Source organism: Chamaea fasciata, unplaced genomic scaffold (genome assembly GCF_029207755.1).
Source record: "Chamaea fasciata isolate MVZ Bird 193981 ecotype frontalis unplaced genomic scaffold, bChaFas1.0.hap1 SCAF_18, whole genome shotgun sequence".
Classification (NCBI taxonomy): domain Eukaryota; kingdom Metazoa; phylum Chordata; class Aves; order Passeriformes; family Sylviidae; genus Chamaea; species Chamaea fasciata.
This window is the reverse complement of record NW_027094103.1, coordinates 4,492,964-4,632,848: the sequence shown is the minus strand read 5'-3', so window position 1 is coordinate 4,632,848 and position 139,885 is coordinate 4,492,964. Positions and strand designations below refer to the sequence as shown.

At 50.9% G+C, this 139,885-nt stretch overlaps 2 protein-coding genes and 1 long non-coding RNA gene across 4 annotated transcripts; 2 read left to right on the top strand and 1 right to left on the bottom strand.

Annotated features, from left to right (window-relative positions):
• Positions 1 to 57,729: 57,729 nt before the first annotated feature.
• On the bottom strand, positions 57,730 to 63,423 carry LOC136298929 (uncharacterized). The gene is made up of 3 exons (XM_066200082.1): positions 63,370 to 63,423; positions 61,122 to 63,175; positions 57,730 to 58,163 (listed from the first exon to the last, which is right to left on the bottom strand). Exons 1-2 carry the CDS (start codon positions 63,421 to 63,423, stop codon positions 61,994 to 61,996), a joined length of 1,236 nt encoding a protein of 411 aa, XP_066056179.1. The 3' UTR covers positions 57,730 to 58,163; positions 61,122 to 61,993.
• Positions 63,424 to 66,807: 3,384 nt separating this feature from the next.
• TBX3 (T-box transcription factor 3) lies at positions 66,808 to 80,868 on the top strand. Its single transcript, XM_066199860.1, has 8 exons — positions 66,808 to 67,628; positions 68,278 to 68,722; positions 70,539 to 70,806; positions 72,046 to 72,192; positions 74,329 to 74,405; positions 75,710 to 75,867; positions 77,231 to 77,934; positions 78,599 to 80,868. The coding sequence occupies exons 2-8, from the start codon at positions 68,328 to 68,330 to the stop codon at positions 79,043 to 79,045; spliced, it is 2,196 nt and encodes a 731-aa protein (XP_066055957.1). The 5' UTR covers positions 66,808 to 67,628; positions 68,278 to 68,327; the 3' UTR covers positions 79,046 to 80,868.
• Positions 80,869 to 90,603: 9,735 nt separating this feature from the next.
• On the top strand, positions 90,604 to 121,516 carry LOC136298875 (uncharacterized). 2 transcript variants are annotated; one of them, XR_010723401.1, is made up of 3 exons: positions 90,604 to 90,719; positions 96,141 to 96,251; positions 120,902 to 121,516. It is a non-coding gene; the product is annotated as an uncharacterized lncRNA (long non-coding RNA). The 2 variants fall into 2 exon arrangements; XR_010723400.1 differs by lacking the exon at positions 120,902 to 121,516 and adding an exon at positions 98,607 to 102,703.
• Positions 121,517 to 139,885: the final 18,369 nt, after the last annotated feature.

The window sequence follows — 139,885 nt, the reverse complement described above, 5'->3', positions numbered from 1 at the left end:
ATTTACAATTTAGGAACAGGAAAAAATACAGCCTGCACTTAAGGGCTTTCTTCCCTTCGTTCGCTTCCCGTGCTTGATATGTTGGACAGCAGGAGGTGGAAATTTTAAAGCCCAGAGGAGCAGAACTTGTCTGGGAGGACAATCCAAGGCTGTTTAGGTCATTCTTTAGGCAGGGCTGGTTTCATATCGTGATGGATTTTTACAACAGCTCTCACTTTTTTTTTATTCCCATGGCCCTGTGTGCGCATGTCCCTGTGCACACACACACACACACACACACACCGCTATTGTCTGTCGTCTGCTCTTCTCCTGCCATCAGCCTTTTATTATTGTTGATGTCTTTTCATTCCCGATGCCAAACTTGATTTGGAGATCGCAGTACTGAGGGTTTCATTTGGAGCACTGTAGATGGAAAACTGAAGTCCTAAGTGACTGGAGCCCTCGGCCAATCTAATTGTTATTGACATTTGTGTCTGATTGTTCATCAAGGGGGATTTGACTTGCAGGCCAAATCATTCTATAACCAGGGTTCCTTTCAACCTTTTCTCCAACATAAAAAAACACCCCCCACCCCAGTCAGCAGCAGCAGAATCAATGGCAATATCTGGAGATGTGAGAGGGGGGAGCGAAGCTGGAGGAGATCATGTACGTCCCGTTTGAAATGTGCGAGCAAAAGATCCAAGAGCCAGTGGTGTTGCCTTACAGGGGGAAAAAGGATCTCATTAACAGACTACCGTTTTCATGGCAAGGTGAAGGAGGCAGAGGAAGGAGGGGCTGGCAGGGCTAATTATATTAAGGTCATTTCACCTGTCAAAACTTTCCCTTTAGTGGTGTCCCCAGTGCCCTGGGATAACATCCAGATTTGTCCTGAATGGTGTCTCTGTTCCTGCTTAGGAGCCTTGACTGGTGGGTCGTGAAGCGAGCTGCATGAAAGGAGCCCTGAAGGCACCCTTTTGCCTTCTTTTCACCTCCTGCTCTCCTTTGATTTTGCTTTTTCCCCCCTCTTGAGTTTCAGGGTGGGTAATGACGAAGCCCTGCTGTGCCGCTTGCCCGGAGTCACGCTTTCCCTGGGAAGCACCGAGGCAGCTGGCACAGCAAACGCCCCGTGTGCAGCCAGGTTCCTGTCTCCCTGCATTTCCAACCCACTTACACCCTGCTGCAGTGCCAATTTATCCCCCTTGAAAGCTCTCCTCTGGAGCAGAGAGGGATGGAGTGAGGCTGATTTTGCTCATTAGACTAATGGTGGAAACCGGAACGATGCAGACGCAGGGATCAAAACAGAACCAAGGGAAGCATTCTGTTTATTCATTTAAAAGAGGCAGGGGTGAGGGGGTGGCTGGTAAACCAGAGCATCCTCATTCTGGTGATGAAGCCTAGAATTACCTACCCTCCTTCAGGGGATTGTTCCAAGCCATTAAGTTATTTCATTTTCCAGGAGTTTGGGGGGTGGATAACTTCTGCAGTTAATCTTTCTCTCAGGGTAGGTGGAAGCCATGCAGATGGCCTTGCTTTGCTCACATTAGCAGGTAGAAGTAATTTAGGGAAGGAGGCAATAGGAGGAACACAGTAGGGTTCATTCAGGATCACACAGGTTTTACGTGTCACCACGGAAATGGCAGAAATTTCAGAGATCAAAGAGTTCTCCACCAAAAGTTGCTACCTCAATGTGTTGGGTAGCTTGAGAGAGAACTGAGGACAAGGAGGAAGTGAACCTAATTCCCCTGGCCTTTGGCAAACAGCTCAGTGAGTCACATTTATCCTGCTGAAGTTGCATTGTTGGGGTTTGAGAGATGGATTTGGCTTAACATGCCCTGCCTTTGGGAGATGATCAGGAGCAGCGGTGAGTCATGAACAGTTGTGACGTGCGGTAGGATTTGATGAGTTTCCCTAAATCGGGACATGTTTGGATCCTGGGACTGGCTTTCGAGTAGCAAAATAAGCAGAACAACATAGTTGCTAATAGTACGTAGTTACTACTACTTTTTAATTAATTATTTCCTTTGAGAGATGAACCAGAGGTGTTGAGCTGTGGGTGCGGAGTGGAAGTGCCTGGTGAGTGGTGCCATTAATACTGAACTGTGGGACATCTGCATTTTGCTCCACTGAAAGAGTTAAATGGCCCCTGGTGTTAAAAAGGATTCTTGGGGGCAAAAGCCTGCAGTTTGCAGTTCTGAGAGTGCCAGGGGAATTGTTCAAACTGAGATGTGTGTAACTGTGTGTAACTATCTGTCACACCAACTTCTGCCACTGCAGGCTCTTTGCATCATTTCTAACATATGAACAACCAGGATAGCAGCCCATCCTCTGTTTCTGTCTGACTGTCCGGCCCAGTGCTGCTCTTCTACCCTCCTGTCTCCCAAGACAGCTTAATTCAGCAGCAACATAACTGGCCAGACTCATCTTAGACTCTCTAATTACTTTATTTGTTTTTGGTGAAGCCTTTTGATAGGTAGTTCTCAATAAATGCCACTTTCTCCTTTCCGGAGGTAGGCAGGGGTGTAAAGGTGCCATATGATGCTTTGGCCCTAAATAAGGAGGAAAAATACCCAAATGAGGAGAGCGCTGTGCATCCTCACTCCCTGAGGATGTGAATCTCCCCTCGGGGCCAGACCAAGTTGCTATTTCAAAAGTCTTCCAGACCTATAAAAAACTGGTTTAATCGTAGCGCAGTTTGTAACTTGGGCCATGAGTAGAATGAATGAACCAGAGTAAATGCTATTGCTCTCGCAGGAAAGGACAAGCCAGAGTTTTGATCATATCAAGGGCGATGGGAAGCGAAAATATGTGCTGGGGCTGGCACTTGAGTATCCACCCTGAGTCTCAGTCCTGCCAGGTGTTCCTGCCGTGGCTCCCAAGGCAGCGACGCTTCCAGTGCAGTAACCTGAATCATTTTAAAGAGCAAAAGCAGAGACAAAGCACGGCATTGTCAGCAGCAGGGGTTGAATAAGAAGACCTTTGGGAGCCCCGCCACTTCTCCCTTTAATCTGATCAGCAAGCAGCATTCTTGTAATTCCCTCCAGGTCACTCTGAATTCCTGCAGTTTCTCAGCCAGGTTGAAGCCTTCCCCTCTGATATTAAATAATCTGCAGGCTTAGAGAAAACAACAAAGCAGGAGCGAGGCAAGGCTGTGTTCATATCAGAAACCAACAGGAAGCTGCTGCCACCTTCTCCCAGCATCTGTGAGACTCAGGAATTTAAGCCTTACCTTGCACTGTGCACTCTGCTTTTAAAACACTTTGCAAGGTCATTCTGAGAGGATGTGTTGTGTTTTTATCATAAAAGAATGCCCTTATGGTGTGTCTGTAACCTTCAGTTGTTCCTGGCTTAATTCAAGTGAAGTAGCAGCTTCAGTGGTAACCCAGAGACATGGGACAGCTCCTAAAGCTCATGAAAACAAGGTTGGCTTGGTTCAAATCTCACCTCTCTTGCATTTTGGCAGCACAGTGGAGCCCACAGACACAGAATGAGGCAGGAGGATGAACCAAAAGAATTAAAACTACTTTTGTCCCTTGGTGGGAAATAGTGATGTTGCCAGAATTCTTAATTCCATCTGTCCTAGGAAAGCACTTCATTCACTTCAGTGACTGCTAACTCCAGCTTAATGTTGAACTCCAAAGATTTTAAGTGATGCTGGAGATATGAGACTATTTTGAGAAGTGTTACTGTTTTTCTGAGGACTTGATGTAGAAAAGGAACAAATTTTTCTTCCAAAACATACAAAAGAAATATTCCTACCATGGAAATTAATAGCCTGAAGACTCAAATGACATTAGGTCACCGCTTTCTTTTATCAATAACTTTGAAGTCTTGTCCCAGTTTTCTAATTTAGATTCTTGTGATAAGAGGTTCTCAGTGAGCCTGGGCAAAAGCCAAGGCCCTCTCCTGCTAATAATGTGTTGGGAACACAAGTACCAGTAGCAGTTCAGTTCTGAGGATGGGCCAGGTCTTAAAAGTGGCTGTGGGGACTCTGTAGAGACAATCTCTGAGACTTAGAACTATTTTGCATTTCAGCCAGCTCTTGGATCCAAAGGCATGATCCATGTGCTGGGTCTGATCTTTAAAAGCATCATGCTGGTGCTCCATTCCTGGGCTCTGCTGTGCTGGACTGATGCACGAGGTGAATTTCACTGATTTTCTTTTTGAACTCCCTCCTGGTCTCATCTGTTCACAAAAACTTGTGAAAGTTTCATATAATAAGGTGGAGAATTGAATGAGCAGCTTGTAGCTAAGCTTATTTTTGAGCAGGTGCTCTTGAGGATGAGCCAGCCCTGGGCAGAGCCCATCCTAGTCTGAATGACATGGAGATGGGTGGAAGGAATGGGGAATGGTACATTTCTTGAGTGGACAGTGACTGAGTCCAATTATCCCTACCACCTGAGAGTAGGCAGTCCTGGAGAAGGTGGGAAGGTACAAAGGCTGCCTGCTCCTACGAATTACCTCCTCCTCTGTGTAGTGTTGGGGGATGCTCATGGACACTAAAGAAGAGCTTGAAAAAGAGCTTTCCTTGCTCCAAGACCTAAGGCAGCTGCCAGCTGAGCACAGCACATCCACAGTTTGCTGGACGTTTCAACAAGAAGGAAAAACGGGATCCTTGTGTCCAGGGGAGCACCCTGGCTGTCTCAGCCAGCCCAGCTCCAGGACTGGTCACTGCAGGTGCACTGGGCACTCGGGCCTGCCCTGTGGAATGGCAGTGCTGGGACACTTGTGCTGGAGCCGTGGCTCTGGGAGCAGGGGGATCATCGGATCCCTGCTGGCTGGGCACTGCTCTGTGCCTGCGCAAGCTGTGTGTGCAGGACCTGAGCCTTGAGAGCTACAGCTCATTCTGTAATTAATTAGTGATTCCTGACCCCAGGCAGCTCCAGCCCGCGGACAATAACAAGATTGCAGGAGCTGCCTCGGCGCCCTCGCCACTCTCATTACATTAACTGAAAGCCGCTGCAACAGAGACAAGGGCTGCTGGCAGGGCAGGGATAAACCTCCAGCTCTCCTTGGTTCGGGCCTGTTCCCCGTGGAATTAGCCCTTGGGTGCTCCTCCCACCCTCAGTGGCTCCTTGCCCCAGGACATTGCCCCAAAGGCCAGGCAGTGCCAACAGCACAGCTCGCCCCCATTGCCCATCCAACCCACTCACCAGCTGGAATTCTTTGGGAATTCTCCACAATGCCCTCTGTAGGCTCCAGACGAACAGAGCACACACTTTCCAGTGCCGGGGTGGGGGGGTGGGATTGGGCTGGGGCTGCGGCAGGACACGGCTGCCTGGGAGCTGGAGAAGCCCTGGGGAGGAGCTGGCTGCGGCTCCCTGGGTGTATCCCGGTGTATCCCGGCAGCGCTCCCAGCTGTGCCAGCTGTCCGGGAGAGCTCTGCAGCGAGGAGGTACGCTGGGAGCTGTGCTAGCGTGTTTGCTGCCTCACACGGGGGTGCTTTCACACTCAGAATGGTTCTAATTATTTGCTGGAAGATTTTGAGAGCTCCCAGGGTAATGGAGAGACCTCAGTCAGTGTTTCCTAGCTGAAGGCATCCATGGATGTGCGTTCCTCGCCTCACTCACAGCCCAACCTTGCATCAAGAGTGGAGCCTGTGCCAAGTGCCTGGGTGGTTCCTTGGTGGCTCTGGTCGTGGGTCTCAATGGTTGGCAGCTCCAGACGTGTTGGAGTTTGCACCAGGCTCCATGGAATTTGTAGAGAAGTGTCTGTTTCTCCTAAATTATCACTTATTATTTTGCCTTGCAACAGTGCAGTGCACATAACCATGCAGGGATAAAACCTCATTTGTGGGAATAGCAAAGTGACTCAGAAAAAAGGGGCTTCAGCTGCAGAGGTGAGTTGTGGCTGTAGCTTCAACCCTGTACTTCTGTCCTTTATTACACTGTGCAATTCCTAATATTCAGGAGTCCCTTTAGCGTTGATACTTGAGCAAGAAAAGACTCTCCCCTGTTTTTATCCTGGAAGAAAGTATCAACAGATGCTGCTGACTACATGAACTCACACTTCCAAGCAGGAAAAATCAAAGGAACGGGTTCCCTTCCCTGCTTGGCCTCAGATTTAATCTCGTCTGGGTGAACTGTGTAAGGAACTAGTCCAGATTTTTTTATATAGATTTTGTAAAGTCATGTTTATGGTGGAGGTGGGAGGATCCCAAATGAATGACCTGGGGGGTGATATCTCCTGCCGAGGGCATCTCCATGATCCATGTATTCCCACGGCGCTGACTTGCCCAGCATCACTGCTCATCACCCAGGTATCTCCCTGCAAGGCCTTGGAGCCCGGCTCCGACCTTCAGCTGTGTCCCTGTGACCCACAGCACGTTGCTGGAGACCCCACACACCTTCCCCTCCAGGCTGGGATGCCGCAGGCTGGGCGGGCACGGAGGACTGAGCGTTGCGCAGGCGAGTACAGCACGAAGGGAGAGCACGATAGAGCAGGGCCAGATGTTCCCACATCAGTGGAGGAGCAGAGTGGCCAAGAGCTGTCACCAGGACAACCAGAACACTGATGGATTGGTCCAGCCCTGTCCCCTGCTCTCTGCAGCTGCCTTGCCACCCTCAAACCATGCCTCCCATGGGCTCTTCCACCCATCCCTTACATCTTCTGCAGGGCACTGGCAGAGTTGTAACAGGGCTAACATTTCTCCAGACACTGCTGATCACTGCAGGGGGCTGTTTCTGTTTCTCTCCAGTACCTGAGGATATTTTGTGGGGAAGAGGTGAAGAGGCTTATGATGTTGGGTGGCTTGGAGTGCACATGGGCAGAGCGGATGGGCTCCACTTCTCTTTCCTCACACCCACCCCACAAATCCCATCCCAGTGTGGTTCTTCATCAAAGCTCACATGATGTGATCCGATACTTGCCTGTCCTTGGGGAAAGAAAGAGCACTGAGTGATTCCTTTTGTTTTAAGCAGTGTAATTGGTAAGGAAAACATATCCTCTTCTAGTGGCTTTTCTTTTATTGTCATGTTTAGGAAGTTTTCTCGCATGTCATAACATTTTGTCTGTTTTTACTGAAATCCTTCCATGAAGGAATGATTGTTTGCACAAACAGACTGACATGTTGATACAGGCTGACAACTGCATGGCTAAGACCAAAATAAAATGTAAAGTAAACACATTTGCATAAGTTTATAATATGACCCCGTTCTTACGAAGCGGAGGAAATGGGGAGATGTGAATCTAAGCAGCTTATCTTGCATCTCCCCTTTCTGCTGTGCCCCTCATTCTTAACCTCTGCTCCTTGAGTGCCATGGGAGAGTTGTCTGATTTTTCCATTCAGATTTGAAACAACAGGTCCCTCTTGTAGTTCACTTGTGGTTTTGTTTTGCTTAGAAGGGAGGGCACGGAGGAGGGAGCATTCTTGGTTTTCCCCTCATGTGAAACTGGTTGGTCTTTTCATCCTTTTTCTTCTCGGTTACACTTTAAAAGGCCTCTGTCAGTGTATTTTCCATCACTTTGAAATTGCATTGACATGCTGCTGTTTTGTCATAACTGTAGCATCACAAAATGCTGATTTGGTACTATCTATTTTTGATCTGCTTGTGGCATGATTTCCTTAAGGATTGTGAGATCAGTGCCTCTTTTTCCAGATGAGAAAACTAGAGCGTGGAGTAGTGATTTCCTTTTGGACTCAGATCACTGCTGTCCTGGCTGAGTGAAGTGAGATTTGTTCGTTCTCAGCTGCCTGGAAATGATACAGCTCCCTTGCTGATGTGTGTGACTGGAAACAAGCCCTTGCCCAGACGCCCAGGAGTTCATCCAGCAGTTTGTGGCATCAGTCCGGTCTAAGTTGTTGGTTGGCTTTCACAAAACAAGTCCCAAAAACTATGAATCCTAAAAATACCTTTTGAAGGGCCTCCTCTGAATCTGACAGTCCCAGAGGGAGAAAGGGCCCTTATTCCTAAAACTGCAGTTCATCCACGCTGCACAGTTGGAGAGAAGGAATGAGGGTGGTCTTGGAAAAATAATGTTAAGTCCTTGGAGCAGAAAGATGCTTAAACCCGACCACCACAAGGGTAAAGACGGACTCCAGCTCCATCAAAGGATATTTCTTTGACTTGCACAATTTCTGCCTGCAATTAAACATTTTTGTTGGGTTTCCCACAGTAACTGAAGGCAGAGGAACTTCTAAATTCAACTCTCAGTCTCGGAACCTTAGAGGTCCCTCAGCCCCCTGCAAGCCTCTCCCATCTGATGTCCACAGCCCCACTCACTGTTGTTGGTAGTAGAGGGGCAGAGTTAACTTTTCTATCAGCTTTGAACAGAGCCATTTTGGTTTTGATTAGGAGCCCACTGGTGCCAAACGATCTGACTAACAGAGCCCTGCATGAGCAATCCTTGCTGTGGACAGAACACAATAAGAGTTTCCAAAATTCTTGAAGGGAGCTCAGAGCCCTGGTCTCCTAAGGCATGAGCAATTCAGATGCACCGTCATTCCATGTGGGAATTTCTGTGAGAGAGTGGGATTTAGGGGAATATTTATTTCTGGGTTTCCTGTTGCCTATTTTGGGCAGTTTCTAGATTGCTGAGTTGTTGTCCATGCCTCACTTGGATGGTCATTATTTTAGGCACTGACATTCAGCCCTCGGAGCTGTGAGGTCTCACAGTGACCTCGTGTCACCATCCTTGAGGGGTCCCAGCTCTCCATCCCCATGGAGCTCCAGAGCTGATAGGGAATGCAGCTGTTTTCCTGCTGGCCCCTCTGGCTCTGAGTTCCTAAGGGAACTGGAGGGTCAGAGCTCCGCTCGTCACCATCTGACCCCGCTGTCATCTGGGGAGACTTTGCCAATGACATTGCAAATGAGGAGAGTGGCACAAGGGTGCTTTGTCATGGCAACATCACCCTGGAATAACAGTGGGGAACGTTATTTAGGGGTTTTTTTCTACGCTGTTGCACATGCTAGTAAGAGTCTAACGAGAAAAATATGTGTTTATGAAAATCCTAGACATGGTGTCCCCACAGCCAGACCCTTCACGTCTTCATTTTGTTGGATCTTGGATGTGCCTCTCTCTTGACGGGAATTGCGTGCCCGACCTCAAAAATGTCAAGATATTGAAGATTTATAAGCCATAATTTTGATTTCCAAGACACATCAATGGGGTTGTGATATCCAAATTATCCATGAGATATGCTGGTGCCATGGCTAGTGCTGGATCCTTTAAAGGATGGTGTTTGGGTAAATATCCTAGAAGAGTTAGAGCAAAAATACTGTTTGCAGGAGAAAGAAGACCTGGGAAGGGGTTGATTGATACTTGGATTTTGTCACTGTGGGTATTTTTCTGTGACACACATCTACTTTAGGACACTGGTATTAAGTTCTGATGTCATATGTTGCAGGTTCTGTGGCTTTTACAGTTTTCTTAGAAGAGCTGGGAAGAGTTTTGGTGTATGTGGGAAAAATGTGGCAGGGATTACTGGAACTGAGTCTGTGAACACACAAGTCCCAGCAGATGTTCCTATGGCCAGGTTACCCCAGGAGAGGCAGAGCTGAATGTGGCTCATGGGATTTTTAGCTGCGCTCTCCCAGACTGACAGTGAAGCTTCATCCTAACTGAGGGAACTGGGCTGAGAGCTGTGGGTGCTCACCTGGAGAAGAGAAGGCTGCAGGGAGACCTTAGAGCCTCTTCCAGGGCGTAAAATGGCTCCAGGAGAGCTGCAGAGGGACTGGGGACAAGGGACAGGACACAGGGAATGGCTTCTCACTGTCAGAGGCAGGGTTAGATGGGGTATTGGGAAGGAATTATTCCCTGGGAGGGTGGCCAGGCCCTGGCACGGAATTCCCAGAGAAGCTGCGGCTGCCCCTGGATCCCTGGCAGTGTCCAAGGCCAGGTTGGACAGGGCTTGGAGCACCCTGGGACAGTGGAAGGTGTCCCTGCCCATGGCAGGGGTGGCACTGGATGGCCTCTAAGGTCCTTCCCAACCCAAACCATTCCATGATTCTCAGAAATTGGGAGGCCTGAGTCTGTATTTGTGGCTTTTGAAGGTGATCTGGAGTGAAAGGGGAAAATGTCATGGTCGGAGCTGAACCATTTATGCAACCACCGTATTCTCTTCCTGGCCTTGCTACAAGCTTTCTGGGAAACTACAGACCAATCGCTTATTTTCCTCCTCTGCCCTGGTATTATTATTTGAGACTTAGAAATAATTAGCTGTTTTTTGCCTGTTGCATCTGTTCAGACCACAACTAACTGGAGCCTGACTTTCCACTCTGTGGCCAGACACAAGAGCGAGATGTTAGTCTGAACGTTTGGCTTGTCTGATCATTTTCATAGCTAATGTATCAGATAAAACCGAGCACAGCAAGAACATGTCTCGTTCCTGACTCCGCTCTAAAGCTTGGCTTGACAGTCATGTATTTCTGCACCAGTGGATCTTTTTAAGCCAATGTAATTGTGCTGCTGCATACGTGGGTGGGACCGATTTTGGACTGGAGATGTTAATGGCTCGAGCATGGTGTAGGACTCCAAGAACAAAGGACGTGGAAGTTTGACTCCCAGATCACAACTGGAAGATGATAAGGGCATTATTTGAGTCTTCTGGATATCATCTGATACATATCAGATAATCTGAGTTCCCTGATGAAGGAGGTGGCTAATAAACCCAGCCTTGTGGCAATTCTACCACCCCAGCTTTCAGAGTTCACTGGTTCATGCTGGCAGATAAAAAGGTATTAAAGAGATGTGTACCTCTTATTCCTTAAAAGTTCTTTTTTTACTACCCTGTGTCTCCCAGGTCATCTGCACTGGTTTTTCATGTCAGTCTGGGAAGCTTTGCCCTGATCGTGCTCACGCTCCAGATCGTTTACACAAGCTTTGCAAATCCAGTGCTTTGGGAATATGGCTGGGATATGCTAGAATAAACTAAGCATGCTGCTTCCATGAAGTGTGGGAGCAATGAGTCACATAACACAGAGGGACTTACGTAGAAAAACTCCCTGCTAGGTGTCAGAAGAAAATGTGTTTTGTGCCTGCAGCTTCTGCGGTCGGGCAACACATGCTGCAAAAATGTTCTGGATGTGCAGGAAACCAGCTAGAGCTGGGAGCTCTGACCAGATCCCAGGAGCTCACAAATCCTACACAAATGTCCAGAAACTTCTCAGTGGGAAAAGAGAACACGAAATAGACTCCTGACAGTGTTTTACAGGGTTTGCCCCTTTCAAAGGGGATTTGTTGGATACACCCTGATGCAAGTTTGGATGGAGCTGCTGCCGCTCATGGCAGAACATCCAAGATCACAAACTCCCTCCTTCCCTATTCCCAGCACAGAACCCCTTGAGGAAGGGAATAGCCTGTTATTGAAATTGTCTGCAAGCTAGTTAGATCAGCATCCCTAAACTGCTGCAAGGGCTCTTGGATAATATATGTATAATTTTTTTTATGGCTTTTTATGAAAAAGGAAGTCAGGCCCGGGTTGGTGAGACTGGAAGAGCAGGGAGTGGATTGGCTGTCAAGGGTCAGCCTCCCAATAGCCCTGTGATCAAAGGCTGCTCTCAGCAGCATGAGTTTATAGGCAGCCAAGACAAACAATGAGCAACTTTATCTCCTTTCAGAAAAGAAAAGAAAAAAAAAAAAAACCAGCACTTAAGTTCCAGGAAACCATTTCTGGACTAGACAAATTTTGGTTGTTATTCCCTCTCTCCTAGTGCAGCTATTTCTAGATGCTGGATGATAACAGGGAGGCAGCAGAGCAAAGCCCAAACGTGAACCATGTTGTGCCATGTTCTCAGGTGGTGAAAATTGGTGCAGAGCTGGGGAATTCCAAGCAGCAGGACCAGTTTACTCCTGCTGGGAATCTGGCCTTCACCAGCAGCTGTCCCTGGAAAAGCAACAGGAAACTCTGAATTGAACCGTGGCCATTTCCTCTGGTTCGATCCCTTCTCCGAAGGTGTTGCCTCATTTGTTTGCAGTTGGAATATTGCCTGTTTGGTTGTCCCAGCTGGGCCTCCAAAGTCAGCTGGTCAGAGCACAGCTGGCCAGTTTTAAACATGCTGGCTGCAGTCTCAGCTCGCTGGATAAAGTGAGCACAGGGGAAAAAACATTTTGGGCTCCTGTGTACTTGATTATTTGTTTGGGAGGGAAAGAAAGATATGAGAAGAAAGACTCTCATTCCTAAAATGGAAAAAGTTGCAAAACATTTAGTTGGGTTTGGATGTGAGGGAGAGGAATCTTCTCAAACTGCAGAGTGTTCTTGATTTAGGATTTCCTGTTGGAGACGTTTCAGAAAGCTATTCCTGTCATAAGTGGCCAGATCCTCAGCTAGAATACATGTGTAAAGCTCTGCTGATATGAATCCATGTAGCACTTTGACCCCAGCCTAAGATCTTAGGCCGAGGTCTGGTCATGGACTGCCAAGATCTATCTCTGTTTATGGGCTCAGGGCAGGACTAAATCCAAACAGAAGTGGTAGTTCTGAGGTTCAGAGCTGCATGGGGGTGTTTAGTCCCCCTCTAGTGTGACACCCCCAATGATTTGAGGGTTGGACTGTTCTTGGAAAATGTCTTCATTCAGGACTATAAGGTTTGTTTTGGTGTTATGCTAAATGGACCTGGTCACATCAGTCTGGGGAGAGGCAGGAAGCCCCCCAACCTTCCAACCAAACAGCCTTGGGGGTTCTATACCCATTACATGTTTGTGCCCTTCTACACACTGAACATGGAAAATACTGTGAGAAAATCTTTCCGAACCAGGATTTAGTGCAGAGAATAGAGGCAAAAAAGCCCTGGGAGCTCAAGAGAACATATTTCTATAGTCTTTCCAGATGTCCACACAACAAAGTAGTGGAGAGTTGGGAGGGAATTGCTGTTTCCAGTCATGGGTGCACCCGAGACAATAATGGGGATTTGGTGTGTAGGAACAGGACCATGGCAATGGAGCCCAGTGAAGGATGAAGCAGCAGGAGAACTTCACCTTCTCTTCTTTCCATCCACCCTGGTGGACTCAAAGGGATAAATCTAATCTCCTCTTCTGGATTTTGGGATAGAAGGGGGAAGAGAAGGGAAAATTGGGACCAGGCCTGCATAGTGAGGCCAGCTGGCATTTCCCCAATAACAGGACAGGTTGTCTGGTTCTCTGTCCTGGCGTCTTACTATGTGAAGTTGATCAGGTTTTGCCAATGGCTGCAGCCCAGGGTGGAAGGGCTTTTTTTCTCCAGGGGGTTACTGAGCTCCAGGTGGAAGGTCTGAGCTGAAGCAGGAAGAGATTTGTCAGTGTTTGTGGGGTTTTGATTGATTTTTTTTTTTTTTTTTTTTTTGTCCCTTACCCTTCCTCCCATCATGGAAGGAGCAGCTGCTGGAGACCTCTATATGAGGAGAGGATTTCTAGGACTGGGACAGGAGGGCCTTAAATTTTCTTTCTTTGGCTGGCACTGCTGCTCCAGGGTATATTCCCAAATCCCTGAGTTTCTTTCCACACCTGTCAGCAAGGGCTGGGCTGTCCACTGCTGCACTCTCCCCTTGATGTCTCATTCTCTCTGTGCACATACTGCATGTTCCTCTGCCTTTCTCCCACCCTGCAGAGTCAACACTGCAGGAGCCTGTGAGTGACAGCAAAAAATGAGCGACTTTATTTTGTTGAACTTTATTGACTTACAGGCCTTTGTTTTAAGTCTCTAACATTTAGTCTGCTGCCTGCTGCTCCTGCCTCGTGGGAGTTGTTGTACTCCACAGACATCAGAGCTCACAGGTTGGTGCTAACACACCTGGTGCCTTCAGAAGGTCTAAGAAAATCCTCTTGCCCAGGGATTTTAGCAAAGTTCAAATCTCCCAAGTTCTTCACTCTTAGAAGGTGCCTGTGACTCCCCCAGGAAAAATGTGCTGCGTTTCCCCAACGTGGTTCATTATTTATACAGTATTTCTGCATAATTACCTGGCTCGTGTGAAGGTCTCAAGGTGCTCTGCAGGTGCCAAGGTGTGACCTCACCTGCAGTTAATGAACCTCTGGTGACCGATAGACCTGTGACTCGCCCAGGGCACAAAGCACTGGGCAACGTGAGCCGGCTCCCTACCTCCACCCCGATGAGTTACCCCCATTCTGCTGCTCCAGAGAAGCTGGAAATCCAGTTTAACCATCTGCTTGGGAATTCCCCTGTAGCTGGAGGGGATGGAGCATTCTCACACCCCAGCATGGAGGGTGGGGTTGAGGGGAAGGACGCATGCGTGTGGTTGGTGCGTGCTGCCTGAGCCGGGCTGACCCCCAGACTGCCCCTTGGGAACTGGGACACTTGGTCAGGACTCAGCGTGGCACTTTGGACTGCCAGCAGTTTCCCAAGGTTGGGCAGCGCGTCCTGAGCATCCTGGTGACTGCGTTAGTGCTGGGATGTGGCTGGAAACAGAGTGTCTGATGTGCAGGTGTTGGGAGTCTTCCCCACCTCGCTGGTTGGAGGGCCTGTGGAAACCTGGGCTTTAGCTGCTTTGGAAGGAGAGGACAGAGCTGCATTGCTCTTGAGCAGAACAGACTTTATGAGGGGGGAATACTCTCAAAACCAGCAAAATCTCCCTCTGCAATTAAGGGCGTTTCTAAAATAAATGCTGTAAGCACCCTCAAACATTCTGAAAGTGGTTTGCAGCATAGCATTGTTAGGACCTGGTTCTCCAGAACTTGTGCTATCTTCCACTGTCAGACAACAATTTGGAAAGCCCCAGCTGTTGAACAACATGTGGCAGCAGCATGTGCTCCAAAACTGGCGAGAAACCCATAAAGCAGTGACAGCCAAGCCATAATTTGGACCACCAGTGGTCTGCAGGATTGGGGGTTTTTTTAGCAGCTCTGATTGGTTTTTGAGTTCATCCTGATTTCTTCACAGAAATAATTGAATGGTCTGATGGAGGAGCCTGTGGCTCCCTGTTGACTGGAGAGGCCCTGCTGCTGTGGCAGGACAGGGGAGCCGGTGCTGCTCTGTGGTCACTGGTGGTACAGAAGGAGCTGAGAACGTCACCTGGACAGACGTGATGTATTCAGTAGTGTGGGAATCTATTGCCAAATCCCATAGATTATTGCATAAGAACACTTTGGGAGGCCAACATTAAGGTTATTTATTGCAATAAGGAGTTTTTTAATTTATTTTTCTGATAAAGCTCCCAATGAGAGCAGCTCAACAGAGCTGACTGGATCTCAGTAGGACATCCCCATATGGAGAGGGCAGCACTTGGAAACTTGCTCTGTGCTGGGTGTAAAGGGCCATTCTTATGACCCAATAGTCAATATATTGGATAAATCTGTATCCAGCAATGAAGTCTGGATTGAATTAGAATTGCCCAATGACCTATTAGTGCAATGTACTTGTTATTTTTCCTGGCATGCTCCAGTTCTTCACTACTCCTCATTTTTTTTTTTCTGCAGATAGTTGGGAAAATGTACTGCCTTTATTTTCTGCATGGCAGAAAACATCTTCATCTTCTGCTTTTCTTTTTTTTTTTTATTTTAAGCATAATTAACAGAGCAAAATTGCTTGCAGATTCTGCTTTTCAACGGTCAAAACACAAACTGTCGGTTTTGCTTTGGGGTTTTTTTTATGGCTGAATTTTGGGAAAGAGGGGATAGAAGAATTAAAATTACCTGCTTTTCTGTAATGGGTAAAAACAGGAATCTTTTCATGAAAATTGACTGACAGTAGTTTTTTCATGGGGAGGAGGGAGGATTAGGGTAAAGAGCAGAAAGAACAGCTCGAGTTAAAACTCCTTTTGGCAAGTGAGTGCACATCAGCACACTCAACAAAATTCCACCCTGCCTCTGCTCTTGCTAGATTGAGTTGGGCGCCGTTAACCTCCCAACTGCAGTTTCTTTTGCAAATATGGTTTTCATTTTTCCTGTTTTGCTGCTGTTCAGGCTCTTATCAGTTCCCTGCTTGACAAGAGATGCTTCTGCTTTTTCTTCTTGTTCGTCCTCGCCTTCCACGCTCAAACTTGAGCATTTCTCATCACTGCTGGGTATTTTCATCGCAGACCAAACCATTCCCTTGCCTGTCCCCCCTCCCCTGCTGTTGAGCTTCATGATGAGGAGTGTGGAGGAAGGAAAATATAGAGCTCATTTATTTTTAAGTAACTGTAACTAATGGCTTGATCAGCTAACGTAGTGGAAAATATGCAAACTGCTTGGAGGAAAGTGGATGTTAAAAACGTAACTACAACATTATTGAGACATCTTTCAGCTCTAATGACAGACTGGATAACAAACATGTCAGAAACTTTGTTGCTTCTCTAAGCAAAACCAAATAATTGAATTTATTTTCAGTGATGGTTTTTCCTTTTACACATTCAGCGCCTCATCCATTTTGCTGTAGACCTTGTCAGATCTCTTTGAATAAACAGATTTTTTTTTTCTTAAATGGTAGAGTGAGCAGGGGGACAGGACTTTTTCATACCTCACTTTCTTCTCTGCCATGCAGGTTTTTTTGGTTTATCACATAAGACCAATTCTCAAATGTTTCTGCTGTGGCTCCATCACATGCATGCATTGGTTGTAGCTCTACTCCTTGAGCACATCTATGAGTGATGTGGACTGGAGCCAATTTATTTATTTCTCAATAATTATGTTACCTTATATCAGATGATGATCTGGTTCCCATAGTCTGGAGCTGTGAAAGTTCTCATGAAAGCCTTTGGGTGAATTCGGGACTGTTCGTTCTGCTGTGGCCAGTGGGCTCCTCTCTGCAAGACTCCCATGATGGTGTAGGCTGTGAACAGCACAGCAGAGTCTACGATGGGATCTTTTTCCCCAGTTCTCACGGGAAATAGAGGAATCAAATCCATTTGTCTGATGGGACAACCCTTGAGAAAGCATGTTTTCTCTTTTAAGGTATCCTCCCAAAGAGAAGGGTTGGTTGGATTTCCATCCTTCCCCGATGGAGGGGCTGGGGAGGCCCTCTTGGCACCGTGCCGCGCCGCACCTGCCAGCCCCTGCAGCTCTCTGCTCCAAATTGCTCCCTGCCCTTCTTGGCACCAGGAGCTAAACCTGCAGCTCTCCGTCTCTGAAAGGGAACCCTGGAGCTGCCCCACAGCCCTGCACAGCAGTGGGGACACAGCAGCTCAGACACATGGCTCTTGCACGTGTGCTCCTTTTTAATTTAACACAGAGCTGCAGCAGACCATTACACCCACAGGTGAGATCCTTGGAAAACTGACTGCCCAGAGCTCTGAAGCTTTCAGCCTTCACGCTAACGCACGGGCCCAGCTGGCTGGAGATTAAAGAGCGCAGTTGAAAACCAAAAAGTATTTGAAATTGCACCACTGAGCTGGCAGGAAATTCCAGCTTTTTGTAGATGTCGGAGGCGTTGGAACGGTGAGGAATCAGAATGTAAAATTCCGGGGTGAATCGCATCATCAGCGTTTCAGCAAAGCCTCGGACATGGGTTGTGCATGGGGGGAACAGTCTCCCCACCCCTCCCAATCTTGGGGAGGGGGGAAGAGCATCCTGGCTTGCAGCCTGGCTCATGCCTCAGCCATCTCTGAGCACAAGAGGCCTCTCAGCTCAGTGTGAATCCCAGAGCGGTGCTCAGCACTTGCTCTGGGGATGGAGCTTCCAGCCCTGTCAGCCTCAGCCAGCCCCAGGCATGCCAGAGATCTCCAGGGCAGATTGGAGGCTTTTGTTGTGCCCAAGATAAACGTTCCCTTTTGCTTCTTGGACTGACTTGCTCATACTCTTGGAAGATAACTAACAGTTTAGCGGGGTTTTAACTGCTCTGAAAGGAGTCAGTGTTGTGTGCGGTTTGATCAGAGAGGACATCTGCCTGCAAGGAACAAGGCTAGGAGACCAAGAGGGCTAAATGGTTTTTTGGGCCTTTATCCTTTATTAGTGCAGGCATGTGTGGGCCTGAAATGAGACTGTTGGTGAACACTGATTCCGAAATCCTCCTGAAAATCAGTGCGACTGCTCATTCCCTTCCCCTCCTAAATGGGCTGCCAAAGATTATCACTCCAGCAACAATGCTTACAGGCAGCTGAAGAACTCAAGGCCTCCTGTGAAGCCATTGGCACCAATGGGAGACTTCAGCTTCCTCTTCTCTCATCCCCTTTCCTCCCCCACTCACCAAGAGCAGATCAGGCCCTGCCAGCAGGAGCGGTGGAGAACAGAATCTGCATTGACGACAGATGGAACGAATGTTATGGATGCATCCCAGGCCCTGAGCTGTTGTGCCACATAAATCAGTAGTAAAACTTTGCCAACTCTGAATGCTTCACAGGACTAGACTATCAGCCAGCTTAATGTCTGGCTCTGCAACCCCAAAACTGCATGGTCCAAATAAAAAAAAAAAAAAAGTAAAATAGTGAATGCATGTGCCCTCAGCTGAACTTCCAGCCAGCAGGGCTGGGTTGGGTCCAGCTCCTGGAGATGAATGTGTCTCTGTGATAAGTGACTTGTGAAAGATAATTCATGGTTTGGAAGCTTCCCACTGCACCAATGGGCCGTGGATGCTGCAGATGACGTGTGAGGTCCCAGGCTGCAGATGCTATCGGAGCTGTGCGGGTGGCTGGACGTGTGCGATGGCCAACCCCAGCCATCAACCCTCATTAAATACCAAACAGTCAGGGCACCCAAAAATACTTCATCTTGCTCTCCTTGCTTGTGTGCCAGTGCCTGGGCCACTCCTTTGCAGAGAAAAGCTGGACCCACACGCAACCACCGTGTGTGAACACTCGCTCCTGTCAGGAAAGCTGCTTCCCATGCATGGCATAAATCCCAAGTGCTTGGGATTTAAGACAAAAAAAAGAGGCAAATAAAAAGATCTGCTGTTAAAATTATGACTTGGCAACCCCATAGATGTGTGGGGGAGAAGTGCCTGCAACCTTTTTAGAGGCATACTTGCCCTTTGGAAAATGAACTTCCATTAAAGTAACAAGGCTTCACCCTTCTCGGTGGGATTTTGGCAGCACGAGGGGGAGAGGGAAGGCTGAAATGATCCCTTCAGCTTTCTCACTCTGTCTCAGCAATGATAAAATGAAATATTTTAATGCAGCACTTCAGATCTCTGACAGCTGTGGTAGCCTGGTGTTTACAGAAGACATCCTGTTGTTCAAGGGAGACACTTCTGCCTCTCTGAAATGAAGGGGTTTTAATTTTTTCCCCCTCCTCGCTGCTCTTTTATGCAATATCCACTCCAAGAGGCCGTTAGAAGGGTGACTCTGCTCATTCTGAGGGTTGTAACAGCAAGTTCTCCATCAAAAGGCAGATCCAGCTTGTGGGAAAACTGCCCTGGCACCCACACAGGGCTGTGCAACACTTGGAAGGGGAAGAAGAAGCCTTGATGGTCATGGAAACTCTCGCTGCAGCGCTGGGTCCAGCACGTGAGTGTATCCTCCTGGGGTTGCATCCCAGCTTGCAGCACGGTGGGATGAATCATAAGGAAATGCCACCCCAGGGAAGGAGTTGGTCATTGTTTGAAGGAGCTGATGGCTCTTGGACAAACACTGGGGTAGTGATGGAAGCAGGGAGGGAGGCTGCATCCAGCTTGCTGCATTCGCCGCAGCGCTGCAGGAACACGCCGGCGAGGCTGGGCATGCTTTGCTGCCCTCCCAGCAGAAAAACCATTTCCCTGTGTTTTTGGTTCCTTGATCTTTCTAAATAAACAGTTTCTTTGTACTGAGAAAGAAAGGGGGGAAAAAAAGCTCAGCCGCTGGTGCGCTGCAAAGATTTTTTTGGGAAGTAGGGAATGTGGGGGCTCTCACCTGCTGGCAGCCCCTTTGGTGCTCCACGGGGGGTTTTGGAGTCTTCCTCCTCTGAGCAGGGTGGTGGGAATGATAGCTCTGAGCCTTGAACATCTTCTTCAGCTTTGGATCTCCAACCCTGCTGCGCTCTCAGATTTTCCCCAGCCTCGTGGGCGTTCATGGCTTTGTTCAGCTGTTGCTTTGCCTCTGGATCGGGAGAGCTCACAGGGCTCGGTCAGAAGCTCAGGGTCACTGGCAGGATTAGCAGCAGAGCCAGAATCAGGGTTTACAGCCTGCTGACCATGTGCTGTGGGGTAGCTGGAGAAGGGGGAGTTTTGGTGTTTTGGTGCTGCTTTGCCTGGCAAAGGCTGTAAGAGCCAAGGAAAAAGCCTGCTTTCCCTCTGTGGGATCTTCACTGGAAACCAGGTGAAGATCTCAGGTCTTTCTGTGATGAGACACCAAAGGGAAGCCCTGTGAACAGCACCCTGGCACCCTTTGTTCTTGTGCAGGAGATCCTGGGAGCTGTGACTTTAGAGGCCCATGATGTCACCAGGGAGCAATCCCTGTGGCTGCTCGAGTGCATTCAGCTGGCTTGGGCAGGACAAAGGGTGAGCCCCACAAGCTGATGGAAATCTTGCACCTCCGGCCACTGATTTAAGGGGAAATGTGTCGCCGTCCTCCTGTCTCCCCACAAAAAGCCTTAGATGGAAGAAACTGGGAGATCTTATAAGATCTCTATCAGGGGACTTGCTTTCAAGTGACAGCGGCGTCTCTAATCCAGCAAAATCTTTCTGTTTCTATTGATGCCCTACAATAAAAACAAAAGTAAAGAGAGGGAAGAATTAAGAACAGGGAGACTTGCTTTTAAAAGGCTTATAAAAATACATATAAAGCAAGACACGATGAGAACAAAGGGGTAATGGACGCCGACAGACAGTTCTCATGCCATTAAACTGCATCTCAAAAAAAAAAAAAACCAACAAAAAAAACTCCCTCAAAAAAAAACCCCCAAAAAATTTAATCGTTATTGGGGGGGGATAGTGTTTTTATTGTGAACATGTGCAAATGGAGGCTTCAGCCATATAAAACCCATGCCCACAATAAGTATATTTGTGTAGCAATTAATGTGAGATCACAGGCTCAGCTTTTGCCAAATAGTCGTGTCAGCATGGGGTACATTATGTGTGTCAGGAATCCAGTTTCCAAATGTGGAAGACATCGGGCCACTCGTAATTAAATGTTTTGTCATCGCAGGGCAGAGCCGCGTGCGCTCCGGCTGAGCCGAGCGCGGCACCTCCAGCGCCATCGCCCAGGGTTTGCTCTTTTGGCAGCTCTTTAAGGAAACTTTATGCAGAAGGAATTTCAAGACACTTGTAATTAGATCTCCCCCCCCCCCTTCTTTTCTTTCTCCCCCTCCCTGAAATGCAGAGGGCAATTTTGATTTTTCTCTCTCAGCCGAGGAAACGGAGTTTCAATTTCTCTTTATCGTAGCAGGGATTATCTCCCCGATTGGTTGCGTTGAGACATCATTTCCATGGGTTTCTGTTAGTGTTTCTAGTAACACTTCTGTGAATCCAATACTTTCTGGGAAGTTTATTACAGCAGCTGTGAAAGGCAAAGCAGAGACATCCAAACGGTGCAGGAACATGCATTTACCACACTTACAACTCCAACAGATTCAGTTACAAGAACTGCTGCAATATTTCTTTTCTTTCCCCCCTCCTTTTACTTCCTTTTTTATTTTTTTTTTCCTTTCCTATTCCTTGTGGCCTTATTAAGACCCAGCAAAGGCTGCGGTCCCTGGTGCTATGTCTCTGAATTAATTTTAAGTAAAGCAGAGGCTGGAATGGAGTGTGGGAAGGTTCTTGGCATGGATGGGCTTGGCTGGAGTTTTCAGTAAAGAGACATTTAAGGGAAGGGAGAAGAGGATTGCGTGTACGTATATGGGGGGACAATATTTTTTTATATACTCTGCACAAAAAGCCATCTCCCGAGCTATCAGGCTTTCATCACCCCAGCCTGATCCAAGGATGTTCAAAAAGTGAAACACGTCGTAAATCTGGCAGGCTGGCTGGAACTTGGAGAGGTTTGAAAGGCGCTGGAGGGTGGGAGCATCCCGGCTGGGCTGGGCTGGTCAGCACAGCTCGAGGCGGGGGAAGCCCCTTTCCACAGCCCCGGGCACTTCCAGCAGCTTTTTATCTCCTTGCTGAGGAGATATCCCAATTATTCCCCCCCCGCCGCCCGCTTCCAGGGAGATGGGAACAGATGTGCCCCACTGTAGAAATGCTGAGCAGCTGAGATAGAAGCTTGAGAGTTCAGAGTGATTTTTTTCTTTTAATTTTTTTTTCTTTAGTTCTTTAGTGGTTTTCTCAGTGGTGATGTGAGGCATCGCTTGAGAATGAGGAGCACAGCACAACTCAGTTTTTATTCCACCTTCCCCAGGACTACTTCTTCAAGTGATTTTCCACTTGATAAGAATTGGGAGAGCGGTGTAAAAGATGATTCAGGGTGAATAGCAGGAGCACTGGTGCTTCCCCACCCTCGATGCCCTTTTTCTGCATGAGGTGAGTTAGACGTGGATGGGCACTGCTGGATTTTGGAGCCTTTCCCCCCATTCCGCGGGTGGTTTGTGACTGAATCGCCCTGGTTAAACCAGAAATGAGGTCACTTGATGCTCCAAAACTGCAATAACACCTCTTGTTTGCAGATCCCGTGGTGGTGGGCTGATATAGACAGCTGCCCTGTACCACAACGTATTCCAGGAATTTTCCCTACTGTTTTCAGACCTCACACTTTCCAAAAATAATAGGAACATGCACCAGTGATGGGGACATATTTTACTCTAAATGAGCAAAACACCCACGTTTCCACGTTTGCCTTTTATTAACTTTAACCACAGCTCTTCAGGACAGGCCATAAATAAAACATCAGCCACATTAACTTTGGAAGGTGGTGTTACTTAAAGACACCTGCTAATTAATTACAGCCAGAATCTTAGCAAGGCTCTAAATGAGAGGGGTTCTCACCTCCCAAGCAGTATTTCATAGGAGGCAGGTAGCGTGCCGAGCTCACGGATACTTCGCTCTGTTTGTTTGTCTTGTAGGTGTTGCAGCGGGATGTAAATTCTGGTTATTATTAAGAAAAAAATCCCCTTTTTTTCTGAAAATGATTCATCAAACACCTCGTCCTCGTTGCATGTAACGTCTTGTTGGGCCTGGAATTGCTCTCTGCCGAGCGCCTGCACCGCAGGGAAGGCGCTGGGTTCGACGGGAGCCGGGGCGCTCGCGAGAGGAGCCTTTGCTCAGTCTGTGCTTGCCTCCCGTGGCTGCCTGGTGGAGAAGCCTCTGGAGGGGTAGAGACCAACAGGGGGTTGGTTTCAACTTGTTCCAAAGAGGTGAAACCCTCGTTTCCTCTAAATCTCACCAGTGATGCTTGGTATTCCATTGTCCCTGATTGGGAAGTCCACTGAAAGGGAGGAACCCAGGGTGGACTAGGAGGTCCTGTTTCCAAGAGGGAGGAAAATTATTTGGAATTAGTGGTGAGGCCGCCTAATCTTAGAAGAGCTTCTCCTGAAAGGCAAAATCTCAATGAATAGATCTGCAGAAATCTCAAATGTTAATGGTGAGGCTGAAGGGGGAAGGGGAGAGGGGGGCAGCAGCGATTAGGGCTGGATTGCCTGACTTGGTGGGGTGCACTTCCCAGACCTGCTGGGGGAATTCCAAGCTTTTCTGTGCACTGTCTCTGCCTTCTACCACACATTTGAAACTGCCTCTCTAGGTGGAAGGGCTGAGGGTGGTGAGAGTGCTGCAGATGCACAGCATCCAAAAATGCAAACCTATGGCATGGGGGAAATCTGTCTGAGACTCGCCCAGGATTAGGATGGCACTGAGCATTTGTGCAGGAGGTGTCCTAGGGACAGGGATCCCACAAATTCCCAAACCCCACTGACACTGACAGAGCTTTTGGGGCTGGAGTTGTTGCTTCCAGTGCAACACCTGGGGCTGCACTTGGGTGTTGTGGTGGGGTAATCACAGGCAGCAAAGGTGATGGCATCTGCCTGCCCTGCATTATCCAGGGTGGGAAAATCCCCTCGTGCCAAGAAGGTGGATTTAAGGCTGCACTTGGTTTCACAGATTGATGGAGTGCCTGTCTTTGCAGTAGGATGAGGTTATCTGGGTCCCTTCTCCAATGACAGGTGAGGGGGCTGAGTGCTGCCTTTGCCATCAGGGAGGTTGGGAGGTTATCCTGGTGGTTTAATCTGCCCTTCCCAGAAGCAGTGCTGTTCTTGTCTTTCGTGTTGGTAGTGCAGCAGGGCAGGGGCTGCTTTCTGCACCCCAAAATCCCTTTGCACCAGTAGCGCTCCTGCAAAAGCTGCCTGGAGCAGCCCAGCAAAAATCCTCACCTTCTCCTTAGCTCCCTACCAAGACAGAGTTCCCCATCTCGAGCTAGGAGCCAGGCTGTATCCTCACTCCCAAATCCTGGCCCTGTGGATTAAGCTCAGTAACACCTGGACAGACCTTTCTGCCAGCAACCCCAGCAGCACTTCCTGCAAAAGAGGTTTTTCCCGCCCTGGCCTTCCCTTCGGTCGTGGCCACTCTCCCTGCAGAAACCCTGGCTCTCCGCTTCCAGGCTGAACTTTTGAACCTCCAGCCCCAGCCAGATCGTTATTTTTGACACCCTTTCCCCGAGTTATTGCACAGCTGAAAAAGAGAGGGGCCGCCTGGCCATGGCTCCTGGCTTTTCCCAGTGTCTGACACTCCCTGCTAGCCCTTGGCACCCGTTCAGGTGAGCTCAGGGTGGCCCAGGACTTGTGACAGCACAGTGCACAAGTGCCACCAGGGAGAAGAGCTGCCTGCCTCCTGGTCTTCCCCCTTGTATGACTTAGGGAGTGTATTTTTCTTGATCCGGATCCTGCATTAATTGTTTCCCGGAATATTTTGCTACACGAATGTTACGCTTCTGTCTGCTTGGCTTGCCCTGAGTTGAGCAGAGGTATTTATGAGTGGTTTTTTGCACATATTTTTCACCTTTTTGAAATGCTTGGCACTGTTCTGGATGCTGGAACAGATCCTTCCTGTTGAAAATACAGAACTCAGTTAGTCTGGTTGGGGACTGAAGGGAAAAGCAGTGGTTTAGCTGCTCAGCTCTGGCTTAGCTGATGCTGAGGGATGGTGAGCCCTGCACTCCTGCAGAGCTGGAGATGGCCAGTGCAGAAGTCAGGTCTCTTTGCCTGTGCTGGTGTAATTCAGGAGTCAGAAAAAGCCTCCTCCTCCCCAAAAAGAGCATCAAGGAAATCTGTCCTCCCCAGAGCTGGGTGCCAGGGCAGGGTGGGAGCCCTTTGGCTGCAGCTCTTCCCTGCACACGAGACTTATTGCAGTATTTTATTTGTTGTATGACAGTCTCTGAACCAGGTTCAGGTCCACGATCAAGTTACCAGGGCTCAGCTGCTCTGCATTAACCAGCCAGGGGGGTATTCCCATGCTAGGACAAAGAAAAGGTAAAACCTGTTCAATCCTTTGCTTTATGTACTCGCGTGTGCAATCAAAGAGGCAGCAGCTTGATTTGAGCCCCTGGTTTTCCAACTCTGATGGTCACTTTGGTTTGGACCAAAGGAGAAGCATCCCAAATTTATTTATTTGTTCACCTACACGCTGTGGCACTGGCAGACAAATGGAGAAATTGAAGCTTAGGTCTTGGGATTGGAGCTGGGCATTGCCATAGATGCACAGAACTATTCCTTGGAGGACAAGGATCCATGTCCCCTTGGAGGGAGGGGGTTTCAGACCCCACCAAGCTCCTCTTTCAGCTCCAGCAGGAATCAGGAGGTTGGTGGTGAGCATCAGGCTGTAAAGCTTAATGGGAAAATGGAAGGATCTCTGAGGATCCCATACTCCCCCAAAAGATGTCCCCTCATTTTCACCTTGGAGTGGAAGGGTGCTGTGCTGGAGGTAGGAACACAGTGCAGAACAGGTGTAGGTGTGCATTTTAAGGCTCAATAATTAGTCAAGAAATAAGAAAAGTGACTCCCAAGACTTGTGAGGTGTTTGTAATTTACCAGCCCTCCTTCCAGGGAAGGTTTCCCAGCTGCCTGTCCATCCCAGCCCCAAATGCCCAAATCCTGGCGCTCCCAGAGCCCAGCTCTGGGACAACTCTCTTCGAGCCCTGTTGCAACTGTGCAGCTAAACAGGAGCTTAGCTGTGTCCTCCTGTGGGCCAAGAGCTTTGGAGCTGGCACAGCAGAGCATGGTTTGAAGATGATTAAGCACCTGCCTACGTTGTCTATTATTGGACCTGCACCGGAGTTCAGGCTGGGGAACCATTTTCTGAGCAGCCTTCCCGGCTTCCTGAAATCATTGGTGAAAGTAAGCAAAACATGTTTATATTCCTCTCTGCCCATAGCTGAGCAGGTTTCCAGGTGCCAGCTCATCATTAATCTTTCTTTTCTCTTTTCCTGTACCCCCCAAAATCCTGAAGAAACCCCAAGGTGATTGTTCTTGCTCTTGTTCAGGGCTGTTCCTCGGGCTTTGCAGAATTTCAGAGCTGGTTGCAGACAAAAATAAAACAAAACCCCCTTTCTTACAGAGGCGTGTGTCATTTTTGACGGATACTTGATTATTCCTGTTATTTTGGTGAGTGCTGGCTTTGTTTCTTCCAGGTCCATTAATCTGCTTTTTTGTATGTTGTACAGAAGGACAAAGGCAAATGTATAGTCAAGACAAATTTCTAGTTTGGTGTTAGGAAATGCAGTACCCAAGCTAAAATCCTTAATTTTCTATTTGAACTCATGGGAATTGTCAGGCTTCAGCTCTGAGCCTTCCAGCCAGAGACTGAATTCAGACCAGGAGCTATTTACTGCTTCAGGGAAAGCAAAGTTAAATCTAAGTATAAGGATAAAACTTCGCAGGTTTGAGGTTTACAACTGTCAGACTTCTCGCTCAGGAACATTTCTGCAGTGGGTTCATGAGCATTTTTTCCCTTTATGCTTTTCTTATTTGTATTTGTATCATTTTTGAAGCCCTGCTGCTCCATCCACATGAAACCACGGCTTCATCTGATAGAACGAGCCGCACCAAAGTTCTGCTCAGCTCCCTTGTTTTTACTGGAACACCAGTAAGGGGAGAAGCACAGCACAGCATCTCACAGGCCAACCCTCAGCTCTCACCAGTGTCATAAATCAGAAATAAGAAGCTCACCTAAAGCCGAGGGGGAAAAAGGACATTTCTGTAAATGGAAACGGCTGCAAGTCCCATCTGGATGTCGTGGTAGAGGCCCCTGCCCCAGAAGGAGGTGGCCCCATCACCCCCACGCTGGGTTTTCCCCATGGGAATTCAGTATTCAGCTTTTCCTGAGCCATATCAACAGAATGTTTTGCAGAGCAGCCGAACAGGACTGCGATGCTCAGCCGACAGAAGCGCCCTGGCCTCTGGAGTAAATCAGAATTTCCCCTTTGATTTGAAGGGGTGAAAGCTGGTTTTTACCAGGAAATTCAGGGGTGATCACAAAGCTCTTCTCTTCTCCCTGTTTCTCCAGTGATATTCCCCAGCAAGCAATACTAGAAATACAGATGTTGGGTTTGCCTTTCATGTTTTCTTGGTAAATAACTTAATAAATATTTATCAGTAAACAGAGCAGATTTATTTGTGAACTAGAGTTGGCTGGGTTTGTGCATAGTTTTTGGTGAGGGGTTTTTAGGAGCGGTGGAGGGATGCTCAGTCTCAGGGACTGAGCTCTGCAGAGAGAATTGGGTTTTTAATCATAAAATGCTGTTTAATGGTTTCTCCCTCATAAAATGTGCTGATGGAAAAACTTTATGTAACAAAAACAAACAACAGCTCCTTCCCCCTCAAAAAAAAAAAAAAAAAAAAAAAAAGGAATAGGGAGTTTCCTTGCAAAATGTATTATTTGGATGTTTTCAGACTGAACAAACTCTTTTAAACTTCATTTTTGAACTCATTTCAGGGGAGAATCCATAGAGAAATAATTGAACAGAGGCTCCAAACCCAGATAAAAGACCTAGCCCTGACTGAAACAAAGCATTTTGTTGAGCCTGAAAGTATTTTTGTGCTTGGAAAGCAGCTCGTTGTGCATTTAGGAGGGTTGTTTTGGTGATCCATGAAATATTTTTAAGATTTATGGGACCTGATGGTGACTTTGAAGACAGAAAGTGCCTTTTCAACGCAGCTGCAGCAACGCTCATGTCCGTGTGCTGTGTGGGCACTGAGGAGATATGAAAGCAGTAAATATGTTTAGTGAAATGCATTATTTGCAAAGATAATGGCTGTATTTTCTATAAATATGTATGTTTAAAACAAAATCTCTCTGCAGGTTTTGGTGGGAAGGGAGCATGTGTGGGTGCATCCCACAGCCAGGTGAAGAGGGATCTAAACACAGAGCAGTGGGGAAGTTGATGGGATTAACTCTTCCCATCACCTGCATTACTCTGTTTGGAGGGAGATGTCCTGACTCCCTGATCCCATTTTAACCTCCCAAACTGGAGTACTATCCTGAGCAGTACAAAACCAGTTTGCTTCTGGTAGGCAGCAGGACTCTGCTGGGCTGCTGCCAGCATTCCCTGGGTTGGGAGGCTCCCCTCTCTTGTAAAATAGCTGTGTTCTCCTGGGAATGCAGGGCAAGCAAGGAAAACTTCAGGCCCCTCATTCCTTGCACCTTTTGGGAAAGAAAAAAAAATTAAAAAAAAAATAATTTAAAAAAAAAAACAACACCTCTTCTTCAAATGAGATGCCAATCCAAAGATGAATGTCCCCTGTCCCAGGAGCAGGTTTTAGGGCTGGGAGAGTCTTTGCTGGGCTCTCCAGAAAGTGATACACCCTCAGCTGGTGTTCTGAGGGAAGGGAGGGCACCAGGGAGATGCAGGGCAGGGTATTCGTAGCCTGATATGTCCGAGGAACACGGCAGGATGCAGCTCCAGTGATTAAACCAGGATGAGAGATGGGTCTGGAAGGCGCAGGGAGCACCCTGTGCGCTCCTGCTCTCCAAACCTCAGGGCCCACACTGAGCCTGTTGCAGGCAGAGCTGGAAAAGGGGTGGCAGGATGTTGTGAGGGAGGAGGGCAGAGGAAATACCTGCTTTTACAGGAGTGTTTCCATCACAGCACTCGTGTGTGGTGCTTGTTTAAGAGACACATTTCTCTCTGCACAGATTTCTCCCTTCGAAGCAGAGAAGCTGAATGGATAAATCCCAAGATTCAGGGGCTGGCTCGCATCTGTGTGTTTGAGGCAAAGGGGTTTCCACCTCCTTAGAGCTGAAATTGTTGAAGAAATCCAGTATTTCCACAGCTTTTAGCACTTCAGAGTATGGTAAAGGAAAAAACTCTTTGGGGGAGAGGCACAGCTCTGGGCTGAGCCTGGAATTAGACATTGAGATAAGCTCAGGAGTAGAAGGAATTGCATCCAAATGGTTTTGTGATGACAGGAACATGGTTGTGTCCCTTCCCTCTCTCTGTGCCATGGTCCTTAGGGAGCAGCTGGTCCCAGGGTGTGGGGAGGGAGAAGGAACTGATGGAGAAGGAGTGACCTGGGATTCACATCCCTTCTCTGGTGCTCACGAGGAGCTCCCCTGACCCTGGCAGACGGGGTTTTCGCTCAGGGCCCGTCCAACACAAACAGGAGAATTCAAAGCTACTGGATTAGGAGCCGGTGTGGCTTCCATTAACCCGGGGGTTCTGCTGAGCTGACTCCTGGAAGAGCCGTGCATCAAACGCAATGAATCAGGAGGGAAGCCCAGAGATCAGACGGGCCCGCTGACCTCTGCAGTGAGATAGCATTCCCCACAGGCAGCGTGTTGGGAAGGGGGGAGGCCAGCAAAACCAGGCTGGCCTCCTATTTATTCATTTCTTGAATGTCCTCATAGACTCTCAGGCCCAAACTCGTTAATTTTGCCGATGTACACGCAGATTTTTGTCGGCGGGGATGGCTGGGGGCTGAGCCTCTGCAGGTATTACAGTGAAAAAGGAGCCAGGGAAGAAACTCTGCCTTGTAAGCAGGGAAGGTTTTACTCCAAGACAGCCAAAAAAATGCAGAGCCCTTCTAGGGGATTCGCCTGCTCTTTGTTTTCTCTTTGCATGCTGCAGATATATGAAAATATTGATGCATTCCTCAAGCATCCATCTGAGCCTGGGAGTGCATCAGGGAGCCCAAAAGCAATGCAAGTGTGTAAGTAGATATTGCTACCCTGAGACCGTGGGGCTGCAGCTTTCCTCACTGGGACCAGGTTAGTTTCATGCACTGACTGAGTTCATTCCCTGGCCAAGCAGCGTTTAAACTACTGCTGGCAATTCTTTTTTTTAACCTTAAAAGTAAAAACCCAAAAAAAAAAAAAAAAAGGAAAATCCCTGAACTAACTCCAGCAACAGTTAGGTGAGCCCCTTGCCAGCTAGGATGTGCCTGCACATATGGACACACAATAACTTTGTCCATCGCTGTCATAAAAATAAAGACACTTATATGAGGGTGAGAGGTCAGGGGAGACCTTGATTTAATAACAGGGGAAACATTATTTTTCTGTTATTAATTACACGTTATCCATAGTACATTGGCTGCACTTACTTTAGATAAGGTTACATCTATATTTTTGTAAGGGAAACTTCTCGGGTCACGTAGGAGAAGGTGGCTGGAAGGCAGGGAAGAGAAATCTGCTTTAGAGAGCTGGGGAAAATCTGCATTTCTCTGTGGCCTCCCCCTTCTCAATCTGCTCTTCTGGGGACTGATCCTTGCACATTCCTGGAATAGCTCACTTGGAGAATGCTAAATGAATTGAGGTGCAGAAGAAAGTTGGGGCAGCGTCAGCTTGGTGTTCCCAGAAAGTCCAGAGGGATGGATACAGCCTTAAACCTGTGCTCTCCCTCCCTCGCTTGTAGCCACTGTATCAGTCAAATTCAAAGTAAAAAGTTATGTTCAGTGAGAGGGAGACTTAAAAGTTCAAATCCAGGTCTGGTTCGGTGCATTCCTTCTCTTGTTTCCTCACTTTCAGCTGCTTTGGAGGAATCCACTGGGAGGATTTATCCCATTCCTGCTGGGGGGACCCCCAGCCTGCAGAGGTGCTGGACAGTGGGGATCATTCCAGGGGAAATGTGGGGCTCAGCTCCAGGAATTGTCCCAAAGTGAGAAATGCAGGTGCCTCTGTGCTCCCTTCCCAGCACAGATCAGGAGAAAACAGCGCTGCTCTCAGGGGTGGATCCATCTCCCCTTGCCCAGCTGAGACTTTGCCTAAGGAAGGGGCCAGGCAGCTGATGGGAAAGGAGGAAAAAGAAGTGAGGGAAAACATACAACCCTCAAGGAATCCACTCCACACAGATGGATGGTTTGTATTACAGGGAGATGAAGAACCTCTTTCAGAAGAAATAGAAATAGAAGGGTTTGGTTTTTCAGCACAGCAAGGCTCAGGATTGGGATTTACCCACCTGAGACCTCCATCCCTGCGAGCACAGAGGGCTGAGGGAGCTGCTTGCCTGTTACACGGGAGAGCAGATCATTCTCCAGACATTTAAGTCCATAGGAAAGGGCGGCTGCTGCTCTCTGATCATCACAGACTCGTTAAGTTTGGCAGGTGAGGCAGTGCCAGTGCTGGACTGGGGACACAATCCTGTGTGGAGCCTCTCCTGCAGGTGAGGGACAGTTCTGTGTCCCTGGAATGTCTGTAAGATGTGCCCCAGCCCTGTCTCTGTCAGTGCGCATGGAAAATGGGAATCAGCAGCCATTCTGTCCAAGCTGATCTCCGATTAAGCTGTTTCTTTTCTCAACCCCCTCAGGACATGAGGGGATGCAACTCTGGGTCTGTCTGGCAAGAAGGGAAACACGAAAGGCTCTGCTAGTCTGGGTGATCTATAGAAATGGCTGGGGCTCGATGTTTTTAGCAGCAGCTCCTTTTTTCATGATCTTTTCCACACTCCAGCAGTGCTCACATCAGTAGGAGCCACAGGCTGAGGCCAGGGAGGGATCTCTGCTGGGTTTCCCCCTGGGATGCCCAACAGGTCTGGTACAAACTCAGTGATGGAGACCCAGCTGCATCTGCTCTGCCTGAGTTTGTTCCCTGCCCAAACCTCAGCATTTTGTGCCCATCTATTTATTCCACTGTTTTCAGATGGCTTCCAGTGTCTGTGGAATGTTTTCCCCCTGTGGCACATCCCTGGAAAGAAACAAGTGGGATTGTCTCTTTTTTTGGATGTGAAAGGCAGAGACAGCAAAACTCTGGTTCTGCTTTAGTGGCTGAAAAGTGAAACACCTGAGGGCCTGATGAGTGTTGGGACACCAGTTTGTGTTACTTGACCAAATCGACTGGGAATCCTGGCTGAAGTCAGCACAGTGACTTGCTTAATTAACTAACTTGGTTAATTTGTGTTAACATAGTGACAGAATCCTGGTCCCAGAGCTGAGCATCCTTTGGATGTCCCTTTGGAGTGCTTGCTGCTGTCTCCCACCATCAGTTTCAGTAGTGAACTTAATGTTATTTCTTTGGTGGTTGTTTTATTCCTCACTTCCCTGTTTCTAGCAGTAAAATCAGAGCCAAAAATCATCTGTTCAGCTCAGGGTGATGATGTCCTTGTGTCAGAGGTGTGTCTGTCACATGCTCTGGCGGGTGATGTGGCCCCCAGTGCTCTGCCTCATCAGGATCTCCTGTTGCATGTGTTTTGTTCCGGGATATGTTCATTTATATGGGAAATTATACATCCATTTTCATTGCTGGCAAGCTTGCAGCAAGGCAGTTTGTGCAGATAAACCTTTCGAGTCTAGTTGTTTCAAAACTTTCCTACAAAGTCTGGCTGTGGAATTTCTCTCCTTGAAAACACTCGTGCCTTAAATTAGGGGATTGATTTAAGCACAGCTCTTAAATCAACCTTATGTCCCCGCTACAAGGAGCATTAGTGCAACAGTCATCTCAGTCCCTGCAGCCAGAGTCTCCCAGTTTTTCTTCATAAGTAAATAGAAAAAAAACAAACCCAAAGAAAGCAACCCCGGAGCTGAATCAGAGCCCTCTCTCTCCCACGCAAAGTGGAACAATTAAAAAAAAAAAAAAAGGATGCTTTTGTTTTAAGTGTAGAACCAGTCATAATAGGCACAACAGGGAAGTGCTTAATAGGGTTTCAGCTTGCAAAACAGTAATTAGAGATGATATTCCTCTGATTGCTCAGGGCTGAGTTTGTGATAGGTCATCCCTCAGTCGGGGCTGAATATATGTGATGTGGAGGCCCATACTTGCAACATTACAAGGCAGGCATGCTTTTCTTTAATCATTATTATTTCAGTTACAACCCGGATGAGTGATCCCAGCTGGTAGATAAGAATCAAACACACACAAATAGGGCTCATCTTTCCTACCATATGGAAACCTGAATTGCAGAAGTCGTCTCCATCTCAAACCCTGCTCAGCCCCCGTCCACCCAGGCACTGTTTCTGTCCTGCTTTCGCTGCAGTTAATTAATGAGCAACTCTAACCCAAGCACAGCCTCTCCCTGGGTGTAGGGGCAGGGATAAATTCATTTTTAAGGGCTTTGAGTCCTGCCTGGCTCTCCTTTCTTCTGAGCTCAAGGTACCATCTTCTCCTGGCTCTTCTCCATCTGCTCCTCCCTCCTCTTGGTCACAGCTTCATGTCCCAACCACCAGGTATCCAAACGGTTTTTCCTAAAGTCCAAGTGGAAAAACGGGTCCTGCTTTTATGAGATATTTCCTTTACAAGTTTTAGAGGGGATTTGCCCTCTTTTAAGGCATACCTGCACAGGCAGAGCAGGGACAGGACAAGCCCAAGGAATGCACTCATCTTCCATATGTGAATATACTTTGCCCTCTGTATTAAGAAGTAGAGGGGGTAGAAAAATCCCTGATGAAGGGGAAGGGGCAACAATGTCTAATCACTGCAGAGCCATCTTGAGCTAATTGAGTTTGTCTAAAATTCATCCAGCCTTTAAGGTTTAATAGAAGATGATGGTCTTAATGCATCACATGCCTTGGAGTAAATGGATACTCTGCTTTAAAGGCCCTGTTGATGTTATGTGAAGGGGAACAACAGTTGTTATGATTCTGAAACTCAGATTGAACCCAATTAATCAATGCTGAGATGATTTGAATCATGTGGCATGCATGGTCACCTCTCTGATATTCTATCCTTATCCCTCCCTAGACTGAGACATGATTGATGTCAACTGTACACCGAATTTTCGGGGGGAAGGCTGAGCCAAGTCATTTGGACAGAGAAACAAATTAGATCAAAAGTGTGATCCAGGGAGAGGGAGATCAGTTTCAGAGCAGAAGCTTAAATTTCTTTTTATACCTTGGGTGCTCTGTGCACAAGCCCTGGGGATTGCACTTTGTGTGTGTGTGTGTTTTGTGTGGGGGGGTTTTGTGTGTGGGGTGTGTGAGTGCACAAGCAGCAGCTCGGGACACTCAGCAGGAGATGGCCACACATGCCTCGGCCAAACCCCAGCGTGCAGAACTCATCCAAAGGCACGTTTGCATCTTCAGGCAGCCCTTCATGTAAAAATAATCTGCAGCCATCCCCTGATCTTAGGTTACAGCCAGCCGTGGTTACCTTGTGACTTTCCTAGCAGAAAAGGGAGCGGGAGGAGGCAGGAGGAGGGGCAGGGCTGGGGGGGAGCACCCCGGGCCCTGCACGGTGCTTCACACCCCCTGCGCACTTCGGGCTGCCGCTTTTCCGCCCTCAGCCTGCCCAGCCTTGGCCGGGGGTCACAGGGACGGGGGGATTTGGGATCTTGCCTTTTATTTCCTTGGGCTTCTCCTCCTGGGTTACAGAAAGCAGTGGGAGGACTGGGTGGTGTGATATGGGTGTTTCAAAGGACTGGGGGTTGGGGTTTGTTTCTTTCTGTTGTTGTTGTTGTCTTTTTCTTTTTTTTTTTTTTTCTCCTATCTTTTTTCCTTTTCCTTCTTTCCTTCTTTGGTGTTTTTAATTCCTTATTTCCTTTTTTTGGTCTCCTTTTTTAACCTTTTTTTTTTCTTATTTCCTTTCTTGTTTCCTTCTCTTTCTGTTAGTTAGTTAGTTAGACTGTTTGTTTGTTTGTTTGTTTGTTTGTTTGTTTGTTTGTTTGTTTGGGACTTCTCCTTTCTTTTCCACAAAGGGGTTTTCGCTGCTGCTCTCCACTCCCCCCGCAAACCTTGTGCCACTTTTTGTGGCGGGACTGTCCTGGCCACACGTTTTGCCCCAGGGGAGGTGTCCGGGGGCGGGGGGCTCCGGCAGCCCTTCACTCCTCCACACGCACCGCGCTCCCGCTGCCCGGCCAGCTCCACAAAAACTCGGCCATTCGGAGCAAACCTGCCCAAAGAACCCCGTGGGACGTGGGCAGGGAGGATGAGGTCCGGATCCCTCCCCGCTGCCCTCCCCGGGATGCTGCCGAGTCCGAGCCCCGGGACAGCGGCCGTGGGGCGCGTTTATTTCCTACAAGGAGCTGAAATCGCTGTCGCTTCACCCCGTGGCGCTTTAGGGAAGGGGGACCCTGGCTCGGTGTCACCTCCCCGGCGGAAGGTGGAGACGCGGAACCCCGAGGTCCCCAGCGCGTTCCGATTAAAGGGGTTTGAAAGCTTTTGTGCCCACAAATTCTCCGTGTCCGTCTCCAGCTCCTGGTGCTGGGAGTGCTGGAGTTTGCTGACGCTAGGAACGAAGGGATTTTTTTCTTTCCTTTCTTTTTTTTTTTTTTTTTTAAATAAGAGCTCCCCTTAATTATGATATTAAGCGATTCAGCCTAATTCTGATTAAAGCGAGCGTTGTAACAGTTCAATACAACCCCGTCTCATCTCTTTAATAGCTCTAAAAGCGTCTGCAGGGGGAAGATACCTTAAGGAAGTTAAATGATGTCAAGATTATTTTTCATTACTGCAGTTTTGTATAGTTGGAAAAGCAACAAACACTGTTAATCTGGTTCAGTGAGGGGGCAAAGCCTTTAACGACACTTTTTTTTTTTTACTCATTAAGTTCATTTGTGCAAAAATTCTTGTAATATAATTGCGTGTTTATACTACCTTTGCTCGTTTTCCTCTTTTTTTTTTTTTTTTTTAACCCGCAATCGAAAAAAAAAATCACTGCTGCTGAAAATCGCTGATTATCCTGACACATTTTTTCCCCCCCAGTGGAAACGCTGATGATTTGAAGCACAAGGAATAGGAAATTCTGACGGGAGATCTATTGTTTTTCAGAAAGATCTGAACAATAAATGTCATGGAAGGCTCCGCGCTTGTATATGTGTTAATTAGAGGCTGCATAAATAGGTGCACAGAGGAATAGAAGTGGTTTCCTTAAGTTTCCAGAGCTGGGCTATAGTTTATGTTACAAACAAAAGAAAATTCGGGTTTGGGTTGGCGTTTTTTTAATGACAGCGCATAAAACCTTCTCACTTCTCTCAGTACCGTCCATCCAGCCCTTCCTGTCTCTCGCCTCGGGGCGGGGGGGGAAATAAATAAAGGAAAAGTGGGGATATAAGCGTTGCCTTAAGAGTTTGGGTAGTTTAAATTCACCCCCGCTTCCTTTCCAGCCGAAATTCTCGAGAACTCGCACACCAGAGGGGAGAAGGGATGGGGGCAAAGCCCACGCTTTTCCATAACACCTGGCCTGGGGGCGTTGGGGTGAAAACGCTGAATTTTGGGCTGCCGGGGTGACATTTTCGTCCCTTCGCAGCATTTCCGCGGAGTTTGAGCGGCTGCGGTGGGGGCTGAGCTGGGTGCGGGGATTGTCCCCCGTGTCCCCAGCGCTGCCCCGAGCTTTCACCCCCCTACGCCAGCATCACCCCCTCCCACCAAAGTAAAAAAGTAGATTTTGTCTTAAAATTCAAACCACTTGCTTCAAAACTAAACCCCCATCAACCACCAGGTCTTGGGGTGAGTGTGCTGTAGCACTCGCATCCCCCCCTCTCGGAAGCCGCCCTGGCTTCCTATTGATTTTATTCCTTGCCCAGAGCCTCTGGAAAATGGCATTTGCCGGGATGTTTTTTCCCTGCGCAGCCTGCGTATCGTCACTCAGCGGCAGAGCTCTCTCCATCCTCCCTCCTTTTGTGTCCTTCCAGCCCTCTGCTTAATTGTATTCCCAATTGCATTTGCTTTGATGGATTTACTTCCTTTTATAATTTCCCAGTTATGGACCCTGGTTTTGCCTTCCCGACACTTAATGTGGAAAAAAATGTCCTTTATGTGCTCAAGTTGGGGAGGAACCGCTTGCTCTGAAGGTCTCTGCCGGGATGTACGAGGGGTTCTCCCCGTTTTTATCAGGCCTTGACATCCCCGCCCTGTTTTCCAGCGGTTCTGTCGCGTCTCCCCCTTCCCCTGCTGATGTTTTTACAGCGTTAAACCCCCCGCGCTCCCCGAAAGGACAGGGAGAGCAAAGCGGGGAAAGCCTGTAGGAGAGGAGTGGAGGGGAGTGGAGGAGGAGCGGGGGTCAGTGCAGGACAATGACAAAACGGGGGTGAGCTGGCACCGGCGGGGCGCTGGCTGCATCCTCTCATCGAGGATGCTCCGATGCAGAGCAATGCAGGCGGCGGGGCGGTGCTGGCGCTGGGCGCTGATAACGCTGATGGGCACGGAGAAGGTTCAGGAATCAAAGCGAGGGACGGGCCCGGGGTGATCCCCCCTTGGGGCAGCTCCCCGGGGAGCCGCTCCCGGCACGGCCCATTCCCGGCGTTTTGGGAGCATCTCCCGGGCCCGTCCCGGAGCGTGCCGCGGCCGCTGTCCCGGCCATGTCCGTGGGGCAGTCCCGGCGCTGCCCGCCCGCGGGTTCCGGGCTCCGGGAGGGCAGCACAGCCCGCCCCGCTGTGGGGAATTGGGGTTCAGCCCCCGCCGTAAAGGAGCCGTGTTCCGAGGGGCAGCAAATCCCTGTTTGTCACAGAGGGACGGAGCGGAGCGGGAGGAAATCCCGGGAGAAGGAGCCGAGGGAGGTGGGATGGGAGCGGGGGGGCGCGGAAGGCAGAGCCCCCCATGGGAGACACGAGCCACGGGCGGCCCCGGGCGGGAGGAGCGCTCCTGTCCCCGCTCGGAGGGGACGATTTCGTTTACGGAAATAAAGGTGGGGACGCTCCTCAATCCAGGCACAGCGGTTCTTCTGCTGACCCTCGCAACGGAGAGTGGAGCCCCGCGGCCCCTCCGCAGTGGTTTTGGGGAGGGATGATGTGTTTGTCCCTCTGCAGAGCTGCTCCTGTTTCTCTGCTTTTGGGGAATGCTGTTTTCCTCCCTTCCCAGCCCGGCGCCGTCCCGGTTTAAAACATTTGCAACGTTTTAAGTTGCAAACCTTTTCTCTTTGGCAGCAGTGGCGGGTTAAGGAGGAGGTGCCCGGCTGGCAGTGCCCGGGGGCCGGAGCCCGGAGCCCTCCCCGCTCGCACAGCTCCGGCCCATCCGAGGATGCTCGGGGCGAGGGGATGCGGGCGATGGGGAGGCGGCTGCGGGTTGGGCTGGGACTCAAAACCGGTAGCAAACAACAGAAAAAAAGCGGAGATGGGGAGTAAGGAAGGAAATGAGGGAGCAGCTCGGGCAGGGGGACAGCTCTGCAGGCACGGAGCAGCTGGCTGTCCCCACGGGTGGCTCCCCGCGGGCTGTGCGGGGGAACCTGCAGCTTTGGCAGTAAAAGAGACAAATTATTCCCTTCTCTTTTTCTCCTTCATCCCTTCCGTGTCCCTGTGCTGAGCAGGTGTGATGTGGGGCTTGGGGCAGGGCGCTGCTTTCCGCAGGGGGCTGAGCCCTTTCTACCCGTCTGTGTGCGTGCGTGTGTCCCGTTGCACGAGTTCATTCCCGGGTGGAGGTGGATGCTCGATGCCTTAGACCTGGAAAAAAAATCTTTTCATGCCCTCTCAGCACCCTTTTCCCAGCCTCACTCCCTCCCCTCCTGGGTGAGCAGCTCCAGCAGCGGCCAACCCACCCCCGGTGAGCTCGTACGGGAGAAAAGGGGTCGGGCAAAGAGGGGGCAAAAGGTTGTTGAGGCAGCAAATAAATCCCAACACCCTGTTCCCCCCGCGTCTTTCCTCCTGCCCCACGTATCAACAACAACAATAACAGCCAGGCTGACACTCCAGCCGTTTGGGGAACAATCCTTTTAATGGCGGAATAATCCACGGGACACTTTAAAGAAAAGCTGGAGCATTAACCCTGTGCCCCAGTATAATTCTTCCAAGAAGCATCTGGTACTTACATCACAACGTGGGATTAGCTTTCTCCTTGCATGGACTGCAGGATCAAAGGGGTTTTCCCGTGCCCTGCAAGGATCTCGGTGAGGTGCCCCCGCTCCTCCTCGGTGTCCCTGGCAGGAGGGACATGCATGGGATCCTCTGGTGTTTCTGACAGAACAAATTTGATGAGCTCGGCTGAGCCTTCTGCCAGGGCACAAGGGATGATCAGGACTTGGCTGGGTAGGGAAGGGCTGGGGGATATTTTGGGGCTTATCCCATCCTCTTCTGTGCTGCCAAGAGCTACTTCTGGGCGTCATGGCCCCAAATGTCCCACCTCACTTGCAGTTTTCAGGGGAGGAGACCAGAGCAAGAGCTGCTCTTCAAGTAATAGGACAAGAGGACACGGCCTTAAGTTGTGGCAGGAGAGGTTTAGATTGGATAATAGGAAAATTTTCTTCACTGGAAGGAAGGGTGGTCAAGTATTGGAACAGGCTGCCTGGGGAAGGGGTGCAATTACTGTCCCTGGAAGTGTTGATAAAATGTGTGAATGTGGCAACTGGGGACATGGTTTAGTGGTGAACCTGGCAGTGCTGAGTTGGTGGCTGGATTTGATGATCTTAGAGGGCTTTTCCAACCTTTATTCTAACAGAGGATTCTGTGATTCCCTGTCCCTGCTCCCTTACTCATCCTGCTCCAGTTTAGGCCTCACTGGTGTTCCTGGGCTGGGTCATAAAAAGATTTACAAGACATTGTTAAACCAGCAATAAAAACAATTAACTTTAATGGCACCTTGGTTGGGTTTTCCTCTCTTCTCTTTTCTCCTCCAGAGCGTGCAGCAGGCCAGGAGCAGTGCAGGACCTGGTGGGGAGAGAGCCCAGGGAGGGAGGGGGCAGCCAGCTCCCAGCACCTTGCCTTGGGGGTCTGGGAGGTGGGGTCAGCTCGGACAACCTGGGCTTTTGGGAAGTTTGCGGTGTGATCCCCTGTCCACAGCCCCGGAGGAGCTGCTGAGCACTCCCTGCACTTCTGGGACCTTCCACCGCTCCCTGGGGATCCCTGCAGGGCGTTCCTGGAGCAGGGATGGAGGAGCAGAAACTGCTCCCATGCCTGCGGCTCTGCCCTGCCCAGCCCTGGCCATGCCCCATCAAAAACCCCACAGTCTTGGGCTCAGCCAAGGTATTTTTCTTCCTTTAAAGTATGGGAATTAATTTCTAAGAAACTGGAAATGCCAACTGTAGCTATAAATCAGAAATTGCCAGAGGATGAACATTACCCAAAGTGAAGCAATTTAGTAAAATCATCTCTTTCCTTCCATCTTCCTCCCCCCCCTGTTCCCCAATGAAAATTAAATTATTAGCTCAGCAGTATAAATGACAGTGCAGCACCAGTTGGAGATGCTGTTTGGGGTGAGTTCATTAGATAAATGGCATGGAGAAACATTTGCAAAAATACAAATAAAAATTGATGTTTACTTCTGCTGATCACCAAGGGAGGATTGTCTGTTAATATTGTGATAGCAAACATATTTCTTGTAAGGACAGAAGAGAGGACCTTCTCTTCTTGGAGTACTTCTGTATTGGCATTTGAACATCTGGACAGATTGTACAAAACATTTGCCTAAAATAGCATTGCTTCGTTGGCCTTAGAAGTTATTAAAAATGAAAGAGCTGGCAACAGAAAGGAATCATAAAGTACATTTGGATTTCATATGAAATTTCCACCCTGAGATAAAACTGTAGTGTTTTACAGAAGATGAGAGATCCCAACCAAGTTAGGCTATGCAAAAAAAAAAAAAAAATCAACCTAAAGATTTCAAATGTTCCTAAGTTATTATTATTTTTTTTTCCCCAATAAGCTTTGCTGATGGAGAGAGAACCTGTAAAGATAACTCCCCCCTGAGCAGAAGCCTGGCTGAAGCAGCACTGCTGTAGTCGACATTCCCAGGCCAGAGCCCTGGGTTTATGTCTGAGACCCCCAGGAACTGGTGCTGGGAGGTTTCAGCCCTGAGTTCACCTGTGGGACATGAGCCTGGAGCGAGGATGGGCTAACCCAGACGGAAATCTTCCTTCTCAGGGACACCCACACCCCCCTGGGATCAGTGGGGACGTTTGTCATCCCTCCATCCTCCTGCTTTCTAAAGTGTAGCCCGCTGGTTTCTCACGCAGAGACACCTTATTAGCACACAGATGCCACCACGCAATTTGCTTTAGGTTTGTGCCTCGAGCTTTGCCTCTGTGCAAAATGTCCAGAGAGAGAGAGAGAGAGAAGTGTAATTATCTGGTTACGGCTCTGCTGACACAGGGCAGGGCCACGCCGACAAGCCACAGCCTGTCGGTGCTCCTCACTAACTGTCCGTGGGGCTGCTCCTACCCTATCCCAGCTGGGAAGTCACCCAGAGCAGCGCCTCCTCCTTCCCTTTTCACCCCATGTAAATTTTTTTCTGGCCTTTTCCTTCTTAAAAAATATTTGCTGCGCTTCAAAAAATGCTTTGAAAGCATTGCAGCTTGGAGCGCTCTGAAAGAGGGACATTAAAAATAGCTGGGGCTGAGTTTTTCTCCAGAGTCACAAGCCCTCTGTCTTTGGGGATTCCAGCATCGTAGAAACTTTCCTCTGGAATGGGTGCATTAGTTGCTGGCTTATTCATGTCCTTCCCCTCCGTGCTTGGTGCAGAAGAGAGTGGCTGCTGCAGTCTCACTGCTCACACCTGGGGAATAACAGCGCGGACAGGTAGTTGCATGTAATTTAAATCCCATCGTGAGTTACCACTTCGCCGTGCTCCTCAGCTGAGTCCCTGCTCTGGGCATGCCCCCAGCCCAGCCTTTCCTCCCTCTGTACCAACCTTTTTTTCCCCCCACTGGCTGTGGGTCCCTGAGTTAGTGGTTGAACCCTGATGACAAGTGCTTTGTTTTCCAGTTACCTTTGCAAACCTCTCAGAAACCAGCCTTAGACTCTGAGGCTGGAAAACGCCGCCCCAGCCCGTTCCCAACACAAAGAGCTCGTCCCAGCTCTCCGGAGGGAGCACGCAGGCAGTTAATGCGCCTCAGCTAACGAGCAGTAACTCGTTAAGTTTCAGTGACTTAGTCCTTTATGTTGGACTGTCTATAAGGGAGAGACCACACAGGAGCAGAAAGAGCAGCCAGCTCTGTGGCCCCGCTCGCCGGAGTCAAGGGGGAGGTGATAATTATTTGTTTGGACTCTCCTGTTTTAGGGGAGCCGCCGATTGTTTGTTTTTAAGCCGATCAGGAGTTGAACCGTGTTTTCCTTGTGGCTCTTAAGCCGGGCTAGTGAGGGAGCAGAGGCAGCGCTGGCACAGGCTGTGGGCGGATTTGGGGCGGGGTGGAGGAGCAAGGAGCACACGGGATGCTCTGGGAGTCATTTGGGAATCTCAGCTAATGATAATTGTGGCTTGGAGGTGTCACACGCGAGCTCCAGCCAGTTTGGGAAGACAGGCACCCCTGACAGCTCTCTCTGTGGTGGGAGGGGGATTAGGGGATGGTTTTATGGCATTTAAGTGCCCTCCTCCCCCGGCTTCATGACAAATAGCCAAAGGGGGAAAAAAAAAAGGATTCTGTTTCCTCACCCTGCTCTGGCTGCAGCTCTGAGTGAAAGGGAGACAAAGCCCGGGCTTATCTCCTAAGTGTTTCCCACTGCCTTGCTTAGCTCTTGGTCTCCTCTGATTCCAGTTGTAGGCCCCCTAATTCTCCTCTGGTGTTGTAGATGGGGCTGGAGACAAGGCTGGGCACTCTGCAGGACCCACACGCCAGGAGACCCCACAGCTTGACCCGTGTCCCCAGCTCCTGCTCCCACTTGGGATGGCACATCAGGAGACAGCAGAGCCTTGGAGCTGTGGGTTCATGGGTCAGCCAGACTCAGGCTCCTCACCAGCAGGACACTAAAGGTTCACTGTCACCAATGTCCCTGCTGGTAACCTGAGCCCAAACCTTCTTATCACGGCCCATGTGAAGGCTACAGCAGCGTCACACATAACTCCTTGGGGCAGGAGAACGGCAACATGGAATTGCTACTTTAAAAAGCCGGGAGCAGATAAGCTTTTCTGCCTTTCCTCTGCTGGTTATACAAGCAGTACTTAGGGGAAAAAAAAAAATAAAAACAACACTGGAGACAGACTTGAAACAACTGCTCTGTGCTGGAAGAGCGTGCGTGTGAGATATGGAGTAGATTAGAGCTTGACATGGCACGTAAAAACACTCTTTCCTTTTAACACCTTTATTGCAAGTTTTAAAGGGCAATCAAAATACGTTCTTAGCTGTTTGCCTCCGTGCTATAAAAGGACACTCATACCTGTGAAATCTTATGACTTACAAATAGTGAAAATGGGGATTTTTTTTTTTTTTGCGTCAGTGACCTCTTGAGTGAGGCTATGTAAATAAAACGTAAGTGAAGGGTTTGGGATGACTTGTGTAACAGGAGGGATGGTGGGGACAGTGCTGGTTTCCACCAGAGAGTGAAAAAAATCATTATGAGCACTTGCTTAAAGAAAATTAATCCAGTCCTGAGGGAGCATGGCTTTTCTGAAGTCAGCAGGACGATGCCAGTGTGTGTTGGGCTTTGGAGAAATGCTCAATTCTGCTTGGAGGAAGGCACCTGTGTGTGCTCTTGGATCCTTCCCTGCCTCTCAAATCTTCATCCCAAGGTTTTCTTTACTGCTTTTTCTCCAGGAGGCCCAGAGAGATGGATTCGTGTATGATGGGCTTAGAAAGGAGTATAAGAATGGATAGATATTTTTTTTTTTAAAAAAAAAAAAAAAAAAAGGCCCCCAAACAGCCAAAGCTCCGGGCAGAAGGGAAGGGCAGTGAGATTTCCCGCCCTGCAAACCCTGCTCCTTTTGGTTTTATTTTTATTTCTGCTGCTTTGTGTTTTGTTATTGGACGTTTTCTTGGCTTTTTTTTTGTTTCTTTCCTCAAGTCAAACTCAATAAAAGTCTGAGAATGAAGTCAAACAAGTGAATTTTGTGGCCTTGCCTCCACAAGGTCATGAGATTTTGCAATAGAGCAGGGGCTGGAATGCCTTATGCTTTGATTCCTGAGTCGCACAGCGGCTGGGGAAGGTGGTTTCCAGCAAATAGGGCTCGCACAGGTGCCTGGCCCTGCTTTGCGGTGTTTGGAAAAAGGTGCAGGAGCAGTGGAAGCACTGGTTCAGCCGGATGGAGCCTGACTCCATCCCTCTGTCTGGAAACGAAGCAAATGCCTCTGCCCCCACTATCAGCTCTGTGCATCATATGATTCATGCTCGAGGAGTCCCAGAATTACAGCTGTAAGGCACATTGTGTTTAGGCTCACTGAAATCATTCTGTCATAAAAGGGCTGCCATTGTGGGCGCACTGGGGAGGGAAGAAGAAGAGGAAGAGTCACAAAGGCAAGGCAGGCACCCAGCCATCTTGCGCAATCAATATTCCTGCAACCGTTCCCTTATGGAGAGACTCCAGCTCTTTTGAAATGCCAAGCACCTTCTCCCCTCTACCTCAGGGCAGCTGCCTTGCTCTTCCCTCTTGGGGAGGGCATGGACCCACTGTGAGCATCCTTCCATGCCCATGCAGCCGCTGCATCCAGCCTTTCCCTGCCCTCAGCATGCCTCAAATGTATCAATTTTCATTTGTTTCCCAATTATCCTGGCATGACTTGATTAAAGGCTGGTTGAAATGTACAGTGCAATCTGGTTCATCTCCACACTGTCCTTTTATTTAATTTTTTTTTTCCTGTGGATAACAAGGGGCTGGACTTGGTGGGAAGGGACTTTTCCAAGCCTGGCTCACAGCAGAGCTGCTGATGTGGGGGGCAAGGTGCATGTGGAAAACATCCCAGGTGGTTGTTGTTCTCCTGTGTTTGGGAAGTGGGAAAAGGAGGAGGCATTTCCTGTCATCTTTTCTACACCTGTTTCTGGAAGAGGTGCCAACAGCAATCCCTGTGTTTGTGCCTGTGCCACACGTGACACCTGCCAGGTCGCAGCACCTCCTCGCAGCAGGCAGGAGAACCCTTTGGTGCCAGAGAAATCCCCCTCCTCACTCCTTTCATGGCACCTTTCAGCTCTGGAGGGCTCCTTGCCCAGGCTGGGGGCTGGGGGTGCCCTGGGGTGGTGGGAGCAGGTTCTGCTTCACTTCTCTCTCATTCCTTTCCAACCCAGGGCACTGACTGAGCCCAGTTTAGGCTGATATCCAGCTGCTGCTCAGCTGCATTTCCAGGTTTCCCCCCCTCTGTATGATCCTCCTGGGTCCCCCTGCTCCTTGGAATTCTCACCTGGGCTCGACTTCACTGCAAGTTCTTCATTCAGCAAAGCTTCCTTTCCTTTCCCCCATGGGTGTTTCCCAGCCTGTGGGTCACAGCCCGAGCGAGCTCAGGGAAGGCAGCTGGTGAATTCAGGGAGGGAGAAGTGAGGGGGAGGGAATCACAGAAAACTTTATTGCAATTGAACGCCAGAAAAAATCCTGCTCCTCCGCTTTGCTGGTGCCAGGGAATCTTTGTCAGAGCGCTCTGGGAGCCTCTGCCCGTGGAGGGAGTGTGGGGATGGGGAGGTGTCGTTGAAATGTTTCTGGGTTTGCTTTCAGGGAGAAGGAATGGGAATAACAACATGGCTTTGGTGTTGCTTCATGCTGGATTTTTTTCCCTGAAATAATAATAATAAAAAAAAGACCAGTGAGTTGTTGTAGATCTTTGCAGCACACGGGTACAGATCAACGTTGTTACCGTGCTTCTGTTTATTATTCTACCAGGTCTAATTGCTATTAGTCATAAAGTCATACTACAGTTAACCACTTTCCAAATTCATCCTGGGGACACCTCTCCTAAATTATTTCCATGCTGGTCATTTGCCATTTATTTCCTTCTCCTCTGTTTTCTGTCTCAACAAGTTTTTAATCTATGACAGCACTTTATCTCCCAACCCCATGATTATAAAATTTCCTTCAGAGACTCTACTGAAGGGCTTTATCAAAAGCCCTTTGAACCTCTCCATAAATTAGAATCTCTGTTCTCCTTTTCCTACTATTTTGTTAACTCTTTCTGGGATTCAGAGGGATAAAGAAAGGTTTAATTCACCTTTGGCAGGACTGGATTCCCATTTCTTTTCCTTTACTCAAGGTGGTTGATTTACATCACTATTTTGGCATTATTCTCTCTGTTTATCATCCCTCTCTCTCCTTGCCCAACACATCCAGACCCCTGGCTTGGGACCACGTGTTGGTGCTCTCCTAACTGGAAATGGCCTTCACTGAGCTCCCATGTCCCCTCCACTCCTCCTGGCACTGGTGATTGACAAGGTGGAGCAGACCCTGCTGGCGTTTAGTGAGCAGAGCCCTGGCTGCTGGGGAGTTGTGCTGATTTATCCCAGCCCACGGGTCACACCATTATGTTTTCACTGGTGACAGACACTTTATTCTCACAAGTACCTGGCATTCTCAGATAATCTTCTCTTGATATTTCTCTGTTTGCTGCTCCTTGGCTGTGGCCTGGCTTCTCATTTTGATAGGAGGTGGCTCTTGCTCCCTGCTGTTATGGGCAGATCAAAGGGGTAGGTAGGAGCAACCTTGTCTGAAGGACAGTGTTGGACTGGCACTCTGGAGCCTTGGATTACTCCTCCCTGCCTCTATTCTTGACCAGATAAGTAACCCAGGGTGAGTCAGTTCAATTCTCCTCAACCCTCCCATTTTCCCTCCCACACTCTTTCTGACTCTGCAGCTTAGATTTTAATATATCTAGTGCAGGAAATTGTCTCTCACTGTTTGCACAGTGCCTGTTGCAATGAGATCCTGGAGGAAAAATCATAAGTCAACTTGGAAATCCTTTCCTTGAATATCTGAATCTCCTTTCCCCCTTTGATGGATTCTTTCCTGTAACTTATCCTCTGGCTGCATGTGGGTAATACACAATTATTCCATTTTCTTCAGACAGTTGCTAGGAAAAGGATGTTGAAGTGGCTTTGCCCTTCCCCTCCATCCCCTTTCCTCTTGCAGCTTTTGAGTGATGGTTTCAGTCAAAGTGGAAAAACGGGTGAAAACTTCCTAAAAACTTTTGTGGGAATGGAGAGAAGTGGGAGAGAGGCCATTAATGATCCCCACTAAGGCAGTGGTCATTGGAGCAAGCTCTCATTTCTGGGCAGAGGATCCACACTGGGAGCAGCTGCTTGGTGCCCAGAGCAGGTGATAAACCCATCCCTGGTGTCCATGGGGATGCTGGCAGAGAGTCCCTCCCTTGTGCACAGCCCCTGGAGACAGAGGAGGGAGGAATTCCTGCCTGAGCCTCAATGGGATTTCGTTCAAATGGGAAATGAGCCGTGGGTGCTGGGAGCCAGTCCATGCTCGTGGGGTTCTGGGGCTCGTGGCCCTCCCTACGTGCTGCCTGTGACTGAGGTGTCTCCTGGCAAGCAGCAGCGCTGAGCCTCCTGTGGGGCTGTTTGGGGATTCCTCCCTTCCTCCCACCTTCTGCCCGCACACTGAGCTCTTGGGCAGAAGAGGGGGAAGCTATTACCTGCTTTCCTGTTTTTCCCTCTAGATATGTCTTCAGTGGAAGTGCAGAGAGGTTGAGATTTGTGGCTCATTAATAGCATACCCTATTATCAGCTGAGTGTCACAAACCACCAGTTTTGGATGCCCTGATTTTTTTTCTGAGTGGGTGGTTTGGAAGGAGGATGGAGTTGTCTTTCTGGGAAAAGCTTGCAGAATCCTTCCGCCAAATATTTGGTTGCTCAGCAGCCCTGAATACTGAAGCCTTTAGGGCATTTTAGGGTTGGGAGTGTGGAAAACGAGGAATCCTCAATGAACAGACTCGTAAAAATTACAGGTTTCCCTCTGCCGTGCCTCAGTTTACTCATAAGTAAATTGGGCAAAGTAATCCTTGGGCTCTCGCCCCAGGGGGCCCCAAGTCAAAATTCTTTAAAGTCCTTGAAGGCACTTGAATGAAAGACTCTGGGCCTGGTAATTACAGAGTGTTGTGCTTGCATGAGGCTATGAGATAGGGAAACCTTCGCCAGGCAGGGTTTGGAGAAGAAAATCAGCCTGGCTCTGCCAAACCCTCCAAGGGGAAAATGGAAGATTTACTGTTGCCAGAGTCAAAATCAGCTGTCGTCGTTGGAGGCCATTGCAAATAGATTTGTGGCAAGACTGCATTTGCACAAACCAGGAGGGAAGAGCAGCCTTCGCCAGGGTGAGGCTGCTGCTGCTGCTGCTGCTGCTGCTGCTGCTGAGATTTGCATAGGAGCAGGTTAGGAGGCAGCACTGCCTGGCCAAAGTCAGCTCAGCCCCATCAGCCCAGCCAAGCTCTGCTCATTTCCCTAAGCTCCATTTTTGGCTTCTTTCCTTGAAAAACATCTTCTCGAAGAGAGAGAGAGAGAGAGAAAGGAGGTCAGCTGTGTCAGAGGATGTTTTGCCTGTCTCCCGTAGGACTCGCTTATGGATTTAACACGAGATTTCCTTAAAGCCCTGGGAAAAAAAGCAGGCTTCAAATTGTAGGTCAAAGCTGTGAGTCACCCCTTGGTTTCTGCTTTGCTTTGGGAAGGAGGAGAAGTCATTTGGGCCAGTTCTGTCCTGTGCAGGGGTATCTCCAAACTGTGCTGACTCCGATATGGTCGTTGGATTTGGGAAGGCGGTGGGAGCAGGGCTCTCCTGCCTGCGCTGCTGTGTCTCCATCCTTCTTGCTCTTGCTGAAGAGGGAGATGTGGCCTTCAGAGGTTGATTTTCCTCCCCTGTGCTCTGCCTGGCACGGGGCTAGAGAGGAGGACATAGGGGATCTGATATAGTGACTGATATTCCAGTTCAAAAGTATAAACATGCCCTGGGTCTTCCTTTGCTTGACTGCAGGAGCAGCTACGAGACCCCTCACGGCTCATTCTGCTGACACCTCTTTTAGAGGTGCCATTCAGGAGCTTTGTGCATCAAGGAAGTTGTCAGCACGAGATGATAAATGATGAGGTGCCGGCGCTATTGCTAAGGGCCCATTAAAAACGAGACACCTTTGAATTCACAGGGTAATAACAGGCACGGGGTATGAGTTATTGGTCTCTTTTTCAGCAGAGAAATGATAAATGTTCCTGCAGAAAGAAGTGCCACACCCCCTCAAACAAGCCACCCTTCCCTCTGCCATCAAAATTCCTGGGTCAGAGGAAAGGATTTGATTTCACTGCTAACACTCAGCCAGCACAAATATGTGCTAGGTGTGAAAGCCACCTGTTCTCGGCACAGACCTGGCAGGGAGATGTGCAAAGAGCAAAGGGTGCGAGGCAATTTGGCTGTCACTCATCTTCTCAGGAACTTTGGAGTGATTGTGTGAGTGTGTAGAGGAAAACTCTCACTTGTGGTAAAAGGTGCAAACGACTTCTCTTACCGTTTCCTTTCTTAAATTAAAAAAAAAAAAAATCCAAAGTTGCCTCGCTGCACAAAAAATAAAGGGAACTAAAAAATCTTGGGTCAGTGCATTTTTGCCAATCTGCTTGCAAGGGGCTGAGCGTGGCCTTTGGAAATCCCACTGCTGATGACTTGGCTCAATGCTAATCTCCAGGTCTTTTGATCTCTGTACATTTAGGGCTTGACCTGAAGTCTGGAGAAATTAATGGGAGCCTTTCTCTCTCTCACTGGGTATTCACTCAGGGACTGATTAATTGATTTTTACGTTTGTTGACTGTGCCTATACCATGGACTCAGAGTACACCATGAAAGTTTAATGAAATATTCAAATGGGATATTTGTTGACAAGAGTGACCCTGTGTGTCATGCAAGAAAAACTGCACGTTTGGAAGTGTCTTCTGAACATCGTTAGCTCCCTCCAAATCTGATGTTCCCCAGCCATGTGCTCCATCTTCAGGACTTCTTTGGCTGGATGAGCCATCTGATCATGGCAGGTCTTGAGTAGGCTTAGAAAACATCTGGGGTTTCTGAGCCAGGCCTGGGGATTATGCCTGGGCTTAACACATCCAGTCTTCCCAGACGTGGTCATTGTATACATGCAGATCAGCTGTGTCTGGGCGAGAGGCAGCAAACCCAGCGCTCCTGGGGTGCCCTGGATGTGTTGTGTGTTCCTTGGGAAGTGGGAAGGAAATCCAGCACGTCTGGGGCCTGACAGGGCAGGGAAATCCTAGGAAATCCCTGATGGACAAGGAGTGGATCTCCACCAGGAGGGTGCCTCAGCCAGGCTTTGGTAAAGGGAGGTGAGAAGTGGTTGTGCTGCCAAGGGCCTCTCACCGAGCAAAGCCAGCTGTCAGCACTCCCCCCTGCACAACCTCCCCCTGGCACAAACTCCAGCAGCTCCAGGGATCCCAGCACTCAGGAGGGGGAAGTGGGTTTTTCTGAGAAGCAGGGTCCAGATCATTTAAAGGAGTGAGGAGGAGACCCTGACTTTGACTGTGTGGTTGGTGGCAGATCCCCAAACGTAGGTAATGCACCCTGTGTGTGAAATTGTGGATGGCAATGGCTGAGGATGTACCTCCAAGGAGAGATTAGCTCTCCATGGTCATGCACCTGGATCGATGCCTCCCTTGGAATACCACCCCATAAACTCCAGAGTGGCTGGGAAAAGGTCGTTCAAAATAGCCTTATACTCCATCCTCTTCCCCCTGCCAATCCCAGGGAGCACCTCGGTCTCTTCCCTGGACGGCATTTACTCCACAGAGTGGTCATATGCAAATTCATCTGCATATCCACATTGCACAGGAGAAAACATAAACCTTTCTTCTTAAGTTTCCAAAGGGTGTTCTTGGCCTCACCAGTCCCTGCAATGTCTTCATCGGCAGAATCATCCCAGAAAGCCTCAGCCTGTGGAAGGGAATGCGGCAGGGAAAAGCATCCCACCTCTTTCCAAGCTACAAAAGGTTTAACTCCTCTCTCTGTTGCCCCTTTGTGATATCCTCGGCCATCCTCACTGGGATCAGTGTTGCCACAAACGATGTTATCTCGTGATTGCTACGTAGCAGTGGTGTGTATCACAGGTGAAATGGTGAGTTATTAATCCTAATTATTTTAAGGAAGGCACAGTGAAGTTGCACAGCCTATTTTTCTGGCCAGAGACTAAAACCTCAGTTATTAGGAGGAGACAAGCTGTGAAATCTCTCTCCAGGCATCCGAAGAAGCCTTGAGAGATTTTTAGAAGTGCCGAACCCTTAGATGTTCCCAAAGATTTTAGAGGAATCCCGAGTGCTTGCCTCTGGCCATAACCCCATTCCAGGGCTGAGGGTTGTCGCCATGAGCAGCGGTACCTGTTTGCAAATCCCCACACTTGCCTCATTTGGGGCAGGTTCTCTACACTTTCCTAGCCTGGGGCAGGCAAGAGTCGGCCTGTGAGGCATTCCCAGTCTTTTCTGTTGAAACTGACTCTGTGTAATTGGGAAATCGTTGTTGCAATGAGCCTAATAGGGACATGACAAACCTCTGGCTTTTTTTTTTTTTTTTTTTTTTTTTTTTTGGCTTTTTTTTTTTTTGGCTTTTTTCTTTTTTTTGATTAGAACTAATGGCTTTGGCTCCCTTGCCTGTTGCAGGAGGAGGGATCCAGCTGGAGATCTCCAGCAGAATGTGGCACTTAACAAACTTGAGGTGAAAATGCTTACAGGAGCTCAGGACCTGTTGTTTCTTCTCCACCTGATGTCCCACACCTGTGCATCCCATGCCTGAGCACTTTGCTGCCCCGGAGCTCTGTCCTGGGAACGCGGTGAGATCCATCAGGAGACCTCCGTTATGCACTGCCATGTCGTGGGGGCTTTTATATTCGGCTCTTTGACTGAAACTTCAGGCCCCCATGCTGGAGCAGAGCCTCCCCAGGTCCTGCCCAGCGCTGTTTGAGGAGGCTGAGTGATGAGATGTTTGGCTGTGCTGCTTGCTCACGGGATGCTTTTGGCTAGGGGCTACTGAAACCTATTCCAGTCCTCTCCAGAGGACCCTCAGCAACACCCCCGTGCCCTCGGGCGGAATGGCTGCAGCCTCCCAGGCGTGCTGAGCGCGGGGCTGAGTGGTCCTGGCTCCAGCAGACGCCCATTCCAGAGCTGCCTCTGAGGAGGCTTTCAGCAGGCACGAGGAGGTGGCAACAGGAGCTTGGGGTGGGACACGGAGAATGCAGGCTTTGTCCTCTCCACGGGTGAAGATGGCAGCTGGGTCCAGCCAGATTCCAGAGGCATCTGGACAGCTTCTGTCATCGAGGTGGGATGTCTGGGGGGAGACAGGGCATGGCGGGGGTTATCTCCTCTCTGCCTTCTTGTCTGGGAGGGGACAGCTGAGAGTTGGAGGAGGTTATAGCAGGAGGCTGGACCGTGGGGACCCTGTGCCACCGAGGAGGTGCTGAGAAGGGGCTCCCCGGGGTCAGCTGGGATGTTCCTGGGGCACAGGGCGGCTGCGGGAGCCTGTCAGTCGGATCCATCCCTCTGTGCTTCGTGTCGCGCCGTAAGAAGACAAGGGAAAGAGAGAAGGAAGCAGGAGGGGCAGCGGTGGGGGAGGACAGAGTGAAAAAAGCATCAAAAAAGCCGAGTGAACCTGCTGACTTCCCCAGACTCCGCGGCACCACTGGTCATTTCTGTAGGCTATAGGGGTTGTCTGAGTAGGCTGTAAGGACAGGTGTAAATCTGTCCTGTCATTCCACCCTCCCAACATCTTCTCACCTGAAGGGCTCCCATTTGTTGCAGAGAGCAAGCAAATAAACGCAGCCATTGCTTTGGCTCGCAGAGGGCATGAAAAGACACCCCGTGCCGCCGGTTAACCTCCGTCCCCTGCCTGTCCCCTCCCGTGTGGAGCTTTTACAGCCAGCCTGAGAGTAAATCCCCCCCTCCAGCTGTTTGTTAAAGCAAAGCAAATAAGGGCTATTACAGCTCAGACCAAAATCCACTTGTTTGCAGTCTGATTTTTAACTGTCATTCCAGCAGAGAGGGCAGGGGGAGGGAGGGCTGCGGGCTGGCCCCAGCCCAGGGCAAGAGGGGCCATTTGTCTGCCAGGAGGAGAGGGGTTTCGGCAGCTTCCAGGGCGCTCTGGAGCAGGCAGGGGGATGCTCCGGGCCTCTCTGAACCGGGGGAACATCTGCGAAACGACCCCGAAGTGTGTGTCGGGTGGAGACGTGACCCCTGGCTGCAGCTTCGCTGCTCAGACGGGCGAGGCGGCTCCCTTCTCCCAACTCCTTCCTCTCTTTCTCTTCTTCCCCTTGCAAATTGTGCCGCTGGTTTTTTGTCCTCGAGACCTGGAGCGAGGATTCCTCTCCCTCTTCAAGGAGCCATCCGCAGCATCGGTCTCCCCATGGTTTTCATTAAGGAGTGGATGGTGTGTTTCCCATCAAGAACAACTTTAATCTTGACCGAGTTCTGAAAGCTAAAGGTTTGCAGTTTTCTTCGGCCACCTTTGATTATTACTTCTTCTCGTTTTCCAACTCGATATTATAGATCCTCCCTCCTGGCTGAAGTCCTTAATGGCCCGGTCCATCCCCACTCCCCCAAGTACCCATTCTGTGGATGTAGCAAACTCTAATTAATTATAACTTATCTCATGACTTGTCAGCATCACATGTTTGATCCTGTTTAGAAACCATATTCCCAGGGGACGGAAAGACTCGGGAGTAGGTTGATGCTACTCAACAGTGATTTAATGGACGCATTAATGCCGAGACAGATAACTGTGTAGCCATGTTAAGTAATACATCAAGAATCTTTCCAGAGAGGCAACTTTACAGGTCACTGCAGAACTGCTAACTGATATTAACCCGCTTTGCATTGTGCTGTGCATACGGGCGCTGGGAGTTCACACACTTTCTTTTGTCTGTGGTTTTTTTCGAGCAGCCTCTTCCCATTCCCCCCTGGAAGCGATGGAGATATTAGACGCCTAATGACAATGTTTCACACGCGGGGGTGGGGTGAGGAGGACAACAGGCTCGTTAGCCGGGTTGATTTTAAGCACACCCAATTACTGGCCCGGAGGAGGCCGGGGCAGAGGCTGCTGCCCGGCAGCGGGGATGCTCCGGGCTCTGCTGGGCTGTCCCCGGCCCCGCGGCCACCGCCGCTGGCTCCGCGCCGCCCCGCGCGGGGGATGAAGGCACCTCCCGGGCACGCACCGGGATGCGCTCTTTTCCAAACCGTCTTCTCCCAAAAACACAGCGGGTTTTGCCTTCCTCCTCCTCGGGAGAGGTTCCTGCGCCGGAAGGGAGGGATCCGAGAGTTGCGACCTCCCTTCTGCCGAACTCCCTCGCGGGATGGAGGGACGCCGGGGACCTGCAGCAGAGGCCCGGGAGGTGGCCGGGAGCACGGTAGCGTCGCCGGGGGCAGCTGCTCCATCCCTGGCGGGCAGTTCTCATCCCCGGGGCCCTTCTTTGCTCGGTCCCGGAGGAGGGGTTCAGTTTAGGATTAGGGTACTCGCAGGACAGGGATCGCCCTAACTACAAGTAGCAGAGTGCAGTGGATTTTACCGTTCGGCAAGGTCCGTCTGTCCGTCCATCGGGCTCTCCCAGCCCCAGGCGGGGTGCTGGGGCATCTGGCTGGACCCGGGCTCCTCCCGGTCTGCCACAGCCTCATCCCCGCTCAGGTACACGGAGCGACCCCCGAGAGGTCCCTCCAGAGGCCCGGCAGCCCCTCAGGGGGGTCCCCTCCCCACCCGCGAGCCCGCAGAGCGGCTCCGGGGGGGGGCACCCACACCCAGCTGGGAGTTCCCGTGGACTGAGGGCTCCCCCTCTCTGCTCCCCTCGCTCCATCCCGGCTCTGCGCTGCTCTCGGACAGAACCGGGGCACCTCGGCGTGCGGCTCCCCCGGCCCGGAGACCCCCGTCCTCGGGGAGAAACATTCGCCTTCACCGCTGAGGGTTTTCCTCCTGAGCCTGGAGGGAAGGTGGTGCGGGATCCCTGGCTGTTTCCCATCTCTCTTCCCGTCTCCCCTCTTCCTTCTGCCAGCCGGACCCTTCAGGGCAGGCGGAGGGAGGAGAGTGCCTGGGGATTCACCTTGCTGCCAGCGAGGGGAAACTCCCCTGCTCAGCCGGGGGACACCCTGGCCTGGGGCCGCCGGGCTCCGCCGCCTGCCCGGCGGGGCGGCCCGGGGAACCAGCGGGTGACAAGCCGTGACTTCCTTGAGGAAAGCAGGCCGGGAAGAGGGAGAAGCAGCCGGCGGAGCCGGGCTGTCGGCGGGGCGGGCGGGAAGCGGCGCCCAGGCGGTGCCGCGGGTGGGCAGCGAGGACCGCCCCGTCCAGCACCGCGGGGAAAACTCCCTCCGGACACGGGCCCGGCTCTTTCCCGGCTCTGTAGGGGAAGGCAGAAGCCGAGGCACCGCGGAGACCCAGCCCTTCAAGCGCAGGGACGGGCGAAGCCCCACGTGCCCGGCCGGGGACTCTCCGCGGGCGGCTGCGGGATCTCCGCCAGCCCGTGGGACGGTGTCACCCACTCTAGAAAGGGAGGCTCTTATATATTTTATTTTCTCCGGGGCCGTTTGCAGGGCGGAGGGAAGGGAAGGTGGTACGGTTTGCCCAGGTTGCGAGGGGAGGATTGTGTGCCACTGTTGATTAAACGCTCTCCCCGAAAGATGGTATCCGACATGAGATAATGAGGCTCTGTGACCGGCCCCAGGTTCCCTTTAAGTTTTCCCATGGACTCGAGCTGTCGCCAGTTCACAAAACGACAGTGTAAGACAGCACCACGCTACTCAGATCCAATTTACGGCGCACAAAAGCTGATCCCCAAATCCCCACTAACAAACCGGGACCCGCAGACAATTCCGATAATGTTTAGTTTTTATTCATTTCTCGACTAATTAACTGGAATCCCACCTCCTCTTCCCCCCTCTTGACAGTGCCCAATTAATCCGCAATGTATGTCAAAGGTCTGGAACCCACTGTAAACTGCTAAACCTTAGCAGAGATTTGTGTGTCTCTATATTGATCTGATTAAGGACCGCGATGCTTTTTCCTCGCGATTACTGCGTGAAAAGTAAAACTGTCGCGGGTTTAGGTTGGGGGTTTTTGGGGTTTTTTTTTGTCTTTTTTTTTTTTATTGTCCAAAAAGCTTTACTTTCTCCAAGTCTGATAGGATTTCTCCAAGGCGCCTCCAAACCTTGCGTGTCCATGGCTAACAGCGGCTCCAAAGGGAATCAAGCGAAATAAAGTTATCTGCGAGACAGGAGTGGAGCGTGTGTGTGCGCGATGGGGGGGTGCTCGAGGGGGGTTAGACTCAATTTGGATGTGCCGTAAATTGGCTTGTCTTGAAAAATAAACAGGAGTGGGGAGGGATAGGAGTATAGAAATTTTTTCAATTTTTTTTTTTCTTTATAAACTTTTTTTTTTTTTTTTTTTTTTTTTTTTTTTTTTTTTTTTTTTTTTTTTTTTTTTGGTGCCAGCGGCCGGGTTGGTGGCGGGCTGTGAGCGCGGCTCCCCGGCAGAAAGGAGCGATCCCCGCCGGCCGGGGCTGCCGCCCACCCCGCTCTGCTGTCGCTGGGGCTGGGGCAGCTCGTTTCTAATCTTCGGAGGGAGCGAATATAAAAGAGGAATTTATTAGCTTTCAGGCCATCAGAGGAATAAACATTGATTTTATTGACCTAATTATGGGCCAAATGACTCCTTCCATCGATCACGTAAAATACTTCATTTGGAGAAAACCAGGCGCAGGCGCCCGGAGGCGGGGAGGAGAGCGGGTGGATGTGCTGCAAGAGTGGGGGGGAAAAAAGCAAAAGCTCGAAAATGTATGGAGGGGTTTTAATGCAGTTAACGTGCCCGTCGCGCTGGAGCTCGAGCCCTGTCTCCCAGACGTTACAGTGCGGATGTTTTGCAAACTAAAGCTTTTATGTCGAATTCCAATCCGGCCAGTCAATTTGGCTAAAATAGCATTAAACAAATGGACAGCAGTTTATTTATATTCCCCACACACGCTGTATTTTATAGACAGAAAAGAATTACTTGAAATGTATTTTACAAGCACAGGACAACACGTCGTTTCAGCCCGAGAGCAGCGATTTCTCGTAATTAGAGTAGGCTCGACACTAATAAAGAAGCAAACAGTCTCTTTTTTATGCTTAAACCCAGCTACTGTCCCCAGCGCTTTGCTGCGCGGTGGGATCGTGGTTGGGTGGTGGGAGCGGGCGGTGGGCGCACCTGCCCTGGAAGGGGGCAGCGAGGGGCGACGGGCTCCTCTCCTGGTCTGATCGGGAGGAGCAGGGCTCAGAAAACGCGATTTCAATTTTATTCTTTTTTCTTGACTGGTGGGTGACAGCGAGACGTGACTTTGGATTTATTTGCTCGAGGGTTTTTTTGGCGGGGGGTGGTCACTGTAGCTCGGGGGAGGAGGTGGTGCGGGATGAGGGATGCTTTTGGCAGGGTGTTTGCTCCCTTCTTATGTCACCTGAAATATTAGATCTCGTACACCTTCACCCAGCCTTCGGTCTGGAGGGGGAGGGTGGATATTTTTAGTCCAGCTGTTCTGAAGAACGGATCTTTCCCTTCCCGGTGCCTAAGTTTGGCTCGGCGCTTCTCTTGCCCCGCCGCGTTATTCCTCGCTCTTGGCGAGCTCAGGAGTTGCTGACACTGGCGGCCAAACACTGACCGCCAGGATCTGAACTTTCCCCCATCCTCTTCTCCCTCCTTCCTCATCACCCTCCCCTGGGACAGGTTGTCCTGCGTCTCCCGCGGGTCCCCGGCGCAGGAACAGGGATGCTGTGGCCGTGCCTCGCGTTGTCTCTCAGCCCATAAACGCCTGGCTGTCACTTCTTAAATCTCTTTTACTGCGATCCGTTCGGATGAGCCATGCCACCGCTGCGGCCGCTGCCCCTCTCCCCAGGCGGGGCCGGGCCTGGGGGTGCCCCGGGCCGGGCTGGGGGAGCCGGGGCCTCCCAGGTGAGCCCCGCTCCGGCAGGTGAGAGGCGGCGGCCGCGGCGCCATCCCGTGGTCGGAGCCCACGGAGCCTCGGCGGGGCGAGCCCGGCCCTCGGCGGGACCCCCGCGCCCCCTCCCCGCCCGCGCTGGCAGCGCGGGGTTCAGCCGGCGTTCACCGCTCCCTCCCTCTCTCCGTCTCATTAAGATAGGGCTTTATGCAGAACATCTGTAAGGGAAGGCAAAATAAATGACAACACTTTTACACCACTTCCTACTTAACTTCTCTTTTTATGTGGCTGCTCTGGATTTTCCGACGCTTTGTACTGCTCCAATCTTGTTTGGATGTTTGTACATGTAATACTCTGCCCACTCCAGCTCTTGGGACGGGCTTGTCTTGTATGTTCTTTCTTTTTTTTTCCCCCCTCTACCACCCCCCTCCCAGCGTGCAGAGGCTCCACAATCTGCTCTGCTTACTTCGCTGTCGGGGGACGAGCAGCAGGATTTGTGAGCCAGGGCAGGGGCAAACGGCTCCACAAGTGTCGGGCATTAATCACACCTTGTCTTTGCGGAAGGTGAGCTCCAGGCACTATGCACCCACTTATTCGCTCTTCAAATCCCCCCTTCTCCTTCCAAGCCGTCGCCTTCCTGTCTCCACTGAACAGCATTTTTCCGTGACCCGGGGTCCGGACAATTGTCCTAATGGTATTTAAAGAAAACAAGGATTAAACATTCATTAATGCTTTTCTCCCTTATTTAGACTGTAACATCAGAAAGTTGAGTGCCCCGCGCACGGAGTGTGTGTCAAGCCTCACTCTAAGGAGCAAAAAGCTGTTTGAGGCGGGTGACTCCCGCGGACCACGACGTGATTTGGGCTCCTGATGAACAAGGAACAAATTTTCGGGGGGAATTAACGCTCCCAGCACCCCGAGAACCGGTACCAAAATGAGCAGAAAGCGGCTGTGCTCTGTGAGAGCGCATTTCCTTTCCTGTCCCGAGGATCTGGAGCAGTGCCCCGGCTCCTCGTTTGTTTTCTCCTTCCTCGTCTCTCTCATCTACCTGGAGTCATTCCTTCCCGCCGCCGCTTTTCCCAGATCGCTTGTGAGCATTTTAGCTTCCCCTTAAGCCCCTGGCCATTAAAGAAGCGGCTGAAGCAACAGGTGAGCGGGGAATTTTCAGGGCTAGGAGGTGGCGGCCCGTGGCCCCGCGGGGGCTGCCGGCACCGAGCCGCCTAGGCGCGCATCGACCGCGGGGAAAGATGCTCCGCGCCGCGGAGCCCGGCGCCGGGCCGAGCCCCATGGCTCCCTAGCAAAATCTCCTGCGGGAACACAAACAAACAAACAAAAAACCCCCCAAACCTTTCCCCTCTAACCCCAGTTACGGCAAAGGGAAGGAGCCGCTCCGGGAAGAGCAGCGAGAGCTGCACAAAAGCAGTTTACACCTGCGACGCGGAGCTGGTTGTATTCTGCCCCGCTCGGCTTTAATTGGAAATCTTTTCCGTCTGCCCCAACTCCCGGATCATCTGGGCTTAATAAATTTTCGCAGCACTCCCGCTGCTCCGGAGAAACGCTGTGGCAGAAGCCGGCTCTGCCCGCGTTGCTGAATGCCAGCAGAACAGTCATTACCGTCGGAGCAAGAGTGGCCTGGGACTTGTTTTTGGTCCAGGGGAAAGGGTGGGGAGACGAGGAGAGAGAAACCTGGCCGTGAAATGGGGGCTGTAAAGCTTCGGGATGTATACACACACACATACATAGATGTGCAGAAAAGCAAGGAGCAAGTGCAAGATCGAAAGCAGAGCCCGGCTTTGCTGCAGCCACGCGTGCCATTAAAAGCAAATAATTCAAAGTACTTTTAAACTATAAAAACATGGGATCTTTCCCTTTCTGATATTTTTTTTTTTTTTTGCGGGGTGCAGGCGGGGAAGAAGGATACAGATCCCGTCTCCCCTTCTCAGATGACCTCGAAGGACCGGTTTTTTCACTTTCCCATGTGTGCGCCTTTGCGCTTTCCGGAAATCAATCTGAAGTTTGTTCAAAATACTAAACTAAAATAAAACTGCGCTACGAAACCTCCCACGCCCCAGAGACAGAGAGGAGCCCCTGATTTATTTTTCTGCTTTTTTTAAAATTATTATTTTTATTATTATTTATTTCCATCTTGTCGTGCACCCCGGGGAAATAATCTCCGGAGGGTTTTGCTGGATCCTGTGTGGATGTGTGAGCGTGCAGAGGAGCTTTTTTGGTGAAGCGCAGTGGGAGCCGGTGCCCCGACGGTTCGGGGGCTGGTGACGGGGCTGTCAGCACCCCCAAATCGGGGCTGAACTCCTGGCTCAGCCCCCGCGGGAAGGTGTCCCCTGCCAGTGGGGACAGTGGTGGACGAGGAGAGGACTTTCCCCGTCCACCACACCCTGTGGAGCGGCGCTCCGAGGGAGCCCGCAGCCCCCTGCCCTGCACGTCGGGTGATAGTTTCAGGCTGACCAAAGCGGTCAAGTCCTTCAGAGAAATTTGCCGCTGCCCAAAGGTTTCCTAGGGCTGAGCTGGCACATTTCAGTTGTCTTTTGCAGCTCCCGTTTGAAGGGAGGGCGGGTGAAGCCCTTCCCTCGCCCTTCGCGGGCAGATGCCAAGGGTCAAATGCACAGAAGGGCTCCAGGAGAGGAAAAATAATCCCGTTCCCAGCCTCCCCCTCCCGCCCCGTACCTCCTAACTGGGACATGAAAGAAAGAGAGAAAGAGAGAAAGAGAGAAAGAGAGAAAGAAAGGGAGAGAGAGAGAGAGAGAGAAAGAGAGAGAGAGAGAGAGAAAGAAAGAAAGAAAGAAAGAAAGAAAGAAAGAAAGAAAGAAAGAAAGAAAGAAAGAAAGAAAGAAAGAGAGAAAGAAAGAAAGAGAGAAAGAAAGAAAGAGAGAAAGAAAGAGAGAAAGAAAGAAAGAGAGAGAGAAAGAGAGAGAGAAAGAAAGAGAGAAAGAAAGAGAGAAAGAGAGAAAGAGAGAAAGAAAGAAAAAGAAAGACAGAAAGAAAGAAAGAAAGAAAGAAAGAAAGAAAGAAAGAAAGAAAGAAAGAAAGAAAGAAAGAAAGAAAGAAAAAGAAAAGTTCTTCCATCTTTCAAAGGAAAAAAAAAAGGTGTCGTGGGGTTTTTGGTGGGGTTTTTTTTGGTTGGTTGGTTGGTTTGGGGTTTTTGTGGTTTGGGGGTGGGTTTTTTGTTTGGTTTTTTTGTGTTTGTTTTTGTTTGGTTGGATTTTTTTTTTTTTTTGAGGGGACGATTTAGGATCTGTTTCACGCAAGAAGGGACGAGTGAAATGAAGTTTTTGGGGACACGGCCGCGCTGTGGGTGCCCCACGGCTGCGCCCCGAGCTCCTCTGCTGCCCAGATTCGCGGGGAACATGCACCTTGAGCAGATTTTAAGCTCCGCAGCCCGTGGCGAGAGGCGCTGGCCGGAGGGAGCGGAGCCGCTGCCGGGTCCCGCTGCCCGCACGGACGCGGCTCTGCCCCGGCCCGGCCGCTCAGGCCCGGGGGGCTTCGCTTGGGCACGTCAGAGGCTCGGGACTGGCAGGAGTTTGTCCGCTGCGTCCTCTTCCCTTTCATGTATGCCCTGCCTTGGGGTGTGCGTGTGGGGGTTACGGCTCTTTAATTGAAACCTAGAAAGGAAAATAGTAATGGATACCAGGCTTCGATGGAGAATACGTGTCCGCGGCTGCATGATGAGTGTTAGTTCAGCAGACTTTAAGAAGCCGATTCTTCTTCCCTGTCATTTCTTTATTGACAGCAGCCCCTATTAGATTTACCATGTCCTTTTGCAACAGCTGGTCCTCCCCCCGCCCGGGGTATCAATCGATGACCGGGTGACTCGGTGGCAATCTTGAAGAAAACGGGAGCAAAGTGTTGTGTCAGTGGCGGTGCCAGAGGCTCCCGGCTCCCCTCCCTGACCCGCAGCGTCTGCCGTGTGCCCGGTGCTGCTCAGCACCTCCCGGGCTCCGGCCCCGCTCCCAGCCCCGGGGGAAGCTGCGCCCGCCCCGCGGGGCCGGGGCCGCAGAGGAGACGCCCTGGGGGAGAGTGTGGAGATGGGAAAGGCTCCGGTTCTGGGTTGTTAAAGAACACGGCTGATGGTCAAAGCAGATAAAATCGGTTTCTTTTGCCGGGTGCTCTCGAGTGCCTTGTTCTACTGGGTCTGCGGGGAGGTGGGGGGGCAATGCCGCGTCTGGAGAGCTGGAGGGCTCCTGCGGGAGGAACCGGCGCTCCTCGGCCCTCTTGTTGTGTTGTGTGTGTGTTTAAATAATTGAATAAACGTATCCACTCGTTCCCTCTTTCTCCCTCGCACGCAGAGACACAAAGACAGCATTGAAAAGATAGATCTGTTTGACTATAGGAAAGGACAATTAGTGCGACTTCCTGAGCGGCAAACTGGATGTATGGCCTGGGTATTAAAAAAGAAAAAGCCTTATCCAAATAGTGAACTCTATTTACAATTTCTGCTTGGCCAGCGCTGGTGGAAGCAGGAGGATGGGTGTAGAGAGGGCAAGGGAGGAAACAGGGCTTTCATTTTGCTTCTGCCAGCAGCACATCGGTGAGAAGAGCAAGACCAAGGGGGTGGAAAGGGTCGCCGGATCTGTGAGTCAGAGGGCGTTGGTTTGTGGCAAGCAGAAGCTGAATGGTGCAAAAAGTGCTCAGAAAAGGTAAAAAGGGATGTGAGCTTGGGGAGAAGAGGTCCGGCCCCAAACCTTGCTGTGCCCTGACATGCCCTGGTCGGTGAGGCTGGGCCTGGCCCGAGGCAGAGGGGAAAGCTGCAGCAGGCAGCTCTGGGTGCTCCTTTATTTTCTTTCCCAATCTGGGACAAAGTGGAGGCAACTGGAGAATGTCAGAGAGGCTGGGATGGGGACAAGGTGAACGCAGGTCTTGTGGGGAGGGGAGGGATTGGGACAGGGCTGCTGATCTGAGCACGTTGAGCTCTGATCTTTTGGGCTTCCAGCAGAGCCAGCACCTGACAGGATCCCAACCAGGCTCTGGGTGTCCAGGGGGAGTGAGTGGAGTTGAGAGCAGTGAGGGGAGCTGGGAGCAGGGAAGAGGAGTTGAGAGCTGTGGGGGGAGTTGGGAGCAGTGAGGGGAGTTGGGAGCTCTGGGGGGAGCTGGGAGCTGTGAAGGGAGCAGAGAGCAGTGAGGGGAGCTGGGAGCAGTGAGGGGAGTTAGGAGCAGTGAGGGGAGCTGGGAGCAGTGAGGGGAGCTGGGAGCAGTGAGGGGAGTTAGGAGCAGTGAGGGGAGCTGGGAGCAGTGAGGGGAGCTGGGAGCAGTGAAGGAAGAGCTGCTCAGTGCCAGCGTGGGGGTGACCCCGTGCTGGGGGACAGCACTGCCAGACCCTTCTGCAGTGGCTCTGGCACACGCAGTGCTGCACTGCTCCCACCAGGCTGGGCCACCAGCAGCCTTCCCCTGAGGGTTGCATCCCAGTGAGAGGTGGTGGAGGAGAAACCTCTCCAAAAGTGGTGCTTTCCTCTCTTTTTGCCCCCAGTATTCCAACAAGTAACGCTGTCTCTGGGCTTCTCCCAGGTCTGCAAAGCCCTCACCTCTGCTGCATTGGGAAGGGGGCCTGATCTCCCTGGTGGGAGATTTTCTGTTCAGAGAGATGGGAACAGCCCCTTTGATTGCAGTGGGACACGATGGGGCTGAGCCTGCTTGGAGACAGATGTGGGGGGATTCAATTCTTGATATTTTTAATGCCTCGCAATGCTTTTTTTAGACTCTGGCAGGTTATTTTTCAAAGTTTTTAGGCCAGGCTTTCCATGAAATCCAATTTACAACTGGAGGAAGTGCTCTGCCAAAGGACAAGGCAAAGAACTGCTCTAGTGATTCCCCCCTCTCCCCACAGCAGTTTGTATAATCCGAGTGTATAGCCGAGCTCCCTAAGGGACCTGCTCCATTACAGTTGTGGCCTGCAGTGCCACTCCAGAATGGATCTGTGTCAACACGGCCCCCATCTCCTGACACCTTTTGTGGGGCTGGGGAAGGGCCTGCCCGGGGCTGGGCAGACTTTTCCTCGGAAGAAGCGTGTAATCACCGCTCCCCAGATGCCCCCCGCGCTCCAGCCGGTATTTACTGCAAACCTGCCAAAGTAAACCAGCCCGCTGCGTTTTATTTCGGATAAACACAGCGTGGCCACGCCGGGGTGTTGCCTTCTGAAGGGCATGAGACGGAGCGGAGGCCACGCCGCCGTGGGAAAGGGAGGGAGGAGAGGGATAAATCCTGCGGGATGCAGAGCTGCCGGCAGGCAGGATGGGTCTGGGCCCCTGGGGATGCTTGGAACCGGCGGCGCGATAAGGAAATGCATAGATAGGATGCAAAACCCCACTTGGGCTGTGCACGTTGGCCCTGCTCGCCATGCACCGAGGCTTGTTCTTTCCTGCAGAGCACCCGGCACACGGAGGGGGTGTCAGGGACACCTCAGGGGCTGCTGTGGGAGCAGGGATTGGCGGTGTGCCCCAGGGCACGGGTCCCTCCCGGTGCCACACGCCCACAGCGCATCTCCACGGGGCCGTGGAGCACACAGAGCCCCGCCACACACGCACACACGCCTCAGAGCTGCTCCCGCAGGCCTGGGAGAGGACGTGTGGGCCCAAAAGCTGGGCTGCCTTTATTTTCCTCTTGCCTCCTTCCTCCAGCTGGCTCCTCAGGCCACCGGGAGAGAGCCAAAGCCTCTCTCCTCCCACACCTCCAACACTTACGCACGGGGAAGGCTCGCTGCAGCGCCGGGCTCTCGTGCAAACGCTAAAAGTTGCTTAGGAGGGTGAAATCCGAGGAAGCAAAGCTGTCCCAGCCGCTCAGCCACCACAGACCCGGGGTCTGGATTGAACAGGGGAAAACCCATCGAGGTGCTGGCGATGGTGAAGAAGAGCTGGGGAGGGTGGGAGCCGCTCCCCCCGCCCTGGCCTTTAGCTCTTGTGCTCCGAGATTAGAGAGCCCCGGCCTGGCCGCTCTCCGGGGAGACAGCGGAGACCTTTCATGCCTCTTTGAAGAGCCAAGATAGTGTCAGCCCTGGTGCAAGCCCAGGCTGCAGACAGGCCGGGAGGCGCGGGGGCAGCCGGCTATCTCAGCGTGCTATCACCCTGGCTCCCCCCGCCACCAGCCCCATTCCCACCTCCACCCGCTCCCGGCACTTCACCGTCAGCCACCCCGATCTCTTTTTCTTTTTTTTCTTTTTTTTTTTTTTCTTTTTTTCTTCCTTACGCCCTTACCATCCCTTCGCTTTGTCATTCATTTCTGCGGGTCTCCTTATTTATTTACTCCTGTGCCTCGCTTATTTATTTCTGGCAAAGAGGAGGCTAACAAGTAGCTGGAAGCACTGGCCAATATTTAACTAAGATGGCTGGCCATCAGGTCCCTTTTGTTTGCTTGCAAATTAATCATCCAGCGCGCAGTCGGCGCCAGGGTAGATTTATCACACACAGAAGGGGGAATGAGGCGGCCGAAGGGAGACAAAGACTGTTCGCACCTTCCCGCTTTTGATCTTAGATTAGTGCAGCCTCCCTTCATAATACGAGTCTCCGGGGGGCTTCGTCGGGGAGGTCACTCGGAACTGGCGGAAGTTTGCACGCCATTAGCCAGACGCTGGGATTGGAAATCATAAGCGGCAAACATTTTATTTTCCTGCGCGGGTGGGTGCGGAGCGCGGCGCAAGGTGCGGGGCGGGCGCGGAGAGCGGCAGCGACTCCGGTGTGTGCGGCGGCGCCGAGGGCGCGCTCCAGAGGGGCGGGCGCGGGGGCCGGGGCGCGGCGGGGCCGGGGGTGGCAGCGCTTGTCCCGCGGGCACCTCCTGGTCGCCCTGAGAAGAGCGGCGGCCCGGTTGGGGTAAATTGCAGCAAACTTCTCGAAGCCGCCGGGCGTTTGCTGTGGAGGGTGATAAAGGGAAGGCTTTGGGGCTTCCCACCGCGGCAGGAGCCCGAGAACCGGTTCCGAGCAGAGGTTGGAAAGACTCACTCTCTCGGTCGATAAGCAGCCGCACAGCGCAGCCGAGCGCTGAGCGGGTTACCAGGCTCCTGGCTTCGTGAAACACATCAGGCTTCCCCCCCCTCATCCTCTTTGAACGCATTATTCCCGCTTCCTTTCCTCCCTCCTCCTCTTTTCACCCCCACCCCCGACCAAAGGGGAGATATTTTGGTGAATGCAAAGCGATCCTAGACGCTGGTTACTACAGGGACTTCACCAAGCTGGCGCCAAGCGCTCTTAACCATGTGCGTCAAAAATGCAATGTTAGAAGAGCTAATCACTTTAGAGGTTCCGCTCCCATCTGCGCGCAGCCAGCGCCGAGCCCCCGCGCTCCCCCGCTCCGCTCCCGGAGGATTATCCTCCCCTCTTTAAAGCAGGGTGGGGGGCGTCAGGAGACCCCCCCCCCCCCTCGCTCCCCAGGGCAGTGATTCGGCGCCTCCCAGCGCTGGGATACCCGGCCTGACACGCGTGGGCGCTCCGTGCCCTGCACGCCCACGGCACGCAGTCACCAGCCCCCTCCTGCTGCCCCGCAGTGTCACACACCCATACCCACCCTCACCCACTCTCCCCCCACCCAAAGGAATATATCTCCCCAGAAACTTCCCAGGAGGATCCTGCCCGGCTCTTCCCTCTTCCTGGGGTCGGATCAGCCCCACGCGTGACGCCTTCCCCGGGGGGTGGCCGGCTCCATGCGAGCCCGGCTTAACGCGGAGCTGGGCCCCCCCCGCCCGGCGCTGCCCCGGCTCGGGCGCAGGGAAAGCCGCACTTCCCGTCTCCTCCCCGCGCACCTCGTGGAAGAGGAGGGGTGTGGGAGCGTAACCCTGTCGGCGCCGGTGCCAGCCGAGTGGCCTTAATCCGCAACGCCAAAGAAAGAAAGAAAGAGAAAAAAGGAATAATAAAGACATTAAAATCCCATTTTCCAGCGGCCTCCCGCTTCCCTGCGCGCTTCCCTCCTCGATCAGCGGCCCCGGGGCCGGAGCTGAGCCAGCGGCGGCCGCCGCCCGCCCGCCGCAGCCTCCAGCCGCCCACCACAACAATAATAACGGCGGCCGCGGCCGCTGGAGCCGCCGGAGCCGAGCTCCGAGCGGGGGGGAAGAGCCGCAGAGCCACCGCCGAGCCCCGGAGCTCACCCCCAGATCGGCGAGGGGAACGAAAGCGCCCGGCTCCCGGCCTGGAGGTGTCGTTTAAAGCAAGCAACTTTCGCCGGGGAGGGGAAAACCGGCGCGGGGGCAGCGGCAGGGGGGTGACACCAACCCGGCGGCTGCGGGGACGGGCGGCAGGGGATGGGATGGGATGGGAGCGCGGCGCGGCCTCCCGAGGTGGCTCCGGGCCGGGGGGGGGGGGACACAGGGGGTCCCCCCGCTACGGTACCGGCGGCGTTTGGGGAAGGGGGGAAGGCAGCTTGGGACCCCCCCACCGGCACGCTCGGGAAGCTCCTACCGAGGGAGAGCGGGCGGGCAGTGCCCAGGCTGCCGGGGCGGCGGGAGGCCGGGGCCGGGGGGCGAGGCGGCCCCCAGCACCCCCCGAGAGGCGGGCGCTGCCGGCCCCTTCCCTCCTCCCTCCCTGCTCCCTCCCCTCTGATCATGTTGACATATTCACACGGCCCCAAGTACTAGTGATGCTTTGCTGCAGCGTTACAGTTTCCGACACCTTCTTTTTATAACTCGGCGCTGTCCCCCTCCACCCGAGCTGTCAGAACCCCGCCTATGGAGCCTCACAATTGGTCCGAAAGCGTCAAAGAGCCAATCAAGGCGGCTCCAGCTCCCCTGTAACCCACAACACATCCCTACGATCGGGTGCACGCAGAGCACAGACTCACAGGGAATTCTCAGAGCCGAGAGGCTCCTTCTCCCTCTCTCTTTTCTCTCTTTCTCCTTTCCTCTCTTTCTCCCTCCCCCCTTTTTTCTCTTCCTTTCTCTTTCCCTCTCACTTTCTCTCTCTTTTATGGAGACAACAGTATAATTCTGCCAGATTTTTTTTTTTTAAAAAAAAGCACAGCGAAAGAGAAAGAGAGGGGGAAAAATAAATTTTAAAAAAAAAAAAAGGAGGAGGGTGAAAGAAAGAAGAGATCCTGATGGAAATCAGGGCACCCTGATCAGCTCCTGCTTGGGGAGTGAGGAAGGCGAGGCGGAAACGAGATTTCCCTACAAGTTTTTGCTGCTGAAGGTTGCTCGGGAGCCTTCCTCGGCCGGCGAGGGGGGGTGGGTTTGTTTGCTTCTTTCTGCTTTCCCTCCTTTCCCAGCCTCTGCTCTGCAGCCTGACCGTACGGAGGAAAGGTGGAGGGGTGGGGGGGAGGGGGAAGAGAGCCAGCCATCCAAAAAGAAAACCCAGCTTCGAGCCGTCACCCTTCGCCACGGAAGAAGAGAAGGGGGATTGGGACTAAGAGAAAAAAAGAAGACGAATTAAAAAAAAAAAAAAAAAAAAAAAAAAAAAAGGATTTCGGCTTGTCCAGCCCTTCTGCGGCAACAGGAGCAGACAGCGAACCCGGTGGATTTTTTTTCTTCTCTTCTTCGGCGTTTCTTTTCCAGCGCAAGGACTTCCACTCAGGAGAAAAAAAACCGCAAACAGCTAAAAAGCCAAACAAAACCTCAGAGATCGAACACGAGAAAAAGCAAGACTAATAATGAACAATCCTCGTAATCCGCTGTCCCGAGGGCTGGGGATGTGCCCCGGCTCGGGAAGTTGTAGGCTGTAGAAGTTCTGCCTCTCCCTCATGTACTGTGCTGTTTAGAGCTTGTTTCCCCCAGCCTTTTTTTTTTTTTTGCTTTTTTTTTTTTTTTTTTTTTTTTTTTTGCTTTATTGCTGTTATTGTTATTATCTTAATTTTTCTTCTTCGTGATGTGCTGTTAGAAACCACTCCGGGACTACTCCAGCAGTAGGAAGACCGAGGAGTGGAGTGGATGAATTTACCGATGAGAGATCCAGTAATTCCTGGGACAAGCATGGCTTATCATCCTTTTTTACCGCACCGGGCACCGGACTTTGCCATGAGCGCTGTGTTGGGACATCAGCCTCCTTTCTTCCCGGCTCTGGCTTTGCCTCCCAACGGGGCGGCCGCCCTGTCCCTTCCCGGGGCTCTGGCTAAACCCATCATGGATCAGTTAGTGGGGGCTGCAGAGACTGGTATTCCCTTTTCCTCCCTGGGTCACCAGGCAGCAGCCCATCTGAGGCCTTTGAAAACTCTGGAGCCGGAAGAAGAGGTAGAAGACGATCCGAAAGTGCATCTAGAAGCGAAAGAGCTTTGGGAGCAATTCCATAAAAGAGGCACGGAGATGGTGATTACCAAATCAGGAAGGTAGGTCTGGGGGTTTGTGCCTTTTTTTCCCGCCCTGTCCCCCACCCCTCAGTCTCTCCACTCCACCAGGGCAAGGCTCTCTCCCCGTCGCTTTCCTCCGTAAACCTCCCCTTTCACCTGGAATTATGGAAAGCTTTAGGCGGCCGAAGATCCGAGCCCGTCTGGGGCACCAGGCTGCCGGGAAAAGCCCGAGCACGACCCGGCCCTGCTCAGCATGTGCGTGTGTAGGGGCTGAGAGGGTCCCTTCATGGTTCAGTAGCTTAATGCTTGCTGGAGAAAACTGGGAGCAGCAAGAAAATAATTTGGGGTTGGCAAAGGGGCTGACCTGCTTTTCAGCCTCGCTACACGCAGTTTTTCTTCCTTAAGAAAGGGAAATGAAGGGAAAAAATCCTTTTGAGCGGCGTCTGGCTGCTGGTGGGGTAGGAGGACAGATAGGCTCGGTATGTCAGGCTGTGCCTCTCTCTGTGCTGGGGTCTCGGCTGGGTTTGTGCTGACTGATTGTGTCTGGAAATTTACAGAAAAGCTGACAAAACTCCCCAGCCGTCCTGCAGCCGCTGCTGGAGTGGCAGGGAAGGGTTTGCAGCTCCGTGCTGCCTGTCCCTGTATTTATGTAACCTTCACGTGGGAATGAATGAACACACACGGCGCGTCCACGCTAGGCATTTCTGCTTTTTATAGGTTTACCCGTCTGAAATCTCTCTCTATATTCGCTACTCATTGACATCTGGACTCTTTTACAACTCTACCTATTGCTGTGATGATACGTAGGGTGAAAACCCCCTTTGCGCCCGGGTGTTTTTCTAAGGGGCTCTCTGAGAAACCTCCCAAACTCTCCACATGTGATTTGCCAGGAGAATTACTCGAGGAAGCCACTCCTGAAAAGTCTTCTTAGATGGCCTTCAACTGCCTTGCTGGGGCTTCGCCTGTTTGCAAAGCACCAGTTGCAGGCTACAGGCTCAGGGGGGAAAAAATAAATACAAACCCTAAAAGCAGCAAGGAGGGGAAAAAAATTCTCGCCTATTTTACTGCTTTCCCGAAGTTTTTTTTCTGTTAATTGTGGTCAAAAGTTTTTTGCGTGAAAGCCTCGGCCAGTATTAAGAGCTCTTACATGTTGCAAAGTCATGTGTTTCCTTTTAAGTTGAGATTTGCTGAATGCCAACCACTCGATATAATAAACAGCAAATTTGTGGTATCCTGTTGCCGTTTGGAGCCGGAGCAGGGAGCGGAGCGAGGTTTGCAGAGAAGCCTCGGCACACCGGGGGATCCCCGGGTGGCCAAAGCACCGGGAGAGCCCCGGCAGCCTCGCTGCCCTCGCTGGGGGTTTTTAATTCTCGTCTGTAAAGTGTAAAAACTCCGCACTTTAGCGGGAGGTCGGGTTGGAATAGTTCAGACGGTTTGTTTTATCGGGGTGCGATCAGCTCCCTGTTCTTTGTTTAGCAGGCAAAAAGGAAACTAATGAGAGATCAGAGAGCCCCAAATGGGCCTTTGCTGTTTAGGAATGGCAGAGAGAGGTAGTCTCCTGCAGATTTCTAGGGATCTAGGGATCGCGTACCTTTCCCACCCAGGGACCATGTTCTCCTCCAACTTTTAAGCATATGAGAAATCTTTTCGCTGGGGGGGGGGGGGGGGGGGAGAACCTTTTTGCTGGACACAGGCTTACTCTGCTGCTTTTGAGAGCTGAAGTAGTTTCTTGGTAGACGCGCTACCAAAATTCAGAAGCTTATTTTAACGCTGTAATTAATTTTACTTTATTTTTGTCTTGTCTTTTTTCTTCCCCCCCCCCCTCCCCTCTTCCCTCCCCCCCCCCTGCCCATAGGAGAATGTTCCCTCCATTTAAAGTGAGATGCACTGGACTGGATAAAAAGGCCAAGTACATTTTATTGATGGATATTGTGGCGGCTGATGATTGTAGGTACAAATTCCATAATTCCCGGTGGATGGTAGCCGGCAAGGCTGACCCTGAAATGCCAAAGAGAATGTATATCCACCCGGACAGCCCGGCCACCGGCGAACAATGGATGTCCAAAGTCGTCACCTTTCACAAGCTGAAGCTCACTAACAACATCTCTGACAAGCACGGATTTGTGAGTTCCTTTTACACCTTCCTTTGCCCCCCTTTCCCCCTCGCTCGCCACCCGGCCGGAGCGGGGGTCCCGGCGGGGGGTGTGCCCGGGGCACGGCGGCTGCTGGGCCGGGCTGGCCCCGCTGGCAGCCCCGGAGAGCGGCCGAAATCAGGGAAAACGGGGCAGAAAAACCTCCCCACGCACCCGGGGACGGGCATCTGTCCGGTTTATAATAGTCCTTGATTTTTCTTCCTGCTGGGGTCAGGATTAAAGCCCGGAGTTTACTCTGTAACCTCCCCGTGCCATGCAGCGTTAACTTTAGGGATACATTTCCAGCACAGCGCAACTCGATATTTCTCAGAGCTGCGGTGACTTTATATATCTATATATATTTTTAATAAAGTCGATCACACTTTCTAAGCGCAGGAAAACGATATGCATATGTGTATAAAGGGCTTAAAGGCCTAAGTACGCAAACGTTTAAATCTATATTAATCTGGATAATGTAAAGCAAGCCGGAGTGAAAATAAACAGGGACCAAAAGCAGAGGTCAAGTTGCCCATTCATGTCTATCCACTCCTTTACATATACCGGGTGTGCAGAGATAAAAACTTACCCTGAGAGTGAAATCAAACAAACCTGCTGATAAGTGCTCTGTCGATCCTGGCCATTTCTTTCTATTCCTGGGAAAGCCTCAGCCTCGGAGCCGGGGCTTGCTGGTGGTGACCGCGGCCGGGGGATCTCTAATGTGCCGAAGATTGCATTTGCTGCTGTGATTTGATTAGACGATACATTTTTGCCGTTTGCAGAAGGCCTTAAGTGAATTGGGGCACGCAATTAGACCGAGCCGAGGCTCTCGTGGTGGTGCTGCAACTGTAGCTGCTGCTGCTTTGCTTGATTTTATTTTTTTTTTACGCTTTGAAATCAAAAGACATTGCTGCCGGAGCCCGGACAGCTTCTCCCCATCTCCGAGCAGAGTTCTGAGGGGATTCCCTCCTCTCTCTCCTCTCCTTCGAGAGGTCCAGCGACAGCCTAACCCCGGCGAGTTGGAGCTGTCAGGACTTTTAGTCGGATGCTGCGAGGCGTGTGCGTGTGTTTGGAGTGTGCTTGGCGGGGAGGAGGCGTGAGGGGAGGAAGGAGAGGGAAGGCAAATTAGAAGGAGAAAGTGCCTATGGCTGGGGGAAATGCTGCTCCTGCTGACCGTCTTCTTTCCCCCCCTCCTGCCCTCTCTGCTGCCGGCCGCTGCTCCCCCCCTCCCAGACCATTTTAAACTCCATGCACAAGTACCAGCCCCGGTTCCACATCGTCCGAGCCAACGATATCCTCAAGCTTCCTTACAGCACGTTCAGGACCTACGTTTTCCCGGAGACTGAATTCATCGCAGTGACCGCATACCAGAATGATAAGGTAAGGAGATTAAGAGCGGATTTGTTTTACGTGTTTTGGCTTTTGAGAGAACTTTTACTCTGCATTGTTCCCTTAAAACTCACGAAGCCCATCCCGCTCTTCTCTCTCTCTCCCCCTCCCTCATCTTTTCCCCCAAAACCTCCTTGATCCAACTTCGGGAAAGTGCTGGGGGAGGGGGTCGAGCACTCCCCTAATACCGACCTCGGGGAAGGCAATTAAAAGGAGGGAGGACTGGGGGTGAGAGGGAGAATGTTTAGGGGTTTTCTACCTTTTTTTTCCTCCCTCAGTATATCTCCCCAGTACGAGAAAAGGGATGGGGTGGGGTTTGCTGCTCGTAGTGTGGAGTTAATCTAAGATGCATCAGGGGGAAAAAAATTAATAGAAAAGACTCGGCTCCGTGTGTCGAAAGACAGAGTGGGGAGACCAGCGGGGCTGAGATTTTGTAATTCTTCCTGGCCTTTGTGCTGTTTTAGCTCCTTTAACAGCAATTGGCAATAAGGCTGGAGAGCACGTCTGGTTCCTATTATTATTATATTATGATATTTTTTTTTGCATCCTGCAGTGTTTTATTATTTTTTGTGGTGCAGAAATATGCTCTGGTCAGAGAGGGGTATCTCGCTTGAATTTAGCTGGAAGGGCCGAAAAAGCCCGTGTGAGAAAGTTTTGCAGCGCTGCAAACGCTGCCTTTCCATTGCTGCTGGTTTATTGTCGCTTGCGATGAAGGTGGTACATTTGGGAGAGTGGCAAACGGCGAATTTACGATAATTAAGTCAAGTGGAAGGAAGCGGAGGAGCCAAAAAAGGGGCTTTGATTTTTTTTTTTTGTTGTCTGTGAATTCCAACTTTGCTTGCGTTGAGCGCTCTGGATGCGCAGCGCCCGCTCGCTGCAGCTCCCCTGTGCCCTTCACTGCCCCTCACATCTTTCACCGTAAAAAATTCAGGGGTGAAAAGGGGGAGGTCTGTACCCTTCTCCCTTCGGTTTCCAAAAAGCCGCTTCCCCCTCGGGGCTCGGGCTATTTTCCTCTCTCTCTGCAGCCGGGCACTCGCAAGGAAACTGAAAGAAAATGCGTGTACAGAGAGTAGACTTTGCTTTGGGACTTATCAGCAGGGCTGGCCGCCCCGGTCTATCAGCTGGGGGCGGCTCGGTTGAAGGGCAGAAATGAGCATATTTGTGTGATTGCCATGAAATCGGCCGGGAAGCGGCGGGGAGCGCTCGGCTCGGCGCGGGGGGAGCAGAAGGCACGGCCGGGAGCAGCACCTGGATTAAAAGTCCCGCTGGTTTTAGCAGTGGGGTTTTCCTGCTCTCTCCTGATGCCGTGTGTGCGGCGGGGGCGGGGGGTGACTCGGGAGCCAGGGCCGGTCCTGCCCGCACTCAGGCGGGGTTTCCTTTTCGGGGTCATCCTCTGCTCCTAAACTGGGGGGTTGCTGTGCCTCCAGCCCGCTCCGAGAGACCGGGAATGGAGCGGCGGGGAGGCGACATTCCCCTCGCATCCTGTTCCAGCGGGGTGAGCCCCGGCCAGGCTGTGAATTCGGCTCCGTGCATCGTATGCACGGGCACCCGAGGGATGCCCCGCACCCCCCAGCCCTCCCCACGGTCATTCCCTGCCATAACCTGAACCCCGAGGAGACCCAAACCGAAAAACTTCCACGCACGCCCCCCCTAAAAAATACGAACTGGCTCCTGGCACCCCCGGCGCCCCAACACACATGGAGCATAATGCGATTATATGAAGTATTTTATTATAGCAAGGGGGTGGGTATGATTCCTTTGCGGTTTAATTATGGTATTTAAAGAGTTTTAAGCGCAGGCATAACTTGCATGGATCTCGTTGCACGGCTCAATTAATTCCAATGTGGTGGCAGCAACACGGGGCTCTTTCATTGCCACCACGGTCCAGGTCACCGGCCAGCCCGGCGGGGGATTGGGGGCGAGCTGCCTCCAAACAGCTCAGGAAAACACAGGGATTCACCCAAAAAACAGGGACCTCTGCCCCCTGCCCTGTCCTACTCCTGCCAAGATCCTGCCAGCGCTGGGGGAACTGGGAAGAGTGAGGTTTTGTAATTTTTAATACAAAAATCTCCTTATTCTGCCCCAACCCCCTGGATAATTTTTTTTTCCTCTCTCTCTATCCTATAGATCACACAATTAAAAATTGACAACAATCCCTTTGCCAAAGGTTTTCGGGACACCGGGAATGGAAGGAGGGAAAAGAGGTGAGTCTGGCTCGATTCTGTACAGCTGCTTCGTTTGGTTTTCATGTGTTAAGCTCAGAACACGAGCAGAGGTCAAAATCACCTTGCCTCGCCTCCAAACCACACTTCCCCCCGCCAAAATCCATAAGGATCTTGGCGTTAATAACGTCAAAGGGATTGCACGGGGATTCTTTCCTGCTTTCCACGTTTAGTTTTCACGTCGCAGGGGATGACTGGCCAAAGGGAGCGCAGTACATTGAGCAAATATTAACGCTGAAAAACATTCCCTTAAAAATTGGGGAGGGGAATATTACAGTGTAGTTTGGATCTGGGACTGGAGAAGAGGGACAAGTGAGTGCTGAGCACTGCTTGAATCTCCTCTGGCATTTTTCTGGGGACTGCATGGAAAAGAGTAAAATGTGGAGGAGAAATATATAAATAAACTGTTTGGACAGAGCTATCTCATGAATATGGAAGTAATTAATGATAGAAGACTCTTTATATTTTCCGCAGCAGGACGCAGTTTGTGCCCCAGGTAGGCAGACAGAACTCGTTATAATGGGACTCAAGACTTTTATTTTTAATATAAGAAGAAAATATAGGGATAAAAAAGGGACAATTTTTTCCCTTTGAGGGGGAATATGTCTGTTTTGTTGTGTTATGGGAAACAGGATATTTTAGCCATTTGCACAGGGGGTTAGATAATGAATAAATCGATCTGTTCGTCTTTTTTCATACAAACAATGAAATAAAAAGGTGGGGGGAACGTGGTGTAAACCAAGAGGCCTCTCTCCCTGCCCAGCACACACACAAACATGCACACACCAGCTCCTCTTGTCCATCAGTGTGAAAATAAAGCCAGCGCTGGAGCCACAGGACGGAAATGATTTCTAATTTCTCTAAATATAAATAGATTTTTTTACTCCGGGTTAATTGTTGGTGAAAAGATTACATGAAGTGCCTAACAAAATAACCACTTCCTAGCAATCTTAGCAACCATTAAGATGGCTCATATCTCTGGAACATCCTTGCCTTTTAAAAGCTAATCTCCAGGGAATGCTTCCCTCTCCCCTCCGCCCCTTGTCTTTAATATCAGCGCTCGCTGAGGAGCTGCTCACGCTTCCAAGAAATCTCCTCTTATTAGCAGCCAAGCCCTGCCTGCCAGAAACGCGCTCTCCTCCTCCAGGGAGCCGTGGCTCTTAATTCCCCTGCGCTACCCGTGCCCGAATAGGAGCTCCGGGAGGGGCTGGGGAGGGGTCCCGGGGGTCCGGGGGCTGCGGGGGGGGATCCCGGGGCCACTCGCCCAGCGGGGTCTGTGCCCGCAGGAAGCAGCTGACCCTGCAGTCCATGCGAGTGTACGACGAGAGGCAGAAGAAGGAGAATCCCACCTCGGACGAGTCGTCTAACGAGCAGACGGCCTTCAAGTGCTTTGCCCAGTCCTCCTGTCCTGCCGTGCCTGCCGTGGGCACCTCCAGCCTCAAAGGTGAGAGCTGTGGCCCCTGGTCTCCTCTGGGAGAGCCTGGGTGCCCGCTCTGTGTGGTGGCAGATCCTGGCCTGTACCACTGCCCTCTGGCACCGGCCCCTCTTCCTTCCTTTATTATCTCTTGCCTTCTTTCCTACCTCTTCCCTTCTTTTCTCATCTTTTGTCTTTTTGCTCTCTTCTCTCTATTCCTTCTCTCTTTAGTTTTTCCTCCTTCTTATTCTTTCTTTCTTTCTTTCCCTCACTCTTCTTCTGGTTTCCTTTCTTCCTGTCTTTCCCTCTCCTCCCTTCTCCCCCCTCACTCTCCTCTCTCTGCCTTCCTCACTCTTCCTCTCCTTCTCCCTCTCCCCCCCCCGGCCTCCCTCTCCCCTTGCTGCACATTCATCCCTCCCCTCCTTGGTTCAGAAAGGAGCCAGCTCTGAGTCAAGGGAGCAAAGACAGACCACGGGGCAAAAGTTCAAAACTGGAGTCACTCCATTAATATTGCTCACTGAATCTGTTCCTGGAGGAAGGATCTTTCCCCTGGATACAGTCCCGAACTTTGTTATAGAAAAGTCACCCTGGGTTTCTCCATGCGGGGTTGGGAGCTGTCTGCAGCTCTCTCGTACGTATTAATCCATCCCGGGGCGGGGGGGGGGGGGAGCAGGGGGAGGAGGAAACTACCTCTTTTTTGTAGTTGCTTTACTCTCTTTTTTTTAAAGGCCTGCCGAGCTGAGGGGAGGGGAGCTGGGAGGGGACCCGAAAAGCAAACCAGAGCTTCACACCTGGGGCGCTGAAATTAGGAGATGAAGTGCAGAGGAATCCAGCGAAGCCGTGCATGTGTTTGGGGAGAAGGGGGGCCCAGGGGTTGATGAAGACGGCTGCGGGGTGTCTCTCTTTGTGGAGTTTGCCCATTGAAAGGGATGAAAACTTTGGAAAACTTCGTAGGCGACACATCCACATCCCCAGGGCCCTTCAGCCCTGCCCCGAGGTTGCTGCTGTCCCGTTCCTCCTCTACCCCCTGTGCAGCCGGGGTGGGAGGGAGGGGAGGTCCCTGGGGGCTCCCGGGGAGCCCCGGGGAGCGGAGCCGCTGGCCCCGGGCCCGCCCGGCTGGGGGGTCTCTCCTCCGGGCCGCTGCTTTGTTTCGCAGCCAATTTTGCTGCGTTGTGTAAAACTCGGGCTGGCTTGGACGGGGCGGGCGGTGGGAGCCGGGGGCTGTATTTATTTATATAATAATAATAATTTAAAAAAAAAAAAACCAACAGGGAAGTATTTTCACACAAACCCCTGGCCGGCCAGGAAGCGTCTCTGCCCCCTCTCCCAGCCCGGTGGGGATTTCGGGATGTGCAGTGTCGGATCCCAGCCCCGGGCCCCCTTTGTCTTGCAGATCTCTGCCCCAGCGAGGGAGACAGCGATGCAGACAGCAAAGACGATCCCTTGCTAGAAGGCAACGAGTCGGGCAAAATCAGCACGACCACCGCCGCCACCCCAGCGCCGGCCAGCTCCGCTGCCACCGCGGGGGACGACCCCCGGGACAAGGGCGGCAGCCCCTCCAAAAGCCACTTCTTCCCTGGGGACTCGGCAGGGAGTCGGAGCAGAGAGAGGACTGAGAAAGCCCCTCCGGACTCCCGGCACAGCCCGGCCACCATCTCTTCCAGCACCCGGGGGGGAAGCCTGAGCGGCGAGGAACTGAAAAGCCCCCTCAGGGATGGCCCCAAAGTAGACGAGAACCGACTGCTGGGGAAAGAGCCCTTCACCCCCCTGACAGTGCAAACCGACAGCACGGCCCACCTGAGCCAGGGACACTTGCAGAACCTCGGCTTTCCCCCTGCCCTGGCCGGCCAGCAGTTCTTCAACCCGCTGGGGAACGGGCACCCGCTGCTGCTGCACCCCGGGCAGTTCGCCATGGGGGGGGCCTTCTCCGGCATGGCCGCGGGCATGGGGCCCCTCCTCGCCACCGTCTCCGGGGCATCCGCCGGGGTCTCGGGACTGGACAACACGGTCATGGCCACGGCGGCGGCCCAGGGACTCTCGGGAGCGTCAGCGGCTGCTCTGCCTTTCCATCTGCAGCAGCACGTCCTGGCTTCACAGGTACTGCGTTCCCCCCGCGCCGCCCCTCCGGGCCAGGGGGGCTCCCTCCGGGCCAGCGGGCACCTCCTTTAAACCCCCCGCTTGGGTGTGCCCCCACTGCCCCTCTCAGGGGCCGGTCACAGGGCTTGGCACGAGGTCGGAGGAGGGAAAGCTGTGGGCGGGGAGGGTGGCCCGGCGTGATCCCCCTGAGCTCTCCCACCGTCCCCGCTGACCTCCCGAGCCCCGCAGCCCCGGCTGTCCCCGGGGCAGAGCCAGGGCACAGCTCGGCGCTGTGGGACGCGTCCTGGCCCGCGGAGCGGAGCCGCTGTCGGGGGTCGGGGGGGATGTGCCCGGGGCTGCCCTGCGGAGTGGGACGGGGGGGCCGGACCCGCGGATAAAGGGCGCTTTCCCCAGCGCAGGAGAATCGCCCGGTGAGGGGGAGAGTGGGGGAGAGGCCCCTCGGCCCTTCGGCCCCCGGTGGGTCCGGCGGGAGCGGGCAGAGCCCGGGCAGGGTGTGCCCCGTTGCGTGCACGTGTGTTTGGCCCGGGCAGTGTGAGGACAGCTCTCTCCACCCCGCCGGCAGCGGCGTGCGCGGGGGAGGACCCGGCGCGGGGATGCCGCGCAGCATCCCCGCCGTGAGCGTGCGGGCCGGTAACCCTTTCCTCTCTCTCCTCCCCTCCCGCAGGGCCTGGCCATGTCTCCCTTCGGCAGCCTTTTCCCCTACCCCTACACCTACATGGCGGCGGCGGCCGCCGCCTCCAGCGCCGCCTCCAGCTCGGTGCACCGGCACCCGTTCCTGAGCGCCGTGCGGCCGCGGCTCCGCTACAGCCCCTACCCGCTGCCCGTGCCGCTGTCGGACGGCAGCAGCCTCCTCACCACCGCCCTGCCCGGCCTGGCCGCCGGCTCCGGCGAGGGCAAGGCGGGCGGGCTGAGCGCCAGCCCCGGCTCCGTGCCCCTGGACTCCGCCTCGGACCTCACCAGCCGCTCCTCCACCCTCTCGTCCGGCTCCGTGTCGCTGTCCCCCAAGCTGGGCGCGGACAAGGAGGCGGCCACCAGCGAACTGCAAAACATCCAGCGCCTGGTCAGCGGGCTCGACCCCAAGCAGGACAGATCCCGCAGCGGCTCCCCGTAACCCCCCGGCCTCCGGGAGCTCATTTCAAATCAGTCTCGCAGTGCACTTTGTTTGAAAGAAACCACATCCTCCCCCCCGCGAGTGTTTTGTTGTTGTTGTTTACCCCCTCCTTTATTTTGGTTGTTTTGTTGGGGGTTTTTTCCTTTCTATTTTTTTTTTAACATATAAAATCCCGCGGCGTTTTGTGCGTGCTTAAACAACAAAAACTATCTGGTGGAGCAGGGAAAAAGGGTCGGGGATGGGGGAGCGCTGGGTCGGAGGCTCCTCACAGGGAGCAGAACTGGCCGGATCGAGGCACCGGAGGGCTTTGTGGCATCCTCCTTTTATTATTATTTTTATTTTTTTTTAATCAGTGTAAAAATAAAAACCCAAAACCAAAACACACCGGAAAAAGAAAGAAACAAAAAAAAAAACCTAAAAGAAAAAAATAAAACAAAAAAAATCAAAGAAACTTATGAATAAAAATTAAGTAAGAGAAGTGATTTTTTTTTTCTCTCTGAAAGAAAAGTGTGTAAGTAACTCACGTATTGGTTCTTCAACAGTTGTTTCCTGGGCGGGTTGTTAACTACAACCTCCTCAGTCGATATTAAGGGAAGCTGTGTGTTTAAAATATTATTGTGATGTCTGAGAGCCAGTTGGTGGCTTCTGTTTTTGTTTTTGTTTTTGTTTTTTTTGCATGTTCCAGAGTAGTCTGCTTTTTTTTTTTTTTTTTGAGGGGGGGTGGTGGTATTTTTTATTTCAGTGGGGTTTTGTTGTTTATTTTTAATGTTCGTTTCAAATCCCAGGGAAAAAATTATTAATAATAATAATAATAAAAACAAAAATAAGAACTTTGTCCCTCTATCTTAAACATCCTTGTAGCAACAAAAATAAGAAGTGTAGTTGGAAAGAAAAAAAAGTGAATTTATTTTATCTAAAAACCTCTGTAGCTCGACTGTAGATTTATCACAGCTTTCCCTCTTAAATTGTATATGCAATAACAAGGTTTAACATACTGAGAAGAAGAAAAGAGCGGACACTATTATTAAAACAAAGTATTTATGTAATTATTTGATAACACTTGTAAATACGTGGAATATGAATACTCGAAATTAAACTTTAATTTATTGACATTGTACATATCTCTGTAAATACGGCTGCAGCGGTCTTCTTCTTTTTTTTTTTTCCTTCTGTTTTTATTTTTAGTCTTTTTCATTTCAAGTTGGTAATTCCTTTAAACATAAATCCCGACCCAGAGGAGAAATTCCCCCATTTGTGAGGGCTCAGTTTTTAAATCAGAGCTCAGCCCTCAGGAAAACCTCGTCCCGTGGTCAAGGAGCCGAATGCAAAATGCAAAGCAGAAAGAAACCGAATTAATCAAAGACCTTAAAAAAATTCAAAGAGAGAAAAAAGACAAAGCAAGTGTGCCATGGTAGCTTTTAATCCTCGATTTCTTCAGTGTTCAAAATGTCAACAACCACAAAAGTATCTACGTTTATACACGACAACAGCCTTCTCCAGTGGCTTGAGAGAGAAAAAAAATAAGTGAAGATTCTAGGATTTTCTTTGCTTTCTCTTATTTTTGCCCGTTTCCTCGGTGTGTCAGAAAACAACCCTGCGATGGAGTTTTACTACTGTGCTTATTGTTGTCTTTGTTTGAGTGAGTGCATATTTTCTTGGGTTGAAAGTCAGGTGCTCAGAGCTGGTTCAAAGGGAAAAAAAATGAAGGTATATTTTGTGTTATATAAATGTTGAGAAGTTCTTGCTATTTTTTTTTTTCTGTAATCCCCCCCCCCCTTCTTTTAAAAGTCACTGAAGTTTCAATAAATTTTTATTGAAATGTCTTGGGCGTACTGTGAAATGCCTTCATCCCAACCCTCCAGAAGTGCCTGGGAGGATGGAGGGGTTGAAAGATATATATCCCTCTTCTGCCTTTCTCCTCCACCCCCTTTCCCGTTCCCAATATTAAGATATTTCCCCTGGAAAGGAGCTAGTACGAACCAGTCGTGATGGTGTCATTTGCATTGTTGGGAGGGAAGGACGAGTTTTAAGCAAGCTGTTTAATGTACCTTTTCCGTCTTTATCCCTCTCGCTTTTAAAGTCGATGCAGAGGCTACTGAAGTCACCTCTTTTAATGGAACAATATTAAGTGGCGTTTGAAAAGTTAATGAGAGAGGCTCAGCTATGCTTTTATCTGTCATAAATTAATAACGCAAAAGTGAAGAATTAGAGAATAGATCGGTTAAATTTTAATGCAGAGCCCTCCTTCAAAGTTTCCAGGTGAAGTGCTCAGGAGTTGATGCTGTTGCTGGGCTCGTTTTCCTCTCCAGTCCGGGCAGAGGATTTGGATTTCCCGGTTAGTTATCACCTGGAAATACAAGGTTTTAAAAATCTATTTCTCGCCCTTTTATTGGAATCGCTCCTTCTCGCCCTTAGGCTCGCGATATATCGAGATTAAGCTGGAAAACGGCTGGAACGGGGACAAACATCCAGGCTGGACCAGTGGCCTGGGAGGTCACGGAGAGGAGGGCTGAGGAGCGCTGGCAGCCCCTGCTGTACCTCTGCCAGACTATGAGTACATCCTTTAGCAGAACATATATATTTCTTCTTAATGAGATTTTTTTTTTCCCCCCGTCCCTTCAACAGTTAGTGGCCCGTATATTGAAAAGCGATTCATCCTCCGCCAGTAATAAATATTATAAGGATGTACTTCCAGCCTGTATCCTGTTTTATGCTCTGCCTGCCCCTCGGCCCGCGGCCCCGGTTCCTGTGCCGGCGAGATAAAGGGACATCCAGGGGGTGAAAGTGGCAATGAAACCCTGTTGGTTTTTTTTTTTTTTTTTTTTTAAATTTAAAAATCCCCCCACGAACATCAAACCCTTGGTGAGGGAACGGGACCCTTCCCATTTCAGCTTGGGGATGGGGGTTTTGTTTAAACCCACGCTGTCTGAGCGGGAGAAAGGTTTGGGCTGAGCAGGAGTTTTTCTCTCCCTCGGATGGCCCAAGGTGACGGCTGCTGGAAATGTCACTTGCTACCCTGAGCTGGCCCGGGCGAGGAGGAGCTTTTAGGGACAGAGGTGGCGGCGGGTCTAGCAAAAGAAATAAAAAAATTCCACCCGGGGAAGGAGGCAGCGGCTGTGCAGCCCGCCCGAGGGCTGCAGCCCCACAAGCCGCTTTCCACACGAATCTTCCACGCAGGTGGGAGCTGGAGCAGCTCCGGGAGAGGGAATGCGGTGCCGAGGGGAGCGGGTCGGCGGGACAGAGCCCGGGCAGCCGTCGGGGAGCCATCCCCACCACGGGAAGCAGCTTTTCCCTCTGCGCCGAGCTCCGGCCTCAGCGGCAGCGCGAAGGCGCCCGTGCATGAACAGACCGCCCGATCCCCTCGCTCCCTTCTCTGGCTTCAGGACTCGTGCGGGGACCTCTGTTTTTCCCCTCTCTCAGCTGCTGGTCCCCCAAATGGCTCTTAGAGGGGGAGACCAGCAATGATCTGTGTATGAGCGGGGAAAATTTTCTAGCTGGTGAGGAATTCACTGCTGATGGTCAAGAGGAAAGCAACAGACACCCAGCCCCAGGTCCACCCTGCCCATCTCGCTTTCCTGCCTGCCCAGGAGCCCGGCAGCCGCCCCGCAGGCCAGGCAGGCACCGGCAGCCCCGGGGCGCCGCAACCCCCGAGCTCACCATTTATTCTTTTTCAGGCTGAGGGTGCAGCCTGATTGCTTTAAACCCCCCCGCTTTTCCACGGACCAAACGCTGACCTCCCCCTCGCCGTGCCCTTGCGAGAAATCCGTGTACCGCAGGTGTAACTCTGACTTGCAAATGGCTTTATCTCTTGTGTATCTTATTTGTATATAGTAACGTTAATGAGTAACTCTTGTGGCGCTTGTGGATGGAGGTAAACAGCGAGCAATCTCTGTGGATTATCCTGTCTATTACTCACCTGGCGCCTGTCTTGATATCCTCAATGGTTTTATGGCCGGTGCAGGCGACCCGGCGCTGGGTGGGGGTGGCCGGCGGCGGGGGGGCTCCTGCGGGGCGCCGGCGCCACCTCTCGGGCAGCCCGAGCAGCGTCCCCCGAGCCCCCCGAAGGGACGCGCGGCTCGGGGGAGGGGGCGCGGAACGCACCCAGGGGGAATTCGGGGCGCGGTGGGGTGAGCCGGGCATCCCGCACACCCCGCGCACGGCCGGGCGGGCAGCGCGGCGCGGCTCCCCGCAGGCTGTGCTCGGAGCCGCGTTTTACCCACGGGAGATTCTAGCCCCGAGTCCAAAGTCTCTGGGAAAGCGGGGCTGCGGCCGCCCCGCCGGGATGGAGAGGAGGAAGAAGCATGAAGCGCTCCCCGGAGCCGCAGCGCCCCGGGGGACAGCGCGACACCGACACCCCGGCGGGCCCGGCACCCGCTGTCGCCGGCGCGCTCGGCCCACGCTCCGCTATTAGTTAATTATTGATTGATTACAAGTGAAAATTTATGACCCTCTCTCTCTTCCCCCCCTCCCCTCGCAGCCTCCCTGCCCCTCGCACGAACACACGCTCCTGCCCTCTGCAAACACTCCGGGGGAGGCGTGTTGTTGTTTTTGGCCTTGACAGCTTCCAGGAATATGAAATATTTAAGCCCTTCGGTCGATCTCCCGTACCATGGACGTCCTTTTTTTTTTTTTTTTTTTTTTTTGTTTTGTTGTTTCTGGGGTTTTGGGTTTTTTTTCTTTCCCCCCTTTTATGTCCCGGCTCGGAGGCTCCCGCGGCGGCCGAGCCCCCTCCCCGCACACAGCCGGCGTGCGGGATCGGAGCACGCCAGGCCTCGCAGATCAAAGGGATCTCTCCGGCCTCTGCAGAAGGGGAAAAAAAAAAAAAAAAAAAAGAAAAAAAAAAAAAAAAAAAAGAGGGTTGATTTCTCTAACGATTGTTCGTAAAAGTCTTGGAAGCAGGGACCATCCCGCCTCCTCCCTCGCCTCGGGCTGCAGGATTGCACCGGGAAGCGATTTTGGGAAGGCAAGAAATAGGGTTTGGGAGAAGGGAAAAGAAAAAAGGGGAGAAAATTAAAAATATAGAGGAATTGCTTGAAATTTAGCAGCCGTGCGTCTGCAGGAACGTGCACGCCGTCCCGGGTGGGCGGCGGGGTCGGGGCCACCCTCGGGCGTGCGCTTCCCAAAACGGGGCGAGCTCCAAGCCCCTGAATGTGCCCGTGGGTGTGCGGGGGTCACTCCCCGATTCCCGGGGGCCGCTGCCAGAGGGTGCCCGGAGCGCGCTGCTCCTGGCCAGGGCTGCGAGACAGACGGAGGGATGGCCGGCCGGACGGAACTGTTTGCCGTCTCGGGAGGGTGAAGGGGCCGATGCGGCGATTGCCTGGAGGCGCTGGCGCCCGGCAGCGTGCGGGGACCGCCCCGCTGCCCCCCCGGTCCCTGTCACCCCGGCCGGGAGCGACAGCCGGCCGGGCGGATCCGCGCTGGAGGCGCCGGGACGGCGGGGCTGGAATCATCTGATGGGGGAAACGGGGCGGGGGGGAGAAACCTCCCTCCTTCGGCACCTCCAGCCTCGCCTCGCCCAGAAACCCCGGGCCACGGGGGCAACCCCGAGCCCTCATCCCCTTCCCTGCCCCGGGGGAGCGCAGAGAGCCCTAGCAGGACATTCCAGCCTGGGGATATGGGGGATCGCAGCGCGGTATCGCCCTGACCCGCCGACCTCTCCCGCAGCCCGCCCCGCCGCGCAACCATCTCCCTTTGCACCTGAAGATTTTTGGTTGCGACTGGGGAGAAAAAAAACCCCAGCGGTTCTCGGGGAGGCACCCCGCAGGGTGATGCCTTGGGGGGTTTTCTTGTTGGCATTTTTGTTTCGGTGTTTTGATTTTTTTTTTTTTCCCAGCCGACCCCAAACTTCCCACGTGCTTCTCCCCAAACCCCGCATTATTAGGGAACAATTAAGGCGTGCAAAAACACGGCGAGGCGAAGCCCTTGAGCTGGAAGTGGCCGTCTAAGGTGGTGGTTGAGCTCCTGGCCCCATCCTCTGGCCCCGACGCGGGGGCTGTTGCGGGCAGGGTGAGCCCCGAGGCCGGGCCGGGGCTCCGGAGTTTTTGCGGGGCTCTGGAGCTGCACTTTCCTCACCTGCCACCGCTCCTTCGTGGAAGCTCAACCCGCAGCCGCCTCGCAGCCACCACCGTCGGCTTTCCCTTTTCTAATCCATCTTTCTTTTTTTTTTTTTCTTTTTTTTTTCCCCCCTTTCTTCGGTTTCTTGCTTTTTAACGATTTGATTATTCTAGAATAAATACTTCATCATTATTATATTTCTAAACACTCTCAGCCGAAACAGAGTTCGACCTTTAGCGCAGGTAACCGCGGCCATAATGCCTGCTGAACTTCACCTTGGTCTCACCAAACTAAGCTTTCCCTCACTCTCCCACATAAAAAACCTTCCCAGAGAAGGCATTGAAATAAAAACCAAAGCAGCACCGAGCGGGCTGGGCTGCGCGGAGCCCACCCGACCCCACGGACATCCCGACTCCCTCCCCTCCCGGGGCAGCCCCCCTCTGCGTCCGGCTTCTCTCCTTTCCGAGGTCCTTTCAAGCTTTATTTCCTTTCAAGCCGCCCGAGCGTCACTCACAAAATAAAGTTATCAAGGAAATTAGCTCGAGAGAAAAAGCCAGTGGTGCTTTTCCCCCTCCGGACTTGCTCCTTGCGGTGAAGGTCCGAGCGCAGCGGCCTCGGCGAAGGGGGAGCCGGCCGAGGATGGGGACGCGGGGTCCGGCTTGGAGCGTCCCACGGGCTGGACTGACGGGTGGGTAAAACAAGGAGGTGTTCTTGGGGCAGGGAGCGAGCTGGAGGGATTTCCCCGAGCTTTCCTGGAGTCCCGTTTTAGGAGTCTCTGCAGGACAGGGGTCCCCGCCAGCGCGCTGCCCGACCGCGCTCCCTTGGGGATGTGTCACCGCGATCTTGCGGCAGCGTTCTGTCCCTTCTGCCTCCCGGCCGCTCTCGTCTTTATTTCCCATAGGTTTTTTGGAAATGCTTTTTTCCAGCTTTCCCTCGCTGTCCGTTCATGGCCTTCACCGTGGATTTTCCGGGGACGCTTTTTTACTCCTCCGTTCTCCCGAGTCCTTTTTTTTTTTTTTTTCAGCCGGTTTTCATTTCTGCCCTCTCCGATCTAAAAAGCAAGCAGAAAATAAACAACCCCTCAAACCTAAATACAATTATAAACCAGGTCAGGAGGCTCCCCCGCTCGCCTTGCTGGAGCGGGAGGGGGTAGGGGCTGCCCCTAGGAAAAGTGAAAAGCTCGTTTTAATGGGCGGTCATTGCTAAATCTCACCTTAGGGCCAAAACGACTCGCGACCCATTGCCCTCCTTACGATGTATTTATTTGTCTCGGTGGCACCAGCCGTCAGTCATCAGTAGGGGGGGTGAACCCGAGAGCAGCCCCACGGTGGTGGCGGTGGTCCTGTGGCTTTTTTGGTTTGTTTTAAATATGATTTCTCGACAGGAACCCTTCCAGAAGAGGAGGAATAACCTGTGCCGGGAGGACTCCTTGGGCAAACACGAGGGGAGCATGCATGGGAGCGCAGCGAGCGACTACCCCTCCGAAAATGGTTTTGGTCGGAGCAAGCGAGGTTTGGTTCACTCCCAGGAAAAGCGGCGCTTGGGCCGGCAGGGACATTATTTACTGGATAACAAGGTTTTCTAATTGTAACAATAACGGAGGGGCAAACCAGTCCAGAAGCCCGAGTGCAGCAGCAGCCGCCCGAGCCCTCGGGCAGCCGGCAGAGCATCGCCGACCTCGGGACTGGGAGTGCAGCCGGGCAGCAGCTCCGGACAGCCGGCCGTCCTCGCCTGCCCGCAGGTCTGTGCTCACGGCCTCTCCAGGAACTCCAGAGCCGCCCCGTAGCTGTCACTTTCTGTACAGCTTTCTCCGCACGTGATACTCAGAAAGCGCTAAGTAGTTTCATATACATTTCAAATATTTATACAGCTCAAATACATGTGTGAATGTTCATTATATAAAGTTGATGCAAAGAAATGTGGTTTTGAGAGCATTTCTTTTTTTTTTTTTTTCACTGCGCAGAAGACGTGTGCGGTGTGGGACAGCGGGCACGGTGCGACCTGTCCCCGCTGCCCGTACACATCCATCCCCTCCGGCCGCGGCTTTCCCAGGTTACTCCCGCCTGGCCGTGCGCAGCCCGGCTGGCACTCGGAGGCTCTAACCTGTGGATTTGGGATCTATGGCTCGATTAGTTTAGCGATACTTTCGCTATAGCGTGTTTTGGGTAAATTCCTCTCTGCCAACAGCAGCTCGCTGAGCAGCCCCAGGCTCCCTCATCACCCCCAGGGCAGCTTTGGGGTCCCTGAGCATCGCCCGTCAAGGAGAGGGAAAGGTGTGTGAGTGTCCCTGATGCCTGTGTTCGCACCCCTTTCACAGGGGCTCTGGTTTGACCCCTCTGCCGAATATTTAACCAGGGCTAGGGACGAGGGAAAAACCATAAATTCCATCCTCCTTTTCCTCCAGCTCGCCATTCTGCTGCACCGACGGCGCGGGCGTGCTTGGCCTGGCTGGCTCCGGGCGGGGAGAGAGGAAGAGAGGGATGGAGAAAGGGATGGATGGGTTGGGGACGGGGTCGTGATGGGAACGGGAAAATCTCCATCCTCGTGCCACAGCTCATTTCTCTCTGAAATGGGGGAGCCACTAAACTCGGGAATCATGAAATCTCGGCAGCAGGCAGGACCCGGGTGCCCGGTGCCAGCAGCCCCCAGGAGGAGGACAGGGGGGCTCCTCGCTGCTGGGGGTGTCCCCGCGGCCGGGGCACTGCAGCCGCTCCCGGGGCTGTTCCCGCGCCGGGGCCGCTCCCGGGAGCAGCGGGACCGAGCTCTCCCGGGGCCCGGTGTCGCCTCAGCCGCTCCTGGAGTGCCACCTGGTGGGAGCCGACCGGCAGCACGGGCAGCGATCGGCGCCGGGGGTCCCGCAGCACCCCGGGAAGCCTTTCCCAAGGCTGGCAGGGGCAGCGGGGCAGCAGCGGAGTGAGGGGAGTCCTGGGGATCCCCAGGAGCCCGGGCATGAGGAACGGAGCGGACACAAGCAGCTGTACCCAAAAGGAAAAGATCTGAGTTGAAAGTGTTTCTTCTTCAGAGCCAGAGAAGGGAGGGGCACTGCTGGAAACCCTGTGAGCCCCTCTCACCTCTCTGGGGCTGAGAGCAGGATGCAAGGCTGCCTCCAGCACCGACAGGATGGCTCCTGGGCCTTTCCACACACTCCAAACGGGAACACTCGTTCTGGGCATTCCGAGGGAAGCAGCTTTGGGCCTGGTGGTTTTGCAGGAAACCCCCCAGAGCTGTCCAGGTGTGTGTGTGTGTGTAACTGCACTCTGAGAGCAGGCAGAGTTTTACAAACTGAATTGTCGCCCTCCTGGCCGTGCCATGGGCTGGTTTGGGTGGCAGAGGCCTCCTTGCTTTGTCTCCTTGACTTTCTGATGCCCTCCCTCACATAATCACAGCTACTGAACTGTTTGGCTCTGTCTTTGCTCACTGCCTGCTCACTCATAGACAGGTCCCAATGCGAGCAAGCACAAACCCGATGTGTTCGTGTCTTGTTTCATACTTTTATTCATACTCCTCCCCCTTGCCTTACACTCTTTACTCTCTCTTAACACACAGCTATCCTTCATAAGACTCTGTCTTGTTATATCCTTGTTATAGCTCTGATTTCTGCCTCCTGCCTCACTGCAAAACCATTCTGCACCAGAATCTGCCATTTCATACGAAGCGCTTCACTCTGGGCCTGAGATCAACTGGCTTTGGTGAAACTGGGGGGGCACGAAAATGTGAGAACAAGGATGTAAAAGCAGGAAGACATGCATCAAACTTCAGGGTAAACAATGGGAATGATATTGATTGCCTTTTAATGTGCAGTGGGTGCACAATGGGGAAGAAAACCTTCCCAGAGCAAAAGAAAAATAAGACACTCGCCCCACCTTGGAGCAGACAGTGAAACTTTGGAATTAACTCAGAGGGGACCTTATCCCAGGGCTTCTGTGGGGAAGTGAATTTCCAGGTCTATCTAGCAGAGCTTCCAAATAAAGTGCTGTCCTACTTTCTGGCTGCGTCTAAAGAGTGATGAGAAATGCCCATTGTCTCTGCCCAGGCTGGTGCGTGCTCTCATTAAGGCTGTGAATTGTGTGTGTGCATGTCGGCGTCAGAGCTGTTTGGGAGGCAGGGATGGGCAGGGGTTTTGTGGGAGGTAATTCCCGGGTTCCAGCGGGCTGAGAAATCTCTGAAGGAGTTTTAAACCCTTGGAGGCTCGGTGCTCCCAGGAGTGGTGAGATGGGAAGGTGGTAGTGGCGGGTAGTGTGGTGGGCCTGCATCACAAATGTTTGATGAAGCTGTGTGAGCAAAGCTCCTGGGAAATCCGCCCCTGCAAGGGCAGAGCCTTCCCTGGGAACTGCAGGATTCACTTGAGGTGTATCCAAGTAACCCCGCTCTGCTCCTTGGGTGTCAGGTTCTGATCTGAACTGACAGAGGTTAGGAGACCCAGAAAATGCCCTTCCCTGCCTTCCCCTAATGAGTTACCTCGAGTCCAAATCACTTCCTATTCAGCGAAGATGGTGCAACAAGAAAAAGTGTCAGGAAACATGAAGGCGCAGCTGTTCTTTCCACTTGGGTAGCTGCGATCAGTTTGAATAATGGATATTCTGTTCAGCTCCTTCCAGGGGAACTTGGAGTCTCCAGCTCCTCACTAAGGGGAGACACGCTGATTTATCATTTATTTATTGGATTATAACCCTGTTTTACGGGTAATCAATCGCTGCTTTTTCGGCTTCCTCTTCAATCACATCACCCTGGTGCAATCAGGGGGTGAGGCCTCCCCAAGCACACAGAGGTTTCCATTGGAAAAAGTATTTCCATTGGATTTGGAGAGGTGAATGTGGGCAATGGATGGGGGAAGTGTCAGGCAGGGGCTGATTTGGCCATGTCCTCCAGGGTGGGTGAGCCCTGGTGGCCCTGAGCACACACTCCAATTCCTTGGGCAAGCCCCCCATGTGACTCCTCCAAAGCTTATTTGGCCACATCAGACGCAATGTTCCTGTGTTAAAGGAAATCTCCTGCAGATTTCTTTATCCAGGGAAATAAAGCAAATTTCTTAGCAAATGTAATGGTCAAACATACAAACCTGTCATGCCTCGTGCAACCAGCTCTACTTAATTAAGCTCTGCAGCTTGGAGACCTTGGTGTTTGCATTGAAATGAGCTGTGACAGAAATAACACCCATTTCGGGGCTAAATCCTATTTATCACAGAAAAATAGTCAAAAAGGGCTTTGAAAATTGCCATGTATTCTTTGCACATCACTTGTACATCTCCCCGGGTGCTTCACCACCATTGAGTGGGACCAAACCCATCTCTGGTGACAGCTTTACACAAATTTAGGGCCAGGAGCCCTCAGAGCAGCATGGGCACCTCTGTGAGAGCACTCACTGCCTGCCTGGGGTGGTGCTTCCCCTCCTCCTGTGCCCAGGTGAGAGCAATGCCCATCAGGATCAATGAGAACCAGCTGTGGTCAATAGAGAGCTAATTAAGGTGTGGATTTGCTGCATGGAGGAAGAGGGTCTTGGGTTTTTATAAGACTGATTCAGGCCAGAGAAGGATTGTTCCTCAAAGCTGTGGTGGTGAAGGAGCTGCGAGAGGCTGCTGGAAGAGGAGCTGTGATGGGGAGCTCTGGAATCCTTCTGCAGGTAGGGAAGTGTGTGAGAAGTGAGGGGGACGTGGTGGAGGCACAGAATGGAAATGGTTGCTGTGTGATTTCCTGGCTCCCCTCGAGAGCTGTGGGGGGGTATATCCCTGGAGGGAGTTTTGCTGTGTTAGATGTGCCTTCCCTGTGACTCAAAAGGGCTCCAGGGTCTTGGAACTTCTGGTTTCTGCTTCTTTGGGGACTGGTGGGATGAGCAGAGACAGAAGAAATGTGATTTACATGGAGCTGAAGGGTGGGGGAGAAAGCAGCTGCTCTGTGCAAATCTGAAATCTGAGTGTGTGAGAATGTGGGAAGGGCTCACGGAGGTTCCCTGCGGAGCTGCTTCTCCTCCCTGCTCCTTCAGCTGATACTGGGCTTGCTGCCCTCCATCCATGGCTGCAGCTTCCAGCCAGGCTAAGCATTAAATCTCAGGGGTCTGGAGCCTGTGCAGGTATTGAGCTGGTTTTAATCTTTGCTGAGACTCTTCCAGGCTCACCCTTGCATGTCTGTGGGATTTAAGCTAGGCCTAAGCAAGCCCAACCTGGTTTTGGGTGCCCAAGTGCCAGTGTGTCCCCACAGAGAGCTTGTAGCCAATCTGCACCTGGAGGCAGGTGGGGAATGGTTTGGGTGGTGTGTGGGGTCCTGTCCTATCAGTCTCTGCACTCTTTGATTTTTGGAGCTCCTTGGCTGGAGAACAAAGGAGGTGCCCTGGGTTTGGGAAGGATGTTGAAACTCAGGGATGAGCGTGGCAAAGATTATGCTCTGGAATCAGGAGCGTAGCTGGAAGGGAAGCAACTCGACAAACAAGTGAAATGCTGCCTCAGGCTGGCCTGGCAGCCTTTTATCATCCAGCATTCCTCTGCCAGCCTGGCTGGGCCCTTTGACACCTGCTTTCTTATGTGAGAAGTCCCTGAACTCCCCACAGTAGTTTTTCTTTTTGAGGGCCTCAGTCAGGTACTGCTTCAATGTGTAATTTTCCTCTCTTGGCAAGGCACACCCCAGTAAATCTGGGACAGCCATCTGCTGATAATGGCTGTCCCCTGGGGCTCTGAGTGCTGCAGGGGAGACACAGGCAGGAGGCAGCACCCAGGAATTGGGTGGTAGCTGTGATGGGAGCTCCTGGGTGAGCTTCTGGTCCTGGTCAGCCTGAAATGGAGTAGAAATAAATGCTGGTTTTTATAAACTCTCCCCAGGAACTGTGATCTTTGGCTTTAAAACAACCTGTAACCCCCTCTAAAGGTTTAATGTGGAAAAAGAAAAATGTTGGAAGGGTGGGATGCCACTGCAGCCTTCAAAGCTGCAGATAATTCTTGTGCCTGTTGTCACAAGAATGTGCTCATCTTTGCCACACGACGATACCAGACACTTGATCATTGAGGAAATATTGATTTCCAGGAAAACTACTGCACTGGGTTAATTTTTCATTTCCTAGCAAGTGAGATGTTCTACATAGGAGTGAACACCATGGCCTTTTAGGCTGGGTTATGTTCCCTATAGTCTTCAACTTCCTAAATTTCATAAAGTCTGTAGGATTAATAATACTTATATACATATATAATATCAGGAGCTTGTTTTCCTTGCAGAAGGCCACGAAGGAGCTGCACAGCTGTTGCCAACCCTCTGTATAAATGCTGCCCTCCCTGTTTTCTGTTGACCTGTCAGTCCCAAGTGGTGAGGAGGGTGCTCGTTAGGGTCATGTCTTACAGCTGGGGGCTGGAGAACCAGTTACAGGTTTACAGTGGGTAAATAGACACAAAGAAAAGCTCAAAAAGTGCCTCTGTCTTGGCACTCGGGGGGCAGGGGAGTCAGGGCACAGCCCTGGCTGGTTTTGGGTTCTCAGTCTCCTCTGCTCTGGTTGTGCCCAGAAAAATGGTGTTGTCTCCCTGCTGAGCCCTGCAAATAACTCTTCTCTAACACCTGCTGCCATCTCTTCCTGCAGATGATGGGCTGCAGTCCCTTGGGGCACCTTTGTGTGCAGGAGTAGGGCTTGCCTCATCTTCCTGGTCCCTGTGCCACGCTGGTGACACATCAGTGAGGGCTCTGCTCCTGTGCGGAGGGAAATCATTTGAATTTCACTGATCTGATACTGGTGCAGCCTTGTCAAGAAAAGGAATGCTTTTCTAGGCTTGGGTGGGATTTGTAGGAAGCACATGTTTAATTTAAATCTCTTTAGGCAGAAGGTCTGGGATTTTTTTTTTTTTTTTTTTTTTTGGCAGGGCTCAGTGTATGGGAAAAGCTACATGCATGCACATTATGGCAAATATAATTTGGAAAGGTTCTGGGTGTAGGGGCACAGGTGTTTACGTCCTTAACTTTAGTGCAGATAAAAAACCCCAACCCTTGTAGTTAGCCCTGATTATTCGACTTGGCTGTGATGTGCCAGGCTTTGAGGCACGGATGGTATCCTCACAATTTACCAGCCTGCTGCCCTAGTAAAAACTGTTTTTGGATTAAAACATTCCACGTTCTTAAAGAATTTAAGCAGAGGGGGAAAGAGTGAGCGTGTGCTGCTCCTGGTCTGTCAGAGGAAGGGCTGCGAAGGTGTCTGCGCTGGAGATGCTGCTCTGTGCCGTGATGCAGGGCTGCGATCAGGCTCCCGGAGCCCGGTTTGCATAAAGCGCAGGTGAACGCGCGGGTGTTGGAGGGAACGGTATGAAAATGTGCCGCTAGATGGCCCCAGGGAGAAGGCGGATCGGGCTGCGGGGCGGCCGGGGCAGGGAGGGAGCGAGGGCAGCCGCCTCCGGCAGCCACCTGGGCCCCGCCGCAGGGCCCCGGGGCAGGGCTGGGGTGGCACGCTGCGACCGCCGAGACACCGCTGGTGGGAAAGAACAAGGGCAGCACTCGGGGCTCCCACGCCGCCGGGTCTGTCACAGCACCTTCCGCTGCCTCTTGTGCCGTGGGAGCGCGCTCCGGGCTGCACGCAGCTCTGCTGCCTCCTGGGGGGGACTGCTGTGGGCTCCCTGTCCTGGTGCCGTGTCCCCGGGACTGGTGTGGGCTCCCTGTCCCGGTGCCATGTCCCCCGGGACTGCTGTGGGCTCCCTGTCCCGGTGCCATGTCCCCCGGGACTGCTGTGGGCTCCCTGTCCTGGTGCCGTGTCCCCGGGACTGGTGTGGGCTCCCTGTCCCGGTGCCGTGTCCCCCAGGACTGGTGTGGGCTCCCTGTCCCGGTGCCGTGTCCCCAGGACTGGTGTGGGCTCCCTGTCCCGGTGCCGTGTCCCCAGGACTGCTGTGGGCTCCCTGTCCCGGTGCCGTGTCCCCGGGACTGGTGTGGGCTCCCTGTCCCGGTGCCGTGTCCCCCAGGACTGGTGTGGGCTCCCTGTCCCGGTGCCGTGTCCCCCAGGACTGGTGTGGGCTCCCTGTCCCGGTGCCGTGTCCCCGGGACTGGTGTGTCCCTCTCTTGGCACCTATCCATGGAATGAGTGACAGCCCAGCATGCCTGGCACATGCAGGTGACTCTAACCTGTGTATATCTGAGTGTCCTTATCAGGCTGGAGAATTAACCAGATTTCTTAGAGCCCTTGTAACTCCCAAACATCACTGTCCATCTATAACCTGGCAGCCATACCCATGGTTTTATCCCAAAATCACGTGTTGGGATAAATGACTCCTGTGATGAGTAAGCCCCTGGGGTCTGCTGGCCTGGATGGTGGGGCTCGGGGCTGTTCTTCAGAGGAATGTCTTGTATTTGGGATCAAGGCCCCTTTCCTTTCCCCTACTGTGTGGGGAAGCCTTAGCTTTAGAAGGGGACACAGAGCGTCCAAGGCTAGGTTGGATGGGGCTTGGAGCTACCTGGTGTCCCTGCCCACGGCAAGGGGGATGGAACTGGGTGGTCTTTAAGGGCCCTTCCAACCGAAACCATCCTGCAATTCCAAGTGTCTTGTTCTGGTTACTGTCGCTACTTCAGCTGGATGTGGGATCCCAGTTTTTCAGGCCTGGATACACAGAACTCCAGGTGCTCTGGCAGGAAACGTGGAGGCTGTGCTCAGGGGAGCACAGGGGTTGGGAGGGGGCTATAGGGGCTGCAACGTGCTGTGGCCCAGCCTCCAGACCTGAGCCTGTGGGAAGCAGGAAGGATGAGAGCTTGTGCGTCGTTCCAGCGCTTCTCTCTGGTGTGCAGATGAGCTCCTGTGGAGGATTTAATGAATGGAGCTTCTCTGATGGAGGAGATAGGAAAAATTGCTAACCTGGGGAGGTGAAAAACAGTGCAGGGCCGAGTCACAGACTGAGCCTGGCCTGGTGGCCCTTCAGGAGGGGACGGCTGCTGTGTGAGCCAGCTTAGGAGGGGAAGCACAGCCAGGGAAGGAGCCGACTGGAGCTGCCACCAAGCCACGGCTCTCTGGGATGTGCTGACACAAATGTGCTCTGGAATGAGCTCTGGGAGGCTTTGCAGCGCTGCAGGCAGGTGTGACACTGCCAGGGAGGGCTGCCGGGCAGGCTCCCTGGGGCTGCCCCGGCTGCTGCCCTGCCTCACACCCCGCCGCCAGCCGGGGAAGTACCTGCTCTCCTGCAGACAGGGAAGCTGCGTCCCTCTTCCCTCTGATCTGGAATTCTTGTGGGGCCCCAGGCGAGTGGCACTGCTCTTCCAAGCCAAGCTTTGCTCCTGAGGCAAACTGGGATGAGTCCAAGGGCTTGTCTGGTTTCCTTTCTAGGTTTCCTCCCTGTTTAGTGGGATAAATAACACCTAAGGGTGTCAGAGTTAATTACTCATCAGGCTTCAAGTGCTCTGAGAAAACCCTGCGCCATCCATTGTTTGAATTTACAAGGTGCTGCTGCCTCCTGACTTCCAGAGGAGTGACTGAGGTCCCTTCTGTGACTTTGCTTTTTGAAGGGCACACAAAAGCCCCTGTGTCGTGACTACTGATGGGGCACAGGGGGGAATCAAAAGGTTCTCAGGAGCTCTCTGATTTAGGAGTTGGTCAAAGAGAGAGGATGTGGCCCCTCCACAAGACCCCTTGATTTAAGGAGCAAACCAACCTTCAGCTGAAAACCTTGGGACAAGCTGGAGTTTTGTGGCCATTGGCTGTCAGGACAGAGCTCAGGTCTTTCAAATGACAGATGCAGATTTCTGTCTTTGTGTTTGAACTGACACGACTGAATTTGCTCAGTTCGGGACATTTTATGCAGATTTGAGCCACGGGATAAATATCCCTTTTTTTGGTCTTGGTATAATCAGTATGAGCTGAAATAACCCCTGCTAGGGAGTGTCCCTGGGCAGGCACAGATAAATCCAGTTCAGCATGGCTCAGAAAGGGATTGACAAGGCTGGGACACCCGGCCTCTGTAGTCAGAGGCTTTTTTCCTGAAAATCTTCATCGTACTCCTCCCCATTCCTCAATATCAATTCAGAGCCTTTTCCCCCTCCCAGCCCTGTTTCTAGAGAGCATCCTGCAGAAATAGCTGTTCACTGAATAAATTCCTTCTGACAGGTAAACTGAAAGCTGCTGTTGAGCCCTTTTGGGCTGAGGATTGAGCAAAGCTGGGATGTGCTGGATTTTGCCTCTCTTCTGCCAGGGAGGTTTAGCTCCAGCTGAAGCAAGGCAAGTACCTGCTGAGTCAATGTGTCTGTGCTGCTGTGTGCCATGGGAAGTGCAGTGCCCCGTCTGACACCTGCTGATGAGCTCAGCCAAGATTGTTTTACCTGTGGGAGGAGGAATTTCTGGAAGGGGAAATGCAGGAGGGAGCAGGAATGACTCCTGAGCACTGGGAGTCCAGCTGGACCTGTTCTGTGGGGTGCAGGCCCTGCTGAGGCACTTGGATGGTTGTTCCAACTGCTGGTTTTGTGGGAGAAGGGAACTGAACCTACCAACACATCCCTGGGGATTTTATTCCCAGACTTGCTGAGTTTATTAAGTGGCAGCAGTGGTAGGTTTGGGTCCCTTGTGATCTAGGAACTCTGGAGGATGTGTCCTAGGAACTCATCCAGCTGCCTGCAGGTGCCTCTTGAGGCTTTTGGTGTCTTGAATTTCAGGCCTTTTAGCAACGTGGGGAATTTGGGAGCGTTCTGTGGTGTGTGTGATGGATGTGGGAGGGGGAAGTGGATGTTCAGTGGCCCCTTTGGGATGGAGGATGGCGGTGCCTGGAGGAACCTGGGGTCCTATTTCCTCCAATGGCTCCTTTTATTATTATGGGCTGTGTCATTCCCACCCTACAGGACCAGCGGGATGGCAACTGTGCCCAGTGTGCAGGTCTTTGCTGCCAAATTCACAGAGCCACAGAACTGTCTGGATTGGAAGGAATCTTAAAGCCCATCTCATTCCACCCCCTGCCATGGGCAGGGACACCTTCCACTGTCCCAGATGGCTCCAGGCCCCATCCAGCCTGGCTTGGGACACTTCCAGGGATCCAGGGGCAGCCACAGCTGCTCTAGGCACCCTGTGCTGGGGCCTGCCCACCCTCACAGAGAGCAATTCCTTCCCAATATCCCATTTAACCCTGCCCTCTGGCAGTGAGAAGCCATTCCCCCTTGTCCTGGCATTCCAGGCCCTTGTGAAAAGTCGTGGAAGCCTTTGGAAATTCCACAGCAAGATGGGGAGGAAATTCTTGGGATGATAGGAAGAGATGAGAAGACCTTTAAATGGTGCCAGGCCCCTGTTCCAGGGCTGTTTGTGCCTCGTGTTGGCTCACTGGGGTGGGGAGCTCTGGGGCCGGAGGGGAATGGGCTGGGCTGGCCCTGTGCTGTGCCTGGGCTGGAGGAAGGAACGCTGATCCCTGCCAGGGCCACGCTTCCCTCAGCAGAGCTGCTCCCAGCATTGGCTTTGCTGCCCCTGGAGCAGCTGTGGAGGAAAGCTGGTGCCTCCCACCCCTGCTGCAACTGGGGTCTCTCATCTGGGGGATCCCAATTTATGGGTCCCACCCATCCCTCTGTGGATTGCTCAGAGGGGTGAACCCCCAACAACCTCCATGTACCTCCAAACTGCAGCCTGGGGTCAGGGCAGGGGGGAAATGGGCTTTTCCTGCCCCTTCTCCCCTGCAGTGGCTGCAGAGGGCTGGTCCATGAGCTGGCTGTAAATCAGAATGCAGGAGGAACGCAATTTTCTGCGAGTGAAACCTGCCCTCGCCAAGGCCTGGGGGAGGGAGGAGAGCCCCGAGTGTCAAGGTGAGACGGAAGAGCACCAGAACGAGATTTAATTTCCTTCCCAATAATTTTCTCAAGCTGTATAAACTTTCCTTATTTAAAACAAATACTCCCTGAAAACACATTCTGTGTCAGTGGCCCTGTGAAAACACCCCCAGTCACAACCTGTGCCTGTCCCTTGCTTGCAGCCTCAGCCAAAAGCCAGCAGTTTTACATTTTGCTCTATTAACTCGAGCTGTAAATTTCCTTGTGCAAAGTCTCCCAGGCTGGGGAATGAATTTAAGTAAACAGGGTGTACAATAATAGACTTGTGTTAGGGCAGGTTTTCCAAGTGGCCTGTAACTTTTGGAGTGAGTTGGTCTAAATCTTGCTGTGTTACATGGAGAGTGTGTGAGTCTGTCCAGAAGGTGGAGGAAGTCAGAGAAAAGGCTTGGCTGATAAAAATCTCTGGATCCAGACAAGAGCAAAGAATTCAGGTGAATCTCTTACCTGACCCATGGCAGAAGGGCTGAACTAAGGGATTTTTAAGGCCCCTGCCAACCCAAACCATTCTATGATCCCATTATTCCATTACAGTTTTTGCTTCAAGTCTTCCATATATAATTTTTTCTAAGTTACAGCATCTATGAGATACTTTTAAGGAGACTGAGGGGTTTTTTTCTTCCCTTGGCATACAAAACCCTGAACGCCCACTCTAAAATCCGTTTTATTTGCTTTGGTGACTAAATGATTTAGTTCCTTCTCAGTTATCTCCTGTGGGGAAAAGACAAGAGGAGTTTCTTCTCTAAGTGTGATGGAAGCCAATACTCTGTTTCAGGTTTGTGGGCATCACTGCTCTGAGACTCCTGAAACTCTGCCTGCTTGGTGTACAGCTGTGCTGGATCCATTTCTGGCTCGCATTGCCAAGGAATCTGAAGGGATTCTGCGGATGTTATGAGGTGTTCATGTTTCCTGCTGCTCCAGGAAATCTCTACTGTTAATGCAACCTACTTATCTCAGATTGTTGTTCAATCTCCAGCTAAAACCAGGTTCAAGGTGAACACGATCTAGACGGCTGCAGCTGAGGAAAGACTGATCCCATGTTGCAAAATGAGCAGTTTTCCTGCCTGATACCTCTGTAGTAGATGATTTTATTTTCCCCCACGAACTTGCAGTTAAAATGCACATCTGGCCGGTGTCTTTGAGTAATCTTGTAAAGGGATCTTGATCATTAGATAAAGAGGAAAGGAACTGCTGGCTTACAGGCAGCCCTTTCCTGAAAAATAAAAGGAAAGTTGTGTGGAATGACTTGGCATAAAGGCCCATGGGCTGGGGTTTCTCTTGACTCCCCTGGGTTTGGGGATGTCTGGTTATCCAACCTTTCTCCAGCTGGCACTTGTAAAACCACAGCAAAGTGGTTCTGACTTCTGCTGGGGAAAAAAAAAGAGAATATGTCTCTAAGCCCTTATCCAGAACACAGTAAAACCAATGGAAAACTTCTGAGTCTGAGGGATATTGGATCATTTCCAAAGGGTGGAAAACAGTGGAGAAAGGTTGAGACCAGCTCATGTTAGATCTAGAAGCCAGGGGAAATTCTCTGCTCCTGGGAATGGGGGGAAAAAAAAAGTCTTGGCAAAATCTGGATCTTTGTGCTGGAGGAAGTGATTCACCCAAAATGGAAAAGGTTTGGATTTATGGGATAGAAGGAGGATAAAGCCTTGTTTACTGGGGCATTTGAGCCACTTCTGAACTGGGAATTTCCTCCTGGTCCCTTTATTAGATAAAAGGAGAGTCCCAGGGTTCCTGCTGCTGCCACAGCCTCTGCTGTGATACATCTATTTCCTCTCTTTGAAGCGAGTGTTTGCTCTCAAAATTCCTCCTTCTCCCAGCCAGGGGAGTGATCCTGCACCAAGGCTCAGCCCAGGTGTTTCTGTAGCCCCAAAAGATGTTGAGTCTCACTTCTGTGGGCCTGAGGGTCCTGCACCTGAGGTGCAACTGGCAGCAAAAGGACAAATTTACCCAGCTGAATGCAAAGGCTTTTCTAGATAAAACCAACTGTTTGCTTCGGCTTTCAGAAGCTTGGAGATACCTTGGATGGAGAGCTGCCAGCTGGCTGCTCCCCAGCCACTGACTCAGAATGTAAAAGTGCAGTTTGAGTCCCTGTATTTTTCTCCCCCCCTCTGACTTCTTGACAAACTTTATAACTGGCTTTCTTTTTTCTTTTCTTTCTTTTTTTTTTTTTTTTTTTTTGAGAGGAAGAAGGAATTCTCATGGTTTTACGCAAATCACAACTGACTCAGCCTAAGCCCAAGGGTAGAATGGCAAAGGCTTGATGGATTAAGTGTCCTGGAACAACTGGCTACACAGCTCTTTCTTGTTTTCTGGCTGTGAGGATCATCCTTTTGATCAGATCCATTTCCCTGCCGCTTTCCGGGTTGTAAATCCAGATTAGTCATGGCAGAGTGGCAAACGATCCATATGGAACAGGAGGTTGAGCCCAGGGAGCGTGTGGTGGTCTCTGGGTGCTGGTTACACCCTGGTGGCCTGGTGGGGAAGCAGGGATACCTTGAGGCCACCTGCTTGTAAATCTGGAAGGGTTGAGAGCCTGAGATTCCAACAACCCCCCAGACTTCTGTAATCTGCTCCGAGATGTCTCTAACTGACCTGCCTGAGTGTCTGACTTCCAAGTCTTGCTGTAAGGTTCAGATTTGCATCCTAAATCCAGGGGAAGAAGTTGTTTTGGCCATTTACCACCTCTCCAGTGTGTCTGATCTTCACAGCTCCTTGTCTGTGCTGCTGATGCCATCCTCACCCTCAGAACTTCCGTGATAACTGGTCCTTGAGAGCATCAGGCAGCTCCTGCTCATCCCCTGGGTGCTGGTGATCCCTACTGGAAGCAAACTTCCCTGTTTCTCCAGCCAAATGGGAGACTGGGGTGATTTTATAGACCTCTGCAACTGGGAGAAAACACTGAGGGACTTATAATCAGGGTCACCAAGGTTGGAAGAGCCATTTAAGATCATCAAGTCAAACCATCAACCCAGCACAGTCACCCCTCTTTAAGGAGGACCTTTTTAGGGGACCGTGGTCCCAATGGAATGGGACCCCTTTTAGGGACCATGAGGAAGGCAAAGGCTTAAAGTGCAAGGGACAAAGTGTCCTGATTCCCAGTCAGTGTGCTGAGGGATGAGCACAGGAACACCACAACCCTTGGCTTGTCTCTGGCTGAAATCCCTCCCCAGCTGCCCCAGTCAGACCAATGGGCTTCCTTTGAAGGCCAGTTTAGGTTATACTTCCCCAAACAGCTCCTGCTGTGCCTTCAAAATGATGCCTGTCCAAAGGTGAAGACTTTGTAAGAGATGAGGTGACCATGCCCAAAGCTGAAAATGCTGTTTTTAGGCAATATTTTATAGCAGTAAACTTGCAACACAATCAGTTTGTATCGGGGTCCCGGAGGTGGAGCTAGCAAGGGCTGCTGTGTGAATCTGCAGATTTATTTGCAATCAACTGATTTGCCTGATTAGGGTGGCTTATGAACACAGCTGCTGCTTGGTGCACAGCTTCTGACATCAGCACTGTTATACCAGGGGTGAAATTGGCCTTCCCCTACATTGTTGCAGGAATTTATCATCCACCTGTGCTCTGATTTAGGGGTGTGTAAATCCCAGGTAACTGCATTAACATCAATAAAGCTGCCTGAATAGATCTCTATCTGAATTGCTGCTGAAGCCTTCTCCTGTTGCTGTTGGCTATGCAGGTGCAGGGATGTGGTTGGCTTCAGCTGGGAAACACGATGCCATCCAAGTGTGTGTCTAGCATGCAAACAAGAAAATGCTGAGCTGAAACCACAGTGCTCATTTAAAAGCGGGTGGAGAGATGCTGTCAGGCTTTCAAGAGATGATTTCTCTTTGCCATCTTGAGATATTTGAAGAGGCAGGAATTTTCTGGAGAATGTTTGCCTAGAAATATTTCTTTTGGAGGAGGAGAAAATGTCCTCCTTTGTGGTGGATTGGTTCTGATGACAAAGCTGGGAAGAAAAAATAGTGTTTTTTAATTCTCATTTACCTCCTCCACCATCACTGCACCTCTACCTTCACCAACTGTATAAAAGGACGGAGAACAGTAGCTTTCTTTTTTTTGCAAATGTTTATTTTGTGGGCTGTTTCTGCACAAATTTTGGAAATTGGAAACATAGGAAACAACCTTGAAGATGTGGGTGGGAGCAGAGCCACCTTGCACTGGTGTATGGATTTTGGGTCAGCTGTCTTGTGGCAGCAGCAGAAATGAAAAGTCACCTGGAGAAAAAGTTGTCCCAGGGAGATGAGAGAGCTTAGCCCTCAAAGAATTTCTCCACTGAGCTGGTGGCTACAAACCCGAAGCATTTGGGGCTGGAAGCTCTTCTGAACCAAAGGCTCACAGATAAATTATCAGCACAATTTCTGAATCTCACTGACCTCTCTGTGACAGCTCCTACTAAGGAGATCCTGGGATTTTTGGGGGGCCCATATGGCAACTTCATGGATAAAGGTGCAAACCAGAATCAATTTGGATTGGTTTTTCACGTGTGAAATGCAGCTTTTTTTGACTGGGATTTCTCCTGATTAGCTGAAATAGGAGGATTGGCAATATTGTTCGCGGCAGTTCATTTCTGGGAGCATGTGCTTGTGTTCCAGGGACTCCAGCACTTACAATGGATAGGTGCAGCAGAGGAGGAAAGAGGATTATTGGCAGGTTTATTATGGTTTTTGTTTTTTTGTTTTTTTTTTTTTTTAAATTAGGATGTTGGCTTCTTGGAGTGAGAGGTGACATTATTGAAGGGAAAGGCTTGTGGCATCCTGAAGTTTTCCGTTGCTGGCCAGTGGGGGCTGGCTATTTGTTGCCTGCCCTCAGCTGGTGACACTCAGGGCAGGAGGAAGGGGGTGCCAGCCTTGGGCTCTGGGGACACTGGGCACCCCCTCTGCTGTGTCTGTGCAGAGCCACTGTGTCCTCCAGTGCCACCCTTTGGCCAAGTCCTCATGACATTCAGACAGCTGGAAACGGTCAAGATTGGGGTGTGTGACCTGGTTCTGTTTTTTACCCACTGCTCTGTCTTGTGCCTCTGAGCTGGAAGCCAACACAAGGCAAAGCCAAGCACCTTAACCCCCAGACTAAACCATGGCCCTCCTCATACTCTCCATCCCACAGAAAACTGGAATGCTGCCTTCGGAACAAGCAGAGAATGTGCTTCTGGGTTGTAGCCTTTGCAGCTGGTGGGTCTTTAACACGAAGAAGGGTCTGAAAATATCGGTTTGGATCTGATCCTCATTCACCGTGCAGAGCCCCTGAAGCAGCTGGTGCAGGAGTTGCAGTTCAGGTGTCTCATGTGCCTTTTTTCCACGAACAGGTTTCCCACCTGGGCCATGTCTCCCATGGCAGATCGTAGCTGGAGGTCCCTGTTGGGAATTCTGCCTGGTTTTCCCACAGGTTAATGCAAAGTACCACAGGGGATGGGAAGTGGGCAGGAATCTGTCATGCAGAGGAGAGCAAGGGCCTTGTCTGCATCTGACATTGCAATGGCTTTTTGGTAACGGTGCCTTTTGTCAATAATTCCTCTTGTCTTGTTTTTTATTCATTGCGGGGGAGCGTGTCACAAACAGCTTTCCTTGGGGACAGGGGCTGGAGTGGCTTCTGTAGAAATGCCACCTGTACAGTGGTGTGAAGAAGGGGGCTGTTAAAATGAAGAATCCCTTTCCAGCCTCAGTGCTCCTGTAGGTGTACCCAGGTTTGCTAAAAATAGGCTCCCTAAGCTGATTGAAAATGGGCTGCCCCAGGCGTTTGACTCCGCAGCTCCCCTCCTCCTTTCCCTGCCTTTGAAGTTGGATGCTTATGGATGTTTTTGGGCTTATCACAAACCCATCACAACTGGCAGCACTCCACTGTTCCAGGGCTGAGGGTTTTCTTTCTCAGCCTCCACCCATGCTTGTACCTCTTGGGAGAAGATCACGTGAAATCCTCTGCTCCTCCAAGGGGGAGCTTGTCACTTCTCCATGCCTTCGAGATCGTGCTTAGCATTTCTGTCAGCGAGGATTTCCCACCTTCTGAAGGACCTCAGACACTGGCTGTGCCCTTGATCTCGGCAGTTCCAGTGACAGACTCGTTCTTGTGGCCTTTAGTCTCTGCTTTGAGCCCTTAGGCTCGCCCTAAGGGGCTGGAGGAGCTTGTGAAGGGGATGGCATTTCCAGGAGCCCTCCTGCTTTAAGTGTTTCCCTCCCAGCGATCACAGGGAGAAGAAAACTCAGTGTTGATGCCTGCTGAGACAGAACCATGGAATTGTTTGGGTGGGAAGGGACCTTAAAGATAATTTAGTTCCAATTCCCCTGCCATAGGCAAGGACACATTTTAGACTTCCACCAGATTTAAGGGACACCTTCCATGAGATTTAGGGAGTTCTTGCGCCACCACCAACAGCTGGAGGTGTCTCGTACTAATCCTGTTTTCAGCGGAGCAGATCAGGGGACAGGTCTGGCTGAGGGGGACCAACCTGGCAGAAGGAAAGGACGTTTAGAAAACGGGGCCGTGGCCACAGCAGGGTCCTGTGGGTGTGAGGCACCGACGCAGCCAGGGTTGGCAGCAGGAGAAGGGAGACAGAACAACTGCGCGACTCCGAGAGATCTGTGCTGGAATGTGTGGGCTGGGTGTGCGTGTGAGCACAGCAAGAGCAACCACAGAGCGCTGGAGGCTGGGAAAACCCAGTGGGAAAGATGTGTGGGCCCTGCTGTGCCTGCCAGGTGGAGGCCATGGCTGGTTCTGGCTAAGCCAGGCTGCTGCTCTCACCTCGGGCCTGGCTGCTACAGCCGGGCTTAAGGGGGCTGTGTACAAACTGTGCTTTAAAGGGTTGAGGGAACTGGTTTGTGCACACCTGTGGCTTCCAGGTGCCTCTGGCTGAGGCCAGAAGCGGTGCGCAGCCTCCAGCTGGTGCTGGGCACGGCTGGAAGTGGTGTGCAGGAGCTGGGACATGTGGGCTCACCACAGCTGGAATGAGCTGGTGGCAATGGTGGTGCCCTCCCCAGTGCAGGTGCTGGTCAGCAGGTCTGAGTCTGAGCTCATCGGTGTGGTGAGCGGACAGGAAAGCAGCCCAGGTAGGCAGTGGGACAGTGGTGCTGCCTGTGGAAGGGAATCTGGCCGCACAGGCCATGTGGATGGGGAGCTGCTCCTTCCCTTCCACCCCAGCACAGATTAACCCTGTCAGAGATGCTGGAAAAAAGGGCTCTTCCCTGGAGAAGGCAACATGATTTCCCCTTATCCCTCTAATGCAAGTGTGGCTGCCAGTCCCTGCACACAAAGAATCCCCTACGAAGCCTTTCCAGCAGGTTTCAACAAGAAAACTATGCATTGTAGGGACAATTCTGTAGGGTTTCCTCAAAAATCCTCCAGAGACAGGGATGGAGTAGGTCATGTAGGGAAAGAGTTAAGGGAGAGTTAATGTGCAGGACATTATCAGAAGGTTTCATTCCATGGGGCAAGGAACATCCCTGCGGTGTCACGACAAATCCTACAGATACAGGTGAGAAAAACCTCACAGGGTCTGTGCAGGTGGAGATGACCCAGAGCTCACTGAATTCCAGTGCTTTGTGCCATCCATGCTGCTCCAGGTCTGTGTCCATGGATTGCAACAGTGGATAACCACACCAGGCCCCACTACTGTGTCTGCCCTGTGGGGTTTAAACCCCTTTCCCATTCAGGGGATGGTGCTGACTGACTTTTCAGGGGTCTCATCACTGTTAGGAGACAGGAAAATTCACAAATGTGTTGGAAACAGTTTGTCTCCCTAAGAACTTTGCTCCCTGGGTCAGGCTCTCCGATAATATCAGTGGCTGCGCTCAGGGAGGGATGTTTTGGTGGCTGGTGCACTGCAAACAGGACAGATAAATAATAGCAATCCATGCAGACAGAGGTAATTAAAGTGACAGCCCCACTGACAAATAGCTGAGTAAATGGATGGGGCGATTTGCTAATGAAATGAGGATAAATGGAAGTATGGACAGGCAGGATGGGGAAAATGACAGAAATATGAATTTGGCATATGCCCAACAGGAACTCTCAGGGCTGCTGTGCAATGATTTAGTCAAACAAGGCTTTGTGTCCTAAATAATGAAGTTGTAGCAGATTGCAAAGACTTTTTTTTTTTTTTTCCCAATGGCTAAGTGTGGGCTTGATCCAGAACTGGAGGAAGAGTGCAAATTCCTGGAAGAGACAAACCTGGCCAATAATCCCAGTACTGGGCCAGTGACTGGGTTAAAGTACAAAGCACCTTCAAGGCAAGGGGATGTGCAAGCAATTAGATGAAAAGTCTAGGAAGTTTTCTGGTTTTAGTCCTCCATTTAGTAATGGTGGAAGGTGCAGCGATGTTTGGAAGCGTTAGCAATGGGATGAAGTCAAAATGAGAGAAAGCAGAACTAGGAAGTCCTAATGGCCAAGTTATGCTCCCTGTGAGCCCTCAGATGGTGTTGGAGTGGACAGAAAGTCCTAAGGGTGGTGTAAGCGTCTATTTAAGGCTGAGGATCTGATGTGTATTAGCTTCTCTAGACCCTGATTAGGCATAGCTTCAGCTGCTTTACATCTGGGACCAGTGTAAGAGTAGTTTAAGCTCCCTCTTAGACAATGAAAAGTTTCAGAGCTGTGGTTATACACAGCTTAGCTGATAAATAACTTCTCTTGGGTTTGTTTGTTTGTTTTTTCTCCTCTGATCTACATACTGGGAAAACCATGATTTTTTTTTTGCAATTTTGGTCAACTTTGGTGCAGAATCTAAACAGCCAGCTTGTGACCCTACTGGTCATCAACAAAACACTTGGCAAAGATAAATATTAATCCATCAGCTGCAGTATTTTTTTTCTTTTTTTCTGGCCATCTGATGTTATTTAAAGTGTTGTCCCACCTTTGCAGCCTCTTAACCCCCTGCAGCAGTGTTGCCCATGCAGCTGTTTCTGGGGAAATGCCATGGGAAAAACAGAGTTGTTCCACTTTTTAAGTGAAGCTTGGAGTGCTTTCCCTGGCTTTAATGGAACAGGCACCCAGTGTTAAGCAACATTTTAACTTCATGTGCTCAGGGTGGGGAAAAAAATGCTCCCTTAATATGAAAATGACGTGATGCTTCTTTTCCATAAATAGCACACGGTGCGTGTTTGGAGGGTACCCATTAATCTTCATTAAATTAGTGTCCTGGGAATTGGGGTGAACAGAGGTGCAGAGGGGAGGGGGTGGGAGGAGATGGGGCAGCTCTGGAGTGCGTGTACCCTGCTGCCTTGTGCAGCTCAGAACATTAAAAGCGCTGCTTGTTGGGACTTGAAGGTGAATTTTATAGAGGGATAAGATGGAGGAGGCAGGAGAAGGAGGCAGCATAACTTCCCTGGAGGCAGCATTTCTGCTCAGAGCCTGCTTTGTTTTTGGTGTGCTCTTCCTTCCTTGAGATTAATTAATTTGCAGTGGTGGGGAGGCTTTTGAAAGCTGCCTGGTGCAGCAAGCCACATGTCCCTTTGTGTCCTGCAGGAAAGGCAGAGCAAACGAATCTGTCCAATTGCTCTGGGGATGGAGAGCTGCCTGCCAGCCTGGGTGGTCGTTTTGTCTTCAGAGAGGGAAATAGCAGGTGTAAAGCACCTTTGTAGTGCAGAGCTTTCAAACCTGTGTGGCACTGGGCTGGGTTTGCAGCCTGGTCTGCATCCACAGTGCCGGGATTCCCTTCCCAGTGTTTGAGACAAGCCCTGGCCATGGTTTTGCTTTGGTTACTCTGTGCTCTGGGCTGGTGTGTGAGCAGCAGGTATTAAATATTGCCTTTTGCAAGGAGTGGAGAAAAGCAAGGGAGTGTCTTGCACATTCCTCCAAGGAGTTTGTTTGCTTCGTCCCTGGGCTGAGCAGAAATCAGGAATGATGATTTCCCCAGGCCAGGTGTTCCTTTGCTTCCACTCAGACTGTGCAGGACACAGTGCCTGCTCCTGAGGGATGCCATCCGAGCAGAGCCACACCTCTGAGGCTTTGTATGGATTGGCAAAAGCTGAGAAACACTTCTTGTCACCAACTGAAACTTTTCTCCATCAGTTTTGCTCTGCTGGTTCTGGTCTGGACCCAAATCTAAGTGTTCAACATTCAAGACAGGCTGGATTCAAGGGACAAAGCAAGGTCGTGGCTCATGATTTTTTGAGGATTTTACAACACATCTTTCGGGAAAGAGAGTTTACAAAACCTACTTCTGTTAAAAATATTCCTCCCACATACTCTGTTTATTGTGATTTTGTTCTCAAGATACTTTAGAGCTTTTCTGCTTCATGATTCAAGCAGAAAGAAGTGGATGCTATTTGTTGTCAATCTCTATGTGTTTTATTATTTGCCTTAAATTGGCAGGTAGAAGCCAAAGCTGAGTTGGGGTTTTTCAGCCCACAGCTTGTATTGCTGACACTGAACGATTGGATGTGTGTTTGTCTGGAAGAGTCTAAAACTCACTTTTCCCACAGTAGCTGGACCTCCTCAGGTTTGCTTCCTTCTTCTTGGTGCCTTTTCCAAATTCCTCTTCATGCTGAGTAAAGGGAGGTTGTTGCCACAAGTTAGGCAAGGCTTGCTAACAAAGCCTGAGCTTGGAATTTGGGAGTTTAATCCTCGTGTAAGGTGCAATGCCACAAACCACTCCGATTACAGAGTGAACTGGTGTGCACATGCTTCATCCTGAGCCCAGCTGGAGTCTGCCTGCTGAGTTGGCACAGCCTTTTATTCCAGACTACTGGGGGCAGCAGCAGAAAATCTCTGCTTCAATTTGACCATAAAGTGAAATTAAGAAATTCAGGATGCAAATTTTGTCTTCAGTGGTTCAGGGTGCCCCTGAGAATGGACCTGATGCAGGCAGTCTGTCCTGGCTTCTTGCTCTTGCTAAATATCTGTCTCATGCTATTGTAGAGTGGAGGGTGGTTGTTTTGTTTTGGTTTGGTTTTTTTCTTCTTTTATGCCAGGCCTAATAAAAATATAACCTCTGCCCCAAATCCTGCTGCTTTCATGTCAGAGCACAGACAGTGTTTGCAGATTTTGATGCCCAAATGCCAGGATTAAACCTCCTGTCAGCTGTGCTTTGTAGTGAGGGTGAAGTTGCTTATCCCTTCTTCCTCTTACTCAGGCTTGTTTAGGTGTGACCTGTTCCTGTAAAAAAGGAATTTCTCCCACTCTAAACTATTTTTAATAGGGATCAAATCACGTAGTATATGGAATTTCACCTCTGTCTTACACATATAACAGTTTCTGGTGGTTTAGACTATTTTTAGGTTACTCTTAGCTGAATTAGGTTTATTTTACCTCTGTATTTTGGAGCAAGCGTCTCAGGAGAGCTCACAGCCTTGGTTAGTGGTGCAGAACTTGTCTGTCATGGCAGACTCTTGTCCCTAAGAACATCGCAGGGCCATAAATGACAAACCTTCCTCTTCACTCAGGGGGGTTCCCATCAGTTGGGAAGAGGAGGAAGGGCTGGGATGCAGGAGGTGCTGGGAATTGTGGCTGGAGGGGTGGAGAGGCTGTGAATTGCTGCCCACGCCTGAGTGCGATAAATAAATATGGGAGAGAATGGGAATGCTGGGATGGTTCCTGCCAAATTCCTTGCCCTGTGCCAGGCACTGCTAAAGGCTGCTGGCTCCATGGCACAGGCTGGTTTGGAGTCCTCAGTGCCTGTTGGTGGCTGCAGGTGCTGGGAAGGTTTAGGCTGCTTCCAAATCACCAGATCAGAGGGAAAATGGGATCAGGGGTGCAAATGAGTGAGACTCAGCAGCAGACTTAATGTCCTGTGGCATTTTCCTTGGAGCTGAAGCAATTAGCCCAAATATGGAGCCTGGGGTGGGCTTTTATTCTCTTTAAGGTGTGTTTTGAGGGTTTCTTGCAAACCCAGGGCTCAGGTGGCATCCCAGCCTTCCTCCAGCTCGTGTAGTCCTCCCTGCTTGGATTGTGCTGGAGTTTGAAAGGAGCTCCTTCTGGGAGTTAAAACATCCCAGCAGTGGAGCTCACCTGGGAGCTGTGGCTGTGTTCCTTGTCACTGGTTTATTGTCTGAAACCGGGATGGGGAGCTGCTGGGGAATTGTCAAGGCTTAGCAAAAATCAATAGTTTTATTTTCCTTTTAGCAGAGGCGCCTCTGAACCTCTCTTTAAGGTTGGTTTCATGTCCAAATGCAGATTCCCAGCGCTCCTTAGCACGCTCCACGGGCTCCGAAGTGCCTTCTGTGTGGGCAGCGTGTCTGATGAGAGCTGATGTGGTTTTGCACTGCTCCCTGCTGCTTCCCTGGGCTCCAGGGGAAGGAAAAGAGCTTAACTGGTCATGTTCCACTTATCTCCAGCTGTTGAAACAACCTTTTCCAGGTGATGGAGAAACATATTGTTAAGACTCAAGGCCTTGCTCTTTGCCAAGGATGTTGTGTCCATTTATCTTCCCTTAAAGTGTTTTTTTGTGTTTAATCTCTTCAGTTCATCTTCACAACACCCAGTTCTAGACTCAGCAGTAGGGAATGGAAAACAGAGGAGTGCTCTGCACCAAAGTGACTTCTTGAAGCTGGGGTTTATTGCAGATTAGTCATGAATCATAAAATAACAGCTTTGCACAGAACCCATGGAAATTCTGGGAGTGCTCTCCCGAGCTCCAATCTCATTTGTGGTGCTCTTGGTCCTTTTGATATTTGCTGGCACTCCAAGAGGCCTGGCAAGCTGCCAGGAATTGACAGAAGAGTCTTTAGGGAAATATGGACCCAGGTGATGTCTTCAGCCCGGTGGAGTTATGGACTGGGGCAAAATGCAAAGGAGAAATCTCTGCGCCGGGACAGAACAGGTTGTACTGTCAGTGCTTTGAAGATACCTGCAAGGTCTGGGAGAAGATCCATGGCCCAGGAACTCCGTCCACAGTTTGAGGAGCTGGGTGGAACAGTTTATGACAAGAGGCTGGACTGGAAGCTCCCTCTGTGTTCAGGAGAAATTAAACTGTCAATGAGAAGCTCCTAACACTGGACTCGGGGTTCAGCCTGTTGCTCTGGAAACCTTAAATCATATTTGAGGTGGCAACAGTGCTAAATCCCAGCAAATGTCATCTCCTGTCAGGTGGTGGCCTCATTTGTGAGAGGACATAAAGCTGCCCCAGCCTGCTCACCTTGTTGGTGGGAGGCAGATCCTCACTGTGCCTTTGTCTCCTCCTGCGTGGAGCGCTCACCGCTCATTTAGGGGAATGGAGAGATATAATTAGTGTTTATGAAACACTTGGGGATTGTGTAAAACAAATCATAAAAAAGGGGAGCTCTGCCAGAGCTCTGACAATATTTACACAACATCTGAAGCCTGCCTGTGTTGGACTTTATCACAAGGAAATACGTGCAGGTGCCAGAACTTGAGCAACTGTTAACTGCATCCTCCTGGCTTGGCCTTGCCATCCATGAATCCTGTGGGAAGGCTCGGCCCTTGAAGCTCAGACATAATGCTCCTGCTGGTTATCATCCAGAGCTCTCTGAAGGGGGAGACCACCTCACTGCTGCTTGTCTGGAACGGGGATGATGGATCCTCAGGGAAGCCCAAGTATTTGAGGATTGCCAAAGTGCTTTAAATTCACAAAGCTCTCTTTGCCTTGTTCTTGGTTTTCTGCTCTTGGCTTTCCCTCCTTCTGCTCTGAGGAGTGGTGGGGTGGGGAGGGTTTAAATCTTCCCCTGGAACAAATTTCAGTGCCTTCCTTTCACGGTGTCCTTCTCGTGTCAGGTGGCACCTCCCACTCTCCAGGAGGAGGCTGCATCTTCCAAGAGTTTCAAGTCTAAACACTGGTGACTATTTTTGCCTCCCTTTAAAATCTGTGCTTGAAAGGCTGCTCAGGGGTACCACCAGCACCTCAGAGCTGATTCCTGCCCATCAGGATGAGCCCTTGGATTCAGCATCCTCATGGTACAACGGAATCCTCATGTCCCAGCCCAGAGCTGTGCCCAGGGTGGGATGAGACACATCCCAGGCTCTTGCAGAAGGATTTATGGACTCATTTCTCCCTGGGTTTGAACATCCTCTTTCACCTTGACATTCCATGGGAGCCTTTCCCAGCTGATAGGCCTTATCTCCTGGGAGGACTTTCCCCCGCAATGGGCTCCCACTGCAGGATCACCTTTGGCACCAGGAAGATGCTTCTTCAGGAAGGGTGATGGGATTTTAGGATCCTTGGGGGAAATGCAGCCAGGAGCAACGTGCTGCTTGTTTCTTGTGCCTGAACTGCCCAGAATTCTCTTTTTTTTTTTTTTCCCCTTCCCTATTCCTGTGCTCAGTGCTGCTTGCCCGGGTTTGCTACTCAGCTGTCTGCTTCAGGTATCAGCTGGGTGTTTATCAGTGACTTCCTCCACCCAATTGCACATTCAGGGTGACTTTCAGACGAGTGCTGGCTATCAGCCAGCCAAGCATGGAATATCTCTGCCTTTTAATAGTATTTTTGGGATCAAGTCAGATCCTCCCCAGCCCTAGCATGTTCTTGTACAAACACCAGCAGGCCAGCAGCAGAATGTCCTTCAAAAAACTTGTCCCAAATGAAAGACAAGAACCCCTCTGCTCCTGAAAGGGGGAGTTTTGGGACTTGTCAAAGGCCGTGGGAGATGTTGGGAAGGAGGAAAAGGGCTGGTGCTTGCAAATTCCTCTGGTCTTTGAGCTCACTCCTAGGATTTAAATGTAGGAAGATGGTTCGGTTTAGCTGGAGGAGATTTATGGCTTTGGGAGGAGATGGGCTAAGCAGATCTGAAACCCCTTTTAAATTTCAAACAAACAAATGCTGAACATATTTTATTATCTTTTAATTGAATGGTGTCCTGTATCTCCCATAGACTGCAGGTAAGTGCCTGGAATATTGAGGCACTGTTGGGTTATGTGGATCATAGGGATAAATCATGAGGGACGTGGAATGAAACAAATTCATTCCTTCTGTACTTTTTGGTATGTTCCTTAAGAATGAGGAAGCTCTGCCTTCCTGGAATTTCAAATGCCTTTGGATATTTGATCAGATCCCATGCGAGACCAAGTGGTGTGTTTTGGCTCTGCATTCAGGGATTTTTTTTTTTTTTTTTTTTTTTTTTTGTGCTTCTCTAATAACTTCAAGAAATGCAAAAGTCCTGACAAGGAGTGGATTTCTTTACATCCTGCCTAATGCTGAAACTCCTGTCTGGGTTTCCAGATTTTAGTGGGAACAAGACTAATGTCCATTTTAACAGAAATAGAAATTGGACTAATGCACTTTCTGCTCCTCTGTGTGTGGGGAGGGTGGGAATTGAGAGGGAAAGTGAGCGAGGCTCAGCAGCACTTCTAATCAAATCCATGGTCTGATGATTGTCTTAATTTCAGTCAGCAAAAGCATCCTCCAAGAGGCTGAGGCCAGCTGCAGATGCTCCGGGGAATTCAGAGCCTCCTTCTCTCTGAGAGCTGGAATGAGTCTGCTGGAAGCACCAACCTGATGGATGGTGCTGGGTGTGTAATGGCATTGCAGCCCTGCAGCGGGAATTACTGAGAGGTGGTGCTCAAATGGACTGGAGCAATCTTTCTCCCTCAGCTGGATGGCACTGTTAAAAACACCAGAAACTGAGTGACAGCCCAAGTCTATTTTTGACGTGCAGGGCAAGCAGAAAGGCTTAAGCAGAGGAATGTTTATTGTTTCATCAGCCAGGATTTGCTGTTGAAAATGGTGTTGGCCTAAAATTTCTTGCCTTTAACTTCCTTGGAAGCTCATTGACTTCAGTGGGGATGAAGGACAGAGGTGGGAAAATCCCCCCAAGCTGCAAAACTCAGGGAGGCTGAAGCTCCGTGCCAGCATTTAAGAATTTCCCTCAGAAAGGCTCTTCCATGCACTGGGTGAATGTTTTAGTCACTAGCTAGGACACAACAATGATTCCAGAAGGTTCAGTGTGTGCACGGCCTGGCTCCCCAGGATAAATTGGGATTTCAGGCCAGGACCTCAGAGCACGTCTGTGTTTCTCTGTATGGATCTTGAACAGTCTGGGCTGCTCGTACAGAAGCTGTTCTGCTGCTGAAAACACTCCTGGAAATGTTTTCAGTGCATCAGGAGCTCCTGTGTCAGCTTAGGAGTTCTTTTGGATCACAGCTTTAGGTTTGACTGTTGAGCTTCAACCCCAGGATCTCTTCCCACAAAACACTGGCACAGTGCTGCTTGTCTTGGCTAAAAAAAAAAATAGTGAAAAACTTTGATTGTGTGGTCTTAGGCTCTGGTTTAGTCTCTTCAACTGAACTCCCAGGACTCCCTGTCAGTAGCTGCCTCAGGGACTCACACTGGGTAGGATTTGTGACAGTTCAGAAATTCTTGTATTGTTAATTTGTCAGACAGAAGGGTTTTCTCCATTGCTGGTCCTCTACTGCTTTCCCCATCCTTCCTCACCCTGGAGAGGGAGAAAATCCCGAACCAAAATAATATAATCCCAGAGTTTTACAGCAGAAATTACACCTGAGGCACTGAATGGGACTTGAGGGCATCCCTTGCACACCGTGGGTGTCAGTTCTTACAACATACCAAATTCAGTGGTGTGGCATTTCTTCACAAGAATGGGGATATAAATGCCTGTGAATGATCCCACAGCAGTTGTGTCAGCTTAGAGATGGATTTCATTCAGTATGAAATCCTGTGAAATATTAAGACAGAGTTTCTGAGCTGGTCTTCCTTGGAGAAAAAGCTGAGAGAGCTTTGCACTTCTACAAGAATTGGGGATTTAGTTTCTTCACTGACATTTATTGCCTTAATGTTCTTCGGTTCTGTCTCCTCCCTGGCATTTACTCTGAAGAGAGGCTGCAGCAGTTTTCACACCTTGTCTTGATAATCTGCTGCTGGTTTATTACATAACTTTTTGGCTTTAATTGGATTAAACCTTTGTGGATGGAGAATTGGATGAAACCTTCTCTAAGCCTTTCCCTATGGCAAGGGGTTGGAGGTGTGGAGAGTGTTTAAGGTCCCTTCCAAGCCAAACCATTCCATGATCCTTCTCAATCCTAAAAGCCTGGCATCTACAGCTGCTCAGGTAGGTGCTGCCCTCTGCTCTGCCTGGATAATTGCATTTCAGCAATCCCTACACACCCTGAAATCCCTTAATACACTTCACAGCTTTGCTGTGCTTAACACACACCTGAGTCCCTCTGTGTCTGTGATGATCTCCTCACCCCTATCATGTTCATCATTATTTATGAGGCTCATGGCAGGGGTGTATTGGTATTTTCTAGTGTTACCCAAGCCCTCAGCCCTGCAGGCCATGTTCTGATCTCCTGACTTAGAGCAAGGAGTCTTTGTCCCACAGAAAGAGAATTAATTGTGAAATGAGCTCTGCTCGGTGAGATCAGTGATTTACTGTTCTGTTTGGAAACTCTCTGGGCTGAAAGCATTTTAAAAATAAAGTTGGCTTCAGGGGTTGGGCTATGTGGCACAGATAATTTGATTTCATGAGCTAATCACTGGTTCATTTTCACATCCACAGCCAGAGTGCTGTTATTAAGATGGAGTGCAGGTAGCAACACTCCTGGTGCCTTTAGGACTTGTTACAGGTTTGTGACAAAGTTAATTATGCACCACATGAATTTCTAGGTGGCTTGATAGTTATTTTTAAAAATGATTCCAAACTGCCCCTCCAGAGGTGAAAGGGTTGGGTTGTGGTCCAACTTTGTCTAGGAGGTCCCAGAGCTCACGGAGGCGGAGGGGTCTCTCAGCTAATTTAGAGTAATTGAGCTGTGGATGGTTTGGTTGGTGAGGGAGCTAGAGAAACAAAGCAGTGAAGCTTCTATGATGTCAGTATTTTAAACAACGAAAACCCACTCACCCAGGATATCATGGATGGGGAAAGGGATTCTGTCCAGAGAGAAGCTTCTTTCCTGTTCATTATATTTGTTGTCTTAGTCACAGATGGGTTTTGTCCCTGACAGTGGATTTACCTTTTCCTGCTGGCTTAGCAAATGCTTTTGTGGGGCTGCAGCTTCCCCCTGAAGCTTTCTGGGAGCTCCAGATGAAGGCAGAGGTTGCAGCAGAGCTGTGGCAGGCGGTGGGGAGGAGGCTTGGCGCGGGTGCACTAAAAGCTGGGTGTGAGCTCTGACAGGTGTCTGCCCACCAGGAGACTGCCCTGCTCACCGGCTGTTAATTGATTCCCTCTCTCCCCAAAATGAAGACGGCTGCATTAAGAGAGCAGTTGGCTCTGCCACTTGACCCAGAGGAGCGGTTCCATTAAGATGCGGGATCTGCATCCCTGGAGGAGCGGATGGTTCCTGCCTCCTCTCAGTGCCCGCTGCAGAGAACAAAGAGCTGCTTTCCTCAAACGAATGCCATGGGCTGGGCCAGGTGTGTGCAGCTCTCCATGGGGTTTTGTCTCTGTAGAAGAAGCAGAGAAACGCTCAGGGGGCTCTGAGGAAGAGCTGAACCCACACAAGACACTTTATGTGTTACCTGACTTCATTGGGAGCTCTTTTCTCGCGTTTCTGTCTCAGCGCTGCTGGGGAAAGACCAGATGCTCTCTGTTTATACATGCTTTATTGAAGTGATTCCTTTTGTTTGGAGGATCCTCTTTGAAGCTAGAAATGAAAATAGCTTTGATTGCTGCCTCTTGGGCTATTTTGAAGCAGCGGGGTTAGGGGAAGGTGTCCAAAGTTTGATCAGGGGGTCCCATATCTCTGTCTGGAGAGCTGCAGGAGGTGGGAATTTGTTGCAAGAGCAGCTGTGGGTGAGAGGATGGGGGAAATTGTGCTTTTTTGAATGTCCTCTGGAAAAGCACCGTTTGGGGAACACCCTGCCCAAGTGGGGTGTTCGACCAGCTCTGAGTCTGAATAAGAAACTTCTGGGCCTTTTAACATTTGGGTTTTCTCAGGTGACTCAACAGTAGAGCCTCGGGATGAATGGTGATGCTGCTTGTACCCAAAGCACCTCTCTGAATGAAACCTCTCCCTGTGTCTGTGCCTTTGCTGTGCAGCCAGGGGGATCTGTCCTCCTTTCTGTGTGCAGTACACCTGGAGCCTGATGCTGCTGGTGTTTCCTCCAGCTGCAGCAGTCCTGGGAATCCCTGCTCGGCTCAGTAGCCCAAGCCATGAGTCACAGAATGGGGTGGGGAGAACAGAGGAGAATTGAAAAACACGTAATTAAAAGCAGAGATGTTCAAAGAAGCTGGGTAGAGGAATCCAATTGCAGTGTCCTGGTATTTGTTCTCCTTGTGCTGCACCCGTGGCCACTCTGATTCCCCCTTCCATGGATGCAGTTTATCCGTGGGATTGTCTCCTGTCATCATCTGGGGTTCAGTCTGCAGGGATGGCACAGATGGCACCAGGGCAGCTGTAATGGGAAGGAGCCAAGTGGGTGCAGGTGGCCCTGGCAGCAGGTCTAGTCCCCAGGCTCTTGCTTAAATTCCCTCTCTTTTGATATAAATTCCCTCTCTTTTGATATAAATCCCCTTTTGGGAGCTCTGCTTTCACAGGCTCCTGCTCCAAGCTGGTTTAAGGCATTTGCTTTTCATCTCTCACCTGGGAATTCTGTGCTGGCAGGGGAGAGGGAAGGGATGTGGGTGAGCCTGAGCTTGGCATGCCTGCCCGGGGCCCTGTGCTGCCTGTGAGGAAATGTCTGCTCCCTGCCAGCCTTGGGAGGAGGGAGAGGAAAACACCTTGGCCTGTCTGTGCCAGCTGCGAGTCTGGCAGAGGGCTGAGAGCTGCTGGAGCTGTGCTTTGGGGAGAACCCATGTGCCAGGGCTCATCTGCCCCTTGTTCCCCTTCATTCCAGCCTCAGCAGGCACCTAAAAGATGTTTCTCCTCCTTCCCAGAGGTGTTCACCAGCTGGCTGGCAGCGGGGATTTGCAAACAGCATGGTCTGACCTCAAAAGTGATGCCAGCTTGTTTGGGCTGGGCATTGGCAGGTTTGAAATCCAGATGAAATGCAGGGCCAGAGTGTTCCTGTCCTGAAGGCTTTGGTCTTTTCTCACCCTCATGAGAGTCTGGTGACACAGCAGGGACTGACTGAGCTCACGTAGCTGCTTTTGTGGCAGGGGAGGGGAGCCTGTGTGGAGGCCCAGCAGGAGCAGGGATTTGGGGTTGCAAATACGGCACCTCGTTCCTCCTGCCCCCAGCGTTTCCCTGGCAGGGCAGCGGCTTCAGGCAGTGCCTGGGAGCACCTCCTCTCCTTCCTGGCTGTTCTGCACGGCTGGCAAAGGCTCAGGGAATGTGGCAGTGACAAGCAGGGCTGTTTGAAGCCAGGTTTCCCTGGGCACATCCTCTCACTCCTCCTCCAGTCTTCACTGAGGCAGAACTTGGGAACAAAGCACGTTTTCTCCCCTTTGCAGGGTTCTGCCTTGCACAAGAACAAGCTTGCAGAAACCCATGTTCCTGGCAAGGGCTGGGAAGTGGGTGGGATAGCACAAACAGGCTGGGGATGGAGAAACCCAGCCTCAGAAAGGAACTTTCACTCTGTCCTGCCGTGCCTCAGGCAGGGATTTGGATCTGAGGGATAGATCCTGCATCAAAGTTTGGAAGAAATGCATAAAACGGGACGATTTGGGGAGCAGTGAGAGTGTAGCCTTAGGCTCAGCTCTGCGCATAGGTGCTGTACAACTGGCACTACAGGTCTGGCTCTGCAGAGCTCTTGTTCTCCCTCCTGCTCCTCCTGCCTGGAATTTCTGCTGGCTCCAAACAGCCTCATGTCAAGGGAGGGTTTTTCCTCTTGTCACTCAAGCGAACCTGTGCTTGGATCTTGGGCTTGTGGGGATCTCCAGAGCTGGCGGAGGGGTGAAGAACCTGGGTTTGCCACACACCCTGGCTCTGAGCCCTGTCCTGCACTCAGGTCAGATGAACAAGGTCATTGTCCAGCCCTGTCAAATCCCATCCCTGATGGGATTGAGTTTGGATTTAATCTGTTCTCCTAACATTTAGTCTGGAATTACCCTGCCATGAGTCTGGAGGAGCAAAGGGATCATTTAGAGTTCACTGGGGATCACATAATGCTGATACTGCTCGAATTAAATAGAAATTCAGAGGCAGGGGATCTTTTCAGGCCTGCCTGCTGTGGAAACAGGGCAAGTCATCAAAACAGCCTGAAAGAACAGGCAAAATCATGCATGTGAAAAGCTCTGACTGCTGCTACAGTCCCTGGGAAAAGGACTAGGGTGTGCTGTATGTCAGGTATTTAAAAGCAAGCAGCCCATGCCCAGATCGTTATTGGAATGTGGTACAACAATGAAGGAATCTCTGGCTCTTAGGAAATGTCCTTGTGCAGAGAAGCAGATCCTGAGAGTCTTTCTTGCCATCCCTCTGCCCAGAGTAAACCCTTTTTTAATTACGTGTTATTTCATCTCCCTGCATGTACAAACTGTGCCTCTGACCCGGCGATCAGATCTGGCGAGCCTGGGGGACACTTTCACCCCTGGATCCCTTCCCAGCCTCTCCCTTCAGCCAAGGCAACGCCTGGCTGTGCTCACAGAACCTCCTGTGCTCGTGGCCCTCGAGTCACTGACCTCCTGGAGAGCCCCCAGCCCGCAGAGGGAGAGGTGGGAATCCTGTGGAGGCACATTCCCTGCCTGCGGCACCATCCCAGCTCCCCTCCCTCACGGGGATCTGATGCTGCTCCAGATGTGGTGCCTGTTGTGGCACTGTTTGAGGCTGAAGGGACTGTCACTGGATGGACACGAAAAGATCACACCACCCGCCAGGTTGTGAGATGAGAAAGAAGGAACTTTGTTTTGGGGTTTAGGGTTTCAATAGGGTTTGGACTTTGACCAGCGGTTGGGGGACGAGGTCAACACCTCTCCAACCCCGCTGGTCAAACCAGAAGTCCATCAATGTGTCCTTCCCCCTGGAAGGGGAATGTATTATTTATAAAATATCAGTCTTTGTTTTTGTTACAAGTGTGAGAACTCCAGGACAAGAATGTAAAAACAACAGAAGGCTGAAAAATCAGGGCGACAGGGGACAAAGGGTTTTTGAGGGGACACGGCCCGGGATGGTGGTTTTGAAGGGGTTGGCTCATTTTTCTTTGAGGATCCCAGTTTGTGCACGGTGCAAGTTGGAATTCTTGCCGCTCGGGAAGGGATTAACAGCACGAGGTTTGGTTCCTTGCTGGCCCTGTCAGAAAGCAGGTGGGGAAAGAGACTTTAATGCGGGCTTTAACGAGGTGCCAAAAGTCACTGCTGCAGGAGGTGAGGCCCCGAGTTGGTCTGAAGAGGGATGAGTCTGCTCAGGGAGGAGCGATCGTGGCGATAAAGACACGGGGCGGAACCCAGGCCGTTCTCTCTGTCCTGAAGGGACGTGCGGTCCTGCCAGCGTCGCCGGTGACCAGCGCCAAGTGTCCCCTCCGGATCCCCGCGGCTGCAGCGGGAGCGGCGGCCGCGAGAGGGCACTGGAAGGATGCGGATTCCGGGGCTGGTCCCAAACCATCCCAGGGCTGCACTTACCGGGGGAAAGAGCTTTTCCTCCTCTTGGCCCTCCGTTTGAATCATAAATCAGCGCGTTGGAAACAAGGCTGGAATGGTGCGCACTCAGCATCGCTGCTTTGTGCGGCTTTTCTTTCCTACCAGGTTTTGTTTGTTTGTTTGTTTTCCTGCAGCTTTCACAGGTCTGGCTTTTGTTTTTTTGGGTTTGGTGTTTTTGGTTTTTTTTTTTTTTTTTGCACATCTTCCTTCAGTCCTGTTGAGAGCCCAGGGAACAATCTGGTTTCTGTATCCTGAATTCCCGAGATAAGGCCCTGAACTGAGGCAAAATGAACACACAGAGGGGACAACTTCAAATTTTTATTTTGTGTATTTTGTGCTGGTTGAGAGGTTACAATTTCTGTCTCGTTTCCCTGAATTTATTTCGAGGAGGGGATATGTGGTTTCCTGGTCCCAAAGGGTGACAGGGAGAGGTTTCCCTAAGAATTACTGTCGTGCCTGTGGTGGAAGGTGCTGCAGGAACAAATCCTCCTCCTTCAAATCAGTGTCAGAGGAAATTTGGGACCAGTTTGAAATTAAAACACTTATTATGCCCTTTAACTTTGGCCTTATACTTATCCTGACTCAGCTTGGTTCCGATTTTTGAGCTGCACATTAAAGTAAATAATTCTATCTTGGAATATCTCAATTTTCATTCTGCAAAATTTCTCAAGATCCGACTTTTATTTTTTTTCCCCTTTCAATCTAAAATCAGTTGGAAACGAAATCAACAGCTCGCCATCTCTTTTGGAGAGACAATCCTCTTGTCTGAGCTCTGTCTGATGTTGCTGGTGTGTTGAACTGGGACAATGGCTCAGCTGAGCGGGAACGTGTTCCTAGGAATTCTCTCACTTCATCCTCGGCCTGACATTCGTGCTGAGGCCAAGGCAAACCTCGATGCTGTTTGAACACTGATCCACACTTTGAGATCGGCAGATGGGAAGTCTCAAGGAATATTTTATCTGGCAGAAGATTTTTTTGTCTTGGAATAAGAGCCCGTGAGCTGGGGGTGGAGCGGGGATGTTGATGTGAATTTGCAGGTAGAGAGAGAGAGACAATATTTTTGACCTTCAGGTATGAAGTGTATTGAGAGCTGCACTAAACTGTGCAGTCCTTCAAGTGAACGAGCAGCTTAGTGCTAAACCGGATAATAAAGATCATAACAAAATAAATAATTCTACTAATTATAATTACTTAATAGCAAAAATAAATTTATGTTTATAATAATTTTGTAATTATTTTATATACAATACATGTAGTATTATATATATTATTTATATTATATATCGTATGTTATATGTATATTGTAAATATATATTATATGTAGAATATATAATATATATCTTTCTAGTTATTTCTATAATAACTTTATAGTTATTAATAACAACACATAATGAATATCAAACCCCAGCGCGGTGGGGGTGTAGAGCCCGAATCCCTGCCCGTGCCGGCAGTTCTGCTCCTTCCCCTGCTGATGGCAGTGCTCTGACTCCTAACCCCGCTCTGCACCGGGACCTCGGCGCTCTCGGGGGCTCGGATACGGCTCAGGATCTGCGAGGGGGAGAAACGACTTTGTGTGGTTTTCCCTGGCAGCTCCAGGCTGGGGCGGGCAGCGTGCTGCCAGGCTGAGCTTTGGAAGGGGCTGCTCGAAGCCCCTGTGCTCAAGGGTTTTCCCCTTCCTCACTTTCCCACCCTGTTCTGAGGGTTTGTCCCTGGCTGCAGGCTGGCACGCAGAAATATGCCCTGGAGAGTTCTGTTGGTGATGAGAGTCATCCTTAAAAGCTTCCAGGAGAAACTCCTGGGGATCAGCAAGCAGCAGGAGAGCAGCTGATGCTCCCGGGAAGGCGATCCCTGTAGGACAGGCTCTTGCTAGCTGGGTGCAACAGGAGAGAAATTACTTTGTTGGCCACCCTTTAATCACCTTTAAATGCACTGAGTTCATTCCAGCAAAACCCCAGCACTCAGGTTGGAGAAGTTTCCTCAAGCTGCGAAATTTGTTAGAAACTGAAAGCACAAATAACCTCTGGAGAGATTTTTTTTCCAAACCATGGGATCTTCAGTTCCAAGTCTGAAATGTCTCCCTCTTCATATGGTCATTTATCAAATAATGGAACATTAAAACAAAACCCATTTCTGGTAACAAACCAAGAAATGGGAGTTCTGCTTGCAAAATAAGATGAAGTTTTGATAATTTCATAATAACAATAAAAAATGAGGGGTTTTTTTTTCCAGTTGGCAAAGCCCAGCACTTCCTGCAAAGTGGCAAATAAGCAACTGAAGAGAAGACAGGGCCTGCTCTGAGCTGTGAGGTTTAAATCAAAACATGCACACTTAAAAATATATATTTCAGGGTTTTAGAGGCCCTGTAAAGGAGGAAGAGCAATTCATCTGCCTTGGGTTGAGGGTGGTGGCTTGGGCTGTTCAAAGACACACAGCACGTGTGTGGGAATACTCCCCTGGAAAACGAAGACATTCCCTCATCAAAGCGGGGACCTGCAAACGTGTGTTGCATAAAGGGGGAAATTCCAGGCATTCTTGGGGAAATTGCAACTTCTCCACTGCAGTGGAGAAGTGTTTCACTGTTTCACAAGTGTTTCACTGCACTGTGAAATGGTTGTGGGCCACTCTGGGAGTCTCTGTCCCTGGGGCTGGAAGGAGAGGCAGGGCAGAGATGGGGGGTCAGGATGCTCCTGTGTGAGAGGGAAAGGAGGAATTCGCTGTTCCTGGTGGGTTGGACGTTTCTTCCCTGCACAGAGTTTCAGTCATGCTGATACCCACAGGCTCCACCTGGCCATCAGTTATCCACAGAGACCCCAGCACCACTGGGAGGCTGCAGGGATGAGAAGCAGCAGTGTTAGAGCTGTTAATTGGATGGGTAAGTTCCCCTCTCCTGAGGGCCGGGATGAACTTCCCACTGACCCCAGAAACGGTTTCTGGAGGCTGGAACGGAGCCCAGGGTGCTCAGGGCAGGTGGCTTTGACCAGCTCTTGCTGCACTTCGCAAAGCTGCTGGGCTGGGGCTGCTGCCAGGCTCGCCAGGGGGGTTTGGTGAGCAAAGGAAGGATGGGATCCCAGCCTGGCAGGAATCAGATCCCATGAGATCTCCCAGCTTGATGTTTGGTGCAGTAATGAGCTGCTGCTTCCTAGAATAATCTTTTGACCCTCCACTTGGGGGGAAGGTTTTTGTCAAAGCAGAATTGGGCAGCTCTTGCCCTCTCTTGGCTCCTGCTCAGGCCATTGCTGACTCCTCAACTTGTCCCTGCAGCCACCTCCACCACCCTGACCCTGCTGGCAGAGCTGCAGTGAAACTCAGAATTCCCTTATTTGCCCCCCAAAGCAGCCAGTGGAGTCTCCAGCTGGATGGGAGTGGACCAGGAGCCCTGGAAGGAGGGAGCTGTGTCCATTGTGGGAATGGGCAGCCAAGGGGACCATCAGGCTCAAAGGTTTGGAGCAGGTGCCCAGTGATGCTGGAGATAGGTTTGTAGGATTTGGGAGTGGCTCAGGGCTGTGTTTTATCTATTAGCAGCTATTTTATCTCCCTTTGGGAAGGGAGGGCAACCTTCCAGGTGGATTGTCTTTGTCCTGAGACATTCTTGGCCATGTGGTGCTAGAAGTGCTAGTTCCTCTATGCAGTCCCTGCTCTGGGAGACTTATTCTCCAAAATCTGTCAAACCACTGGGATTAAACCAGTGACAGCTGTCAGGAAAGCCTTAAAGCAGAGCTGATCCATGTCCTCCACCTCCCCTGTGGCCTCCCTGCTCTTTTTAGGGCTCCTTTTCTTACTCTTTGGTGTTTGAAAGTCCCCAAAACTCAGTGTCTAGAACTGGAGAGCAGCTCGCATGCTTCAGCAGACGAACGATGTCCCTCTTTGTCTGTTCACTGCAAAAATACTCCCCTGCCTTCCTCGCCTTCATCTGTCCAGTAGCTTTAAGTGGCTTTCCAAATGTGTTTATCTGGAATTCTTTACATTTTTACCCTCCATCCCATGCCTGGGAAGCGACTGGGCCCTCGGATGCTGGAATCAGGGCTTAATGTAGGTCTGGCCCGGAGAGTTATCTAGAGGAGATGATCCTGTTGAAGGAAGAAGAGCACAGAAATCAGTGCCCCCGGTGAAAATGCAGGTGATAAACGTCCCCTGCGAGCACATTCCTGCTCCCTGTGTCCCAGCACCGCTCACCAATGCCTCCTAGGAAGAAGGAGAGGGAAGCAGGGAGCTGTAAATTACAGCTCGGCTTAATTGGCTGGCTCAGGTACAGGAGGCTGGGCTGGGAATACACAAAATATCTTTATGTAAAAGAAGTGGTGCTTAGCAGGGGACGCAGTGAAATGGGGGTTTCAAGCAGTTGGTGTCTTGTGGTTGGATCCTCTGGTGTCTGAGGAGGTGCAAACTCCAACTGAAGCTTTTCCTGCCGTTGGGGCTTTCTTAATATCCCTCCCTCCCCTGTGGATTCTCCGGTGTCTCATAATATTCCTAATAAGCTGCAACGTGAGCTCAACTATTTCTTTCAGTGTGGGGCATTAATAGGTCTCAGGGCACGGGAGAGGGCCCTATTTTCATAAAACTTGTAGGAACTGTGAGACCTCTGCCCCTTCCACCAAGCTGGGTTGGAATTGGCCAACAAATTTGGAAGTTATTGGAGACGGGGGAGATGAGTATGTTTGTTTTATTTATATTTTATATATGTATCCCACGTGCAGACTGACTGCAGAAACCTCATTTCTTAAGAGACCGAGCTTAAACCTTATGTTTTGCCTCTCCGTTGTAATAAACCGTATCTCCTTTTATTTACCCACCTGTAGGATTTGATGATTTCCCCTTTCCCCCTCCTGGTCCTCAATTTCCCCCATATCCTGTTCCCAAGGGATGGTTTCGTGCTGTTCCCCAGGAGGGCTGCCCTGAAGGAAGCAGATTTGTAGGTGCACACATGTTACACTGTGTTACTTGCTCAGGAAAATCCATCCTTTCCCTCTTGGGAAAAGGATACACGGAGAGAGCCTGCTCTGGCCTTCCCCACAAACACTTCAGATTTGTGGGGCTGCTTTTCAATCTGTCAAAGGCACCTATATCTCCCCACAGGGGAAAAAAAAAAACAACCAAAACCAAACCTTTAACAATGCAAAAATAGGAGCAGCAGGAGAATTTTCGGTACATTTAGCTCAGGAGGCCGCTTTTGCTGGATTGGAAAGGATCTTTCTTTTGGGGACTGATGCTTTTGACGACACCTGAAAAACCCAGAATTTGAACCCCCTGAGCTGCTGTGCTTTCAGCCCGTGTGCGCACACAAATTATCCCCTCACGCACGCAGCGCCGCGTCCATGCTTCCCTCTCCCGGCATTCCAGCCTGCTCGGGCTGACCTTGTCTCTCTCAGTGATTTAGCTTTTAGAGAAGGAATGGGCAAGGATTTGCTTTGACATTTAAAGGCAATCCAGGTAATTGATAGCCCTGGCAGCGTCCATCTCTCCCCCCATATATCTGCACAACAGTATCTATTTTTGACGTAGCTGACACGCCATTTCCTTTGGCAGCCCAGGGGCGGCTCATCTTTAAATTAAACTCGTCTCCGACCCCTCGGATCTGCGAGCTGTGCAGAGGCAGACACGGGTGGGGTATTTCATCTGGAGACTGTGCAGGCATATTTGAGCAGGGTGATGTATTATCAGAAGGGCTCTGCGTTGCTGCTAGCTGGAACCAAAACAAGCTCTAAAGTATTAACTAATGACATGGGAAGTCCCTTAGGTATCTAATCACCTTTAATGTTCAGATTTAGAAGACAACTTTAAAGGAAGAAAAAGAGATTAGCGGGTCAGGTCAGAGCACCTCTTCCCCCCTCCCTCCGCCCCCAAAATACAATTGGCTTTTTTAAAGTCAAAACCAGATTCATATTTCACCTCATCAGTAAATACACCATTAAAACCCCAGCCTCGGAGCTTGCATCTTGGAGCAAAGCTTTGCTCACTTTTGGAGGGGTTTGAACCTTTGGCTCGCATCAAAAGCAATGATGCGCTTGGGGCTCTGGAAAACAAACAGAAAAGCCACCCTTTGTGAGGTTTGAGGTGGAGTTTGGTGCTGTCTGAGTGCAGGAATAGAACACCCCTGCGATGTTTCAGCTGTCGATTCCCAGGTTTTCATGCCTGTGAAGCGCTTGGTCTCAAAAGTGTGTGGCTGTAATCCCTGTTTTCCTCATGCCAGAGGTCCTTACCTGGCCAGAGGTGCTGTAGGACATTCCTGGCTCCTATAGGAAGTCTCTTTGTGGGGAAGGAAGTTCTGCTTTGGCCTCCCAAGACTCAGGCCACCATGTGGCTTGCAGAACTGGCTCTGTGGACTGAAAAAAAAAAAAAACACCAAAAAAAAAAAAAAAACCACCAAAAAAACCAACATAGAACCTCATAAGAAAACGAAAGCTGCTGTCAGTAAATTCACTTTCCTGCATGGATGTGGACCCAGCTGTGTTCCTCTACTTGGGGCAGAGGATTTCAACCCTGAGCTGTCCCCAGTGGGCCAATTCCCATCTCCCACACCAACCTCTCTCCAGCTTTGAGGGAGAGAGGGGAAATCCGTTTTCACCTGGGGATGTTGCTGTTTACGGCAGGAGAAGCTCTGCCTTCCAGAGCTGCTTCTCCAGCTTCAGATCGGGATTTCCAAGGAAGATGAACAAGTTTTGGCATCCCAAGCCCTGCTGAACTTTGCTGCAATGTGGATTTTTGTGCAGTTCTGAGACTTTCTGGCAGCAGCACATGAGAGCTCAGCATTAGCCACATGCCTCAGTGACTTTGGATGCAAATATAAAATTTGCAGGGATTCAGGTGATTTCCAACCCTGGATTTCACTGCTTTGTTTTTTTTTCTAGTTGTGCTTTGGCATCTGTGCTAGAGATTTGGGCTTCCTGGAAATTTTTCCTTCTTTCCTTGCTTTTTTAAGGGTGGCTTGCAATCCTGAACCCTCCAGTATTTCCCCCAAATTAATGGAACCTGGAGATGCTCAGCATCCCTTCGAGTCATGTTCAAACTAAAATCCTGAATGAACACAAAATCTGATTTCTTTCCCTTTTCCTCATTCTTCGACACTCTTCAGAAACTGTTTAGGTACAAACCAAATAATTTGCTCATATCCTTTTATGGTTTTCATGCAGAAAAAGATTTACTTAATTAGCTTAAATTGTTATTCCTTTCTTTTCACAGTATAATCTTAGGGTAAGACTTGATACTTCTGAATTACGGAGAAGAAAGTAAATAAAGTTGGGAGCTGACCAATTCCAGGGCAAGTGTGATGGAGAGAAATCAGACCTAGTGCCTTTTGCTCTTTATTTTAAACTTTAAAAGAAGTTTTTAAACCACATCATCACCCTCAGCAAAAGCTGTGGAATTGTATCCAAGGTTCTGCATCCATCCAGGGACTGTGATGGTGACAGAAGTCACCGGAGCTCTGCTCTCATCTCATTTGTTAGGACGTCACCTCTCCAGACATATTTATAATTTTGCAGCTTGTGGTTCCCAATCATTTATTCCTGTTAGATAAATACACGGCCGTGGGCTTTGGTGACATCATGGTAAACCAAGGGAGTGAAGGCTGAGGACTTTGGCATTGTGTGCCTTTGTCTGGCAGCTTTCCCCACGCCTGTGTGGTCACCCCTGTTGGATGATTCCAGGGGAAGATTGTCCTGGGGTAAAGTGGGAACTGTTTGTGTTTCCTTCTCCCTTGTTTCTCTTAGACTGGCACTGGTGTGGTGGTACCAGCTGATGGTCAGGGCACCCAAAGGGACTCTTTATAAAGAGCTGGAAATGTTTCTTGAGGCAGGAATTGAGGATTTTGGCAGTCAGCACCCAAACCCAGAAGAAGAATTGGGAAAATAGTGCAGTTTCAGGGTTTTGGGGATTTTGGGGTTATTTTTTTAATGCCTTGTGCCCATGTGTATCTGGCACAGAGATGCAAAGGACATTTTATCCCCTTCATCTGCAAAATGGGCACCTTAAATCAAATATTTAAATGGAGAACAACAGGTGAGAATCTCTTTGCTGGTACACATCTCCATAGGCCAAATTCTTACAGCTCTGGGAAGAGGCTGGGGGGGTTTAAATGTGAGAAATGAGCCCTGCACGTGGGAATCCACCCCTGAGCCAACCCAGCAGTGCCCTGTGCTCCCTGTCCTTCCCTTGAGAGGCACAGCTGGAAGGAGGCACTGAAAGCTGGCTGGCACAGCTGCTGCTGCTGCTGCCTTCACACCGTGCTGCAGCTCAGCCTGTTTCAGTCTTCACTTTGCATTAATTAAGCCCAAACTGTAATGGGGGTTGATTGGAGTGGCGGGGAGGTGATGGTGCCCAGAAGAGCTGGGTGGGCACGGCTCTGATCTGCTGCCAACATGGAGATCCCACAGAGAGGGAAGGAGCAGAGAGATGCCAAGGCAGGAGAGGCTCTGAGGAAAGTGTCCAGGCAGTTTCCCACCTGCATTCACCATTTGTTGCATTTCCTTGAGCTTGGTGCTGCTTGGAGGTCTCGGAGTCCCAGCTCTGCCCTTGCCTTGCCGAACTGACTCTAAGGAACAGGGACCTTTCCAGTGGGAAGGCACCAATCTTCCTTGGGCTCTTCTCTTATCCTGGCTGTGTCCAGCAAGGATTTTTCTCCTGCAGAAGTCAGAAAAACTGGAAAAAAATGGTGGTTCCATCATCCTGTGTTAGCATCATTCGTGGGGCTCTTGGAGATCTGATGATGATGGAGATCTTTGCATCTGTCCTGGCCCAGCCCCAGGGATAGTGGTGCTCACCTCCTGAGAGCGCTGTGAAAACCCTGCTGCTCATTGGACAAATATTCTTAGCATTCAAAGAAGGACAAATATTCTCTGCCTCTCCATGCCAAAAACAACAGGGGTGGTTGAGGGCTGTTTTCTCCTGCCATCTCCTCGCTCTAGGGGGAGGCTCTGGCTCTAAACAGGGTCCCACTGTTTGCTCTGCCTCGGGAGATCTGCCTTTGGATGTTGAAAGGAGGAGTGGAAATCTGCAGAGAAAGATTGCACTGGCTGAACCATCTGTGCCAAAATGGGAAAAGCCAGCGCTTCACATTTGTATTTTCCCCCCAAAAAAGATGCCCAGGAGCTGCTTTTCCTGCCAGCAGTTGGGTGAGATGGGTTCAGGAAAGACTGCATGTGGGTCCGGAGGAACCAGTGCCAAACCAGCACTACACCAGCACCAAACCAGCACCAAGCCAGCTCTGGCAGTGCACGGGCAGTGGAGAGAGCTCTGCGACTGAGCACGAGGCAGCAGTGGAGATGGATGAGACTCTGGGAGAATGTTGTGAGGTTCAGATAAAATCTGCAGTTCTCAGGGCAGGGTCTCAGCGTGCTGGTGTCGAGGCTAAATGGAGTTTACCCACTCAGGCTGTGAGTGACGTGTTGTTTATCCATTTCTCATCTACACCAGGCGATGGAAATAATTTCGTTTAATATCCTATCTTGACATTGGGAGGGAGGGGGGATCACCCCACTGGGGGCTCTAGAGCAGGTGCATGGGGGGCTTGGGAATGCTGCCATTCCCTGTGGTGTTGGAGGGGGCTCTGGGCTTGCTGGGAAGTCTGCGGGCGGGGGGGGAGCTTTTAACCCCAAACTGCTCCAAGGGCGTGCTGCTAAGGGGATGTCTGCACCCCCCTGAGTTATGCTGTGCACTGTGCGGAGAGCACCCTCACTTGTGCTCTCTCTCCTGGCATCCTCTCTCATAATCATTCATTCTCTCTATAAACAGATTTCCCAGTAATGGTTTTCATTTTCTTTGAAGTGTCCCATTCATTCTGCTGCTCTGCCCATTCATGTGCTCAGGGTTCCTTGAAAGGAAGACAGACACAAACATCCAAAGTGCTTGAAATATGCTGGTGGGGGAGGGGGCAGGCAGAGACATTTCTTTTAAAATATATCTATTTTTGGAGACTTTTTCATACTTTTTACTTTTTCATCCTATTTTTGCCCACCTAAATAATTATCTTTTTGATTATCGTGTTGCTTTTCCCCCCATACAGATCCTGCCACAGCCTGGTTTTTAAATTCCACCCCCCTGCAATGTGTTCCTGCTGCTTTAAACTATTAATAAATTGAAAGCATGTTCTGGAGGCTGTTTTAATTCAGCCCCAAAGTTAAGCAGGTGCTGAAGTGGTTTGCTGATGGGGTGCATTGCTGAATTGGGGCCTTCAGGCTGAGACACGACTGTCAGCAGGGCTTGGTGGCCGGGCTCGCAGGAGCACAAAGGAATATTTGGCCCCGAAAAGCAGGAATTTTATTTCTCTGGGAGAGCAGGGGGCTGGAAGGGCTGGAAGGAAAGGCTACAGTTCTTTAGGGCCAGCATAAACCCCAAGTGCTGGTCATTTGTCACACCCCGTAACGCTTCACCCGCACCAGGATCCCTTCCCTCAGCAGGACCAGCCCAGTTTTGAGGTGAATCAGTGCAAACGCTGCTCTGTTTTGCCCTGATGTCCTTTGTCATCCTGCCGTGGTGTCTGAACTTCTTGGGCTTCTTCAGGGACAGGGTTCCTCCTCCCTTGGGTGAAAAGTGGCTTTGCTCTAACACCTGGTGTCAGCAAACCTCTTTTCTTTTAATGACGGGGCACGGCTTGCAATTGGCTCTAATTCCATCCTCAAAGCTTTGTACCAGCACGACACGAGGAGACCTCAGGACTCTGATCCTTTCCTAGGGAGGCTGAGTTTAGGTTTGGAGCAGAGAGGAACCCTCACCCTCTATGAAACGTCACTCTTTGGTCCCAGCCCTGGGAGCCTTCACTAAACGGAGTGCCCCAAGCGAGTTCTCATCTCTGCCCTTTTCTCTTGACACTTCTGCCCGCACATCCAAGGCTGCACGTGGCATTTTTGGGCTGTACTTGTGGCCAGCCTGAGGTTTTTCTTAATTATTTTGTCATGAAGGACAAAATGGGTTTGGTGGATGAGAGTGAGAATAGGTTTGTTGTTCCTCCAGTAGATTTCCTTGTTGGGTTGTTTTTTATTATTTTTATTATTATATGTTTGGCTTTGGTTTCAGATTGATAGGCAGTTCTGTTCTGAAGCTCCAATAGGGTTTTTTGAATCCCGAGCCTCACAGAGATGGAGAATTATGATTCCAGCATCATGCCTAGTAGCAAAATTAATAGTAAAGAACTGGAGGCTCATATTTGTGTGAGAGGTGAGCCCAAATTCTTTTTCAAGAGACTGAACCTTTGCTGGCTGTGGAGCAGGCAGGACCCCGTTTCAGGTGGAAGGTTTGTGCCCGCTTGACTCAAGGGGTGGGGTCTGGAGCAGATTTGGGTGAGGAACAGAACCGGGGGAAGGAGGCAGGAGCAAACCAGCCCCTAGCATACCACAAATGTGTTTTATATTGTAATATCAAACATTGGCTTCTTCTGTGTTTTCTGTTAAAACAAGTCATAAAAGGACTACTTAAAGGGGACTCCATTCCTATATTTTATATATACCCACAGAGAACATGTGGAGTGCAGATAATGGTGACCAACCTCCCCCCCACCACCGCCTCCTTCATCTCCTCCATCTAATAAGAAAAAGAACAGAGCTGGTGTTAACACAGGAGGGGTTGTTAATCTATTGGGAAACGGATTTTCGGGGACAGCCATACTATTTTTAATTTTTTTTTTTGGCGGGCCTGCGAGGAGAGGGAAGGGATGGGATGTTCACCTCGCTGCTCGGGGCCGGAGGGAAGGAGGGCAGCAGCGGTGTCCGGGGAGAGGTGCGGGGCTGGAGGGGCTCTGCGGAGGGCGGGAGGGGTGGGCAGCTCGGGGTGGGATGTAATTGATAGCAGGGAAGAGCTGTCACAATAGCAGGATAGGAAACCGGCTATCCGGGACAGAGCCAGCTTTTAAAAGCCCCTAATCTGCCAGTCTATGTATTAAAGGGCTGATTTGAGGGGAGGACACGGCGGAGGGGGGTTAAAGAGGAGGCCTGACTCCTGTTAGCTCCTTCTAATGAGGCAGTTGAATAGCATTTAAAAGGGCTCCTGGCCTGGCATGAAATCTCACAAAGGAACCTCCTTATTTTAATGCACGCAACTGACTTTGCTTTACAAACACTTTTATAGTGTCCAGACACTTACAAATCGACCTTCAGTGATTCTCGAGTTAATATGAAGTCTTGGGAAACATTAATGCGCTATTAAAAAAAAAAAAAAGAAAAAGAAAAAGAAAAAAAGGAAAAAGGAGAAAAAAAAAGAAAGTCTCTCAATAGATCTTTCTAGTCTTACAAACACTCTCAGAGTTCTTGAGTACTCGGCTCGGGGTATAAAAATGTAAAGTCGTTTAAGGCTATTAATGGGGGGAGGGAATCGATCCTGCATTCCTCGCCCCAGTCTCTCATTTAAGCTATTAACCTCCCGCTTGTAGTTGTTTGGTTTGTTGGGTTTTTTTTTTCTCTTTTTTCCCCGAGTAAAAAGCAACGGATTTTGGCTTCGAGCGAGCATATTTAAAACCTCGAAGAAGGGCTTGTGTGTCGGCAAGTTTATCTTCCCCTCCCCAGCCCCCCCTTGATATGTCAGTTGGTTTAATAAAAAATCCCCCATTACCACTCCCTGCAGACCTCGGCTGTCTAATTATCCAACAATGCGAGGGAAGAATTTTAGGGGTCCAGTCCTGCCAAGCGAAAAACTGGAGGGGATGGGTGAGATCGGGCGCTGTCTGAAAGCAGCGTGGAAAATACCTCTTCCCTCAAATAATGATAATAATAATTTAAAAAAAAAAAAAAAAAAAGAAATTCCGTGCAGCAGAAGGGAAAGGGTTTGTAAATTGGCAAGCGAGATGAATGAGGGATGGAGAAAGCGGCGAGTAAATCGCGGTGGAATAGCCGGACACGGCGGGAAATGTGTGCAGGGTGGGGATGTACGGAGTATGCACAGCTCGTGCTGATCCTGGGAGAGAGACTGTGGGCTTTGGGAGCCGCGATTCCCAGAGGATTCGTCCCACAGACATGGAAAGGGAAGGAGGAAAAAGACAGACTGAGAGAGGAGTGTTGCGATGAGGAATGGGCCGAGATTTCGGGGATGGGTTTTGGAGGAGGGAGTCTCTCTCCACGACCCGCTGCTCCCCGGCGAACCGCGCCGTTTCTAACACCAAAACTCGTTTCTCATCCGTGATATTTCGCCTTTTTCCCGTTTTTACCGCCCGGCTGAGCTGGGGAGAAAGAGCAGTGACGGGAGTGGGGGGGAGGGAGGGGTCCCCGCAGCCACCCCGGCGGTGCGGGAGGGGGGAAAAAAAACTCAACCCAACTCCAAACCACCCCAGTCTCACGGCCCAAATTATCTCCTCTTAGCGCTGCTTTCGATAAGGCCAGACAGAGGCGGCCGGGCCGGGGGGCCGCGGACCCCCGCGTTCCTCTTTTGTCTGGTTTTCCCCCGGCTCTCGCTTGGTTGTTTTTTCTTTTTTTTTTTTTTTTTCTTTTTTTTTTTTTTCTTCAGTGAACAAAGAACCGATTTAAAGCGCTGGTTGTGCCAGAGGCGGCCGCGCCGCTCCGCGCGGGCTGAGCGCGGAGACTCCGCTCCAGCGCAGCCGGGAAAATAAACAACGCTCCGCTTTATCTCTTTGCTTTCCCCCTCTCTTCGGCGAAATTCGCGGGAGGGGGAGAGGATCTGAGCAGGCGAACAGCTGCTTAAAATCTAATATAGACAAATAGACATCTTGTATAACATTAAGTTTTAGTAGGCAACTCATTTGTTTTGAAGTGCGCTTGCGAATAGTTTGGCAAAGAGCTTTTCTCCCTTTTTCCTGTTCCTGGAGAGGAGCTGGAGAGTTCGCTGGGCTGAAGTGGGATTTGGGAAGGATCAGGGCACTCTGGCCGTGAAGGTTTCCCAGCCCTCAGCGCTCCGGGCTGGGGCTGGATCCCTTTCACCCAGGCGAAAAGCGAACAGGAACAACCCCCAAACAAAATTAAACGTAGAAACAAGACCGCGAGGATAAATGGAATATTTACTATTCGGATTATTAGGGTTTCTGCAAAGAACTTTAGAGAATCTTAACGCTTAGAGCGTTCGAAGTGCAGAGTTTTGGTGCATCCCCTTCTTTAGGCTTGTGCGATATTAAACTAAAGAAGGCTGGCACGGGATAGCTCGGGTTTGTAAATTCCTTAGGAAAAGTGGGTTTCGCCGTGGGAAGCTGCCGGGGATGGAGCAGGGCGCTCGGTCACACGGCCTGTGCCGTTCCTCTGTCGAGGAAAGGATAATAATATTAATAATTATTATTATTATTTTATAGGAATGCAAGTATTTTATAGGAGCCAAGAGCACGGAGGCAAAAAGCAAAGCTGTGACCAGCCAGCCCTGGGGAGAGCGACTCCGAACGAGAGGGTTGGAGCTCAGGGGGAGTAAAAATAAAACGGGCGAATAATAACTAGAAAATCAAGAATTTATTCCGGGAGGTGTGCGCTGGCTGCTGTTACCCACCGAGCGCGCCTCTGCCTCTCCTCTCCAGGCGAGGAACCCAAATCCTCCCCCAAATCCCCCCTGGAGCAGGGTCTTTAGGGCTGGATACGGGGGTGGGGGGGAAGGGGAAAACTCAATTGTTTGTGGGCTCGTAGGGATAACGGGCCCCTCTGCAGCACCACTGCCTTCTCCTGCCTTCAGCGTTTATTTCCATGGTCAAAAATCCCACAGGTTACCCAACTTTTTTGTTTAATTCGCTATGTATATTTACTTTTTTTTTTTTTCCCCTCCTCCTTTGTACTAAGACGACCCGGTGCATTACTAGATGGAAAACAGTCTGGGTGCCAGCATAAAGTTTTCTGACGGATCAGGGTTTGTGTGTTGGGTTTGTTTTGTTGGGTTTTTTTCCTCGCAGAAATCAGTTTCTCGAGCTGCCGGTGCGGCGGCAGCGAGTGAATCCCCCACTGGATCTCACCGCTTGGGAAAGATGCGATCCGAGGGCAAAATACAGCTGGGTTTAAGCTGGGATTCTTCCAGGGGTTTTAGGTTGGGTTTTTGTTGTTGTTCTTTATAATAATTAAAAACCCTAAACTGCACGCACAGACACAAAAAACCCGTAACTGACTCATTTAGGAAGGGGAAAACGTACAAAGAAACCCGCAGCGTGATTAGAAACCGCGGTTCTGGAGCAAGAAGGGAAAACAGAGCGGCGAGAGCTTTGGGGGAATGTCGAACCGCGGTGTCTGAAGCTGCCCGAGGCTGTTCCGCTCCCCGTTCTGTGCCCCGGGAACGGGGAAGGAGCGGAGCTGCCGCCGCGGTTCTGCGGGCCGAGAGCGGCCGGGCCGGGAGCCGGAGGTGATTTATTGTGTGTTTGTTTGAAAGCGTTCCCCCCAAACAGAAACAAACCATTGATCTCCCTGAAAGGCGCAGAGTCGCGGCCCCGCAGCGCGGGGGGCGCTCGGATATTTCGTCCCGCCGCTCGGAGCCAGGGAATTGCAATTTTTTTCCGCCCGAACCTTCGGCTTGGCGGGGGAGGAACGCTCCTCTCGCTTTAAACCCGGCTTCATTTTGCCGCTTAAAGAAAAGCAGCGAGCCCGCCCGAGCACGGAAGGTGCTGCCGGCTCTGTTATCCCTCAATTAGAACTTCATTAATATCTCCTGCTCACTGGGCAGCAGCGCCTCCGCGGAGCGGGAGCCGGCCCTGCCTGCGCGCCGGGGCAAAGCGCGCAGCTCAGTGCCAGGTATCGCCCTTCTTCTTATTATTATTCTTATTTTTGTTCCGTCCGCCGTGCCTGCTCCTCTCTGGGCGCATCCCGGACCCCTCGGTGGCGTTGGGAAGCGCCCCAAGGCCGAGGTGTTAATGAGGGGGGGGCTAAAGGGCTGCGGAGCGGGGCGCGCTCGGAGGAAACGCCTCGGGTTCCTTTACGGGCTCATTTTCTCCGAGGAGGATTTTTACTGCACGCGTAAAGAATTTTGAAAAGCAGCGGTAAATATTTTTCTCTTCTGGCAAAGTTATTTATTGGCATGAAGAGAGGATTTTTTTTTCTCTCTCCCTCTTTATAAAGCTACATGTGGTGACCATATAGGATCAGAAATGATGTGGCCTTTCTGGGTTTGAAGAACTGCTAATGTCATTAAAGGTCTTCCTAACACGCCAGCTAGGAGTTCAAAAAGCCTCGCCTTTTATCCTGAGCGTATATTCGGTTGTTTATAAAGTGCAGACTTCCTCGTGCTTCGAGTGTATCGGGAGGATCCCTTAAAACTCCGTAGCCGGATCTGTTTTCAACTATATTCTTCTTTGGAAATTGGAAATCGGGCTGTTTAACTGGTGTCTTTCACACTTCTTTTGCTGGCTGCTATTTTTATACATTTGACCGCAGATGAGCTTTTCCCGCACACAGAAGCAAACAAAGAATTATCCCCCTTTGCCTCGTATTGCGGAAAATATCTGCGCCGGTCACTAATTGTCCATTAGCGCTAATAAGTGGCTAAAACAATAGCAGGAGATAACCCGAGCAACCTGTCTTCTTTATTTTAATTTGACTTACTGAAGTCGGGAAGGTTTTGACGAAGACCCGACTAGACGTGTCCAGGGAATCTGTGTACTAAACTTTTGGACTGTTGATTTTGAGGGTCACTTATCTAAGCTAAGTTCAAAGTGTCACCTGCTTTAATCCCTTTTCTGTCATGCTCGGAGAGACTCCACACAGCCCAGTTCGTTTCTCAGAGCGCCTGGAAAAATCTCTCTGTCTCAGTTATTATTTTTTTTTCCTCCCCGTTTTCCCCTCACAAATATGTTGAAGAATTTCTCCCCTCGATTCTAGACTTTTAGGGAAAACTCATTTGAATTCAATTATTAATATTTTCCGGGCATGCTCTTTCAGCGTGCCATTTGTAATATATTAAGATGAATTATATGTTGGGTTAAAAAAAAAAATAAAGGAAGGGGGGAAAATGGCAAAAAAGGAGAAAAATCCGGAGAAAAAAAAGGCCTATTCTATTAAATAGAAACAAGATGTTCAAATATAGAATACATGAATTTGAAATCTGGTGTTTTCCACTCTCGGATGCTGATGGCGTTAAAAAAACCGCTCTACTTTGCTGCTTCTGCAATTTAAATCTTTAGCTGGAAACATAAATTATCCACCGGGATATTATTTTTAATTAAAATTCTCTTTCCTGAAGGAGTTGTTTTTAACTTCTCCTCGGTTTTCCTGAAGATTTTTCTTTTTTTCCCTCGGATTTCACATTTTCATTAATCGAGGGATTCTTAGGACGTTTCTTGCAGCGGGGTTTTTGAGACTTTGACAGAAAACAGCCCGCTTGTTTTGTTTTGGTTTGGGTGAATGGTTTTGGGGGAAACGCATAGTTTTGAAACAACTCAGAGGGAGTGGGGAGCTTGGAGCTCTCTTCAGACACGTCAGTGAGTGGTGTTCACACACACAAATCCCGTGGTTTTTCAACGAGCTCTTCAATGTCCAGCTCCTCACTAAGGCTTTGGATGGGGAACCTAAATTTATGCCTCTCCAGCCAGTCTGAGGCACCTAAATAGAAACGGAGAAGGGCTGAACCCTCACAAATCTGGGTGAGGATGAGGAGGACAGCTCTGGCTGATTGCCCCAAAAATCGAGCCCTTTTTCCTCTCGCTGCTTGGATGTGACTTGAGCTGCCTTCATCATTTCCTCCCAGGGAAGAGCTGGAGGACCAAGGGAAAGTTCCTCTGTACCCCGAAAAGTCAGGGGCTTGAAGCCCTCGGTGGAGTTCAAAGGGTTTGGGAGGAGCAGGGCACCACACCTGCTTTATGTTAGACGGGGAGAAGGGCTGAGAGGAGCCACAGCCCAGCACTCCCGGCTTCCAGCAGTGTTCCTGGAGCATCCACACCACAAAACGCCTCCTGCTACCTGGGAACAAATATTCAGGTGCGGGTAGAAGAGGGCAAGTGGTGGAGGAGCCCAGGATCAGAGGACTTTAAGGTTCCAACACCCCCAGGTTTTCCTGTCTTTTTTTCTGTCAGAGGTGTCCCCTCCTGCCACTTCAGACTAAAGAGGCAACAGCACTTGAAATGTAGTAAAAATAAAGAAAAAAAATAAGGAAAATCAGCTTATTTTTGTATCCTGGGAAGTTCTTTTAGGAAGGGAAGGGGGAATTATTTTGGTTACTTGAAGCTGGTGGGTGTCAAGGCAATGTCCTGTTTTCTCATGGGCGGCTCTGGAGGAGCTCTGGGGTCCTGCTCCAGCAGCTGCAGCTCTGCTGGCCTGTCCCTGCTGCTCTCTGCCCAGGGTCCCAACTGATAAGGCAGGAGGATGGGGGCTGAGGGCACAGACAGAATCATTGGGGCAGGTACAGCTGCTGATCTGTCTTAGTGGTTTCATGGACTTTTTATCCTTTTTCCTGTAATTTCGGAATCAGTCATTCCGCTATCAGCTCGCTCTAGAGATGGATGAGTAACACCAGTGAGATAAAAGAGTCAAGCCTCCCTTTCCTGTGATTTGGCTGCTTTTTGTTAACAGTGCTGAGTGCCATTATTTCCCACAAGAGACATCTGGAAAACCATCGATGTGTGGTGGAGAAAGTGGCTCTTCTCTGCTCCGTGCTCCCCTTTGATCCAACATGGAGCACAATTCACTGCCCCTTGAGATCAATAGCTGCCATCCCGGGATATTTTTCACTCTCCTCTGCTGTGGCTGATTTGAACCACTTGAAGAAAATACGAATGTTAGCTGCTTTTTGTCTTAGATCGTGTTTATTTATGAATTTGTGACAGCAAGGCCCATGCCAGGAGGAGAATGGCATGGCCCAGCTGGATATCATGAGCACAACCGCTTGAGTGGTTCCTCTGAGCTGGGTTGGCTTCACCTTTGTCACAGCACACGACTGGAGATTGGCAAAAGTCTGGGTGGCCGTGGCTGGGCTGTGCAGCCTCCCAGCAATCAAAGCACACATCTCCAGAGCCAACAGCATCAGCTGCTGGGGTCTGAGCTGGAGCTGAAGCTGCCTACCTGGAGCAGGGATGGATTCAGACAGGGATAAAAAACGGGGAGCAGAGCGGGAAGGGTTTTGTGTGTTCGAGTTCAGCAGGAGCAGCGAGTTGTGCTCTGGTCTTTTTAACCAAGAGGGGCCAGCCTGTGATCTGTGGGCTGTCTGCAGCACTCTGGTGCTTTGGATGTGTCTCCTGAGCCCGGGATTTGTGGTGGTCGGGCAGCGGAGGGCTGAGGGTAGCCCTGGTTTGGTCAGGGCTGGAGGGGCCGGTCAGACCCAGCCCTGTGCTCTGCACACCCAGACCCCTGAGATCTCAATCCCTGTGGCACTCACCCCCAGAGCCTTCCCCAGCCCTGCTTTTTGATTCCTGAGTGAAAAGACATCCGGGTATGTGAGAGTGACTGTGTGAAGCTTTTCCTTTAGAAAGCAGCTCTCAGATACGTGAGGAGTCCTGACAGCACCGAGCAGGAACTCCTGACCTGCACATTTCACTGGACAGGCTCGGAGAGGTTTGCCTGCTCGGTACCTCTGCCTTGCAGCACTAAATCCTGTAGTGCTCGACCTGAAAGGTCCTGCTAATATGGGCAGGATCAAGCACAGGCCTACAAAGAGCAAGGGAGGTCATTATTTTCACAGGAACTGCAAGTCGGACCCTAAATCTTCAGAAGAGAGCGGTGCCTAGAAACCAGCTGTCTCATATATCTGCTGTGCTGAACTGGTAGCAGGGAGGGGAGAATAAAAATGTGTTTTGCAGTATAATATTGCTTTGTGCCTCTAAAAAAAGGCTCCTAATTTTATGTTCTAAAGGCAAACATTGCAGCTAATTGAAGAGCGG

Bases quoted from the DNA above. Each gene is read 5' to 3' on its own strand.
- LOC136298929 (XM_066200082.1), bottom strand. From the start codon at position 63,423: ATGGGGGCCGTGTTGACACAGATCCATTCTGGAGTGGCACTGCAGGCC. The intron at 63,176-63,369 runs GTAATGGAGCAG...GTCTAAAAAAAG, and splicing joins TGGCACTGCAGGCCACAACT to CATTGCGAGGCATTAAAAAT.
- TBX3 (XM_066199860.1), top strand. From the start codon at position 68,328: ATGAATTTACCGATGAGAGATCCAGTAATTCCTGGGACAAGCATGGCT. The intron at 72,193-74,328 runs GTAAGGAGATTA...TCTATCCTATAG, and splicing joins CCGCATACCAGAATGATAAG to ATCACACAATTAAAAATTGA. The intron at 75,868-77,230 runs GTGAGAGCTGTG...TTTGTCTTGCAG, and splicing joins GGGCACCTCCAGCCTCAAAG to ATCTCTGCCCCAGCGAGGGA.